At 47.8% G+C, this 144,179-nt stretch overlaps 1 protein-coding gene across 1 annotated transcript; it reads left to right on the top strand.

Moving 5' to 3' along the window:
- The first annotated feature begins 136,931 nt into the window (after positions 1–136,931).
- LOC144799062 (ER membrane protein complex subunit 6-like) lies at positions 136,932–138,925 on the top strand. Its single transcript, XM_078670232.1, has 2 exons — positions 136,932–137,129; positions 138,764–138,925. Exons 1-2 carry the CDS (start codon positions 136,944–136,946, stop codon positions 138,923–138,925), a joined length of 348 nt encoding a protein of 115 aa, XP_078526358.1. The 5' UTR covers positions 136,932–136,943.
- Positions 138,926–144,179: the final 5,254 nt, after the last annotated feature.

Here is a 144,179-nt window from a genome sequence, read left to right as displayed (position 1 = left end):
TATCCGGTATTAGACATTCCCAGCAATGGCCCCAGACCCGTCAACCGAGGCGGAAAGAAGTAGAAGACCCCCAAACAGCCAAAAAGCAAAACTACAAAAATGGGGACTTCGAAATTTTCAGGCAAATTTCCAAAATCATTCCGCACGCGCTCTGCAGCTATGCCCTAACTCCCCTTTGCCACCATGGATTTGCTTCAAACCTCTTGCAATCAAAAGTATCCATACCCAGCAGTGCTCCCACACCCCAAAACCCACCCACAAACACCCAGAACCCCCCCAAACAGCACCTCAAAGACAAGCAAGTCAGCAAAAATGCAAAAAAATGTTCACCTCCGATTTTGTCCAAACCACTTTTATCCGATATTAGACATTCCCAGAAATGGCCCCAGACTCCTGCAGCCACCCGCAAAAAAGCAGAACACCCCCAAACAGGCAAAAAGCAAAAATGGGCCTACTACCTTCAATTCTGTCCAAATACGCTGTGCAGCTAGGCCCTAACTCCCCTTTTCCACCATGGATTTCCTGAAAAACAAATGCAATCAACATTAGACTGTGCCAGCAGTGCTCTCAGACCCCAAAACCCACCCACAATAACCTAAAAGCCCGCCAAACAGCACCCCAAAGACAGGCAAGTGATCAAAAGCGCAAAATCTTTTTCTGCTCCGATTTTCTCCAAACAACTTTTATCCGGTATTGGACCTTCACAGCAATGCCCCAGACCCGTCAACTCACCCACAAAGAAGTAGAACACCCCCACAAGTGCTTCTTCATTGGGCGTAATCCAGACGTCTGCTTTGAGGGAAATAGGAGTCTGGAGGAGGAGGAGGATAGAGGAGCATGTTCTTGTGAACTTGTGAACCTGAGGAATGCAGACTGCGGCACCTTCAAATCAATAAGCAAATAAGTGAAGAAAGTTCTGCTGATGGGCTTGTTTTTGTGATTAGGTGATTAAAGTTTTTTTATATAGATTTTGCAAAACAAAGAAAGACAGACACACAGGAATAAAAGTGAATAAGGACGAAAAAGAAAGTTAGTGATTCATTGACTCATTTTCAGGGCTCTGTGTCAGGGAAGAAGAGCTCGTCCTCAAACTCTGCTAATTCAGACGGGAGTAGGTCAGTTAACTCGGAAGAACTTCCCTCATCTAAGTTGGTGTCCTCCTCGTCTTCTTCCTGCGTGCATTCTCGTATTTTGTAATTTGGTGGTATGAAGTGCTGATTCATCTTGATCATTGTTAACCTCTCCACATTTTTGGGGGAGAGGCGGGTCCTTTTGGAAGTTACAATGCCACCAGCAGCACTGAAAACACGTTCAGAAGACAAGCTTGCGAGTGGGCAAGACAAGTAATTTATAGCCAGGTTGGTGATCTCTGGCCACACATCTGTTTTCCCATGCCAATACTCCAATGGGTCATGAGAAACATGGACCTTTGTTGAGTCATTCAGATAGGCCTGCACCATCTACTCAAGGTTCTCCAGGGTTCCTCCACTTTGCTTACTTTTTTCTGGGACCATTTGAGAAGCAAACCCAAGCTGAGTTAGCCAATCCTCTTCTTCACACAATATTACTGTTGTGTCTGGTGTAGATGATACGGTTGCTGGTGTCGTTAACGGCTGAGAGGGAAAATCACTCACTTCTGCCACAGCCACAGATGCAGAAGTGGGATTATTTTGACTGCGGATGGCCTGCTGAGGCGGATGTACTGCCTTTTCCTTCAATTTCCTGCCGTTCTCTTTCAAACTGAGTGGCTGACACAGCTAGCCAATTTGAGTACTTTGTAACATCTGCGTCATCAAAAGGAAAGAATACTCTGCTTGCCACTGCCTTTTTGTACCGTGGATCCAGAATAGTAGCACAAATGTAATGCTGTTCTGTGTGGATCTTTTCAAGACGATCATCGCGAAGTAGGCGGTGTAATAACTTGTCCGCCAACTCAAATGCTTCTTCCTTTCCATCTTTTAAACTTAGAACACACCTTTAGTCGGTGCTGTAGCATGCGCAACAATGGGATAGCTTTTCCCAAATTACAGTCCTCCCTGCTGACTGCACGCGTGAAGACCTCAAAAGGACGAAGCATGTCTGTCAGGCTTTTAACTAGCTCTCATTGCTCCACCTGTATCCTCATGTCTATCATAGGTGTACCCAGTTTAAAGAAATACTGATCGACTACCGCATACTGCTCATACAGACGCTCAAGCATGTAGAAGGTTGAGTTCCAACGTGTTGCCACCTCCTGGATGAGTGCTTTCACTGGCAATTTACGTTCATGTTGCAGGCACCTCAGCTGCTTCCGGGCCTTAAAAGAATGGTTGAAATGTGTGCACATTCTTCGGCAGGTGGTCAGTAACTCGGAGACTGGACTTACTTCACTCAAGAATTTTTTAACAACCAGGTTTATACAGTGCGTCAAACACGGCACTCTGAAATAGTTACCCATATCCATGGCCTTAACTACATTGGCACCATTATCCGTGGAAACATAACCAATTGTGCGTTTTCTTGGAGACAGCCATTCAAAGACCTTTGTGTTAAACTCATTCAAAATGATTTCTCCTGTATGACTTTTCTCCATGGCAAACATGGCTATTGCTGTTTCCGAGCAGCTTTATAAACTTTGTCCGAGTCACCACCTGCGTTTATCTTTGCTTTAACCCCTGAAAAAGAGACCCAGTGTGCAGTGATGCACATGCAATCAGTGGCTGCGCAACTGGTCCACATGTCTGTTGTCAGATGTATAGTGTGAACAGCACTCTTCTGCAAAGCTGCCCCAATCACCTCCAGCACATCTTCATGTAGTGCTGGAACCGCAACTCTGGCAAAATAGATCCGGCTAGGAACCTTCCATTTAGGGCAGAGCGTTGCCACCATTTCAAGAAAACCCACCCCTTCCACAAAAGAAAAAGGGAGAAGGTCCAGCGCTAGCATTTTAGCCAGCTTAGTGTTATACAGACGCGCCATTGGGTGGTTGCGTTCAAATGGCGCATCTGAAAACAACACGCTTCTAATGGTGGGCTGGACCATTGTACGGGGTGATGATGACTTCTTCGACCCAGTTACGCACAGTGATGATGAACTTTTTCGCATTGGTGTCTCACTCTCTCCCACACTCTTAGTTTGACTCATATATCTTGCAGGGGGTGTGCTGCTGACAGGGGTACTGGTTGTAACTGAAGAAATGTTTGGCGCTTCTTCGTCCTCGTCATCAGCAGATGAAACATCAACGGATACAATTTGTTGACTTGCAATTCGGGCATCCTTGATCTCCCTTAGGTGCGCATGCCATTTGACAGTGTGCTGTCTCTCAAGATGACCTCTCTGGCCTTCTGTACCATAGTTGGTACCAAGCTTACCACGACTAACTCGAAGCTTACAAATGGTACAAATGGCTATGTTTTCCCTTGTTGGGCTAACACTAAAGAAGTCCCAAACTGCGGACTTCAAATGTCTGTCGGGGGCGGAGGAGGCGATACTGGGAATGCTGCTAATGCCAGATGAACTGGAGGATGTGTGTTGCCGAAATTTAGTACGTTGTGCACTTACAGCACCACTAATTGAGGAAATGGAGGTCGAGGTGGATGGAGGTCCCTTGTGGCGAGAAAATATGGAAGCTGTAGGCGGTGGTGTACTAGTTAACTGCATTCGTGGTGGTTCCATTCCCACGTCGCCATCATCACGCTCAGCAGCATTTCGGGATAGGGTATAAATGTCTCTTGGCTGCATGCCTGCTGAGGCTGGAGTGACATGTATGATGACTGCGTCGTCGTCGTGAGAGTCTTCATCAGCAGGAGTATATGCCACGTCTTGTTCACCGTCATCAGCACACTCCATAACTCTGAGACTTTCGGGGACCTTCCTTTTACGCTTAGCTACCTTTGTCAGATCATGGTGTGCCTCACTCTCAGGCAGCACTGGTGGTTCCCAATTGTCATCCATATCATCAGAAGCAAGGGGGCTTGAAGAAGAAGTAGACACCATCCTTGATCTTTTCCTTGCTGGGGATCTGGAAGACAATGAATCATCAGGAGGAGTGGCTTCCTCATGTGATACCTCGGCTTTAATGTCGATTTCCTGATGTGCCCCTACTTCGGGAGGAACAACTATTGTGGGCACTTGTGCCGCTCCATGCACCTCTGCTTGCGCCTCTCCTTGCGCCGCCTCTCCTTCCTCATGTACTTGGGCTTGTACTTGCACATGTGGTTGTTGTTGCGGCTGTGGTTGTTGAACACTCGTCAGATGAGTTACAACAACCTGTGTTGATTGAGGGATGCTGCTACTTTCTTGCGATGAGCCAACATCACTGGTCTATGGTGATTTAACAACTATACTGGCTGCCTCTGCAGCACTCAAGGGCTTGGACCTAAGTTGGCGTGGTGGTGGTGGCACTGAGCCCAATGGAGCGGAGGTGCTGCTCCCAGCTTGGTCCCCAGCAGACCCCGCTGCTGCTGCAGGCGTACTTTTTTTTCCCCAAAAAATGCGGTCGTTGGCACACCAGTCTCCTTGGTAAGTGGCGACACTTGCTTCTTCTGCTCCTTACTGTCAACTTTCTTGCTAGAGGAGCTACGGGCAACTTTTTTTGGGGCCATCTTCTTCAGATGTCAGAACAGCAGGACGCAGTTGCACAAGTTGCAGAGTTGTCTGTGGCCACACGTGACGTTGTGCTGAACACACCGCAGCAGGACTTCTTCCTGGCACTGATGAGGAACGATGAGGCTGATGATTCGTCTTTCTGCACCTAAAAGCAAACAAAGCCAGAGGAACATCAGTTAAATAAATGTTGCATATGTAGCGCTTCAATTAATAGTTTTCAAGTAAGCATTTTTATTATCCCCCCCCCCCCAAAATGGAAAGACCAATAAAATGCACCAGTGACAGAGTACCCTTGGGCATAATGGATGGAAGCATGTCAGACTGGGTGCAGGCCTATGGCACAACAACGCATACTGCCTGGCTTCAAAATGGCCCCTAGACCCCCACCACATGGCCATGCCCCATCAACACCCCAAAAAATCGAAAAACACACAAACATCACCACAATCCAATGCCATCCATGCCCTCAATGATGTTTACATTCAAGACACCCCAAAGAAAGACTAGGCCCATGCACCACTGAGTAACCCTGGGCATAGTGGATGAAAGCAAGGCACATTGGATGCAGGCCTATGGCACAAAGCACACTGCCTGGATTCAAAATGGCCCCTTGACCCCCACCACATGGCCAGGCCCTGCCTATACCAGTCCTCAAAATGGCCCCCACCCACATGGCCATGCCCCACCAACACCCCAAAAAATCGAAAAACACACAAAAATCACCACAATCCAATGCCATCCATGCCCTCCATGATGTTTACATTAAAGAGACCCCACAGAAAGATTCAGTCCATGCACCACTGAGTACCTCTGGGCAAAAGACCCCAACAACAGCCCAAAATTCGAAAAACACACACAAATCACCACTTTCCTATGCCATCCATGCCCTCAATGATGTTTACATTCAAGACACCCCACAGAAAGACTAGGCCCATGCACCCCTGAGTAACCCTGGGCATAATGGATGAAAGCAAGGCACATTGGATGCAGGCCTATGGCACAAAGCACACTGCCTGGATTCAAAATGGCCCCTAGACCCCCACCACATGGCCAGGCCCTTCCTGTACCAGTCCTCAAAATGGCCCCCACCCACATGGCCATGCCCCACCAACACCCCCAAAAAATCGAAAAACACACAAAAATCACCACAATCCAATGCCATCCATGCCCTCCATGATGTTTACATTAAAGAGACCCCACAGAAAGATTCAGTCCATGCACCACTGAGTACCTCTGGGCAAAAGACCCCAACAACAGCCCAAAATTCGAAAAACACACAAAAATCACCACAATCCCATGCCATCCATGCCCTCAATGATGTTTACATTCAAGACACCCCACAGAAAGACTAGGCCCATGCACCCCTGAGTAACCCTGGGCATAATGGATGAAAGCAAGGCACATTGGATGCAGGCCTATGGCACAACGTACACTGCCTGGATTCAAAATGGCCCCTAGACCCCCACCACATGGCCAGGCCCTGCCGGTACCAGTCCTCAAAATGGCCCCCACCCACATGGCCATTCCCCACCAACACCCCAAAAAAACGAAAAACACACAGAAATCACTGGGAGGAGCCTGCTGGACAGGAACAGGAAGTTGGAGACTGTGGGGCACTTCCTTCCTACCACCCCCCCCCCAAAATGGACTCCTTGCAAAAAAAAGTGCAGGCAAATGTCAACCTGAGGAATTATTCTGATAAAAAATCATTTTCAGAAGGTTTATGCTGACTGCTGGTGGATTTCTTGTGCGAAATTGCAAATTTTGCAATTTCGCAATTGCAAGATTGTCGCTGCCCGCCGCATCTACGTGTTCGCAAGTGTTTACTCCAGCGATGCGTGATCACGGGCCTTTATGACGTAATCGCGGTCGACAGACTCCCGCGGGATCCCGCTGCAAGATCCAAAATGGCGCAGCACACGCAAACATGGAGAAAAACAACTCTTCAAATGCTGAATGACGGTAAGTGAACGCCGCGCGCCGCAAAATTGTATAGTATTCTATTTGGCAAGTGCGACCAAGCAAAAAAATCAGTTTTGTGCGAACTTGCGAATTTTCGGGAAATTCGCGAGAGTTTGCGGATTGCGAATTTCCCAAAAATCCGCAAAATCCGCGAGCGGAACGGATTTTACGTCCACGCTTATCTGGAACTCCCTTCCGCCACCTATCAGACAGAGAAATGAACTTCTGGCATTTCGAAAGTCTTTAAAAACGTGGCTTTTCCAACAAGCTTACGCTTAGAACTGTGCCTAGTGTCTCGTACAAATAGCACCATGAAGCCTATGGGTGTACGTGCGCATTAGAAATAGTTATTAACATAACATAACATGGTGCCTTTGCTACATGGACCTCAGTGCTAACATGGGAACTGGTCTGTGCACCCTCATAACAGAGAATGTGTTGCTATTATTCAGGCCTCCACCCACCTGCCGGATCACCCTCCATGCACCACTGAGTACCTCTGGGCAAAAGACCCCAACAACAGCCCAAAATTCGAAAAACACACAAAAATCACCACAATCCCATGCCATCCATGCCCTCAATGATGTTTACATTCAAGACACCCCACAGAAAGACTAGGCCCATGCACCCCTGAGTAACCCTGGGCATAATGGATGAAAGCAAGGCACATTGGATGCAGGCCTATGGCACAACGCACACTGCCTGGATTCAAAATGGCCCCTAGACCCCCACCACATGGCCAGGCCCTGCCGGTACCAGTCCTCAAAATGGCCCCCACCCACATGGCCATTCCCCACCAACACCCCAAAAAAACGAAAAACACACAAAAATCACTGGGAGGAGCCTGCTGGACAGGAACAGGAAGTTGGAGACTGTGGGGCACTTCCTTCCTATCACCCCCCCCCCCAAATGGACTCCTTGCAAAAAAAAGTGCAGGCAAATGTCAACCTGAGGAATTATTCTGATAAAAAATCATTTTCAGAAGGTTTATGTTGACTGCTGGTGGATTTCTTGTGCAGAATTGCAAATTTTGCAATTTCGCAATTGCGAGATTGTCGCTGCCCGCCGCATCTACGTGTTTGCAAGTGTTTACTCCCGCGATGCGTGATCACGGGCCTTTATGACGTAATCGCGGTCGACAAACTCCCGCGGGATCCCGCTGCAAGATCCAAAATGGCGCAGCACACGCAAACATGGAGAAAAACAACTCTTCAAATGCTGAATGACGGTAAGTGAACGCCGCACGCCGCAAAATTGTATAGTATTCTATTTGGCAAGTGCGACCAAGCAAAAAAATCCGTTTTGTGCGCACTTGCGAATTTTCGGGAAATTCGCGAGAGTTCGCGGATTGCGGATTTCCCAAAAATCCGCAAAATCCGCGAGCGGAACGGATTTTACGTCCACGCTTATCTGGAACTCCCTTCCGCCACCTATCAGACAGAGAAATGAACTTCTGGCATTTCGAAAGTCTTTAAAAATGTGGCTTTTCCAACAGGCTTACGCTTAGAACTGTGCCTAGTGTCTCGTACAAATAGCACCATGAAGCCTATGGGTGTACGTGCGCATTAGAAATAGTTATTAACATAACATAACATGGTGCCTTTGTTACACGGACCTCAGTGCTAACATGGGAACTGGTCTGTGCACCCTCATAACAGAGAATGTGTGGCTATTATTCAGGCCTCCACCCACCTGCCGGATCACCCTCCATGCTGAGAACAGGTGCAGATGCTGGGTCCCACACAGCCTTTCTCCCCGCCCCACAGCATGACTGGACTCTTTACTGTCCTATGTGTTAGCACTGTCACGCATGTTCCCTTTTATACCTTTTTTCCCTTCAGTCTCAGCTTCACAGTTGGCCCAGGAGTGAGCCTCTGTAGAGAGGCCAAAGCTTGAAAGGGTGTGCCATCTGAAGTCCTGTGCATGCTTGAAGCATGAGGCCAGTGGGGTCTGCTGTTATTCCTGACTTCCTGTGGGCCTTCCCCTGCTGAGTCCTAATGGAAGTCCTTGAACACAGAAGATGTGTGTCCATACTTTACCCCCATTACTGCATTGAGGGAGTAGTTATGTGCAGAGTGTGTATATTGTCCTCAGAGATGCTGTGTTATAGGACCATGCTGGCTCTGACCTGCTCTCTTTCCCTGGGCGTAGTCCGCATTATAGAAACCCCTGTAATACGTAAATAGAAGTGTGGGCCTCACAGTGCCGGGTGTTGTGCAGGTCCTGCCTGGTCTCGTCTTGCGTTGAACTCTGTCCCATAAAGCAGCCTGTACCTGCTGTGCCATGGCACCTGTGCCTGCCAAGAGGGCGGGTAGTATATTTAGCACACACCTTGTTGCCGGACTCCTGTCCCGCGTGGGACGGGTGGTGTCATGATCCACATCCAGGGCGCTGCGAATAGATACTTTGGGCCATATTATCAAGAAAGGGCGATACATTATTGCGGCTTTTATCGGCAGGAAACTGCGGCAATAATGGGCTTGATAATATGGAGCATCTGAACCATTCAAACACTTACACCCAGTCAACAGATCTGGGTTTAATCCATCACCGTTCTTTAGCCCACTCTGCCACCCCAGTTCAGACATGGCCATATGCAAATCAGTCTGACCCTGTGCCTCATGGGAACAGTCCAGCCCGAACTGCCAAGCCATGCCTTCCCTGGACCGGAAACAAGCTTCCGAGGACTGGTTTCTGGCATTCAGCCATCTTCAGCGCGGCTTGCTTGAATCCAGTGGCAAAGTGAGCAAGGGACTCATGTCTGAGCATACCGTGCCAACTTATGGCGAACAAAGTGGAACAAAAGGGGGTGGTGATGGACGGAGCATCTGAACCAATCAAACACTCACACCCAGTCAACAGATCTGGGTTTAATCCATCACCGTTCTTTAGCCCACTCTGCCACCCCAGTTCAGACATGGCCATAGGCAAATCAGTCCGACCCTGTGCCTCATGGGAACAGTCCAGCCCGAACTGCCAAGCCATGCCTTCCCTGGACCGGAAACAAGCTTCCGAGGACCGGTTTCTGGCATTACCGCCGTCTTCAGCCCGGCTTGCTTGAATCCAGTGGCAAAGTGAGCAAGGGACTCACGTCTGAGCATACCCTGCCAACTTATGGCGAACAAAGTGGAACAAAAGGGGGTGGTGATAGTCGGAGCATCTGAACCAATCAAACACTCACACCCAGTCAACTGATCTGGGTTTAAATCATCACCGTTCTTTAGCCCACTCTGCCACCCCAGTTCAGACATGGCCATATGCAAATCAGTCTGACCCTGTGCCTCATGGGAACAGTCCAGCCCGAACTGCCGACTGATTTGCATTTGGCCAAGTCTGAACTGGGGTGGCAGAGTGGGCTAAAGAACGATGGTGGATTAAACCCAGATCTGTTGACTGGGTGTGAGTGTTTGATTGGTTCAGATGCTCCGTCCATCACCACTCCCTTTTGTACCACTTTGTTCGCCTCTTATATACAACACCTTTGTAAATAGGGGGTAGCGTCAAAATCAATGGGTGTTGCAGCTTCACACCTTCTGAAACACCGATTGCCCACCCCTTTCACGTTAGGTGGGTTTACACTGCCTTGTAAATAAGACAAAGGACTTGACATCACAGCAAGGTCACAAAAAGTGACATTCCTGCAGCGTTAAGCCCTTGTAAATATTCCCCTAAGATTATTGGAATTACACCAGATGGAGTTTGGCAGTCCAGCAAAGCAGCAAGCTGGGTGGGACATACAGGCTGGCTCTCCTATATTCCAGTGTATCTGTGCTTCCCTAAGTGTGTGCTGCATCTGTAAAACATCACCAGGAAGAGGTCTTGACATTGTAGGAAGAGGGAGTTTGGGCTGATTAGGGAATCAAACAAAATGAGGGACATAGGCCCAGGATCAAACATAAACATATGACTGTGGGGGGACATAAAGGTGTGTACCCTGCTAGCACGTGAATATTGTTGTGTGATCATTCAGCTCTTGATTCCTGCCTTGCTGTGGTGTCATGCTGCCTACTGTTTTCCTGGCTGGGTGATGCGGACCTCACATGCATCCCTTGAACCCAGATTGACTCCAAGTGCAATATGCCTGGCATCCTGCCATGAAGTCTCCGGGACATGAAATGCTTCCAACCACCCTGCATCAGCACCTGGACACTGCGATCTGTCACTCGGACCTGCCAAGTGGTGAAACCCCAGTCCTGGACCAATGAAAGTGGGGCTAAGATGTTTGCTCCAACAGAAACCATGCTTAGCTTGTAGATCCTGCTCATCAGCCCTGTTGCAGGGGTCCGGACCCGCGCATCGTCCCTATTGTGTGGGTCTGAACCCGTGCATCACATCTGCTGGCTGGGTCTGAACTCGCTCATCCCACCATTGGCACAGGTTGGAACCCGCTCTTCACCGCCATTGCACCATACTGATTGTAGCTGCAGAAGTGCTACTGCACAGTGCATCCATCATGCAATGTCCATTTGCATAGCAGCGTGTCAAAAAAATCGATTCAAATATCTGAAACGTTGTGTACACACCATTGCAAATGATGCAAGGGTGTGGCAAGCTGCATAGTGGGGAAGTGTGAAAGTTAGTTTCACTTTCTCTTACAGACTCTGTTAGTTTGAGATAGCTGTTGGTGTTTGGAGAGTGTCTGTTGGATTTCTGCTGTCTTTGGTGTTGTTGGTGTCTGGTATTTGCATTTGTATTGTCTGGTGTTGGTAAATGTAGGGTTTTTTATATATTAGGTGTATGCATTAGTTTAAGGGGTGTTTAAGGTGTAGTACGTTTAGGAAGGATAGGGTCATGTTGGGTAAGGGTAGGGGGATGTAATTTCAAAGTGCATTACCTGTCCCGTATGGGGGCTTCAGGGGGCAGGGTCAGCCAGGGCTAGCCTACAAAGGACACAAAGGATCTCTGTGAGTAGGTGCATTGGAAGATATGCCAGGTCTTTGGTTGTGATTGCACGGTCTGCCAGCTCAGTGGTGTGATGTTTTGGCACGTGAGGCCGATTTCGTGGACCTGCTGGGATTGGGGATAGGAACTTACTTCAAGTGCAATACAAAAATTAAAGTGCAATTAATTAAGTAACACAAGGCCACTTTGTGTGCCTCTGAGTGACTTCCTTAATCCAGTGTATTGCAACGCAGGGCCAATTGCTTAATTGCTATACCCTGCTCCTATGGGTTGTGCGTGGTTGTACACAATGGACACACATGGATTTAGTAGGATTCCTTGCTATAACATATGTAATTGTCCAGGGAATGTTCCAAAACTGTTTGATCTCTTCAGGTGATGTGTAAGGAGGAGATATAGAAAGTTTAAACATAAATGTAGATTATACATATGTGTGTTTCATTGTGCAGCACACATAGACAGATGAAAATGTCTCAGGCAATTGTTTTTGTGGAGGAAGGCGCCCCTTTCAGTACAAAACAATACAAACCTGCTTAAAAGGAATGCACTCTTGCACCATGTTGCTAGGTAGTATGCATTGTAGCTAGTCAGCAGTTTATGCACAAGCACCATGACCAATCTGATATGGTCCTTTTATCTCCATGCATGCGGTGCATTTTCCCGCAGTGCGGTGAAGTTTAAAAAAAAACGCGGTTCATGACGAGCTCAGCTCGTCATGAGTGTACGAGAGGTGTACCTCATGACGAGCTGTGCTCGTCATGAGCATCGAAGGGGTTAATGTTACACACAGTGTATACCTGCCCATTAGTATGGAAGGACTACTTAGGTCTGACTAACGGCAAAGTTTTCAATCTTGTGTCATGGTACAAGGGGGCCTTAGATGATGCTGGCCAGCAGTACTGAAAACATCACATGCCTGAGGCCTGCTTCTGGCATGTGATGTTAGATATTTCTGATCTTCAACATCCAGCCCACTCAGTCCTGCAAGGTGACTAGCTGCATTCTATATACATACAATGTATTTATTCATGTGTGTGCCAAAAGTGTTGATTTTTTTAAATACACTGGGATGTTACAGTATTTATTATAGGATTTGGACTGTGTGTAGCTGCACTATTTACAATGCAATGTTCAAATCTTTGTCTTGTAGGTTGACATAACGCCTCCCCTGGTGATGGGACAACAGCTTCTGGGATCCTAATACAACCAGTAAGTTAAATAAGTATATGGTCGTAGCTCTGATCTATGAGAGTTGTGACATTGTGATGTGTATGGGGAGGTATCAATCATCTAAAGCCAAATTACAGACAGTGTGACAACACAACAAAACGTGTCCACAGAATCCTTTACAATTGACAAGAAGGCATGTTATTGTGAATGTAGGGGCAATGGAAGCAGGATTCATGCATATTTGCATCTGTGGTAATGTTTGCATATCTATAGTCTTGACGCATTTAGCACATGAACCATCATCTGGTGCATAATCTTTAGATGTTCAACACCGCAAATGACACAAACTTAGCACACAGTACTTCAACAGATGTAGCAGCAATGTGGAATAAACTTTACTAAGCTTGTCTGAGCAAATGTCTGTTGTCTATGTCCATATTGGAGTATGAAACTGGTGTTGATGAGGTGCAACTATTTCGACAGACAGTGAAACAAAGTGTAAACAAGAAGGTATTATGAAATCAGATTATTAGATATTGTGTCAACATGACATTTTTGGCTTTTTCTTGCAGCATACTATGTTCATACATTCCGCACTCATTTAACCTCTCATGCTACATAATCTCAGTGTGACTGACTACAGGTGTGGGTAAAGATTCCTGCTGATCAACACTGCGTGTCAATACAAAAGGCAAATTGTTTAAATATGGAGAACAGTGTCAGAAGGGTACCCATCACGTTCTAACCATGTTGCCAAAGATAGATGCTGGGAATGTGGTTGTGACATCCCAAAGTGTGCCCACATCATGATTTTGACCCATGAAACAGGAAAAATTAGCTCTCAACATGTTTTTCTATAAGGGTGTTGAACAAGTTACTTACCTTCGATAACAATGTATCTGTAAGAGACATACATTAGTTATTATTATTATTATCAATCTTTATTTCGGCCGTGTGGCCATAAAAGATATACAGTAAAAACATATACAACCATTATAAAATCATCCTGATAAACAATCAATACATACTTGTACAATATAAAATTGTTCCATTCTAGGAATTTCATGCTAATAAAATTATGTTTAAAATTGCAAACTTAAAATTAGGTGGGAGTCTGCGACTTCAGAATACGGGTGCGGGTGTGCCAGACATTGGTAAGAAATTTTGCTAATGCAAAGACAATTGGGCTTGAAACATCGGTTTTTAAGATTCTGTACATCGGGAGATACTCCCTACAACCAAGATTTCTAATAAGTGGAAGGAGCCAATATTTCCTCGCTGCCTTGTAAATTGGGCAAAACAGGACCACATGTAAATCACTTTCCTCCGCACCTGTACATGCCGGGCACTGCTTGGTGGAGGCGGTGTTGACCAGGAGCTGGTAAAAGATCGCAGAGGCAATGTGCCATATCTCCATTGGAGAAACAGCTTCCTAGCCAGCACAGGGGACATAGCGTCAAAAACCCTCTCCAACCTATATGAGTCCTTGCTTTTCGCAAATACAGATGTAAGTGACCCCTCACCCTGGGAATCCAAGGCCATGGCTAGTTTCTGTTCATGGTAGGCATTGGTCAGAGCTCTCCGTGAGATATTTAATGAGGCATTAGCAGGATCGGACCAGAGATCAGGGAACCCCAGTCTCGCACAGGATTTTTGTATATATTTTATCCAGGGGATCTGTAACGCTTTGGGATGGGTCAAAAGCTCCCTCAGTTCCGCCCTATAGGCAGAAAGTTCTTTGCTGCTCCATAGCCTTCGCCAGAAGGCTATAGGTCTGAGACCTAGTTCGTCAGCTATTGGTCTCAGACCCAGATCCATCCTCAGGGGAAGGAGCGGGGTGCTGGGCGGAAGTGCAGCTATCTGTCTAATAAAGTTGTTCTCAGTTATAGACAGACTGCGGGAAGATGTATGGCCCCACAGTTCCGCCCCATACATGGTGGCCCCCCTAGCCTGTACCTTGTAGATCTGGATGAGCGGCCCCAGCGGACGGTATGTGGAGCCCTTCATCATCCGAGCGATACCCCCTGTAGTCTGTACTAGTTTGAGGTTGGCCCTAGTCTGGTGTGGTCCCCAGAGCATGGTTTCATTAAGAGTTACACCGAGATATTCGAAGGTGGAAACTCTCTCTAGCCGTGACCCTCCCAGTGATGGGTTCGGACGCAGTTTTTGGCTTGGATTCAGGACCATAAACTTGGTTTTTGCAGCGTTGATTTCTAATCCCCTATCAGTGCAAAAGGCCACAAATGAGTCGAGGATCCTCTGTATCCCCATAGGGGTTTTGGACAGCAGCAGGGTGTCGTCTGCAAACATGATTGCAGGCACCCTGCCGCCGTTCAACTTTGGGGCGTCAGTATATTCAGTGGCGTTTAGATGGGCGATTACCCCGTTGACAAAGAGGCAGAACAGGGCCGGTGCCAACACACAACCCTGTCTAACCCCCCTGTCAACGGGGAATCTGTCCGTCAGTGCCCCATGTTTCCCGCACCTCACTCGAGCATAGTTGTTATGGTGCAATCTCTGTAGGATTATCAGGATATCCGGGGGGACGCCCATCTCAGCCAGAACACTCCAAAGTTTCCCTCTGGGGACCAGGTCGAAGGCGGCCCTCAAATCCACAAATATTGTGTATAAGCTGCCGCCTTCAAATATCGCTGCCCTCCAGTAGATGATATTCAATCGAAAGACCTGGTCCACTGTAGAAACTCCCTTCCTAAAGCCCGCCTGGTACGGACTAAGGACACCCATCTCTTCTACCCTGGAGCTGGTTCAACAGTATCCGACCGAACAACTTCTGTGACACATCAATCAAACTGATTGGTCTGTAGTTGGCTGGGAGGAGGGGCGAGCCCTTTTTGAATATGGGAACCACCTCCGCACCCAGCCAAGTACTCGGGATTTCCATGCCGCTCAGAACTCCATTAAACAGAACAGCGAGGTAGGGGGCCCAAACGTCGGGCTCCTGTTTAAATAGGTCCCCGGGTAGGCCATCCAATTCTGGCTCCTTTCCCGATGTAAGTCCTGCTATTGCAGCCTTAACCTCCCCCACTGTTATTAGATCCCCCTCGTAATCAGGCCAACCAATACCGATGTCATTCGTGGTTTCTCCCAGCTCTGGGCTATAAAGGGATTGAAAGTGTACCTGCCGCACCCCTGCTGCGATGTTAGGCTCAATTGCCGAGTGGAGACTCGCCGACCCCCCGTTTACTACTCTCCAGAACATTCGGTGATCTCTTATTGCGAGGGAATTAGTAAGCTCCTCCCATTGGTTCTCCTCCCATTCAGTTTTGGAGTGGGCAATTAGTTTTTTGTATGCCCGTCTGCTTTCTCTTAGCTTCTCTCCACCTAGGCCCTCCTTGATGTTTCTAAGGAGTTCACCCTTTTCCTTTCTGCAGGCTGTATTATACCATGGGGATTTATATTGCTGCCCTCTCCTTGAGTTCTTTACATTACTAAAAAGGTTGGGGGCAGCACCCTTTATGAGGTCCTCATGGGCCTGGTATAATTTGTCATGGGAGTCTTTATTGCCCACCCTAGTAGCTAGATCTCCCACCGTCTCAAAAATAGGGATTAGCCCTGCATAAAGCCTCGGGAGTTTCTCTTGGCTCGAGGCCAGTTTTTCCCACCTGATTCTTCTCCTGTTGTTACCCAGTAGAAGTTCAGGTTTGTTCTCCTCCCCTGATGTTATGGAGGTTTGAACACCGGGGTGGGTGAGATCAAGTTCAAGGGCATTGTGATCGCTATCTAATCTTTCAATAACCCTAAAATCCTGAATAGCTGGCCAATTCATTATCTGTACCAAGACATAATCCAAGCGAGATTCTCTTCCCGCTCTGTTATAGGTGGTCCTGCTAGGTACATCGGAATTAATGCGCCCGTTGCAGGCTCTAATTCCAAATTTTAGGGTGAGAGCTGTGATCTGCAATGCTAGGGGAGTCCATGCCTTTGGGGGAGGAGCTTCTACCGAAGGTACTGACCATCTGACCTCTTCTTCCATTGTGAAGCCTTCTAAAAGGCCGGGCAGTGGCTCAAAATGGGAGTTTAGATCCCCTCCCACTACATAGGGTAGATCTCTTGGTATTTCAGCTAGGTAATCTGAAAGTTCATCTATGGTGGGCGATTCCCTAGCGACTCCCACTGGCCTGGAGTAGATGTTTATCAAAGCGAGTTTCGCTTGATTCGGCCAGGTCAGTAGAACCACAAGGATGTCGTCAGATGGCACCGGTAGACCTAAAGCCTTGCAGTCTAGGTGGGATGCCACCCAGGTAGTAAGTCCACCTGAAGGGCGACCTTTGCCCTCCCACCTGGCCGGGATAGAAAATGACTGGTAACCCTGGTGCCTGTATTCTTCCCTTGCCCAGGTCTCTTGGAGCATACAGACGTCCCCAGTCTCAATGTAAGTTGTCCAGTCTTGAGTGCTCAGCTTGTTAGCTAGTCCGGCCACATTCCACCAGATTAGTCTCAAGTGCGCAGTAGGAGGGGTTGCAGGGTTGGAGGTGTGGGGGGAGACAGTACCAGATACTACACCCACTGCTACATTGAGAACGTTATCAGCGGTAAATCCACTTGGCTCGAGGAGATCACAGGGACCATTGACCGAGGTCACGGAGTTGTTTGAAGACAGTCAATCAACCCCATCCAACCCGCTCAAGCAGTTAAAACGGTTGTAGTGGAAATAGGGTGTGTCAGGTGGTTGGTAAGCTGGACGTACAACATATTCCTTATGTCTGGGTCTCCGTTCTGCCCTTGTCCAATTGCCTTGCGGCGGGTCATGATGCATACGGATGGGTGGAAAAAAGAAGGAGACTGGCAGAGTCTGTATGGTGGAGTCCAATGATCTGTTTGCCCCGGCGTAGATATGTAAGACAGTACCGGGGTCTCGGAAAGTCGCCATGATGCAGTCCCCTATTATTGTTTTCCTCGTCTTCCCCAACCATGGCACCCTTCTGACCATGATAATCTCATTATTAAAGCGAGGTGGTAAAGGTCTGTTCCAATTCAGCCATTTGATGACTTTCCTCTTGAGAGAGTGGAAATTTTCATTTTCACCCATTTCAAGAGGGGGGGCACCTGCCAATACCACCATAAGGCTGTTAGCTTCCGGTGGCAAGTCCGGTCTCCGTGGTCTCGGAGCGGGTCTGTCAGGGGGGGGAGAAGAAATACTAGCATTGGCTGGATTCCCGGGATTTATGGCTGGAACTGAACTGTCGTGAGCTGGGGCTACTGACTGGGGAGGCCTAATGGTTGAAATATTGGGTGGGATTGTCGCTGGATTAGCCATAAGTAGTTGCAAAGGGGGAACAGCAACGCGCCCTGTAAGGCTCCTGCATTAGAGGGAAGGTTTTGTATATTAGGGAGGGTTCCTGTAGATGGATTGGGTCCGGTTGTTCTAGTCTGCTTGCTAGCCATGGTGTTCAGAGAGGTTAGGGTTGCCTCTAGGATGGTAAGCCTGATCTCTACTTTTTTCAGACTCTCGCTGATTGGCAGCAGTAGTGATCTGAGTAGGAATTCTATGTTCCCCAGAGACGTAACAGGGGGTGCTGTGTTGGGCGGGTTAACCCCTGAATCACTATTGACAGCAGCGGTAATAGTGTTCATGCCCTTAGGGGGAGTAGGAGTGTGCACATTCTCTCTGGACCTATCGGGGATGAATATAGGCTTGTGATTTTTACCAAAGTCTGAGTGGGGTATCTTGGTTTTCCCTTGCCCCCCCTCGTCTTCCTTCTGCGCTTGTTAGGTGGAGGGCCATGCACCTCCGCCATAACAATTTGCTTGGCCTTGTTTTTCTTGGGTTTGTCTACGGGAGGTGTTTGGGTAACCAAATCAACAGGCATACTGGTGGGGATTGGGAGTGGGGCAGCCTCCATAGTCTGCTCGGGCAGCGTGCCGGGGGTAAGAATGCTATCCCGTAATAGTAGGGGGACCCCTTCTTGGGTTGATAGATATTGACTGCCATTAAGGGTGCTTTCCTCTTGGGAGATGGGATAGGGAATTATCTCGCTAAGAGGTCTATTTTTCATAGTTTCTATGGAGCGGCGACGCTCTACCCTGCGCTTTTCTAAGGAGCTTTCCTTTCCCCCTTCACCCTTAGCCGATTTAAAATATTTGTCCAAAGTCCCAGTATTGCCGCCCCCCGCCCTTACTGGAGTTTCGGGTAGGGCTGGTGAGGGCATGACCGTATCCTATTCCGTAGACCAGCTGCAATCTAGAGGGTGCAGGCGAAAGAGAATGGGCCCAGCCCGGCCTCCCTCGGCCCCTGACGGCCACAGACGGTCCCGCCCTTGTCCCGGGCTTCTCCCGGCGCGCTCCCGCGAAGCGGTGGCACTAGTCTCCTATGAACAACAGATGCAGGAGTCTCATTGGATGATAGGCGGGTGGGCGTGGCCAGCGGGGAGAGCAGCCCATGTGAAACTGGTTGGGCGCGCAGGGACTCCTGGACACTGGAGTCCCTGTCTTGTGCTCGCAGCCCCGCCGACACAATCTGCAGCCCCGCACTCCTCTGCAAGAGTTTCCCAGGAGCCAACAGCGTCACGAAGCAGAGAGCGCTGCGGGACCCGCAAAGCGGGTCCGGCGAGGCGCTAGGGTGTTTCCTCCCAGCAGGGACGCGTGGAAAGTCAGCGGTGGGACCAAGGACCAGGTAGGAGCAGGCACAGTTCGCCAGAAGTTTCCAGGTGCGCCGTAGGCAGGGTCCGCCTTTCACTCTGTTGGTGGGGGGCGTGGCCAGTGGGGAGAGCAGCCCAGGTGAAACTGGTTGGGCGCGCAGGGACTCCTGGACACTGGAGTCCCTGTCTTGTGCTCGCAGCCCCGCCGACACAATCTGCAGCCCCGCACTCCTCTGCAAGAGTTTCCCAGGAGCCAACAGCGTCACGAAGCAGAGAGCGCTGCGGGACCCGCGAAGCGGGTCCGGCGAGGCGCTAGGGTGTTTCCTCCCAGCAGGGACGCGTGGAAAGTCAGCGGTGGGACCAAGGACCAGGTAGGAGCAGGCACAGTTCGCCAGAAGTTTCCCCAAGTTATAGATTTCTTACCTTAGAATTAACCCCAGGCGTCAGACTAGATCCGGAGAAATGTTTTCGTAGCAGTACCTGTGAGCGTCGGTAGGTGGCGTCGGTCGACTCCGCATTCATCGTCGTGGTCGCCCGAATGACGTTGCGGTGTCTACTTAGACACCACCACTGCACGCTGACGTCAGTTCTGACACCACTTTCCACTCCAGAAGCGCAGAGCCATGCAAGACACTGACCACTGGAGTACAAAACTAGGAACCACCACCATCACTTTTGTGAACACCTGAGGAGCACTGGTAAGGCTTAAGGGGAGCACAGTATCCTACTGTGAACTGTAGGGAACGCCGGTGTGCAGGCAAGATGGGGATAAGAAAATAAGCGGCGTGCAAGTCCAACACTACCATCCAGTCTCAAGGGTCGAGGGCAGGCAAAACTTGAGCCAAGTTTAACATCTGGAGAAAGCGGTTGACGTCCCTGAGGTCTAAGATAGGACTCAGGCCTTTGTCTTTCTTGGGTACCAGAAAGTAGTGGGAGTAGCAACCATGACCTACTTCTGGCACAGGGACATGTTCAATAGCTCCCTTGGCCAAGAGAGCCGTAACTTTCTGGTGGAGAAGGGTCAAATGATTCGCAGACATACAATAGAGTGTAGGTGGCATGGAGGGAGGGGTAGTCTTGAAGGGGAGGGAGTAGCTCCATCAGACTATTTGCAAAACCCACCTGTCCGATGTGATGATGCACCAGTGGGGGAGGTAATGGTGGATCCTGCCACCCACTAGCAACTGGTGGCCCTGAAAGGTCGGACTAGGAAGGCTTGGAGGCTGCTGCAAGAGGGGCGTTGGTGGACTGGCCCGCCCACTGGCTCCCAGACCCACGACGCTGGGTTCCACTTCCTCGGACACGCAGAGGCTGGGTAACTTGCGCAGGCCTGTGGCTCTGGGCGGAACGTGGTGTGGTACCCCTTCCATAGCCAGGAAAGGGACAAAAGGCAGACTGCATGGGGCGAGAAGTAGCAGCGAGGCCCAAGGATCTGGCCGTAGCCCTAGAGTCCTTGAAACGCTCGAGCACGTTGTCCGCCTTGTTGCCACACAGATGACGGCCATCAAAAAGCATGTCCAAAAGAGTCGCTTGTACATCCCCAGAGAAGCCAGTGGACCTCAGGGCTACTGACATTAAAATCGTTCTTTCCAGCTAGTCAGCGGTATCCAGCCCACACCGGATGGTGAATTTTGCTGCGTCTCAACCCTCAACAACAGCGCAGGTGAGCATGCCCCGGCCCTCCTCCGTGGACTGTGGCAGCACTTGCACAAATGTGTCACACACAGTGTGTGTGTAACAGCCGATGAGACATGCGGTGTTCACCGTCCGCAGTCCTAAGCTGGCGGAAAAAAACATCTTCACAAGATGATCCAGTTTCTTGGATTCCCTATCCAGGGGAGCTGTGGGGAATGCACCTTTTGAGGTTGAGGCTTGAACCACCACGCTCTCGGGGCTAGGGTGTTGGGAGAGGAAAAGTGAGTTGCCCGGGGCTGGGCGGTGGCATCGGGCAATCATCCTAGCCACAGGAGGCCTTGTGCTGGGCTTGGACTAAGTGCCCAGAAGGATGTCAGTGAGGGCCTTATTAAATGGCAGCAGGGGCTCCGAAGAGGCTGCTGCCAGATGAAGCACCTCAGTCAGGAGGTTAATTCTGACTGCCAGCTTAGGAAGCTTGTGGCCCAGGGCCTCAGTCACCCTACGCAACACCACAGCATAAGAAGCTCCCTCCTCCATAGCCGGTAGAGGGAGAAAACAAACCAAGTTCTGGGGAGGTATCTAGACCACTGGCATCACAGAAAGCTCTTCAAGTTGGTCTCCAAGAGGGTCAACGGACTCCTCCAAGTCCTCCTCACCCTCCACTGGCTGCCACTCAGGGCGGTAGGGAATGCCAGGGATTAACAGTGGGACAAAATTACCCTTCGACACCGGTACCGACGTCGGTCGATGTCAGTCCAGCACTGTGTCCAAGTCAGGGTGAGGCTGGGGTTGACTCCTGCTGGCGCCGCAGCCGGTGTTGCCACTGGAATCAGCGCCGGGTAAGGTACCGTGAAGTCGACCGGCATGATCCAGATCCAGGCCTGGATCCATGGGGTTCCGGCAGCTCCGAGGCCGGAGCCGCTAGCATCGAAGGCCTAGAGCCCACAGCTGAGTCCACAGGGCCCGAAGGCACACCGGCGTAGTCGAGCTGCCCACAGATGGAGTGGAGGGCTTCGTAAAATGCACGAAGCTGAACAGGGGATGCGCCTTCTCTTGGAAAGGAAGGAAAGCGTGGAGTCATCGCAGCGCACTCCGAGGAAGGAGCTGGGGAGCGGCGACACTCCGGGTCCCGCATTGCATCGACCAACTGACGGGGAGAAAGCAAGAGCGACAATGCTTCTTTGCCATCTTTTTGTGCTTTAATTTACCCGATAAGTGCGAAGACTTCGATAACGAACAGTGATGGCTCCGTAACTGGTCCTAAGACCTTCCACTCGACCAGGACCTCAAACGGCGCAGAGCAGACGGCCAGGCCTCCAAAAGCTTTCAGCGACTGATCTCGCAAAGACTTCGGGTTCAGGGCCCAGCAGTCAGAGCACGACTTTGGGTCGTCGTTGCGCTCCAGGCACCAAAGGCACACGAGTTGCGGATCGGTGACCAAAATCAACTTGTGACAGGTGTCACAGGGCTTGAAACTGGGCCAATGACTGGACATCCCTCATGCACCAGGAGTCGCACGACTCAAAAAAGATGTCGACAAAAGTCGAACAAGCGTTCGTCAAAAAGTGACTAGGGGGGCGTGGCTAAGATGGCGACCTGAGCGGCAGCATAACCCGGAGGCTCCCCGTTCCGAGTCTCTCTTGCCTGCCCTAACACAGCCATAATCCCCTAAACTGGCATGGTTTTAGTCCATAATCATCCCCTAACTTGAGAGGCTGCCCCGACGGCTATCCGAGGCGAGAAGCAGGTGGAACACCGATGTGGCAGCAGGTAGCTGGCAGATGCAGAATGGCGGCGCAGTAAGGAGAAGGCGCGAACGGCGACTGCCCCGAGAAACCCATGCAACCAGGCCTCGGCACACACTGCCTCGGGTGCCCGCCCCCGCTCTCTCGCGGTGGCGGGCGCATCACCATATCCAGGGCACCGACGTGAGGCATAGCAACAGCGACTAGCAAGAGGCGCTGCAACAGCGGGACCCCCGTGGACACCGCCGCAATCGAGGCCCCGGCTTTTGGGCCTACCCTCCGGAGACGCGCTGAGTCCCCCCGGGCCTGATGACTGCCACTGCACCGACACCTGCGACCGTGGAGAGACGGTGAGCCGCTGCGAGGGGGCTGAGGGGAGGAATCTCCGGGCATACTGCGATCCCCGAGAAGGGATCTGAAACCCATCGAAGCGGCGCTGACTGCGGCCACCCGGCGGCAGAGGTGAGGCCGGCCGCGAGTGCTGCAAAATCGAGGTCCCAGCTTCTGGCCTTCTACCCACAAAACTACCGGTGGCCCACAGCGACCCCTGCTCTGAGTACTCATGCGGCTTCCATGCCCCGGCAGGGGGGAACAGCACCAGACGGGAGGTGGAGGAGACATCCACCTGGTGGGCCCAGAGCTGCCGCCAACAGTGAAATTGTGGCCTAGCGGCCTGCACAGGGAGCATAGTGGGGGCCGGGCCTGGAAAGGAGCCTCTAGGGCGTTGAAGAACATTGCAGACCTTTGCCCCAAACACTCTACAAGTCAGCAACTGGGCGGCAGGAGGTGCCTGGGAGCCGGAGTGGCGGTGCACAGGAAGAGATCAGGCAGGCAGTGACCACCCCCCCTGGGGGTGAGCAACGCTCCGGGTGGCGGCTGGAGATGGTGGGGCCTCTACAGCGGGAGACTCGAGTGGCGCTTGAGGGCCCAGGGGCCTGGGCGGCAGCGGGATCCACGGGACCTAGCGAGACCCCCACAGCAGGGAGAGACAGTCGGAGATAGTCCCCCATCACAACCATACCATTGAGGAGCTTCGAATCCCGGCCTGGCCTGGGCTACCCTGAAGACCTGCGAGTGGCTCCGGTGTCTACACTAACAGAGGTGCGTGCCGTTTCAAGGGGCCTGGATCTTGACTCTGGACCCGGGGGTGTTGGCCTCTCCTGCAATCCGGACTGCTACGCTGCGCAGGGCGACTGTACCTGGCCTAAGCCATAGTTGGAGATTTACACCCCCTCCTAGGGCCAAGCAGACATTGGACAGCCATACGGTCCGTGAATATAGCCTTGCGCTGGCACTTGTGCTTCTAAGACGCCCCTAGCCCTGAAAGTCTTGGGTAACAAGTGCGTGATGGCCACTGGGGTACACAGGACTGGACGCAACATCGCAGACATGCTAGTGAAGGGAACCCCGAAGGGAGAGAAAGGCCCACCATCCCCAGCGGCAACACCAGAAGTTACAAAACAGGAAGATGGAGGGGCCCCCATCACTAAATCATTCCTAGAATCCCTATTTAATTCCCTGAGGGAAGAATTTCAGATGCTGAAACAGGACATGGCCGGCCAACACCGGGAGTTGCGACGTGACGTGGACGACCTGTGGGGCAGAGTGGCGGAGAGTGAGGAAATGGAACAATCCAGAGTAGAGGAGGTAGAACAATTGCAGCAAGAGGTCCACTGCCTCCGGGAGCAGCAAGTCGACCTTCAGGAACACGCGGAGGATCTTGAGAATCGCTCTCGGAGAAACAACATAACGGTCCGAGGTGTGCCATCCAAAGCAGAAGGGAACAGTGTGGCTCACTACCTGCAGGGTCTGTTCCGGGAGGTCCTTGGGGAAGCCGATGACTTCGAGATCTGCATTGATAGGGCGCACAGGGTGGGCCTGGCGCGCCGCACACCTGCTCCTCCCCCGAACATCCTGGCTTACCTTCCTGACTTTCCCCTGAAAGAGCGAATTCTAAAAGAGGCACGCCAGAAACAACCTCTCCAATATCAAGGCAACTTTGTAGCCCTGTACCAGGACCTCTCAGCCCTCACCCTGCAAAAGAGAAAAGCATTTAAAGTGGCTACGACGTTTCTGCATGACTAAGGGATTGCTTATTCATGGGGCTACCCCTTTCGGCTCATTTTTAAATGGGAAGGAGTCCTGGACCCAGCTTCGATCCCTGCGGGACACGTGCAAGCTGCTGAGTCTAGACTCAGAGGAGGACTCACAAATAGGGGAGACGGTTCTGCAATCCTCACAGGTGAAATCGCCAGGGACCTCACGAGACGGATGGCAGCGCGTTGGAAACAAACGTTCACCCAGGGCCAATCTTAAACCGGACCCAGCGATGATGGCCCAGTAACAAGCATCTGCCATCCAAGAAGTATCCAAAGAAACGGCGCCGGGGCAATGAAGCAGCGTGGACAAAGGATTACTCACCTCTTCGCATTGAGCACACGCAGGTTTTGGGGGGGAGGAACGGGGGGCCCCGGAGGTCGCCACTGCCACACACCCTTCCGCATACAGTTACCACAGGCCTGAACTGTGTATTGATAGGCCTGGGACAATGACTAAGTTGGGTTTCCAGTTGGGGTCAGGGGGGGGGGATTCTTAGTTGGGGTTAGGGAGGGGGGGAGAGGGGCTGGCGACGGGCTGGTTGGACTTCGACAGGGGGAGGGGCGGGTTGGATGGGTTGAAGTTTGGAAGGGGGAGGGATGCAGGGGGGAAGGGGGGAAGAGGGTTCGCAGTTGGGGCTGGGTTGGGGATGGGGGGAGGGGTCCAGGGCGGGAACCAGTGTGCCAGGGGGGGTTCAATGCGCAGGATCGACCGCTTCCCACTTACATCGTGCATTGCAGGGTTATCATACTCACATAGCACCTCTTACCCCTTACGCCTGCGATGACAAATTCAGCTCTGAAGGTACTGACCCTTAATGTGAAGGGCTTGAACAATCCCATTAAGAAGAGGGCGGTGATCTCATATCTTGAGAATTCAGGGGCTGAGATTTGTCTACTCCAAGAGACCCATCTACTCGCGAAGAATTGGCATAGGATGCGCTCCCGCTCCTTCCCCCAGCAGTTTTTTTCCTCTCTATCGGTGAAAAAGGCAGGGGTTTCCATTCTAGTGTCTAGGCGTTTCCAGGAGCTGGTGGGAGATAAACTGGGGGAGATCAAAGGTAGGCTCCTCACCTATAGCTTCATGATAGGTGGCCAGCAGCTGACCATTAGTTCCCTATACACCCCAAACACAGGGCAGGAATCCTTTTTGAGGGGCACCCTCTCAGAGACACTTCAATCCCCTAATTCTCTATAGCTCATAGGGGGACCTTAATCTGGTGATGGATACTAATATGGATAGATCTGGGCATAGGTACGTGGACATAGGCACACTTTCCACTGCAGGCAAGGCTTGGCTACACGAACGGGGACTGGTAGACTTCTGGAGGGCCAAACACCCTGGGGCGTCCCAATTTACCTTTTAATCACATGTGCACCACACTTATGCCAGACTTGATCACTTCCTCGGATCCTCTGACTTAACCACTAACCTAACCAACGTTTGCATTGTACCAGCAGCTCTCTCCGACCATGACGCCGTCTTACAATCACGGTTCCTAACAATAGACGTCCCCCTAGGAAATGGAGGCTGCGCGAAACCCTCCTGCAGCGCCCGGAGGTCACGAAGCATCTTCACAAGTGCATCACTGATTATTTAGCCATCAATGACACACCAGAGACGTCAGCCTCAGCCCTATGGGGGGCCCTGAAATCGGTGGCCCGCGACGAACTCATCGCGATAGCGGTGGCGGAGGATAGGGACCGCAAGGCGAAACGAGAGGACCTCACTGCCCAAGTTTCTGAACTCGAGAGAGTTCATAGCCGCACCGGGGCTCCACGGGTGTGGAAACAATTGAAAGCTGCCAGGGCCCAATTGGCCAGCCTGGACACAGACAGGGCAGAGTTTGCTGCTCTCCGCCTCTGCCACGCTTACTACGTGGGGGGGAATAGGACCGGTCGCCTACTCGCAATCGCGCTGAAAGCAAAATCCCAGCGCTCGAAGATTCTAGGCCTCAAGGACAGGAATGGCGTTCAACCCACGGAGGAGGCCCAGGTCGCTGAGGCGTTTTGGGACTTCTACGCCTCATTATAGCGCGCCGACACTGTTTCGGGCGTGGACGTCGATGACTACCTGGAAACTGCGGAGATCACCGCGCTTTCCCAGACGGGAGCAGACGACCTGGAGGCCCCCATTCGTCTGGATGAGGTGGTAGCAGCGATATCTCGCCTTCGCCCCCTCAAATCCCCAGGGCCAGACGGCTATTCAGCTGGTTTTTATAAAACCTTCAGTCCGCTACTAGCTCCGGTCCTTACTCGGCTTTTCAACTCCTTCAACGGCCCGGGTTCCATCCCTCCGAATATGTTGGAGGCCGAGATTGTGGTACTGCCTAAACCTGGCAAAGACCCCACACACTGCTCGGTGTTCCGCCCTATCTCCCTCCTCAATTTGGACTTGAAGCTCTTTACAGGTGTGCTGGCAGCGCGCCTCGGGCCATACTTGCCTGAAAATTCTGGACCCAGACCAAACGGGCTTTGTCCCAAGCTGCCAATGCAGTGATAACACCAAGCGGATCCTCCACCTGGTCGACAAGGCCCATTTCCAACAATCGGATTCAGCTCCGCTGACCATTGACGCTGAAAAAGCGTATGACCGGGTCGATTGGACTTTCCTACAGCGGGTATTAGCCCGCTTCCGGATAGGAGACCGCTTTCAATCCTGCATCGCGAGCTGCTATCACCACCCCCTAGCGCGAGTTCGTCTGGGCGGTTTACGCTCGAGCCCCTTCGAGATCCAACGAGGCACGAGGCAAGGGTGCCCACTCTCACCTCTTTTGTTTGCTTTATATGTGGAGCCGCTAGCGCAAAAGATCCGCGACAACCCAAACATCCACGGCATTACTTTTGGCGGAGAACCTCATACGATCGGCCTATAAGCGACGACATCATAGCTGCTCTCGACCACCCAGAACGCTCGGTCCCTGCGTTTTTAGGGGACATTGAGTCCTTCGGTGAAGTATCTGGCTTCAAGATAAACAGGGGGAAATCGTTGATACTGCCACTGGGCAGGAACGCACATTCCCTCGCGGACATGCCAGCATATGGGGGAGGCCTGCAGACGACGACACAGCTCCCGTACTTGGGAGTCACCCTAGCTTCCTCCACGGACTCGACGGTCGCCCTCAACTACATCACAGCCCAGATTCGGGCAGACTTGACGCGGTGGTCCAAACAACCACTCTCCCTATCGGGGCGAGTTGCAGCGGTGAAGATGTCGGCCCTGCCCAATATTTTGTATATTTTTCAAACCATCCCAGTGTTGCCTCCGGCTGGCATTCTCGCAAACCTACAGGCTGCCTTTCACCACTTCATCTGGGGGGGGAAACGCCCGCGCCTACACAAACAATTGGCATATCGGGGTATGGACGAGGGAGGTCTTGGGATCCCTGACCTCCAGCAATATTTCCAGGCCTCACAGCTCCGCTACTTAATGGAGTGGTACAGACCGGAATCTGAAAAAAGATGGTTGTTTCAGGATAGAGCGATGGCCCAGACACCCCTGTGGAAGGTTCCATTTTTTTTCCCGACATAATAGACCACGGTACCTCCAGAGATCACCCATCACTCACACCATTTTACGTGCCGTTAAAAGAGGCCTGACGACCTTTCCCTCCCCGCTCACTCCCCTCCTAGATAACCCGAAGTTTCCACCGGGCACTGACCCCATGCCTTCTCGCAGTGGCGTGGTACTAGCTGCAGATCGGCAGGTCACCTTTTCGACTTGCAGGGTTTTCTTTCCCTCTCCGATCTATCTCGGGGATATGATGTTGTCTCCCCCCACCTCTTCCAATATTTTCGACTCCGGCACTGGCTCACGCACCCGGATTACGGCCCCCTAGTTAGCAGATGCATGGCAGATTTTGAAAAATGGCTAGTGACGAAGTAATCGGACAAACACCTCATCTCGGAACTTTACAAGATGCTGACACCCGCAATTGCACCAGGTCGGACGGCGGGACAGAGACGCTGGGAGGCGGAGTTAGAGAGGACCCTGACAGATCGGGAATGGAGTTCCATATATTATAGGGCTTCCCACACCACACGCAACACCGCAGGCAGAGAAGCATCGGTAAAATTGGCCCTTTATTGGCACCTTACCCCCGTTCGGCTCAACAAAGGGAATCCAACACGCAGCACGCTTTGCTGGAGGGGCTGCGGGGAGCGGGGAACCATGACTCATCTCCTTTGAGAATGCCGAGAGGTTAGGGACTATTAGAAAGCGGTCTTGGATGACATATATAATACATTTGACACTGAAATCCCGAGATTCCCAGCTTATGCCATCCTGGCCTTCCCAATGCCCTTACCTTCCCCCTGAAATCCGTCCGAGGACGTCAAATGGGGATTGCCATACAGGCTACATCACAGCACATTTTGTCACTCTGGGGGTCGACCACTAGACCCACCCACACGGGATGGCTGCATAAAATTTGGTTTACATTGGGTATGGAGCGCATTCAAGCTACACTCACACAATCTGCGGCCACGTTCCGAAAGGTATGGCTACCATTACTATCTCTTCTCTCAACCGAATTCAACGAAATCACGTGCCCCAGATATCTCCGCTTATTACGCCTTACAGAGACTCCACATGACCCTCAATGACCTCATGAGCGGACAAGCTGCACAAACTGTAGGTAATTGGGCGATTGCTCTATTGGTATGGCACACTGGTTGGGGTGGGGGGGTCGGGGGTTCTTGGTTTCTGTTTTGGAAATTCTGTTTCTTTATCAGGCCCAGCATTCACGGTTCTGCATAACACTTATGGACTGGCACATGTACCTCGAATGTAGTTTGCTCTATGGAGAAGACATGCTTGTCTGTCTCAAACGCTATCTGTATATGGTGCCCTCCTTTTGCAATGTATTGCATGTGTCTACTTCTGAAATCAATAAAACAAATTTGAATATAAAAAGTGACTAGGGGCACACTCTGTCTGGATCTGTGATGGCTGGCGTGGAAATGGAAGAACTGACGTCAGCGTGCAGGTGTGGCGTCTAAGTAGACACCGCGATGTCATCCCGGTGACCACGACATCAAAGACGAATGCGGAGTTGACCAACGCCACCTACCGAAGCACAGGGGTACTGCTATGAAAAAATTCTCTGGATCCAGTCTGACGTCTGGGGGTAATTCCAATGTAAGGAATCTATAACTAATGGTCTCTTTCAGATTGTACATTTTCACAAGTATGGATAAATCGTCATGTAGCTAAATTAACCTGAGGTATGGATGTTGCAATTCAGCCTCAGGGATGATTAAGCCTCACTCAGAGCAGTCCATGTCATACCTATGTGAAATGGAATGGCAGAGTAATAGTTATACTGATGCCCTGGAAGCTGCATGGATGTAGGCCTGCTACTCTATTGATCCATGGTATTGTACAAATCTTTACCAGACTGCCTGGCAGTTGCATATTGTGAGTGTAGATGTGAATATAGCCAGGTTCTGATCATTTGGCTTTGCAAGTGTAAACTGGATGTCAGGCTTCTTATCTCAGTGCAATGTATATTTCTGGAGCAAAGTGAACAAATGTCATTGGTGTTACACCTCTCGAGCTCCAGTAGACTTCAGTGTATAGATACAGTGTAATTGGCATGGTGTGGCCACCTGAACAAACACACTCATCTGCACATGGATTGGCACTGAAAAGCCACACCCATGCACCGTATATCCCCTTAATGAATTATTAACGGGTACTTATAAAGCGCGCAGCTACTCCAGCAGGAGTGTCCTGGCGCTAACAGTTCACATATGGCTGCCCTACTAGAAGGCTTAGCTCTTAAAAAGCCATGTTTTCAGCTGTTTCTTGAAGTGGGTAAGATCTGTTGATGCAATCAGTGCTACCGGCAGTTTGTTCCATGCTTGGGCTCCTAGGAAGCCAAAGGATCTACCACCTCTATGCACCAGGCGTGTTTTGGGGATGCAGGCCAAATCGGCGGACAATGATCTGAGTGCCCTAGTAGGTGTGTAGCAGCTAGCTCGCTTTCTAAGGTAGTCGGCGCCCAAGCCATGGAAGGTTTTGAAGAAAATTACCATGGCCTTAAATTTTATTCGCTCCCTTACTGGAAGCCAATGTAAAGACTTAAGATGAGAGGACATATGCGACATGGGTTTCAGTCTGAGAATCACCCTGGCTGCTGAATTTTGTACTACCTGAATGCACTGAAGAAGGTAGTCAGGTAGAGCCAGGTAGAGGGCATTGGCATAGTCCACTTTGGACAGGACCAGCGCATGCACCACTGTCTTCCTGGAATCCGGAGGGAGAAGCAGAAGGAATTTCTTCAACATCCACAGTAATCCAAAAAAAGGTACCCGCTAGGGCCTGAACCTGAGACTGCATTGAGGGCTCATTATCGATGTAGATACCCAGGTTTTTTACTGTAGATTGGGCAGCACAGGGAGGGGAAAATTCTGAGGGCTCCAGTTGTTCACAGCGGGCTGACCGAAGAAGACAATCTCGATTTTATCAGGATTGCACTTGAGTTGGTTCTCCTTCAGCCATCTAAAAACCTTTGTGAAGCACAATCTAATTACATCCCCATTGAAGTCTGTGCCTTTGTCTCATGTGAAAATCAGTTGAGTATCATCAGCATAATAAATTATTTTGGCGCCCTCTGCCTCCACGGGGGATGTTAGGGGTGACATGTATAAATTGAAAAGAGTTGGACTTAATGAGGAGCCTTGTGGGACTCCGACCTGCGTGCTGGGCATAGAGGCTGAAAACGGGGGGAGTCCAGATAACCTGTTCTCCATCCTCCAAAAAGGATGTTATCCAGGCTAGTGCCCTTCTTTCGATGCCCATGTTCCTCAGTCTGTTGAGCAGCATCACATGGGGCACTGTGTCGAATGCCGCAGACAGATCGAGTAAAATGAGAATCGCTATGCCCCTATGGTCCAACTTGTCAATGAGATGTTCTGTCACCTCCAGCAGGGCTGTCTCGGTGCTGTAGTTAGCCATAAATCCGGATTGCCTGGGGTGCAGGAGATTGTGATTCGCCGCATACTACATGAGTACTTTGTTAACATGTTTCTCCAATACATAATGTGGTCATAGATTAAAGGAGATGGAATGCTGTGGGAAAAAAAGATCTTAATATGGATAATTTAAAAAAAATATGTTTTTTGACATGGAATGTTAACAGGTTGAGAGGTAGTAAAAAGGCATAAAGGGTGTCAGAATTTTTAAAGGAAAGTGCCCCACAAATTATCTTTTTACAAGAGACGCATCTAGAGAGGCAGGAGTGTAGACAGTGTTTTTGTAAGAGTTCAGGAGGTGGTGTGTTCAGACCAAAGGTGAGCTCCAGAGGTGTGGCCATTATTATACGGAGTAATGTAGGAATAAGGGTTGGGAAATATGAGACTGACACTATGGGGAGATGGTTAGTGTACACCAAATTGATACAGGACAGGCCGTTGGTTTGTGCAGTTTATTATGGACCGAACGAGGACAACCCGGAAGCCTTAATAAAGCTTGAAGGCTGTTTATTGGAAACATTAGCACCCATAGTTTTAGGAGATTTTAATTTGGTTCCTAATAAAGAATTGGATAGAACGTCACATGTGAAATATGTTACCCCCCAAAAGCATTTGCTAGACTAAAGAGTATGATAAAAGAATTGAATCTAGTGGATATTTGGTGCAGTAAGAATGATGGAATAAGGGACTTCACTTATAATAGCAAAAAGTATAGGCATCATTCCTGTATATATTATTTTCTTGTAGACCAGGCTCTATATGCGGACATAGAGGTGGTATTGCACACTCCAGCAATCCTATCTGATCATTCGGCAGTAGCTATGTCCGTGAAGCTCCACCAAAAGGAGGGGCAATGGAGTTGGACGTTAGACAGGACTATATTATTGGGCAAGGAAGTGATAAGAGATTTAGGGGAAAAACTGCGGAATAGTTTCAGGTAAATATAGGTTCAGCAAAGAAGCAATTGGTTTGGGATGCCTTTACGGCATATCTAAGGGGAATATTGAAGTCTATAACGGGGGTTAAAAGGAGGTTAGCAAAACAGGAAGAGGAGAGAAGAATTAGGGAGATCAAGATGAAGGAGGGGGATCTACAGGAGGCCTCTCTAGATGGTGCAAGTAATGTGTCTATTTTGGCTAAAGACATAGAGGATTTGCGGGCTAAATTCCAATGGCGCAACTGGATAAAAAATTACTTGAGAGATGGAAGGCGAGTAAGCCCCAACACTTCGCCTATGGAGAGAAATGCAGTTCGTTGTTGGCTTGGAAGGTGAAAGCAGATAGGGCCAGAAACACAATAAGAAGCCTAAATAGTAGAGAATCAGGGGAAGTGTTATGTGCAAATGTAGATATATGCCGGGAGGCCAGAGGGTTTATGAGTGAGCTTTAAAGGGAGGGTATATCGTCAGGCCAAGAAAGTAGGGATGAGTGGGTTCAAACGGGCAAGGCTTCCACAGCTGACAGAAGAGCAGAAGAGAGCCCTGGGAGGGGAAATTACTGAAGAGGTGGTCAGGGTGCAGTGCAAAAAAAGAGCAAGGGGAAATGCAGCCGGACCAGATGGCCTCCCAGTTAAGGTATATCTATGTATTTTGGATAAAGTATTGCCTGCTTTAAAATCCATATGTAAAAAATTGTATATGGTAGGAGAAAACATCCCTAGCTCTTGGTCAGAAGCCACGATCACGCTAATTTTAAAGCCTAATAAAGAACCACAGAAGGTAGATTCGTATAGACCTATATCCCTTCTAAATGCCGATTACAAGATCTACTCGGGAATAGTGGCATCACGAGTAGCTAAGGTGATAAAAGGGGTTATGCACTCTGATCAAAGAGGTTTTATTCCCGGGAGGCAATTGAATGAGTTAACATTCCAGATGATGGGAGTTGTGGATATGGCGGAGGTACGAAATATTCTCTCAACTATAGTGGCAGTAGATGCTGCTAAAGCATTTGACCAAGTGAACTTGAAGTATCTTTGGGGGGCCCTAAACATTTGTAACTTTCCGAAAAATACAGTGAAGGCGGTGCACAACTTATATCAGAATCCCAGGGCTAAGGTGTTGGTTAATGGAGAGCTATCGAATTGGTTTAGTATAGTAAGAGGCACAAGACAAGGATGCCCCCTGTCTCCCCTCCTATTTAATTTATATATAGAGCCTTTTGCTAATCTGATCAGGGCAGATGCTACGATTCTTCCTTTTACATCTCATTGTTTTGAGGTAAAACTACGTCTGTATGCAGATGACTTGATTCCTATACAGTTAACCCGCAAGAGGCACTTCCCAGCCTGATGAGAAAGGCGGAAGGTTTTGGCTCAATTTCTGGTTACAAGGTTAATGTAGAAAAAAACTAGAATATGGAGTGGAAACAGAGAATAAACACTCAGGGAGCCAAAACTCAAATGCGGTATTTGGGGGGGATAATTACACAGAAGTCGGAGGATATTCCAAGAGTGAACTGGAAGAAAGTCAGTCAGGAGATATTGTGTCTTTTGTTAAAATGGGCGAATCTACCGTTAAATATTTACGGTAGGGTAAACCTCATAAAGATGGTTATTCTCCCAAAAGTCACATTTCTTTTTAATTCCATCCCGTTAACTTTTAGGAAGGAGTACATGGCCAAGCTACAGAGGAAAATTGGTAGTTTTTTTGGGCGACAAAGGACCCAGGGTTAGCTTGGAAAAAGTTGAGGAGAAAACTGGGGGCAGGAGGATTGTCATTACTGGACCTGCTTGCTTATTGCTATGCTTTCCAATTCAAAAAGTTTGTATGCTAGCAAATAAGCGAGATAGGTCATCAATGGGCTTACTATTTTCAGCTATGCTTGGGGAGGTCTGTCAAGGTCAGCATTATTTTCTGTTTAAGTACAGGGACCCGAAGTTTTTTTTTAAAGTCAGGTTGAAGATTTTAAGTTCCGCGTTAAGAACATGGATGTATGTACGGAAACATCTGTGAATCCCATACTATTCATCGCGGGCACCGATTTGGGAATCCCCGGGCACCCCTGAATGTCTGAAAGATCAATTGAGCCAACCATTAAAAGCAGGGATCATATATTATTGGGCAGATCTTATGGAAGATTCCAGTTTGGTGAGCTGGGAAGTGTTTAGTAACCTGACTATGGGAAAACTGACATGGTTTAAATATTATCAGGGTTTCTGGTGGGCTACACAAGATTGAACACAGGAGGAGGAAGACTCCAAGCTAGACCAGGTAATAAGAACAGACAATTGGAAAAAAGAAATTTCTTTTTGGTATTGGGCCTTCGTGGAGGCAGAAGATACTATAGAGACTGACATCAGAAACCTATGGGATAAAGAGTTTGGAGATGAGGAAGCAAAGCCTCTTTGGGTCGATTCATTTGATATGTTACGAACAGTTGTGAAACCAGCCTCACTTAAGCGTAACCATTTATTTACTGTCCACTGAGTTTATTGGTCCCCGTTGAAACTGTCAAAGGTTACAGACAATAAGTATTGCTGCCCAAGATGTAAGCATGCAGAAGCAGTTGATCTGCACATGTTCCTGGAGTGCCCAAAAGTTACGCCATATTGGACTGAGGTCTGTAACTTTTTAGGAGAGGTTCGAAGTAAACAGATCGAGGTAAGCCCGTATTTGAGCTGGGAAAGGAGGTTTGCTTTAAGTTTATCTTCTATGTGGTAGTGCTGGCAAGGCGTGAGATCTGTAAGAAGTGGAAGTCAGAAAGCCTTCCATCTTTTGCTAAGTGCCTAAAGAATGTTCTACAAACAAGTGCATCTGATATGGCCTGTGATCCAGGAAGTAGGGATAAGATTTGGACTTTACTGTTGGAATGGAGAGAAAAAACAAGGGGGTCCAATGATTAAGCCAAATGTGCTGGTGGTTCAGGTATCTCCAGAAATCTACATTTGGTCTCCGAAGGGGAATGGAGATGGGAACAGAAACTGCACTTTTCTTAAGGGATACTCCTTCCTCTCTCTGATGGCCTTCACACCCAGTATAGAGAGATAGAAAGAGTTTCAACAAGAAAGTCAGCAAAATGAGGACACAAAAAGAAAAAACAATTGAGAATCACTGTTATTAGTGATATGCTTGTTACCGTATTGTGAGTCAGTTTCAAGAAATGTCTTTCTATTGATGGTGTACTGTCCATATCTCTATCTCAATATTTGGTGTTGGTTTCGACTTGCACTTATGATAGCAGGACAATGTCAGTCAATAGAAACATCATGTACATTTGCAACATGATGTAATGTGTTTACTTTTGCTCCCTAGATAACATGACAGCGGACAAGGCTAGAACCTTTGACTGCAGACGTGACAGATATGGGCACATCAGGAAAAAAGCCTATAAGAGAATGTCTCCCATCTACCAACAGGCAAAGGCCAGTAGAACCTGGAAGATCGGGAGCAGTTCCCAAACGAAGACACCAGCAACACAACCAGGATCTGAGGGTGCCATATAGAAGCTGCATACTAGCATACAGGCACAGCAGGACCCTCAAATGTGTTGCACATGACACATACTACCTCACAGGCCACAGCGTGACCCTCAACAGTAAACCCACAGCCAAGGAGGACCAGCCATGCAGAATCATTAGCATACAATTATAGGATGGTCAGACAAATGTGTAGGTTGAAACAGAGAATGGCTGGCATCAAAAAGGAGCAGGCACGCATTCAGGAAATATTGTTGACAATCCAGGAGACCATGGACCAGATAGCAGGCCATATTTGACACTCTCTCTCTCTTGGCATTGACTTTCCCAAATGTATTTTTTGTTGAATTTATTATAGTTAGGGTAGTCTTAAATTCAATGGGCCTCATTTATGAGCCCGTGCTTCACTTTTACGCCGCTGGTGCGTCACTTTTTGTGACGCACCAGCAGCGTAAAAAATGTGCCTTGTTGCACCATATTTACAAAGTGACGCATCTACCTAGATGCGTCACTTTGTAAACCCCTGCGCTACATTATACCTACGCCAGGTATAATGTATGCAGGGGGGCGTTCTGACGCAAGAAAGAGTCATAGAAGTGACGCAGTGAAATCTATAAGATTTTACTGCGCCACTTCTAGGACACAAATGCGTCAATTTCTTACGCCTGCCTCACAGCAGGCGTAAGACTGATGCAGGCCCTTTCACATGGGGCTTGCCCCATGTGAAAGGACACATTGCTGGAGTTGCGTCACTTTTGTGACACACTCCAACAATGCGTCACTTTTGCGCGTACAGATGCGTCAGAAATACTGATGTATCTGTAACTCCTTGCGCCATGATGCGTCATACTGTAAATATGTGAAACAGTAAAGGTATTGGATCCTACATCTGACCAACCCGGATCTCAACAATAGGAAAAACAGAACAGGGTGGCTGGACAGGATTATTCGTGAAACAATTCCCCAGACACACAGTCAATCTGTACCATGTGACCACTGGATTTAATTTTCCAAACAAGTTTATTTTTCTTTTTTACATTTATCAGCAATTTTTTGAAACACAAGCACAAACAAAACCACTGTCAATTCAAAAGGTTCATATATACAGTATCTACAAATGCACACATTTACAAATTTACAACAAAGAATCAAACAAAAGATTGGTTAGACACACCAAAAGACAATCACAAATGTATAATAATTCAAATAAATTGCAATTATATACAGTGCAGAGATTAATCCATAAGCGAACAAATGGGAACCAGTCCTAGAGATTGAAAAAACCAAGTGACAGGCGGGGTTGAGATCAAAAACAAGCCTGCCTGTCAACGAAAGCCTGTGGTGTAATGTTAAATAGGGTTGCAAGGCTAGGATACAGAGTGGTGGTATGATTTACATCCTAGCGGCACCCTTTGTTGTAGCCACAGGGTGGTATTGTCGACGCGTTTCGAACCTAAGTATTCAAGGTTCTCTTCAGGACAGGGACTGGGAAACAGATTCTGCAAAAAAGTACAGAATTTGGTGTCAGACGTACATTGACGTACTGTAAAATGCCTACTCAGACTCCATGAGAAGTGGAAAGTATTTACCTGCACGCGGGCACAAAGGTTGCCGTGGCGTAGGTATGTCGTGTTCACACCTAAAAGACATATATAAAGGTGCTTAGTGCACGGGAATTAAAAGGGTCGCACTAGGAAAGGCGAACGGGCTGTCCTATGTATGAATCATACCTGCAATAGGCGCAGAGCAGGACTTAAGGCGTGGTGTCAGGCTTCAGAAGCTTGCAGGTATCAGGGCGGCTCACATTATTTTGCGCGTGTAGGTCTAGATGGGTGATACAAAATCATGTATGGAATATATATCTCTCAAGGCATGGGTGCACAGCACAACACCCCCCCAATCGCCAAGAACGACTTGCGCGAGGTTCCTACCTGGCTATGCAGACCACAGGGAGGGAAGCGGCCGGTCAGTGGCCTCAGTTCAGGCCGGCAGTTAAAGTTGGCCCGCTGAAAAAAGAGAGAAACCCTTTGTGAGCGCCAGGGTCAAGAGGCAGCAGCGGAGCTGGTTACAAACCGCTGCGCATAGCAATGCTTACTTTTCTGAATGAAGTAATCAAGCCACAGAAGGTCCGTGTTGCTCACTCTCTCCCAGGAACAAGCTGTCTGTAGGTGGAGCGCCGGGACATCAGTGGGTGTTTTGAATCCAGTTCACAGTAACAGGGGGTGTGGTCAAAAAACGGAATGGAGCCCCTAAGAATGCTGGGATCTGTAGTTTTTGGGAACACTGAAGACTGGCCTGTCGGCTGATATTATACAAGGAAGCCTGCCCAAAGCCTCGCAATTTCATAATTCTACAGGCGTGCAATTTGTAGATGGGACGCCTGGACACCAGAAGGTATTTTGGATCCGGTTCACAGTGACCGTGATGCCCCTGAGGAATGCTGGGATCTGTAGTTTTGATGCAACTAAAGACTAGCGTCTCGGCTGATATTATGCTTGGAGGCATGCCAGAAGCAACCCCATTTTCGTAATACAACTGCTTGCTCAACTGATTTTCATGACTTTCCTCCCCGCACATGGGCATATTTACAAGGTCAATACCATGAGCCACATTTACACAATAACACTCTATTTCATCATATCCCTTGTTTTCCCCAACGTGGTGCATGTACATATACACATCCAAACGCGACATTCCTCCCCGCGCATGGGCATATTTACAAGGCCACTTTAAAAAAAGACATTTTCATCAGTCGAAATGAGCAATATTTACACAATATCACTACACGTCCTCATACACGTTGTTTTCACTACAGTAGTACATGCCAATATACCCATCTAGCACATGAAAATTCTGAATTCATTGTACATTTCAGAGTTCTGAACAGCAATAATTGCATTGCACCCATAGACACTGCCATGACTCAAAAGACAAGGTGACTCAATACTAGACCTTGTGCGACTCAGTGGATATTGTTAAAAACGTGAGTAGAAAATGGAAAATAATTACACAGCGAAAGTTATAGTAGTGCAGCACAGCCAAACTGGACAACATCAGGGCGGAATCATAAATTGACAGTTTCAGACATCTCGTTCAATCCGGAATTGGATGTATCGAACTTCAGGATAAGATACGCCTCTTTTTGAGAAAGGCGAAGGTCAGGATCTCCACTGCCACCCCTGATAACCGCCAGGACAGTCCATCTTATATCCTGGCTGGAGTGTTTCTGTTGCAAAAAATGAGAGACAAGAGGAGCAGTCAAGATCTTGTTATTGATCCGTGAGCGGTGTTGAATAATTCTTTGGCGGACTTCCTGCGTGGTTTTACCAATGTACAGTTTTTTACACGGACACTGGATGGCATACACAGTGTATTTTGTCTTACAGTTCGTGTGTTCATTGTGTCGCCAGAACTTTTTGCCATCTGTAAACAGGGAACCTTCTATTGTTAGGTTACAGACCGAGCATGTCCCGCACTTCCGATGGCCCAAAACTGGATTGGCTCCAAAAATCGTACCTTGTGAATCCTTTTTTGGAGGAGGGCGGGTCGATGTAATCATTTGGCCAATGCTCCTGTTCTTTTTTAAGGCAAAGAGAGGTATGCCTATATCAGGCATTATTTCCTGCACCAAATGCCAACTTTTTCTGATTATTTTTTGGAGCTGATTGGTATGGGGACCAAAAGTAGACACACAGACCATCCTTTCCGTCGTCGGTCTCAGTCTCTTCTCAAGAAGATGTTCCCTTGGTGTCCATCTCGCTCTCTTCATAGAGTGTTTTAGGAGCTTGCGAGGGTATCCACGTTCCTGTAATTTCGTAGTCAGTCCTTGTCCATGTAACTCGAACTGTTGAATGGTGGAACAGTTCCGTCTCACCCGGAGATACTGTCCATAGGGCAGATTGTCTCTTAAACTCCGCGGGTGGTAGCTCTTATAATGCAAGGCATTATTCTTGTCAGTTTTCTTCTGGTAAAGTGAGCATGTGAGCACATCATTTCTCACAGATATCTCGACATCAAGAAATGGTAAGGACTTCTCATTGTGCGTCAGGCTGAATTTTATATCTGGACTCCTATCGTTCAACCACACGTGGAACTCCTCAAGTTGTGCCGGTGTCCCGTTCCACACACACCACACGTCGTCTATGAAACGGAGCCATTGGGCGATATGACCTCTGTATGGGTTGTTGTTCAAAACATATTTCTCTTCGAATTGGCCCATGAACAGAATAGCCATCTCAGGGGCAAATGGACAGCCCATTGCCGAGCCTTTGATCTGTAGGAACATCTCGTCCTCAAAGGTGAAGAAGTTCTTCTTCAAAGCCAAAGTTGCGAAAGAGATGATGAGTTCAGTCGGTACCCTGTGTGGACGTGGTCGGTTCTCCAGGTATAATTCCATAACGTCCAGGCCATCTTGCTGTGGTATCTGTGTATACAGAGATGACACGTCCATGGTAGCTAGCAATTGGCATGAGGAATCAAATGGCAGCCCTTCCACCTTGTTTATAAAATCCATGGTGTCTCTGAGGTAGGATGGTACCTGAACCACAAGGGGTTTCAAGAACACACATAGACGACGTGTGGTGTGTGTGGAACGGGACACCGGCACAACTTGAGGAGTTCCACGTGTGGTTGAACGATAGGAGTCCAGATATAAAATTCAGCCTGACGCACAATGAGAAGTCATTACCATTTCTTGATGTCGAGATATCTGTGAGAAATGATGTGCTCACATGCTCACTTTACCAGAAGAAAACTGACAAGAATAATGCCTTGCATTATAAGAGCTACCACCCGCGGAGTTTAAGAGACAATCTGCCCTATGGACAGTATCTCCGGGTGAGACGGAACTGTTCCACCATTCAACAGTTCGAGTTACATGGACAAGGACTGACTACGAAATTACAGGAACGTGGATACCCTCGCAAGCTCCTAAAACACTCTATGAAGAGAGCGAGATGGACACCAAGGGAACATCTTCTTGAGAAGAGACTGAGACCGACGACGGAAAGGATGGTCTGTGTGTCTACTTTTGGTCCCCATACCAATCAGCTCCAAAAAATAATCAGAAAAAGTTGGCATTTGGTGCAGGAAATAATGCCTGATATAGGCATACCTCTCTTTGCCTTAAAAAAGAACAGGAGCATTGGCCAAATGATTACATCGACCCGCCCTCCTCCAAAAAAGGATTCACAAGGTACGATTTTTGGAGCCAATCCAGTTTTGGGCCATCGGAAGTGCGGGACATGCTCGGTCTGTAACCTAACAATAGAAGGTTCCCTGTTTACAGATGGCAAAAAGTTCTGGCGACACAATGAACACACGAACTGTAAGACAAAATACACTGTGTATGCCATCCAGTGTCCGTGTAAAAAACTGTACATTGGTAAAACCACGCAGGAAGTCCGCCAAAGAATTATTCAACACCGCTCACGGATCAATAACAAGATCTTGACTGCTCCTCTTGTCTCTCATTTTTTGCAACAGAAACACTCCAGCCAGGATATAAGATGGACTGTCCTGGCGGTTATCAGGGGTGGCAGTGGAGATCCTGACCTTCGCCTTTCTCAAAAAGAGGCGTATCTTATCCTGAAGTTCGATACATCCAATTCCGGATTGAACGAGATGTCTGAAACTGTCAATTTATGATTCCGCCCTGATGTCCAGTTTGGCTGTGCTGCACTACTATAACTTTCGCTGTGTAATTATTTTCCATTTTCTACTCACGTTTTTAACAATATCCACTGAGTCGCACAAGGTCTAGTATTGAGTCACCTTGTCTTTTGAGTCATGGCAGTGTCTATGGGTGCAATGCAATTATTGCTGTTCAGAACTCTGAAATGTACAATGAATTCAGAATTTTCATGTGCTAGATGGGTATATTGGCATGTACTACTGTAGTGAAAACAACGTGTATGAGGACGTGTAGTGATATTGTGTAAATATTGCTCATTTCGACTGATGAAAATGTCTTTTTTTAAAGTGGCCTTGTAAATATGCCCATGCGCGGGGAGGAATGTCGCGTTTGGATGTGTATATGTACATGCACCACGTTGGGGAAAACAAGGGATATGATGAAATAGAGTGTTATTGTGTAAATGTGGCTCATGGTATTGACCTTGTAAATATGCCCATGTGCGGGGAGGAAAGTCATGAAAATCAGTTGAGCAAGCAGTTGTATTACGAAAATGGGGTTGCTTCTGGCATGCCTCCAAGCATAATATCAGCCGAGACGCTAGTCTTTAGTTGCATCAAAACTACAGATCCCAGCATTCCTCAGGGGCATCACGGTCACTGTGAACCGGATCCAAAATACCTTCTGGTGTCCAGGCGTCCCATCTACAAATTGCACGCCTGTAGAATTATGAAATTGCGAGGCTTTGGGCAGGCTTCCTTGTATAATATCAGCCGACAGGCCAGTCTTCAGTGTTCCCAAAAACTACAGATCCCAGCATTCTTAGGGGCTCCATTCCGTTTTTTGACCACACCCCCTGTTACTGTGAACTGGATTCAAAACACCCACTGATGTCCCGGCGCTCCACCTACAGACAGCTTGTTCCTGGGAGAGAGTGAGCAACACGGACCTTCTGTGGCTTGATTACTTCATTCAGAAAAGTAAGCATTGCTATGCGCAGCGGTTTGTAACCAGCTCCGCTGCTGCCTCTTGACCCTGGCGCTCACAAAGGGTTTCTCTCTTTTTTCAGCGGGCCAACTTTAACTGCCGGCCTGAACTGAGGCCACTGACCGGCCGCTTCCCTCCCTGTGGTCTGCATAGCCAGGTAGGAACCTCGCGCAAGTCGTTCTTGGCGATTGGGGGGGTGTTGTGCTGTGCACCCATGCCTTGAGAGATATATATTCCATACATGATTTTGTATCACCCATCTAGACCTACACGCGCAAAATAATGTGAGCCGCCCTGATACCTGCAAGCTTCTGAAGCCTGACACCACGCCTTAAGTCCTGCTCTGCGCCTATTGCAGGTATGATTCATACATAGGACAGCCCGTTCGCCTTTCCTAGTGCGACCCTTTTAATTCCCGTGCACTAAGCACCTTTATATATGTCTTTTAGGTGTGAACACGACATACCTACGCCACGGCAACCTTTGTGCCCGCGTGCAGGTAAATACTTTCCACTTCTCATGGAGTCTGAGTAGGCATTTTACAGTACGTCAATGTACGTCTGACACCAAATTCTGTACTTTTTTGCAGAATCTGTTTCCCAGTCCCTGTCCTGAAGAGAACCTTGAATACTTAGGTTCGAAACGCGTCGACAATACCACCCTGTGGCTACAACAAAGGGTGCCGCTAGGATGTAAATCATACCACCACTCTGTATCCTAGCCTTGCAACCCTATTTAACATTACACCACAGGCTTTCGTTGACAGGCAGGCTTGTTTTTGATCTCAACCCCGCCTGTCACTTGGTTTTTTCAATCTCTAGGACTGGTTCCCGTTTGTTCGCTTATGGATTAATCTCTGCACTGTATATAATTGCAATTTATTTGAATTATTATACATTTGTGATTGTCTTTTGGTGTGTCTAACCAATCTTTTGTTTGATTCTTTGTTGTAAATTTGTAAATGTGTGCATTTGTAGATACTGTATATATGAACCTTTTGAATTGACAGTGGTTTTGTTTGTGCTTGTGTTTCAAAAAATTGCTGATAAATGTAAAAAAGAAAAATAAACTTGTTTGGAAAATTAAATCCAGTGGTCACATGGTACAGATTGACTGTGTGTCTGGGGAATTGTTTCACGAATAATCCTGTCCAGCCACCCTGTTCTGTTTTTCCATACTGTAAATATGACGCATCATTGGTGTCGCAAGGAGGGCGCAGTGAAAACTGGCGCAGTGAAAAGTGACGCATGGCTGTTTTCACGCAGCGATGCGTCACTTTTCATAAATGAGGCCCAATATATCCACACTGTTAGACCTGGCATCATTGGCATGAGTCTCTCCTCCATTTTTTCTGTTTGCCTCTTCTGTTTACGATGTTTTTGCTGGTATATGCTTTGGGCACTGTGCCACTGCTGATCAGTGCCACAGTGCAAGTGCTCCCTATGTGAAATTGCTGTATTGATTGACTTCCATGTTTGGCTTATTTGGTTTACTATCAGTCCCTAGTAGAGTGCACCAGGGGTGCCAGGGCTTGTAAATACAAATGCTGCTAGTGGGCCTGCAGCACATGTTGTGCCACCCACAAGAGCGGCCTAGTAAAAGTATGTCTGAAGGTCTGCCATTGCCAGACCACGTGCAGTCTGACTGGCACGAGGACTGCGCAAGTACACCTACTTGCCAGTCCCTAAACCTTCCCTTAACTTCATGTTAGTCACCCCTATGGTAGGCCCACGGGCAGGGTGCATTGTAAGCATAAGGTAGGACAAGCCTGACAAGGTTGGCATGTCCTAATAGTGAATTACATCCATAGTCGTTTTTCACTATTGTAAGGTAGCCTGCTCTCCATCAGTTAGAATGGGCTGCCAGGATTATTAAGGTTATAATCCTAGCGGGCTCGGGGAGCATGGTGCAATGTCAAGTTTGGTATCCCTGAACTCAGGGTTTAATAACGCATCCGTTTGTGTGGATGGTTTTTGGACTCTGTGTTTGAAAATAGCACTTTTAGAAAGTAGCTATTTTCTTGTCTAACTGTCTACCGGTCTCTGCTGGTTCTGGTGTGCTTGTGACAGGAGCTGGGTGGCTCCAGAGAGTCTGAATGAGTCAGTGTGGGATGAGTGGGGCATTTGCATTGAGAGTAGGGGAGAGTAGCTCTTGATAGCCTGCCCTGCCTGATACAATGTTGGCTCCGCCCCCCTGCCAGGCGACTGATGACTCTGTGCTTGCCTGGGACTTTCCTGGCCCGCCTCCTGCCGGGCAGCTGATGGCCCTGCCCCTGCCAGTGACAATGCTGGCTCCGCTCCTGCTGAGCGGCTGAGGACTCTGCCCTGCCCAGTGAATAGGCCAGGTGCTCTGGCCTGGCAACACCCACAACAAACCCAGGATGGGGGGAAATTCCCCTGCATGGACAAAGGGATCAAAGCCAAAAAGGGGTATAAGAGAAGGACCCCTGAACCAAGAAATCAGATCACTTCTGACAAGGAAACCTGAACCAAGGACAAGAAGCCTGCTGATCTAAGGACTGCCTACCCCTTCTGCCAGAGTGCTGTTTGTTGGGGGAATCCTGCATTGCTTCTTTATTTTTGCCAAGGAACCAGGAGAGAGGAACTTTTGTGTGTACTCTCACTCTTTGCTGAGAAAATCTCCAAGGGCTGGAAGAGTGCCAGTCTCCTGTTGAAGTCACAGGGCTAAAGGACTTCATCTGTTAAAGTGCTATTTGCTGGAGTTTGTGAATCCAGCACCTCTGAAAGAATCCAGCAATCTCGACGCCGACGGACGCCGCCGAACCCAGCTCGACATCGTGAGTAACGGCTCCAGTGTCCCGCTTCCTCGACGCCGGCCGCCGGGCCCGATCGACGCCAGCAGCAACGCCAGTGAGTAGTGAGTTCGGCCCCAGCTCCAAGTGACCCCGTGTCTGCACCGCCGCTGATCGCATCGACTTCGAGCCCTCTCGACGCCGTGAGCGCTGCTCACTCTTGCACCATCGACATCGACGACGCCGTATCCTGCTTCATCCCGTGAGCGCTGCTCCCGCCTGACTTCGGTCGACGCCGCTGCAGATCGCCCCGACTCCGAGGCCCGATCGACGCCGAAGACGCGACGCCGGACATCTCGACGCCGCTGATCATCGAGTGCTTCACTTTTTCCAAGGTACTGTGTTGTTGGGGTCTGTGCGACTCCGGGCTCGACGTAGCGCTCCTCGCGGTCGACGCCGAACCTTTGGATTAACTTTGCCTCGACGTCGTGTGACTCCCGTGTGGGTTACATTGTTGCCAAGAACTGTGTTTTAGAGAAGAAGAGTTGCTTTTGATACTAAAGACTTTTGTGCTAAGAAGAAACCGTGCTTGAACTATTATATTTCCTTCCAACAGTATTTATTAAGATTGTGGTATATTTTTGTCGTTATTTGGTCTTGTGCTAAACCTTATATAAAAATCCATATTTTTATAATACTACTGTGTCGTGTCCATTTGTAGTGTATTCACTTTATTACTGTATGTGGTCATAAATGCTTAACGCACTGCCTCTGAGATAAGCCTGTCTGCTTTGCCAAGCTACCAAGGGGGTGAGCAGGGGTTATCTAAGTGTGTGATCTCCTTGCCCTGACTAGAAAAGGTGTGTCCCTATTTGTCAGAAGTGTATACCTCTGCCAACTAGAGACAGCCGCTTCTAACATTGGTGGGTCAGCGGTGGGATTTTGAACTTTGCATTTATGACCCATGTGCAGTGATTAGTGTGCGCTACATAGTGAAAGCAGACCATAGCGCAGCCACAATCTGTTTTGGTTGGATATTCTATTTTTGTTCTCCGCTCTTCCTGAAGCTTGATTTTTGAAACTGCCAGTTTTGACCATGAGTGACGCCGGAGTCACTCCCCTTGTTGTTGTTGAGGAGGAATTTGATAGGAGTAAGATAAGTGATTATTCCTTAAGGGAGCTGAAATCCCTTTGCAAGCAGTTTAAAGTTCCTACCACAGGCTGCAAAAACAAACCAGAATTTCGCAAAGCATTGGAAGCCTGGTTAGAGGCCAGGAATCCCTCTGCCCCGGCGGTGGTACCGACAGAGGAAGGGGAGGAGGAAGTGCCCGTGACTGGGCCTGTATCCCCTCCTGGCAGCAGTGTTTCCTCCAAAGGTCTTTCCCCTGAAGAAAGAGAAGAAAGGGCGAAGGAGCGAGCCTACAACGTGGAAATGGCAAAACTTAAGATAAATGGGCAGTTGGAGATAGAGAATGCAAGAGGCAGGAGAGAAGCTGATTTGGAGATCAAAAGATTAGAGTTTGAAAGAGAGAAGTTAGCTTTTGAGCGTGAGAAAATGGTGAGGGACATGGAGCTCAAAGCTAAGGAGTTAGAATTGAATCCCTCTGGTGGCAGCGTCCCATCTGTGCCTGCAGAAAGTAGGTTTTATTTTCCCAAAGATGTGATCAAAGATTTTCAGAAGAATGAGGATATTGGTCAGTGGTTTAAAGCATATGAGTTAGCATTGTTGGCCCACCGGGTCCCTGAGAAGGATTGGGGAGCGGGGTTGTGGGGTCGCTTTGTGAATGAGGGAAGAGATACCCTGTTAGACATGCCTGTTGAGAATAGGACGTCTTATGCTCATATGAAAGATGCTTTAATGTTAAGGTATGGCCTAACCCCAGAAAAGTACAGACAGGCCTTTAGAGAATGTAAGAAGTTGCCTGGTACCACGTGGGTGGAGTATGTGTCATATTTTTGCAGAGCCATGGATGGTTGGGTAAAGGGCAGCAAAGTGGAAAGTTATGATGCTCTTTATGATTTGTTTGCTTGGGAGCACTTGTCTAATAACTGTTTTCCAGAGCTGCGCCAGCACCTTATTGATAGCAAGATATCTAACCCTAGAAAACTTGCTGAAGAGGCGGACCGCTGGGTCAGTACCAGGGTCCACAAGGGTCCAGTGGGAGACTCAGCCAAAGGTGGGCAGGGTCCCCAGCAGAAGAGTGGGGGGGACAAGGGTAAACAGAAGGAGTTCCAGAAAGGGCCCCAAAGTAATCCCCAAGGGAACCAAGGGAAGGGTTCCCAGCCTCCCCCTGTGAAGAAATCAGAGGCCCCGCCAGGTAAACCTGGTCATAGGGGCCCACTGACCTGCTTCGTTTGTAAGCAGGTAGGACACCGTTTTTATGACCCTCAGTGTCCCTTGAAGAAGTCTGGTGCACTACCCAGTGCACCACCCCGTCAGTTGGCTAGTGTAGCTCTGGGAGGGGAGGAGATGGTTGCCCATGGTGGGGAGGGTCCCGCAGAGATGTCCCTGGTCTCTCTAGGAGACATGGAATTGGTCCCGCCACCCCCTCTGCCTAGTAACACTAAAAAATATAGGCAGTGGGTGACCATTAATGGCCATAGAGTTGAGGCTCTCAGAGACACCGGAGCGAGTGTGACAGCTGTCAAGTGTCACTTGGTGTCCAGAGAGCAGGTTGTTCCCCACGCATTCTACCCTGTGATAGCTGCTGACAACTCCCAGAAAGAGTGTGAGGTAGCTCAAGTTTCCTTTGAATGGGGGGGAGTTTCGGGTACTCTTCAGGTTGCTGTGAGGCCCGCCATGCCTGTTGATTGTCTCCTGGGCAATGATTTGGAAGACTCCCCTTGGGCTAAGGTGGAGAGGGAGACACATTTGAAAATGTTGGGTGTGCCAGAGTGGGTGTGTGCAACCACTCGATCCATGACAGCAAGTAAGGGTGTTGATGGGGTTCTGGAGCCTGAGAGTATGGCCCAGGACCCAGCTGTGAAGAGAAGAGGCAGGGGGCGCGGGAAACCGTCCCCCGTAGTTCCCGTGGTCCAGGAGGAGGCAGACCTCGAGGGGGATGCCCTGGAACCCACAGGTGAACAAGTTGCCGAACTGGGAGACCTGCCCGAGCTGACCCATTGGCAGCAGGATGGTGGTCCCTCCAGGGAGGAATTCTGTGCAGAACAGAAAGTGTGCCCTTCTCTTGTGGGTATGAGGCAGCAGGCCTCAGCCCAAACCTCAGGTGATCAGTCAGGGTCACATTTTGTGTACTGGGAGAACGACCTCCTGTATAGCGAGCCTAAGGCTGCTGAGCCTGGGTCAGCCCGTGTGCTGGTGGTACCCCAGCGCTTCAGAGCCTTCCTACTGGGTTTGGCTCATGACGTTCCTTTAGCTGGACATCTGGGGCAGGACAAGACCTATGACAGGCTTGTCACCCATTTCTATTGGCCTCAGATGCGAAGGGATGTAGACATCCAGTGCAAGACCTGTCAGACTTGCCAGGCAAGTGGGAAAAGCGGGCGGAAGCAGAAGGCTCCCCTCCAACCTTTTCCCGTGGTCAGTACCCCCTTTGACCGGGTGGGGATTGACATTGTTGGGCCACTGGACCCCAAGACAGCCCTGGGCAACAGGTTCATCCTGGTCTTGGTGGACCATGCCACACGGTACCCGGAAGCCATCCCTCTCAGAACAGTGACTGCCCCCGTGGTGGGACGGGCACTAATGGGTGTTTTCTCCCGAATGGGGTTCCCCAGAGAGGTGGTGTCAGACCGGGGCACCAACTTCATTTCCAACTATATGAAGTCTCTGTGGAAGGAGTGTGGGGTAACTTATAAGTTCACCACTCCTTACCACCCTCAAGGTAATGGGTTGGTTGAAAGATTCAACCGTACCCTTAAAGGCATGATCATGGGTCTTGAAGAACCAATGAGGCGTAAATGGGACGTCCTCTTGCCATGCCTGTTGTTTGCTTACCGTGAGGTGCCACAGAAGTCTCTAGGGTTCAGCCCCTTTGAGCTTTTGTATGGTCACCCGGTAAGAGGACCTTTAAGTCTGGTCAGAGAAGGCTGGGAGCAATCTCCCAGGAAACCGCCCCAGGATGTATACAGTTACATGCTGGCCTTTAGGAACCAGACTAGGCGCTTCAGGGATCTTGCTCAGGCAAATCTGGAGGCCAGCCAGGAGGAGATGAAGCGGTGGTACGACCAGAGGGCCACTCTGGTAGAGCTTCAGCCTGGACAGAAAGTTTGGGTCATGTCCCCTGTGGAACCTTGTGCGCTCAAGGACAGGTGGACTGGATCATTCGAGGTTGTGGAGAAGAAGAGCGATGTCACCTACCTGGTGGATTTAAAGTCTCCCAGGAACCCCTTGCGGGTCCTGCATGTCAACCGATTGAAGCCCCACTTAGAAAGGTCCGAAGTGGGCATGCTCCTAGCTACAGATGCTGGAATGGAGGAGGAGAGTGAGCCTCTTCCTGACCTCCTGTATGCAAAAGAGCAAGATGGGTCAGTGGATGGTGTTGTCCTCTCTGACACACTGACCCCTGAACAGCAGCAGGATTGTCGCCATTTGTTGGGGCAATTCCCTGATCTGTTCTCCTTGATTCCTGGTGTTACTCAGTGGTGTGTCCATGATGTAGACACCGGGGACAGCACTCCTGTCAAGCACAAGGCTTACAGAGTGACTGACAAGGTCAGAGCATACATCAAGGAGGAGGTCTCCAAGATGTTTGCCCTAGGGGTGGTTGAGTCCTCTAGCAGTCCTTGGGCCAGCCCCGTGGTCTTGGTTCCAAAGGCTGCAGCGCCTGGTGCTTCACCGGAACTTCGGTTCTGTGTGGATTACCGAGGACTCAATTCAGTCACCAAGACTGACGCGCACCCCATCCCCAGAGCTGATGAGCTCATCGATCGGTTAGGGGCTGCCCAGTACCTTAGTACGTTTGATCTAACGTCTGGGTACTGGCAGATCGCCTTGACCGATGGGGCAAAAGAGAGGTCAGCATTCTCCACACCAGATGGGCACTACCAGTTCCGGGTTATGCCCTTTGGGATGAAGAATGCCCCTGCCACCTTCCAGAGGTTGGTCAACCAGGTCTTGGCTGGGCTGGAGGATTTCAGTGCTGCCTACCTGGACGACATCGCAGTGTTCAGCACCAGCTGGGAAGAACACTTGTGCCACCTCCAGGAAGTGTTGTTGGCCCTGCGCAGAGCAGGCCTCACAATCAAGGCCAGTAAGTGCCAGATTGGGCAGGGTTCAGTGGTGTACTTGGGGCACCAAGTAGGGAGCGGCAAGGTGGCCCCCCTGCAACCCAAGATTGATACCATCCTGGCATGGGCACCGCCCAAAACCCAGACTCAGGTGAGAGCCTTCCTGGGTCTCACGGGTTACTACAGGAGGTTTGTCAAGGATTATGGTAACATTGTGCACCCCTTGACTTCGCTGACTTCCAGGAAGCAGCCACGACTTGTGAACTGGACTGACGCCTGTCAGACGGCCTTTGACACCCTGAAAACTGCAATGTGCACAGCACCCATACTCCAGGCACCCGACTTTTCGAAAGAATTTGTTGTCCAGACGGACGCTTCAGAGCATGGCGTGGGGGCTGTTCTAGCTCAGGTGAATGAAGAGGGCCGAGACTTACCTGTAGCCTTCATCAGCAGGAGGTTACTCCCCAGGGAACAGAGATGGAGTGCGATAGAAAGAGAAGCATTTGCTGTGGTCTGGGCACTGAAAAAGCTGAGACCCTACCTGTTTGGGACTCACTTCCGGGTGCAGACAGACCACAGGCCCCTCAGATGGTTGATGCAGATGAGGGGTGAGAATCCAAAGCTGTTGAGGTGGTCCATTTCCCTACAGGGGATGGACTTCACGGTGGAACACCGCCCTGGCACAGATCACGCCAATGCTGATGGTCTGTCCAGATTTTTCCGCCTTAGTGATGAGGACTCCCTAGGGTAAGGGTAGTTCTCCCCACATTTCAGCTGGAGGGGACACGTGTTAGACCTGGCATCATTGGCATGAGTCTCTCCTCCATTTTTTCTGTTTGCCTCTTCTGTTTACGATGTTTTTGCTGGTATATGCTTTGGGCACTGTGCCACTGCTGATCAGTGCCACAGTGCAAGTGCTCCCTATGTGAAATTGCTGTATTGATTGACTTCCATGTTTGGCTTATTTGGTTTACTATCAGTCCCTAGTAGAGTGCACCAGGGGTGCCAGGGCTTGTAAATACAAATGCTGCTAGTGGGCCTGCAGCACATGTTGTGCCACCCACAAGAGCGGCCTAGTAAAAGTATGTCTGAAGGTCTGCCATTGCCAGACCACGTGCAGTCTGACTGGCACGAGGACTGCGCAAGTACACCTACTTGCCAGTCCCTAAACCTTCCCTTAACTTCATGTTAGTCACCCCTATGGTAGGCCCACGGGCAGGGTGCATTGTAAGCATAAGGTAGGACAAGCCTGACAAGGTTGGCATGTCCTAATAGTGAATTACATCCATAGTCGTTTTTCACTATTGTAAGGTAGCCTGCTCTCCATCAGTTAGAATGGGCTGCCAGGATTATTAAGGTTATAATCCTAGCGGGCTCGGGGAGCATGGTGCAATGTCAAGTTTGGTATCCCTGAACTCAGGGTTTAATAACGCATCCGTTTGTGTGGATGGTTTTTGGACTCTGTGTTTGAAAATAGCACTTTTAGAAAGTAGCTATTTTCTTGTCTAACTGTCTACCGGTCTCTGCTGGTTCTGGTGTGCTTGTGACAGGAGCTGGGTGGCTCCAGAGAGTCTGAATGAGTCAGTGTGGGATGAGTGGGGCATTTGCATTGAGAGTAGGGGAGAGTAGCTCTTGATAGCCTGCCCTGCCTGATACAATGTTGGCTCCGCCCCCCTGCCAGGCGACTGATGACTCTGTGCTTGCCTGGGACTTTCCTGGCCCGCCTCCTGCCGGGCAGCTGATGGCCCTGCCCCTGCCAGTGACAATGCTGGCTCCGCTCCTGCTGAGCGGCTGAGGACTCTGCCCTGCCCAGTGAATAGGCCAGGTGCTCTGGCCTGGCAACACCCACAACAAACCCAGGATGGGGGGAAATTCCCCTGCATGGACAAAGGGATCAAAGCCAAAAAGGGGTATAAGAGAAGGACCCCTGAACCAAGAAATCAGATCACTTCTGACAAGGAAACCTGAACCAAGGACAAGAAGCCTGCTGATCTAAGGACTGCCTACCCCTTCTGCCAGAGTGCTGTTTGTTGGGGGAATCCTGCATTGCTTCTTTATTTTTGCCAAGGAACCAGGAGAGAGGAACTTTTGTGTGTACTCTCACTCTTTGCTGAGAAAATCTCCAAGGGCTGGAAGAGTGCCAGTCTCCTGTTGAAGTCACAGGGCTAAAGGACTTCATCTGTTAAAGTGCTATTTGCTGGAGTTTGTGAATCCAGCACCTCTGAAAGAATCCAGCAATCTCGACGCCGACGGACGCCGCCGAACCCAGCTCGACATCGTGAGTAACGGCTCCAGTGTCCCGCTTCCTCGACGCCGGCCGCCGGGCCCGATCGACGCCAGCAGCAACGCCAGTGAGTAGTGAGTTCGGCTCCAGCTCCAAGTGACCCCGTGTCTGCACCGCCGCTGATCGCATCGACTTCGAGCCCTCTCGACGCCGTGAGCGCTGCTCACTCTTGCACCATCGACATCGACGACGCCGTATCCTGCTTCATCCCATGAGCGCTGCTCCCGCCTGACTTCGGTCGACGCCGCTGCAGATCGCCCCGACTCCGAGGCCCGATCGACGCCGAAGACGCGACGCCGGACATCTCGACGCCGCTGATCATCGAGTGCTTCACTTTTTCCAAGGTACTGTGTTGTTGGGGTCTGTGCGACTCCGGGCTCGACGTAGCGCTCCTCGCGGTCGACGCCGAACCTTTGGATTAACTTTGCCTCGACGTCGTGTGACTCCCGTGTGGGTTACATTGTTGCCAAGAACTGTGTTTTAGAGAAGAAGAGTTGCTTTTGATACTAAAGACTTTTGTGCTAAGAAGAAACCGTGCTTGAACTATTATATTTCCTTCCAACAGTATTTATTAAGATTGTGGTATATTTTTGTCGTTATTTGGTCTTGTGCTAAACCTTATATAAAAATCCATATTTTTATAATACTACTGTGTCGTGTCCATTTGTAGTGTATTCACTTTATTACTGTATGTGGTCATAAATGCTTAACGCACTGCCTCTGAGATAAGCCTGTCTGCTTTGCCAAGCTACCAAGGGGGTGAGCAGGGGTTATCTAAGTGTGTGATCTCCTTGCCCTGACTAGAAAAGGTGTGTCCCTATTTGTCAGAAGTGTATACCTCTGCCAACTAGAGACAGCCGCTTCTAACACACACCTATTGTAAAACCTATCTAAGTGTTCTTGGATCGATATTTTAGTAGGTAGTAGTTTTAAAATATATTTTTATAATATTAAGTTTTTAAGTGGGTGGGGTTTGATTTTTTGTGTGTATAAGAAAATACAAAAATAAAATAAAACAATACATATTTGTTTAGGATTACATCTATAGGTTTTATATGTTTAAGATGTAGTTGCTTTTTGTATTGTACTGCATGTGTATTAAGGAGGGTGTGGGGGTTGAAGTTAGGTATGTATAGTGCTTAAGTTTAGATAAGTTAAGTTAGTATAGGATAGTGTTATGGTTAGTTAGTGTAGTATAGGTAGTTTTAATAGGTAATGGTTCTTGTACATTAAAGCTTTTATCTTTGTTCTCTACTTGGTGGTGATTTACTTTAGATGAGTTGGTACTATTGTTTTAGTGGCGTTGGGTACATGATGTACCAATTGCCCTGATGTATCATTAGGTGTATGTTACTTTCACAGAGGCCTATGGGCAACTGTAATTTGTTCTCAGATGATTTGATATCTGTAGGGAACGATTTCCATACTCGATACATAATACTTGTGACTCACAAATTGATCTGACACACAGCACAACACAGGCATTCACCTACTGAAGCATTCTTTGAATATGTGAGTGGGTATGTAAGTGTTTAAATAGACTTTTGGACACAGAATGCTTCTCCCTATCTGCACTGGCAAATAAACTGCTTCATAGCAATAACAGTTTACCCCCTTGCACCAATGTCCAAGTAGGTCTAAATTGTTGTGTGCATTTTAAATGTGCAGGAAGTGATACCGGCCTGGACAACATCCATCATTAATTGAAAATATTACTGCTTAATGTGCCTTGCTCACTTTGCCACTGGATTCAAGCAAGCCGAGCTGAAGACGGCTGAAATGCCAGAACCCGGTCCTCGGAAGCTTGTGTCCGGTCCAGGGAAGGCATGGCTTGGCAGTTCGGGCTGGACTGTTCCCATGAGGCACAGGGTCAGACTGCTTTGCATATGGCCATGTCTGAACTGGGGTGGGAGAGTGGGCTAAAGAACGGTGATGGATCAAACCCAGATCTGTTGACTGGGTGTGAGTGTTTGATTGGTTCAGATGCTCTGTCCATCACCACCCCCTTTTGTACCACTAATGTGCCACATCATGCAGCTCACTTAGGAGAAGCCAACAACAACAATGCTGTAATATATGTCCCTCATTTACACCAGCCCTGGGGAGGTGTAGCCCACCTACAGTTTCTCTGCTCGTGCACCAATGCTAAACGATTATATGCAATGATATGATATGTGGATGCACTCACACTCAACACGTCTGGTCTCTCTGTGACAGAGTAACACAAGTGGTCTAGTTGGCCTGTGTTGAGTCACTGAACACTTATCAGTATACAGAGGGGGAGCCAAAGTGCACCCGCATGCCATTTTCACTGTCATTTACAGTATTGGAATGCCCTTGTGCATCCCTCTGTGGCAAGTACAAGACAAATCCATGAGGACTATGGGCATAGCCATCAGCTTAGTATTGACACAACCATCCAGTTTTTTAAAAATAATTTTGTGTGAGCAGTGATTTTGTCACATTTTGAAGTTATTTTGTCATCTTTACATTGCAACATTGATGTTGACATTTGTTACAGTCTTTTGACCTCACATGCCTCACAGATCCCATCGATAGGTGGTAAATTTGTGTGTATGTTGTCAGAATGTTCTCACTGTGGGGCTTCTTCATGAGCCTCTCACAACACTTTTGCGCCGCTGTTGCGTCACTTTTCATGACAGAGTGGTGGAGTAAACAATGCGCCACTTGCGGCATATTTACAAGGTGACGCATCTAGGTAGATGTGTCACCTTGAAAAGCCCTGCGTCACATTATTCCTGCGTAAGGTTTAATGTATGCAGGGTGGAGGTTCCCATGCAAAAAAAACACGTAGGAGTACCGGAGTGAAATCTATGAAATTTCACTGCGACACTACTAGGACGCCACTGCGTCACATCCTTATGCCTGCCCCATGGCAGGCATTATTTTGATACAGTGCTATATTCATAGGCCTCCCCCACGCATTGCTGGAATTGCGTCACACTTCTGACACAACTTCAGCAATGCATCAGTTTTGTGCCGACAGATACGTCAGAAATACTGACATAGCTGTCATTCCTTGCGTCATGATGTGCCTTACATTAAATACGATGCATCCATGGTGTCACAAGAAGGGCACCGTGAAAACTGTTGCATTGCTGTTTACATGCAGCGATGCAACAGTTTTCACAAAGAGGGTCCAGTGTGTCTATCAATAAAATACATCTTGCTGATACACCCTGACATGACATTGATAATGTACACATTGCTCATCATATTATTGCAATGGGTGTACTTGGTGGAGGTGCACAGACATAGACAGCATGTGCAATTGACTTTAGCTCAATCTTCTTTAGCTACAAAGAAGTGCTTTACGATATTACAGAGACAACATTTCATATGTAGACCTTCCAGAAACAACCAAACAAAACTCAATGTTTTCACAAATGTGCAGATTTGTTTTTTATCCAGAATAACGAATCCTCACATTTATTCATGTCAGTAGTATATTCCGATTTTGAACAACAAAGATAGTAATTGGGTAGATGTTGAAGGCTAGACAAAGGGGCATATTTACCAGAAAAAGTTGGGGCGCAGAGCCACGCCAAATTTGGCAGCGCAGCGCTACAACATTTTCAAAATACAGGGATGCGCCATATTTACTACAATACGGTGCACCCCTGTGTTTTCCCTAGCGCTGGCGCTAAAATTACTTGCCTAGCGCCAATGCAGGCTCCTTGCGGGTGCCTGCGTTGCAGGGAATGATTGTTTATGTGCAGGAAGGTGTGTCTTCCTGCAAAGAAACATTCCATAATGGCGATTTGGTTACTTCTATGTGTGCTGCATTCTGCAACACACATAGAATTAGCAAGTCGTCATTATTTAATGATAGTTTATGTGCAAGAAGATTCACCTTCCTGCACATAAACAATAATTAAAGGCTTTTTGCTCTTCCTATGCGTGCAGCATTCTGAAGCACACATAGAAAAAGCAAAAACAGGAAAAATAAAAGCATTTCTTCTTGTGTGCCAATCTAATGCCTACTCTTCAATTGCATGATTTTTTGGCGCTGCCACAGATTTATACCTCCTTGTAAATCTGGGGCAGTGCCAAAAAGCAACACCCATTGCACACCCATTTGCCGCAGAGGACTGCGGTGGAAAGCGGCATATTTACAAGGTGGTGTTAAGCCAGGCTAAGTGGCTTAGCGCCACCTTGTAAATATTGGTAATTGCACTATGGCACTGTACCATCAAAAAAGTGATGCGCCACTGGCACTAGGGGCTTCCAAATATGCCCCACAGTCAATTAGGGACTCATCAGATGACATTTATAGGTGAGGAGTATTTCAGTGTGGAGCAACAAATTGCCATCGGGAAATGTAGGCTTCTTTCAAAGTACACAAGTGGATAAGACTAAAAACTGCACAAACAAAAAATACTGTACTAGGTGACAAAGAAGGTGGCATGATGTGCCACATAGGACCTTTAAAAACTGGCCAGGAGCACACAAAAATGTTCATATGGCATTCTTCAACGGAAACTGTGGAAGTCCACATCCTCTTCTGGGGTGTGTTCTGCCTCCCCTGCTAGTGGTGGTGTTTGAATTTGAGGCAGCTAAGGCACACATGAGAGGGAGAAGATGTGCCTCTGCTGTTTCCACCAGCATCGGTATGTACCAGTAAGGCAGCATGGTAATCCTTGGCAAGGATCTACTGGTTTGCCAACAAAGCAATGCAGTGACTATGGAGGTCACCAGTTGATGCAATGAAGAAATCAATCTTGCGCTCCAGGGACTGCATGGTAGTATGCATAGCCCCCAGCTTCCTGACAACTGCACTGGTGTCAGATGTAGAGGGCTGCTGTTGCTCCCTCTGTCTTATGACACCAGCTTGTCACGGCTGCTGGCTCCTCGAGGTCGGAACGATGCTCAAATGGGGTCCACCTCCTGATGTCCCTGCACTCTGACTAATAGTATCTTCCAGAGCACAAGGCAATCAAGCGAGGGATAGGTAGGGGTAGAAGCAGCAGGGATAGAGGGACCTGCAACAACAAAGGACACACATTAGAACACACCCCTCGTCTCTCTATGCTCCTAAACTATTCAACACCCTTTAATCAATCAATCAATCAATCAATCAAGCATTTATATAGCGCACTACTCACCCGGGGGGTCTCAAGGCGCTGGGGGAGGGGAGGCTATCCATACCTGAATACTCAGGAGATGAACCCGTCCCTCTTCGGAGATACTTCTCTCCTACTGCTGCATAAATGGGTCAAAAGGGGCAATACGATGAATAGGGCGTGGTACTCAGCAACTCAGTTCTCCAAGCCAAACCACAACCCCTCACGAAGACAATAGACAAAGTTACTTCACAAAAGGTAACAAAAAATACCCCAAAGGAAACTATAGTATTTAGAGTTCCAGGGGGGTGCAAATCCGGCGTCCCCTGACTCTAGGGAGATGGTAACAATCACTACCACCAACAATAGAAGTAGAGTTCCAGGGGGGTGCAAATCCAGCGTCCCCTGACTCTAGTGGAGGCTGATAGCAACTGCCACCGTTTTCCTTGATGCGGTCAGGAAGGGGGCAATCCTGCGTCTTCCTGACCAGAGTCTCAGGCTAAGTACTGGCCCTAGAACTCCTTGGTCGGTTACACTCAGCCGAGTGCAACGAGGGAGCGCTGAGGGGGCAATCCGGCGTCTCACGCGCCTCACCAAGGGAAGTACTGCTGTACCCGCCGGGAACTGCTTCAGGCCAAGTAACCACCGTGAGGACGCGGAGGGGGCAATCCTGCATCTCTCACGCCTCACGGACAATAATGGCAGCACCAGCCGGTGACTGCCTCGAAAAGAAGAGAACACAGCGAGGGCGCAGAGGGTGCAAACCAGCGTCTCGCGCCTCACTGACAAAGGACAGTACCAGCCGGTAACTGCCTCAGGCGCACTAGCTCGTCCGAGCTAGAACAACAAATTTGCTTCGCAGCCACGAAGCAGGTCAGGCTACGCGAACAACTGGACAAGCAAACTCCCCAGCGATTCCGCGGGGAAAACAGACATCCGAAATCCATCTGCCTCCAAGGACGAATCACGAGCGCCCTCCTTTGCCTCTCCAGTGGCTATATGCCTTTTGCGGTACGTCCCCCTTCCGCTAGGCATTATGGGAGATGTAGTCTTCCTTCATCTCTTAGGCAGGCACAATCCGCTAGACCCTGACACAGCTATGCCAGTTAGGGATCCATCAATCCCATGGAATCAAGAGTAGGTGTCTGTGATAGCCCTAATAAGGGTTTGACCAAGTCTAATACACCTATGGCCACTATCAACAGTAACCGCTATAATCTCCATCTGGACCTCACCTCATCAGCCATTCTCTGCTAGACTCCTACCACACGCCATTGAAATACAACTTGGGGGTCCTCGGAGTCCTCAGCTGTGATGGAACAGCTGGATGGGTGATGTCGAGTGGATGAGGGTTCATCTGGAGACCCTGCAACGTTCTCTTCCTTTGCCAAGGCCAGAGGAGAATTTACAAAAGAGTCCAGGAGGCTTATGTGCTAAAGAAATGTCGGAGCGCAGTGTTAGGCTAAATTTGGCAATGCCACGCTCCAACATTTTTAAAATGCACAAGAATATGAGGCAGCCCTGCGTTTCTCCTAGAGCTAAAAAAGCTGCCTAGCGCTACAGACACCTTGCTGCCATGTTGCAAGGATGCCTGCACTGCAAGGGTGATTGTTTCTGTGTAGGAAGGGACACCTTCCTGCATATACACAATCAATCATTTTGATTGGCTCTTTCTATGTGGCTGCAGAATGCAGCCTACATAGAAAGAGAAAAAAATAGGAGAAATTAACAATTTCAACCTGTAGCGCCATTCAAGACCAGGTATTCCCTTGCCTTAACTTTTGTCGCTGCCTCAGCCTTGTAAATATGGGGCAGCAACAAAAAGCAATGGGTGTTGCATTGATACGCCTACTACAACACCCATTGCACGTCCCTTTGCCGCAGACGGCTGCGGTGGAAAGGGGCATATTTGCAAGGTGGTATTAAGCCACGTTAAGTGAAATGAAACATTTGTCCTCCTTGCGCCAGGGTAAGACTAGGTTTTCCCTTGTCTTAGTTCTGGTGTTGCCTCCTATTTATGCCTACCTTGTAAATGGGGGGCGGTGTCAGAATCAATGAGTGTTGTGGTGGAACACCCACAACTACCCTGATTGCTCTCCCCTTTCACACTAAGCCAAGCGTGAAAGGGGGCCTTATTTAAAAGGCAGCCTTAAGCCACGTTAAGTGACTTAACGCTGCCTTGTCAATAAGGCAAAGCCCCTATCCCCACAGGAAAGTTGTAAAAAGTGACGTTCCCGTGGCCATAGGGGCTTGTAAATATGCCCCTCAGTCTGAAAGAGCTAAGGCTTACAAACCTTTTTTTCCTAAATTTAGGCTAGAGGATATAATAGGGTCAGCTGACTTGATGAATTACTCCATATTTAAAAAAATATGGGGCATATTACCAACGATTAGCGATATTTATCGCTAACTAGGCTTAGCAACTAATTTTTTATCGCTAAGCATCGCCGGAAATTATCGCTGAGAGAACGTGCTATTAGCAACGTTTATCTCCAAAGTGATACATTTTCCGGCGATAGCGTGAATATCGCTGAGAATACAGCGATATTCACGCATTAGCGACAAAATGTTCTTAGCCATGTTATCCACCTCCCATTCGATAACATGGCTAAGAACTGGTCTGAGCAGGCGTTAGTTTTTGGAGATATTCGCGCTTAGCGCGAATATTTCCAAAGCTACGCCTGCCTTGTTAATAGGCAATAGCGACGTTATCGGCTGCTTTCAGTCGCTAACGGGTTGGGTACGCCCACTTTGCATGTCATTAGCGATAAACATCGCTGACATGCAAAGCGGGCCCCAAACCGCTCGCTATCGCCTACAAGCTGTCGCTAACTGCTGTTGGCGACAGCTTGCTAATAGGGCAATAGAATTATCGCCGATTAGCGGCCGAAAACGGACGCTAAATCGGCGATAATTGTCTATCGCCCCCCTTGGTAATATGCCCCTATATTTTAAGACATTCTCAAATATAGAGTCCCAAATAATGAGCAAACGTTAAAGGCGTATAATTTGCACCCTAAGTCCTGACGTAAATAACATAGGGGCATATTAGCTAGAGCGTTATCGCCACTTTAGCGGCACTTTTTGCAAATAAGGCGGCGATTTTTTTATCGCCCAATTACCAAGCTGTCGCTAACAGCAGTTAGCGACAGCTTCCAGGCGATAGCGACCGGTTTGGGGCCCCCTTTGCATGTCAGCGATATTTATCGCTAATGATATGCGAAGTGGGAGCACCCAAACTGGTAGCGACTGAAAGCAGTCGCTAACACAGCTATCGCCTATTAGCAATACCCGCAACGCCAGGATTTTACACCTGGTAAATACCTGACTTAGCCATCACAGCCAATGGGAGGTGGATTCTATGGCTAAGTCCCCACCTGCCTATTAGCGAGATTTTCCTTAGCGATAGGATTTATATCGTTATAGATTGGATTCGCCGCTATCACTGGATTTTTATTGCCGTGGAGATAAACGTTGGTAATACTGCATTATCTCCGTGATAAAATACAGCGATAGGAGGCGATAAAAAAAATCGCGCTTAGCGTGGTTTGCGATAATTTTCGCAAGTTGTTACTAATATGCCCCATAGTTCCTTATAGCAAAAGGAAAACCAACATAGGCACCATTGCATCATGTTGCAAGGGTGCCTGTGTTGAAAGCAGGGTTGTTTTTGTGCAGGAAGGGACACCTTTCTGCACAAAAGCAATCCCCTGAGGCAATTTCCCCTTTCTATGAATGCTGCAGTATCCCCTGGCTAGGCATAACACTTTTAACGCATTCCCAAGTCTACCCCTAACGGTAAATCTGGGAATGCACCAAAACCCATGGGTGTTGCATGGGAACACCCACACACCACCCATGGATCACCTCCCTGGGGCAAACTAACGCAACGCAGTGACTTGCGCATTGTTATGTTACTCTATATTCATCAAGTCACACGGTGCCACGCAAGGGGGGGTTTGTGTGACTTGATGAAGAAGTTACTTCGGTAACAATATATCTGTAAGAAACATAGGTTAGTTATAGATTCCTTATCTTAGAATCTCCTCCAGGCGTCAGACTGGATCAGGAACGTTTTTCGTCAGCAGTCCCCCTGCACATCGAAAGGTGGCATCGGTCGACTCCACATTTGTCGTCGTGGTTGTCAGGAAGACGTCGCAGTAGCTACATGGACGCCACCATTGCATGCTGATGTCAGTTCTATATATGACTTTCCACGCCAGAAGCGCAGAGGCATGCAAGACACTGACCACTGGTGCCCAAACCTAGGGCCCTGAAAGAATGACCTCAAACCCTAGAAGTCAGTTCACAGAACGGGTAGGATGGATGAGTGGGTAAGGAATCTATAACTAACCTATGTTTCTTACAGATATTTAGTTACCGAAGGTAAGTAACTTGTTAATCTGAAAGAAACAGTTAGTTATAGATTCCTTACCTTAGAATGCATACCCCAGCAATACCAACCCCGATGGTGGGTCTGCGAACTAAGTTCACACCAGAAAGTCCTGGAGAACAGAACGGCCAAAGAAGCCGTCTCTCCGGACTTGGTTGTACAGGGAGTAGTGTTTCGTGAATATGTGCAGCGATGCCCACTTAGCTGCCTGACAGATATTATTTAGGGGGACTCCTCGTCCCAAAGCAGTGGTAGCTGATGTTGCCCTGGTGGAATGGGCGCGCAGTCCCACTAGAGGCTCCTTCTTTGCCAAACAATAGCAGGCTTTGATGCACAGAACAACCCACCTGGATATGGTCCGTTTGTGCACGGCCCAATCTTTCTTAGCGCCCACGTAACCAGCAAAAAGCTGGTCGTCCACCCGGAATTATTTTGTGCTATCCATGTAGGAGGAAAGCAAACATTTTGGATCCAGCCGGTGGAGCCTCTCTTCCTCTTTTGAAGGAATACGGAGGCAGAAAGAAGATGGGCAAAGAAGATGGTTTGGCCAATGTGGAAAGAAGTAACCACCTTGGGAAGAAAGGACGGTCTAGTTGTAAGGATGACCTTGTCTGGATGGACAGCCGGAAAGGGAGGCTTGGAAGAAAGAGCTTGTAGCTCACTCACCCTGTATGCCGAGGGGATGGCCAGTTTTCAAAGTAAGAAGCCTGAGAGGAGAGTTATGCAGCAGCTCAAAGGGAGTGCACGTAAGATAAGTAAGCACCAAGTTAAAGTCCCACTGGGGCATTACGAAGGGAACAGGAGGAAAGAGATGAGTAATGCCCTTAAGGAATCTATTTACAACAGGGGACTTGAAAAGAGAAGGCTGATCAGGAAGCCTAAGGAAGGCAGAAATGACCGAGAGGTAGCCTATGAGAGTGGCAAGAGCAGAGCCCTGCTGGCCCAAAGAAAGAAGGAACAAGAGAACCTCAGAAGAGGGGCGGAAAGGGGATCCACAGCTTTTGCTGTGCACGATGCCAAAAATGTGTTCCATCTGCAGGCATATACCGTCTTAGTGGAGGGACGCCTGGCTGCCAAGATAACATCGCAGACTTCGGGAGGCAGGTCAAACGACGTCAACTGCCACCGCTCAATCTCCATGCAAGAAGGTGGAGACTGAACAGGTTCGGGTGGAGGACTGTCCTTTGCTGCTGCAACAGAAGATCCTCCCGAAGAGGCAGACTGATTGGAGGATCGATGACCATGTTGAGCAGCTCGGGATACCAGACTCTTCGTGCCCAATCCGGAGCCACAAGAATGACTTGGGCCCGGTCGTGCTTGATCTTCTCCAGCATCCTGGGCAGAAAAGGTATAGGCGGAAAGGCATATAGAAGACCACAACTCCACTTGTGACAAAAAGCATCGCCTAGTGAGTGCCGCCTTGGAAATTCTAACGCGCAGAACTGCTGACAATGCATGTTCTCTTTGGTGATAAATAGATCTAACCAAGGCTCTCCCCACTGCCTTGCACCACCTCCGAGTGAAGACGCCATTCGTGATCCATCATGCACCTGCGGCTGAGTTCGTCCGCCCTGGCGATCAGAGAACCTGCCAGTTGTTGAACCACCAGGGATATGCCCTGATGTTCCAGCCATGTCCAGAGGCGGAAGGCCTCCTAACATAGGGTCTACTCCCCACCCCACCTGGTTTGTTGCAGTACCACATGGCGGTGGTATTTTCCGTGAACACCTCCACTACTCTTCACGGCAGAGGGAAGAAATGCCTTGAGTGCAAGACAAACCACCCGAAGCTCCAGAAGGTTGATGTGGAACCCAGACTCCGCCGGAGACCAGAGACCTCTGATCTCCGCCTCCCCATGTGGCCGCCTCATCCCAGGAGTGATGCATCGGTCACCACTGTGAACTCTGGTTGAGGATGGGAGAGGGTTCTGCCTTCGACCCAATCCTGGTTCGTAAGCCACCACTGTAGTTGGTGTGCAGTGCCCTCTGAGATCTAGACACAATCAGACAGATTCCCTTGATGTCGGGCCCACTGGAACTTCAGGCCCCACTGCATACATATGGCATCTGGCATTATCCACCAGCAGGATGCAGGAGGCCTTCAGACCCAGCAGAGTGAGGGTCATCCTGACCGAAACTCGGGATAGAGGCTGAAAGATCGGAATCATAGCCTGAATATCTTGACTCGATGTTCGGGAGGATAAACCCGAAACTGTGTTGTGTCCAAAACTACTCCAGTGAAGAGGAGCTTCTGAGAGGGGGTCAGGTGTTACTTCGGCAAGGCGATGGAGAACTCCATAGAATGCAGGAGGTCGGCCGTAGTCTGGAGGTGGGAGTAACCCTGGGCGTAGTGGGGCGTAGTGGGGCTCCGCGGAGCTACGCGGAGAGGGCGAGAAGCTACGCCCACTCCCGCACTCCGCGTAGCCCCACTACGCACCTCCCTCCCGCTCTCCCCTACATACTTTATTTAAGCAATTACACTGATTAAAACAATTTTAAAGCACTTACCTTGTCCGGGGCTCGTCCGGGGCTCCCTCTTTGAATAGCGTCCTTTTCCTGGATACCAATGCGCATGCGCGGGCGGCCGCGCATGCGCATTTCTCCCGAGAAATGCGCATGCGCGGCCGCCCGCGCATGCGCATTTGTTTCCAGGAAAAGGACGCTATTCAAAGAGGGAGCCCCGGACGAGCCCCGGACAAGGTAAGTGCTTTAAAATTGTTGTAATCAGTGTAATTGCTTAAATAAAGTATCTAGTGGAGGGCGGGAGGGAGGCGGGTGGCGGCCGACTCGGCTACGCTCACGGAGTGGGCGTAGTGTTGCCGGCTACGCTGCCTACGCAAAATGCGTAGAAGGCAACACTACGCCTACTCCGTGGGCGTAGCCGATTCCTCCGCCCAGGGTTAGGTGGGAGACAACAGCCTGGGGCGCGCCTGTCTTCAACAGCCAGTCGTCGAGATAGGGGTAGACTGTAACCCCTAGTCTGCGCAGATGCGCTGTGACCACCGCCATCACTTTTTTTAACACCCGAGGGGTGCTGTTAAATCAAAAGGGGAGCACAGTAAACTGAAAATGCTCATGACCTAACGTGAACTGTAGGTAACGCCTGTGGGCCGGCAGGAGGAAGATGTGGAAATAGGCGTCCTGCAAGTCCAACGCTTCCATCCAATCTCCGGGGTCGAGGGCAGACAAGACCTGAGCGAGCGTCAACATTTTGAACTTCTCCTTCCAGAGGAAGCGGTTGACGTTCCTGAGATCCAAGATAGGACGCAGGCCTTTGTCCTTCTTGGGCACCAGAAAGTAGTAGGAATAGCAACCACAACCTACTTCTGGGGAAGGAACCCGCTCTATGGCTCCCTTGGCCAAGAGTGCAGAAACTTCCTATTGGAGAAGGACCAGAAGATCCTCTGACATGCAATGGTACTAAGGTGACATGGATGAAGGGGTAGTCTCGAAGGGGAGGGAGTAGTTCCGTCGGACTATTTGCAAAACCCACCTGTCCAACATGATGGTACGCAAGTGGGGGAGGCGATGGCGGATCCTGCAGCCCACTGGCATTTGGTGGCCCTGAAAGATCAGACTAGGAAGGTTTGGAAGCTGCTGCAGAGGGGGCTGTGGTGGACTGGCCCGTCCGCTGGCCCCCAGAACCACGGCGGTGGTTCCCATGTCCCCGGCCGCACTGGGGCTGAACAGCTTGCACCTACCTATGGCTCTGGGTGGGACCTAGTGGGGCACCCCTCCCGTAGCTACGAAATGGACGAAAAGCAGACTGCGCAGGGCCGGTGGTAGAGAGTCCCAAGGACCATGGCCGTGGCCTGAGAATCCTTAAAGCGCTCTAGAGCTTTGTCTGCCTTGTCGCCGAAAAGGCAACAACCATCAAGGGCATGTCCATAAGGGTGGATTAGACATCCCCGGAAAAACCAGTCGAACGCAACCAGGTGCAGCGTCGAAGGGCTACTGACATGAAAATCATCCTACCAAGTGTGTCGGCGATATCCAGCCCACAGTGGATGGTAAACTTCGCTGTGTCTCTCCCTTCAGCAGCGGCTCGTGAGCGCAGCCCTGCATCCTCTGGGCACTGAGTCAGAATTTGTGCCATTACACCCACTCCGTGTGGGACACGGTTGCGCAATAGACATGTGGGGCCTCATTTATGAGAAATGATGCATCGCTGCGTGAAAGCAGCGATGCATCACTTCTCAGTGCGCACTCCTTGTGACATTCCTGATGCATCATATTTAATGTATGACGCATCATGTCGCAAGGAGTTACAGATACATCAGTATTTCTGACGTATCTGTAAGCGCAAAAGTGACGCATTGCTGGAGTGTGTCACAAAAGTGACGCAACTCCAGCAATGCGTCCTTTCACATGGGGCAAGCCCCATGTGAAAGGGCCTGCGTCAGTCTTACGCCTGCTGTGAGGCAGGCGCAAGATTTTGACGCAACAACGTCCTAAAAGTGATGCAGTGAAATCTCATAGACCCTTCCTTGCGTCAATACGCCCCCCCTTGCATACATTATACTTGGCGCAGGTATAATGTGGCGCAGGGGTTTACAAAGTGACGCATCTACCTAGATGCGTCACTTTGTAAATATGACTCAAAAAGGCCCATTTTTTACACCACTGGTGAGTCACAAAAAGTGACGCACCGGGGGCGTAAACGTGACGCATGGCCTCATAAATGAGGCCCGTGGTGTTTACCGTCCGCAGTCCCAAGCTGGAGGAATAAAACATCTACTTCCCAAGATGATCCAGTTTCTTGGATTCCCTGTCCGCGAAGCAGTAGGGAATGTGCCCTTGGACGTGGAGGCTTGGACTACCAAGCTCTCAGGGGTGGGGTGTTGGGAGAGGAAATTGGGGTCGCCTGGTGCCGGGCCGTGGCGTCGGGCAATATTTGGTCCACAGGAGCCCCTGTGTTGGGCCTGAACTAGGTGCCCAAAAGGATGTCTGTCAGGGCTTCATGAAACGGCAGCAGGGGCTCCGAAGACCTCGCTGCCGGTTGAAGCACCTCTGGCAGGAGGTTAGTCCTGACTGCCACTATAGGTAGCTCGAGGTGGAGAGCTTTGGCCGCCCTACGCAACACCTCTGCGTCTGATGCTCCCTCCTCCGTAGCCACGGTAGGAGGAGGCAACATGCCAAGGTCTGGTGAGGTATCCAAACCACTGGCTTCCCCCAATTCCTCTCTCTAGTCCTGCTCATACACCAGCTGGTCTGTTAAAGGGTCTCCAGATACCTCCTAGTCCTCCTCAACCTCGTCTGGCTGCCAATCTGGTCTCAAAGCGCATGGGTAGAACAGGGGCACAAAAGTATCATCGCGTTGGATCCGGCGTAGCTTTACGACGATCCGACTCTGTGTCTACCTCGAGGTGGAGGCCGGGGTCGACGTCGGCTGGGGACACAGCCGACGCCGGTGGTGGATGTGGTGCCGGGGGAGGCGTAACGAGGTTGACCGACACCGATCCGGAACCAGGTCCCAGCCGAGTCCGCGGGGCCCAAAGGCACGCCGGCAGAGTCGGGCTGCCCAAAGCTGGCATGCCTCGCTGTGTAGAAACTCCGAAGCTGGGCAGGGGTCGAACCAGGTCCTGGAAAGGGAGGAAAACCCGAAGTTGACCCAGCAGGCCCCACACGTGGAGCCGCAGGAGGGGCACCATCAGCATCCCTCGTCGCGTCGGCTGACAGATGGGGAGAAGTCGAAGAGTGTTGATGCTTCTTCAACTTCTTTTTGTGCTTCGACTTACTTGACCCAGAGTGCGAAGACTTCGACGAAGAATGGTGTTGGCTCCGCAACCAGTCCCTCAAACTCCTCCACGACCGGGACCTTGAGCAGCGCGGAGATGACAGCTGGGCCTCGAGTAGCTTTCGGGACCGCTCCCACAAAGACTTCGGGCCATGGTCCGGCAGTCAGAGCACGACTTGGGGTTTAGGTCGCGGTCCAGGCAGTAGAGGCACACGGGGTGCGGATCGGTTACAGGAACTGCAAGCCTTAAAGCTGGGCATCCCTCGTGCACCAGGAATCGATGGACTCAACAGCAACAAAGTCGACAAAAGTTGAGAAAAAGTTCAATAAAAAATTGACTGGGGTTACCGCTCTCTCCGGATCTGCATTGCTGGCATGAAAAAAGAAAGAACTGATGTCAGCGTGCAAGGGCGGCATCTATGTAGCTATAGCAACGTCATCCCAGCAACCACGACGCTGACGACGACCATGGAGTCGACCGACACCACCTTCCGATGCGCAGTGGTACTGCTGACGAAAAACTTTCCAGATCCAGTCTGACGTCTGGGGGAGATTCTAAGATAAAGAATCTATAACTAACTGTTTCTTTTGGATAAATTTAACTTATGAGTTGCGTCACTCTTGAGCCCAATTGTGTGGCGCAAGGGCAACACTACTCATGATGAATATGGCCCTTACTTTCCAATACAAAGGGTTTTTTTTATTGGAAAGTAGTCCTAAAAATAACACAGATAGTGCTTTGCACTACTTTCCATTACTTTGCATCAAAAGACTATCCTAGGGGGGTATATTGAGCTTTGCACCCAAAAAAATACCACCTCAAGGCAGATGCAAGCAAGAAGAAATGCATTTATTTCTCCTAAATGTCTCACACTGCATGTGCACCACAATGTACAGCACACATACAATTTGGCGTAAGTTTGTCTGCATAGTATTTGGTACTGGAAGGGTACCATTCTAGTATAAAACCTATAATCGACATATCACACATACCTTTGTATAATAGTGCGTGCCACAAGCAGCCTGAAAGAGTGTGAGGGCTCAATCATCATTTATAAAGTGTGCACTGTCAACCAAAGGGGTCTCTGGGTGCTGAGGGTGCCTCAACTCCAGCGAAGATCCAGGACTTGAGTCGTTTCCTGAAGTCCGCCAGGGAGGGTGTTGAATGGAGGGGAGGGGTAGGTTGTTCCAGGCGATGTAGCAGAAGGAGCTCCCCCAATGCAGTTGCAACAGGTGCAAGGGGTGTGGGCAACGGCAATAGAGGAGGAATGCAGGAGGAAAGTAGGGTTGGTGGAATTTCAGTTGATGGCTGTTGTAGGAAGGTCCTCGACGGTGGAAGGCTTTGTATGCATGTGGGATGATCTCGAACAGGCATCTCTTCTGGATGGGGAGCCATGAAGTACTGGGTTTTACAGAACCCAGCGGTGCCAGGGACACACCCTAGGACTTCGGGTTCTTCCTGTTTCAGACTACAGAAACTCAGAGTCTTCTAGGTGAAGTCAAAGATCGAGTTTATTGGCTGCAACCAAGTAACAGGCGTCCTAGAAGTACAACACGGTGTATATTCTCAGGAGACTGCTCAATCTTACAAAGCCGGCCTTCTCTTTTTATACAAAATATTATGCTTCAGGCAAACGTTCCTTATTTTACAGTTGACCATTCACATTTTTTCAATACAAAGAAAAAGCAGAGTCATGATGACAAGCCCATATTTCAGTTTGTTCAGCCCACAATCAATTACCCGGCAAGGCCCAGTATTTTCATCAGATATCGACAAAACCCCAATAAAAAAGGGCGCCTCCTCCTCGTAAAGCAAGTCATAAAGAAAGAAACAGAGGCAGGTGTGTGTAAGATTAGGAAGGGTTTGTGTGCGATGAAAGGTTTATGGCATGTTGTGCCTTGATACTATCTCGGTCGGCCACTGGGAGAGGAACTGACCGAACAGGTTTTGCCTTGGGCAGTGGAGTCAGCTTGCACAGGTCATGCAGGAGTCAGCGAAGGTGTACGTGTCCTTCAGACTCGGTTTTGGCCTTAGTCACCAGCCTATGTGAGGGCAATCACAAAATGGCTGCCATTCACAAAATGGAACCCGAGGGTTCTGGGCGAAAACTCAGAATACAGGATGATTTTGTCACTCGAATATGACGGAAATGCTTGTGCATAGTCCACTAGTCATTCTCGGCCTGCTGATATCAAATTTGTCATGATACGAATATGTTTATGACACAGGTCCAACATTTTCAGTACCACAGACCCTACTTTTGCCCTTACATAGGCAATAACCTATACTCATGCTAATCTGAGTCCAGGTCTGCATTCCTAAAATCATTGAGATGTTGCTGTAGCATCATCCTATTACTTAGCTCGTCCCTCGATACAGGTTTCCTTACACACGATGTAGCACAGAGGCCACATATAGCAGGAGCACACTGTATGCATAGACAGAACAGGAAAAGAATGGCTAAGATCATCCCAATGACCATCAGAATCTTCCATCCCCAGGCGGATATCAGTTCCCAGACCCATCCCATCAACGACCAATCTCCTTTATCCACATGAATAGATTCAGAGATCTTATGTAGTTTGGAGATGGCCTGGTACACTGTTGGAGCGTTATCTGGAATGAAAACACAGCAACTCGATTGGATCACTTTACATACCCCACCTCGGTCTGCAAGTATGACGTCTAACGCGACCCTGTTCTGAAGGGTCATAAGGCGATCCGACTGGAGCTCAGCAGTCAAGTTACTAAGGGCACCGGCAGTTTCATCTACGGTGGATTCAACCACCCTCGTCAATTGCCTTATGTTCCTGCTGTTAACCATGGGTCCCCAAAACGGCAGAAAACCCTTCATGAAGTCTCCAAATTCTTGTCCTGCAGTGTCTTCTTTACTGAAGACACCTCTAACTATCCTTGTCTTGTGGTAATCTGCCGCAGCTGTGTAGGTGGGAGGCAACAGGAACGAAACGAAATTTGTGCCCGAAAAGTCAGGGGGCAACCATGTATAGGCTGTATCATGGCAGATGAAATAGGTACCCTTAGCTGCTAAGAACGAAGGGGAAGTCTGGGACGCAAAAACATATGTCTCAATGCAGATGCTTTTCTCTAACTGAGCTCTGGGATTCTTGCCATTACCTTGCAGACATAGGTGACCCTGATGGGGTACAATCAAAATCGGGGAGGATCTCTTAGCTCGCTGTTTCTCACCCAGAGTAACTCCATATCCGGTCACGTTACATCCAATGTATGCTAGTGTCTCATCTCTTGGGATAGTCTCATAGAAAGTATGTTCCCTAATCATATCTACTATACCCTTAACTAGAGCACTATTCTTTGGATTGTCTTTTTCAGAACGTAGGTGGACTATGCACAAGCATTTCCGTCATATTCGAGTGACGAAATCACCCTGTATTCTGAGTTTTCGCCCAGAACCCTCGGGTTCCATTTTGTGAATGGCAGCCATTTTGTTCACTTCTCTAAGATCAATCACAAATCTGTAAACGGGTGGCTGAGAAGGGTCAGTACGCTTCAAAACAGGCAGAACAGGACTATTGCAAACGTTGCCTCTTGTCTCTTCAATTACATCTTTTTCAATCAAATCATAAATGATCATAATGATCGCTAGCAACGCTTTTTCACCTTCACTAGATATTTTATATTGGGGAATTCGTGGCATTTTAACATTGGCTTTCAATGTCACAACATATGGCGGTATTTCCAAAAGACCCACATCATTAGGACCAGTAGCCCAAAGAATATCAGGAAGAAGCGACAACTCTGTCGGAAGTTTATCCTTTGACAAATACATTGGGGAGACCACTTTCTTACCTAGTGTAAGTTGCACTCCTGAAGGAGAACAATACAATGTCGCATACAATCTTTTCAACAGGTCCAATCCTAACAAGTTTTCACCACAACCTGTTGTCAGAATAAGGGGTGCTTCTAATTCACAAGGTCCAACAGAAAGGGACATAGGACTAGAAATTGGGTTCCTAACCGGGGCGCCAGAAAAACCTACTGAAACATTCATTTCGCCAGACAAAGGTGCGCCAGGGAGTTTAGAGTGCATAATGGAACTCTTTGTAGCACCAGTATCCAACAGAAAAGGCTCTGACACACCTGATGTAATCACCTCAACATAAGGTCCACTCTGATCTACTGGAACTGAAACAACTCCCTCTCTTTGTCTATGGCTGTCCTAGCAATCATTACCTTCCATATTCTCATCTTCTGCATAGTAGTCATCAGCATAGTACTGAGGCACGTTATTTTGCTGATCAAAACTATTCATTGAATTCTGTGGCGGAAACGAACGCGCGTTCTGGGGGAAATTTCCACGTCCTCTACCTCTAGGCGCTTGTGGAGTACCTCGACCTCTTGCGCTAGAAACACCATTCATACGCTGTAGCAGAGCAGGGCAACTACTTTTAAAATGGCCCTCCTCTTTACAATATGCACACTGATTAGGGCCTACAGGAAAGCGTTGTTGAGGATATTCGGTCCTTTGCATGTTTCTCTGAAATTGCTGAGGCTGCTAATAGTTACTCTGACCACCACTAGGCGGGTACGTCTGCTGTAAAAGAACCTTTGTTTTTAACTCTTTCGTTTTCTTGTCTGCTCTATCTTTTTCATCTTTATCTCGATTTTCGTAATAGTAGGCAGTTGCCAATATCTGTGCTGAAGAGGAAACGGCCCACGAACTTTCTGAATCTTTTAATTTCTTACACAACTCGGGAAGCAAATTATGCACGAACTTGTCAACGAACAACCGTTGACCACCTTCTGTACTCATATCTTGACCACTGTGGTCGATAAACGTTTCTTCGAACCTGGTGAAGAAATCAGACACGGTCTCATCTTTCTTCTGCTTACACGCAGACAATTTGTCCCAATTCACTCGCATCACAGGCATCAAAGTCTTCATGTAAGTAATTATCCTACCAGGGAGGTCTGCCACTAAAGGTTCGGGTTTAGCACCACCAACTTGTCTGCCATCAGCAGCAGCAATATTAACCCATGTATCACCTAACTCCTGATCATGATCCGCATGACGAATCTTTCCCCATAAAGGCTGTGGAACAACGTTTCCAAACAACATATCTATATCCGCTAAATTCATAATGCAAGAGCCTGCAGTCTGTGACAATTCCTTGTAATACCCTGCAGGATTTTTACGGGGGTCAGGCAAAGTCTGCTTAAGGGCCAAAACTTCAGCTCGCTTCCATGGAACATGTACCCAAACACGCTGAAAGTGTGCCGGTATAGCTGGGGGAACATTATTCAGACCAGCCGCTACTTCTTCCTTCCATTTTTTATTTTTTTTATTTTGCAGAGTTTTATATAGCGCGAACTAGACCCGAACCGAATCAGGTATCAGAGCGCTTTACATAGCACCAGTTACGTTACATGAGGACACACTTTCATTTTTTTTTTTTTTTTTAGGCAACGGGGAGATTAAGTGATTTGCCCAGAATCACAGAAGGTTTTTTTTTTTGGGCGTCGTTACTGAGACTCGAACCCAGATCTCCAGGTCCGAGGTCGAGCGCCTTAGCCGTTAGGCCAACCCCTCTCCATACTGGAAGAACCTCTCTCATGGGGTACTGTCGCGCTTTCCTCCTAACAGAGGAATCATGTTCGAATAACGACGGAGAAACACCCTCACTCCTAAACGACAACAATGTCGCAATTGCTTTTTCAACATCAGAACCCACAATTGTGCCTTTTGAAAACTCGTACCGTACACGACACAGCTCAGGTGGGTTGCATTCTAAATCATTTTCCTCCAATTCCTCACAAAGAAAAACACACATTTTCTCGAAAACGTATCTCTGTTTCGGCTCTTCCCACTGATGGAAGACATCTATGACAGAATCTAGCTCATATCTCGTAGGGTCAGTAACGCATTTGTGTGCCAAATAATTCAATGTTTCCCGCTCTCTAGAGTCGGGCAGTTGACTACGCAACTGTTTTCTCTTTGAAACAGGGGTCATACTTGTTGCCCCAAAAAGAGGATACAGAAGACTAGCAACAGTGTTAGTCATTCTCTGTCGAACAGAAGGAGAAGTTGACGAAAGAACAGGAGTAAAAGCAGAGTGAGGCAAGGTAGATGCAGATGTAGATGCAGACGCAGTAACAGTAGGAATATCAGAAGAGGCAGTCGATGCAATAGGCAAAGTCGTAAGAAGTACAGGGTGAGCAGGTAGCAAAGTCAGCGGCCCTTGAGGAGGCTGAGCCGTAGCAGTAGGAGCCAGCTGAAGAGGAGCTGGCGGTTGTGGAAGAACCTGGGGCTCAACAACCGGAGGTTGCACAACTAAAGGTTGCGGAGGTGCAGTAGCACTCTGCGCATAGGGGGGTGGCGAACTTAATAAGTGAGACATTAAAGGATCTTTCTCAAGTTCTTTTGCTGCATCTTGCTGAAGAGGTGGCAAAACTGGATAGCATTTATCGATCGCCATTTTACGTTGCCTGTGCAACTGTTCACTCACTTGTTCTTCCTCATCATCTTTATATTGCATAGCAGCTTGCATTATCGAGATACCCTTTTCTCTTTTATTCTTTTTAGCCTATTTAATTTCTTTCTGTTTGGCTTCCTTTCGCCATAGGCGGAAAGAGTCAAACATCGCCGGCCGGGCTTTCTTCTTAAAAAGTCTAACCTCTAGATTATCTAACATCTCTGTGTCAAAACTACCATATTGGGGCCATTTTAAAACACCATCCTTTCTGGTGTATTGGATCCATACTTCATTATACGTGATGGGGCCCACGCCGTGTTTCACATAGAGCACATAGGTTGGAGTTCCAATTGGAGGAACCGGACACAAATCCTCCAATCGGGAATCCCTATTACAACCAAGACAAAACACATTTCCAAGTCTGCTAAGACCAGGTGTTGGACTGGGCCCTTCTGACAGGTCCACCCCTGAATTTTTGTGCTTGTTATATGTGACCTGGGGATGGTGATCCCCCTTCGGAGTGTGTGTGTGGTGAGAGAGACCTGCCCTCCCATAGGAATGCATGGGGAATGTATGTGGCTCTGGTAGTTCCTGATGCGTGGGGCGTGCCGGGTCGAGTCTGGTATGTGCGCGCTCGTGAGATTGAATGCTACAAGATGATGTATGCGGCCTGTGTGTGACTAGAAGGGAAGTGCCATTTCTAGACCCTGCTGTGTGTGTGCAGTAAGTATGCTGGCGCGTGATTGGCTGAAGTGAGGGAGGGGCTGTGCCTGTATCCTGTATGGGTCTGGGCTGTCCCCCACAATGCTGGCTCCACCCACCTGGGGTGCGTCTGGTGTCCTAGCCTGGCCAGTAACAAGAAATTCCTTATAACCAGTTCTAGCTGGTTCTCATCCTGCCTGCCCCTTTTTAGACAAAGGGGTCTCCTGTATAAAAGGAGGGTGTGCCCTCTTCTCTCTCTCTTTTTCCTGCTTGTCCTGACTGGCATCCTGCCAGGGGCATGCTGCTGCTTGGGCTCAGGGGAAGGGCTGGCCTCCCTGAGCCCTGCCCTGCTCCTGATCTACTGGGATCCTGGACTTCCTTTGGTCCCTGCTATCTATGGCCCTAGCGCTTGGGAGCGCTTTCCTGCTATCCTAGCGCCTTGGGGCGCTTCATTCCCGCTTCCAGCGCTTGGGAGCGCTTTCCTGCTGTCCTAGCGCCTCGAGGCGCTGCCTTTCTGCCCCCCAGCGCTGGGAGCGCTCTATTCTTCCAGCCGGTGCCCACCCGGCATCTGCCTGCTCGTGGGAGGGGGCCCATGCCCCCAGCGAGTGCCTACCTCGCTTGCCCCTTCATGGCTGCCTGATCGAGGGAGCCTGTCCCTCGTCGATTTCCCCTGTGTTCACCGCCGTAGCCCGGGCCCCTTCATGAGGCCCACCCCCGGGCCGCGCTCTGAGTGGCTGCCGGCCCGGGCTGGGTTGATGACGTCTCCCCGGGCCGCGCTCTGATTGGCCGGCGGCCCGGGGAGCTGCAGAGACGGAGAGACGAGCATGCAGGGAGCGGCGGGAGCCGACTCCGCGCCCCTGCGTCCCCCAAGATGACTGCCGCTTCCCCCCCGGGGCCCCCCAGGAGCGAGAGGGAGCCCCGGAGAGCGAGAGAGACTGGCGCGTCTGCCCGCCGGTGAGTGCTGCAGGAGGGGAGGCGGGGCTTCGGGGCTCATTGTCGGGGCCCGCCCCTCCCCTCCAGCGCGAGCCCGCCTGTGTTTAGAGGCCCGCGGGGCCCCCAGTGATGCCGGGTCCCCCGAGGGGGGCCCGCCTGGCCGCAGCTTTGTCCCTGGGCCCCGCTAGGCCCCATCACAGCCCGCGGGGCCCCCAGTGATGCCGGGTCCCCCGAGGGGGGCCCCGCCTGGCCGCAGCTTTGTCCCTGGGCCCCGCTAGGCCCCATCACGGCCCGTAGGGCCCCCCAGTGATGCCGGGTCCCCCCGAGGGGGGCCCCGCCTGCCCGCAGCTTTGTCCTGAGCCCCGGAAGGCTCCACCATTGTGCTCGAGCCCCGAGAGGCTCCATCTATATTTTTATCCCCCTAGTCCGAGCGGCTCCATCTATAATCCCTGAGCCCCGAGAGGCTCCCACGTGGCCCTGTGTCCCGAGCCCCGAGATGCTCCAACGTGTTCCCTTAACCCATGAGCCCCGAGAGGCTCCACTGCGTCCCCGCGTCCAGAGCCCCGAGGAGGCTCCACCGCAGGTCCCTTGCCCCTTTCGAGCCTGCGAGGCTCCAACGTACTGCTCTCATTCATCTACAGCTGCCCAGCACTTCGTGGGCAGCTGCCCCGTTTAGGTTTATTGTTGGCTACTTACGGCCTGTCCTGAACATCGAGACTCGGGGCGTCCTAGGCCCAGGAGGCCAGCTGGCCTATTGAAAGTATTGGCTAATGTTAACTTTGCTCCTTGAGAGTTATTCTGTGTTTCCTTCCTACAGGTACGTCTGTGGTGTTATGTACCGTGCCATTCCTTCCCTCTTGTATAACCTTGCCTCATGTATGTTGATACTGGTTAGAGGGAGTTCTAGTGCTAGTCCTTTGAAACCCCGGGGCGTGACGTATTCTAATGCTAAGCTCCTAGTGATTATGTGTTCTAGTCCTAGTTCGAGGAACCTCCCAGTTGTTATATGTTCTAAATGCCAACTCCATCCTGTGCATATTCCTGGCAGTGGTCCCATGGCCCTGTCCTGTATATTTTCCCTTGTAAATCCTGCCCGTGCCTCTGGCACCCTGTAAGGTATGTGTTCCTATGTGTCCTTTTTAATATAAAGACTATTTTCATATATACCTGGTGTGGAGTTCCTTTTGTGGGGGGGCCCCGGAGGTTGTTGCTGGGGGTGCGTGCGCAAATGCTTTACACATGCCCTCCGAGATAGGCCTGGCTGCTCGCGCCATGTTACCTAGAGGGCGAGTAGGGGTTGTCTTGGGGGGTGACCCCCTGGCCCTGACGGGGGAGTGGTGGTTTTGGACTGACTCTGGCGCAAGCTCTGGTCGGCCGGGGATCCCATTTCCTACACCAGGCATCTTCGCTCTCTAGTCTAGCTTCAAACTTCAAAGGATTATCGATTTCGATAGTCTCGTGAATACACGAGTCCCGCGGCTTTGGTACTTGCAAGTTCCGAATCAAAGATCGCAAGGGGATACCCAAACTAAGAACCAAACTAAGGACTGGGAGACGCTACACTTATACTTAACTGAGGTATCGATGACGTCACCAGAAGACTCGTCTATCATTTCGCTCTACCAATCATCAAGGGTCCAAAACAGGGCGATAGTCATGGCAGCAGTCCTTCGTAGCCGTCGGGAAGCGGGGAACCTCGTAGCAAAGACTTTCGGACCACGTCGACATGCAGGGGTCGATGAAGTGGCGGCCTTCCTCCAGAATTTTCACACGAAGCTCCTCACGAACCTCTGGCTTGGACCGGTACCGCTGATATCGCCCCACGTTGGGCGCCAACTGAAGTACTGGGTTTTTCAGAACCCAGCGGTGCCAGGGACACACCCTAGGACTTCGGGTTCTTCCTGTTTCAGACTACAGAAACTCAGACTCTTCTAGGTGAAGTCAAAGATCGAGTTTATTGGCTGCAACCAAGTAACAGGCGTCCTAGAAGTACAACACGGTGTATATTCTCAGGAGACTGCTCAATCTTACAAAGCCAGCCTTCTCTTTTTATACAAAATATTATGCTTCAGGCAAACATTCCTTATTTTACAGTTGACCATTCACATTTTTTCAATACAAAGAAAAAGCAGAGTCATGATGACAAGCCCATATTTCAGTTTGTTCAGCCCACAATCAATTACCCGGCAAGGCCCAGTATTTTCATCAGATATCGTCAAAACCCCAATAAAAACGGGCGCCTCCTCCTCGTAAAGCAAGTCATAAAGAAAGAAACAGAGGCAGGTGTGTGTAAGATTAGGAAGGGTTTGTGTGCGATGAAAGGTTTATGGCATGTTGTGCCTTGATACTATCTCGGTCGGCCACTGGGAGAGGAACTGACCAAACAGGTTTTGCCTTGGGCAGTGGAGTCAGCTTGCCCAGGTCGTGCAGGAGTCAGCGAAGGTGTACGTGTCCTTCAGACTCGGTTTTGGCCTTAGTCACCAGCCTATGTGAGGGCAATTACAAAATGGCTGCCATTCACAAAATGGAACCCGAGGGTTCTGGGCGAAAACTCAGAATACAGGGTGATTTCGTCACTCGAATATGACAGAAATGCTTGTGCATAGTCCACTAGTCATTCTCGGCCTGCTGATATCAAATTTGTCATGATACGAATATGTTTATGACACAGGTCCAACATTTTCAGTACCACAGCCAGTGGAGGTTTCTGCGGAGGAGAGTGATGTGTGACCATTTGGGAAGTACCAGCATGAGTTAGGCTGCGTGTTCTGTATGGTCTGGAGTCTTCTGAGGAGCTGGTGATGAGGGCTTGAGTGACAGTCTTTCTGGTGCTGACTGGGATCCATCTGAAGATTCTGCGGAGAATGTGGAAGTAGGAGGAGGTGACTGCATTGACCTGTTCTTTCATGATCAGTTGCCTGTTGAGTATGATTCCTATGTTTTGTGCATGGTCTGTTGGTGTAGTAGTTGGTCCAAGCTCAGCTGGCCACCAGGTGTGGTCCCAGGCGGAGGTGTTATTACCGAAGATCAGAACTTCTGTCTTGTCTGAGTTCAGCCTGAGGCAGTTGTTTCTCATCCGGTGAGCTATGTTGGTCATGGCGCTGGAGAAGTTGGTCTTGGCATTGGTAGGGTCTTTGGTGAGCAAGATGACGAGTTGGGTGTTGTCTGCATAGAAGATTATGTTGAGGCCATGGGATATGACGACGTCTGAAAGGGGAGTCGGGCAGGTGTAGAATGAGGTGGGTCTGAGTAATGATCATTTGGGTACGCCGTACATGATGTCCTTGGGTGTAGAGGTGAAGGGATGCAGCCAGATGTTTTGTGTACATCCTGGAAAGGTGGAGGCGAGTCTCTTGAGAGTATCTTGCCGTATGCCGATGTTGTAGAGTCTGGTGATGATGGTGCTGTGGGAGACTGTGTTCAATGCTACCAAGAGCTCGAGAAGGATCAGGGCCACGGTTTCCCCATGGTCAAGTAGGGTTCTGATATCATCTGTGGCAGCAATCAATTCGGTCTGCGTACTGTGGTTGACGCAGAATCCTGATTGTGAGGCGTCCAGTAGCTGGTTTTTTTCAAAGAATTCAGTGAGATGTTGGTTGGCAGCTTTCTCAAAGACTTTGGGTAGGGGAGCAGGGAGATCGGCAGATAGTTTCTTGAGGAGATGTCTTACTTCTGTGTGTTTCCTTCTGTCTGGGTAGGTTGCTGTGTTGATGGATGAGTTGAGAATGCTGGTGTGTTCTGTGCTGATTTTGTTTATTCCAAGGTTGAAGAGGTGGGGTTGGTGGGTGCCCAGGAGTGGATTGACAACATGATGGCAGTGGTGGTCTGGGGGGTTAGAGGAGAACATGTGGTGATCATTTGGCTGGTGCTTGCTGGTAGGTTAAGGTCATTGAGGTTGAGGGTGGTGGGTTGGGGGTCAATGTTTTTGGAGATGGTGGCATTATGCTGTGGAAGTAATCCGAGAGGGTGTCATAGGGTTTGTGGGAGGGGTGGATACCGTTTTCTGTGGCTCTCAGGTTGGAGAATTCCTTGATTATTCTAAAGAGCTCTATGGTTTGTTTGGCCGCGTTGCTGATCCGGGTGGTGATTGCTGCTTTCTTGGCTTCCTTGGTGAGCTGGCGGCAGTTGCCGAGGGTTGTTTTGTAGGAGACTCTGTAGGAGGAGCTTTTTTGTGGTGCACCATTGATTTTCCAATTGGTGGCAGTTGCGCTCGACGGTCCTAGCCCAGGGGTGTACCAGCTGGCTTGTTTTATGGTTCTGTTGGATTTTGTAGGTTTCAATGGTCCGACTCTGTTGGCGCAAGTGGTGATCCAGGTGGAAAAGTTCTGGACAGCCTAGTCAAGGTCTGCTGGGGCTTTGGGTTGGGTGGTGGTGAGGGCCTGTGTCCATTCGGTTTTGGTGATTTTGCTCTAGCTACGTTACGAGGAGGTGTGATGCTCCCTGATGAGGTGCTGGGTGTTGGAGACGGTGAAGTGTGGTCAGTTCAGGTGAGGTCTATGGTGTGGCTGAATTTGATTCTGTCGTTGGAGGTAAAAAAGGGGCTGCATGTGTGTCCGGATTTTGGATGGGTTCAGTGACCAGGTGGATGAGGCCAATGTTGGTTCTCAAGGAGGGTGATGGAGTTGTTGACATTAGGGTCATTGATGTGGAAGTTGAGATTGATGAGTAGGATGTAGTGGTGGGACTCGATGGCCAGGGGGGCGATGAGGTTGGCGATGGTGTCACAGAAAATAGGTTAGGGGCCCGGTAGCCTGTAGGCCAGGGTACCTCTTAATGTGGTCTCTGCGTCTGTTTGTTCCTGGAAGTTGATCTGTTCCATAAGAGGCGTGTGCTTGCTGTTGGTGATGGTACATCATATGGTTTCTTTAAAGAGGATGATGGTTCTTCCGTCTTGTAGCCTTCGGTAATGGCAATAAAAATATCAGTGGTTGTGTAGGGGATGAGTCGCGTTTTGGTTAAGAAGGCCACACCAGTGGAGAAGGTGGTGATGGTGTCCCAGAGGTCTGTGGCGTCCTTGCAGCGGGCGCGGACATTGAGCAGGATGCTTTGGAGTGATTCCGAGCTGTTCACAGTCTTCAGTGAAGGAGAGGCGTGGGCTCCTTCGTAGATTGTGTTGCAGGAAAAACAGCAGTGTCAGCAGGTGAGGGTACCTTTGGTTTCTCTTGGTGTGGATGAGATGCAGCTGTCGCTTCGGTGTCCAGTTCCCAGAGTTCCCTGGCAGTGTAGCAGCGGGTGGCAGGAGGGTCAGAGGTCTGGTGCTGGGAGCGGTTCAGGTGTGTACAGGCGCAGATGGACATTGGCGGTGCGCCTGCTGCATGCGGCTGGGAAGCAGCCTCCATAAGTAGTCCTAGGGTGGAAGGGGTTGTCCGGGAGGTGGGAGGGCTGGAGTCAGGACACAGCAGCAGTGGTGGGAAAAGCGGGAAAGGCAGGGGCCAAAACAGTTACAATGACTAAAACAATGGCACTGCGATAAAATGGAATAGACTAAAGCGCCCAAAATACAAACAAAAAATGACCAAAATACAAATCAAATTGCAGGCAGACAAGCATGAACACAGGGGATTACACCAAAATGCACTAATGGAGGGACGTAGAAGCATTCAGCAGGCTGGAACTGAGGGCTCAGGAAACAGGAACGGAGTCCCAATCACGAGGAGCTATGCGGGTGAGTGACGCGGTGGCAAGGGGGAGAAAGCAGCACCATCATACCTTAGTAACTATGGTGCCTCCCTGCTTGCTCTTCCTAGCACAACAAAATGCAGAAACTTTGGTATGAATTAGCAATTCTCCCTCAAAGTGTTCCATATCAATTAAAACCGTGGCCCATAATACACAAAGCAAGGATTAAAAGTAGTAAATAAAGGCACAATTTCTGACAAAATTATGGGCTGACTGGTGTCTTAAATAGTTTAAAAGCAGCAGCAGTGCTATTATACTACGTTAGACTGTGTTTAATGATTGCTTGTCCAAAGAACCTTCAATGCATATGCTGATTTTGGCTGAAAATGTAGCAATGCTGGCATATCTGAAGAAAACAACATAACACAATAACATACACAGATGAACATAATAACACAATTAAAACACAACAGGGGTCAACATACCAAACAATCAAAACATTATACTACACAACTACCACAAAACAACAAAACAATATCACATTGCAACAATGCAGCACAAAAACTACCGAACACAACACCAAAATAAGAAAATTCCTCACAACTAATTACACATAAGCATTCTTGTCACAAATTAACATCTCCAGAAATCTGCTTTCATAGGGCCATATTATCAAGGAAGCTGCGGTAGTTTATCACCGCTTTACCGGCTGGAAACTGCCGTTAAAGCGGCGATAGTGGGCTTGATAATATGCGATTCGAATTTCAATCGAAGCCCAGGTTAGATGTGTGAACATCTAACCTGGGATTCGATTGAAATTTGAATCGCATATTATCAAGCTCATTATCGCCGCTTTATCGGCAGTTTCCAGCCGGTAAAGCGGTGATAAACTACCGCAGCTTCCTTGATAATATGGCCCCTAATTCGGTGGTAAAGGTGTTTCACCAAGCGCTGCTTTCAGATCCCTTTTGGGAGTCCACATGGCAAAGAGGGGGCTACTGGGCATCGCCCATGGTGTTTGGGGTCAATTCAAATAAAGGCAGTGGACTACATGAACATCTTCAACTTCAAGGCATGTCCTACAAGATGAGGATGGAGCTCTTCACATGAGGAGCCCTTGAACACTGGGCTGCTTTAAGGGGAGATTGCTCCCAGGGCTGTTAACTGATTAAAAAGAGAAACTTAAGAAAGCAGTGCTGTGTGAGTGCAGAACCTGTCCCTCCGTTTCTTTCTACATTGGTATGGACACGGCGGTGGACCATGATGTCTCACTTTTCAGCTCCACTGCATACATGCCACCATATGACACCGAGATTCCAATCATTTTATCTTAGCATTAACAGTCATCAGAATGTAGGAAATCTTAAGAGGTAGACGATTACAGGGGCATATTACCAAGGCGGGCGATAGGCAATTATCACCGATTTAGCCGCCGTTTTCGGCCACTAAGCGGCGATAATTCTATCGCCCTATTAGCAAGCTGTCGCTAACTGATGTTAGCGACAGCTTTTAGGCGATAGCGAGCGGTTTGGGGCCCGCTTTGCATGTCAGCGATGTTTATCGCTAATGACATGCAAAGTGGGCGTACCCAACCAGTTAGCGACTGAAAGCAGTCGCTAACATCGCTATCGCCAATAGCAAGGCAGGCATAGCGTTGGAAATATTCGCGCTAAGCGCGAATATCTCCAAATACTAACACCTGCCCAGACCAGTTCTTAGCCACATTATCCAATGGGAGGTGGATAACATGGCTAAGAGCATTTCATCGCTAATGCATGAATATCGCTGTATTCTCAGCGATATTCACGCATTTCGCCGCTATCGCCGGATATTTTAGCACAATGGAGAAAAACGTTGCTAATAGCATGTTTTCTCCGCTAACATATCCAGCGATAGGCAGTGAAAAAAAAAATCATCGCTAAGCCTATTAAGCGATAAATATCGCTACTTTTTGGTAATATGCCCCAAAATGTAAAAAATGTAATCGAAGGTCTCACACCTATAATATATGTGATATGCATGTCATTGTGACCTCTGTGCTGTTCTTCCCGGGCTCACCCAGATATTTTCATAGTCTGGGACATATGCACAAGGGGACTGTGCCACCAGAATGTCACTTTTTTCGCATTCCAGTGGCACTAAGTCCTTGCACCATATTTACAAAGTGGCGTTAAGCCACTTTTTGTGGTTTCACGCCAATTGTAAATATGGTACCCTTTCATTAAGGTATCTGCATGAAAGGGGCATACAAAGGGTGTTACTGTGGGCGTTCCACCACAACACGCATTGCTTTTTGGTGCTGCCCCAGATTTACAAGGATGTCTAAATCTGAGGCAGGGTTAAAAACTAACACCATGCAAAAGCAGGTGTTAGAATGGCGCACAAGCAGAAATACTTGTATTTCTCCTCGTTGTTGCTTTTTCTATGTGTGCTAGAAAGAGCATAACACCATTAATGATTGTTTATGTGCAGAAAGGTGTGCTTTCTTGCACAAAAACAATAATTCAATAATGGCGATTTGCAACTTCTATGTGTACTGCAGCATGCAGCACACATAGAAGTAACAAACAAACCACCATTATTGATTTTTTATATGCTGGAAGGGACACCTTCTTGCACATAAACAACCATTCCTGCAATGCAGGCATTCTTGCCACATGTTGCAAGAGTGTCTGTGATGGAGCTATGCAGCTATTTTTAGTCCCAGCTCAAGGGAAAACACAGGGGTGTGCCGTATTCTTGTAAATAAGGCACCTCTCTGTGTTTTTTAAAGGATGCAGCGCTGCATTGCACAATTTGCCACAGCACTGCTCTGCATCATTTACTTCTGTAGAAAAAACAGCACTGGACCAAGATTAGAAAGTTTAGTGTGGGACCAAGATCACACAGGGCTGAGACAAGATTTCACTGTACTGTACAAGACAGCACATCCATGGTTCATGCTGGCCTAAAATGTCAGCAGTGTCTAAAAATCAGACAAGATTGGCTTAGGATCATGCAGGTCTGAGCAAAAATCGTACATTACTGGCTAAAGATCATACAGCATGGGTCAAGGTCATACAGTGCTGAACCAATATTGCACATTGCTGAGCCAAAATCATGCAGCATCGTATAGAACTAGACCAAGGCCAAACCTGTATTTGTCAATATGCACACTGTCTCACCTGTCAGATTTGTACCTAAGACCATGGGACCTAGAAATAATGGTCCCTATTGTACAATGGAGGACGCAAATATCTCGGAGGAGCTCAGTAGCAGAATACTAAGTAGTCAACTAGCAACCGTCCCAATATCACACAATGCTGGGCTAATGTACCATGGTGGTGGATCAAACTCGGATGTATGACGGTACAACGCGTTCGTTTACAACCCGTACCGTTACCACACAGGTTTTACAACGCAAGTCGTTACAACGACTTGCGTTGGGGGGTGCTGGATAGTGAATAGTTTAATGTACTATTCCAACTCCAGTCCCCGTGGATAGTAGGGAAGGAGTTGGATAGTAAATTAAACTATTACCTATCCTACAGCGCCCTCCAGCGCAAGTTGTTGTAACGACTTGCTTTGTAAAACCTGCGTGGTAATGGTACCGCGTTGTAAAACTTTCGTGGTAAAGGATGTTTCCCGTCAAACTCACACTGTTGAGCCAAACTTGTTCATCGCGGAGTCAAGATCATACAGCTCTGTGTCACAAGAATACAGTACTTCCCAACATTTGCCTGTGCTAACACCAAGGGACCCCTTCCCTTTTGTGAATGCTGTCAAAAACAATTTTTAAGAGTTAGGAGCGGTCCCATGGGCCACCCTCTACATTTCAAAATTGTTAGTTAAACTTTAATTTCTTTTTTTTTAACGTATCCCATTTTCCGTAAAGGAAAATAGGCTGCAATTACAAAAAAAAATATTTTATTTAAAAGCAATCACAGATATAGTGGTCTGCTGACCCGAGCAGGCCACCATCCCTGTGATGGCTACGAATCATAGTGGGTCGCAATTTGCGACATATCTCACTAATATTCATGAGGCAGGAGCAATTGTGACCTACTACGGTTTGGTATTTTGCAAACTGACCTATTAGTACATAGGTCGGTTTGCAAAATATCCCATTGGACGCAGGGCGGGTAACTTCTGCATTGTGTGAATGAGAGAGAGCAGACAGCACAGTATCTAAGATGTGGTACGTCTCTGCTCTCTCCCTGCATTGGGGTACTTTTTGCTGCCGTATGCCAATGCAGATACCGGTGTGCCATAGTGCAGAGGTGTCTTCTTTGTGGGAAGCAAAGGTTTTGTGCTTGAAGAGGTCCCTTCCAGTACAAGAACTGTGCTCAAGGCATTTCCCACTTTGTTTATTGGCTCTATAATGCAGCACACATGCAAAGTGGGAAAAACACGGAGACATGAAAACATTCCTCCTCGCTATGCCTCAACTGAGAAAACGCAGAATTTTGGCACAAATCCCTGTTTACAATTGTAGATAGGGATTTGTGCCAAATATCCATAGGTGGATGAATACGAAAACTCATGCACTACCCAGGTAATAACCCTTGACGCAAAATGAATACAAGGCAGTGCTTTGCATTTCTTTGGATTACAATCCAACGCAAATCATGATGTTCATTGGCATGTAAATCCCACAGCAACACTTTGCATTGGGTTTTGGGTTTTAAGTAGGACACACCTGACGCAAAGGGCCATATTTACAATAAAGTGGCAAAGCATGTCTTTAAGCTAAGAAGGCTAACAACATGCTTCGTCACTTTAGAAACGCAAGGCTGCAACATATTTACTAGAATATGGTTCAGCCCTGCGTTGCTCCCTGCGCTGGCGCTAACTTTAGCTGCCTAGCGCAAACGCAGGCACCCTTACACCATAGTGCAAGGGTGCCTGTGTTGAGGAGAAGGTTGTTTATGTGCAGGAACGTCCCCCTGCCTGCACATGAACAATATATATATATTTTTTTAATGATGTTTTGAAACTTCAATGTGTGCTGCATTAAGCAGGGACCATCCTGCACAAAACAATCACAGGCAGTTTGCTGAGTGCTGCACAAGGCTGGACACATGGAAACAGCACAAATGAGGAGAAATAAAGCATTTCTCCTCGTTTCACTTGTTTAAGACCAGGTTTTCCCTGGCCTTAATTTTGCAGCTGCTTGCTATTTACGCCACCCTTGTAAATAGGAGGCAGTGTCAAAAATAATGGGTGATGCGCCCACCACATCACCTATTGCCCTCCCCTTTCACGCTAAATACAGCATGAAAGGGTACCTTATTTACAAGGCCGTTTTAAGCCACATTAAGTGGCTTAACGCTGCCTTGTAAATAAGGCCAGGACCCTATCGCCATACCAATGTCACTGAAAGTTATGCTGTGGTGGCGATAGGGGCTTGTAAATCTGCCCCAAAGTGTCTGTAAATCTGGATCTCCAGGAATATAAAATAGGCGCTTGGCTCTGCGCTGTACCAGTAAAGCCCATCGTGATAAAGCCCATGATATGCAAGATGCGTACACTCAAACCTCATTTGCTTTCAGTCCTTAGTAGAAAGCCTGAAACACCAGCAGTTTGAGGTTCCTGGGTTACCCAAATATTGTGGTGGAGACACAAGAACTGGTAAAAAAGGCCAGCTCATCAGACACCAGGCCAGTGCAAGCCCAAACCTGTCCCCTCCTTTACAACGAGTGCTGGGGGGTGTCTACTCTGTGGCTGGGGCAGTATCAGTCCAAATGTGAGAGCAGGAGGGAATCAACCAATGGAGAGTGAACGCACTGAACAGAGTCCCAGAAGGATCGAAGCTCTCAGAATGACCCTGACCATGGAAGGTAAACACTGGTTCGGAGGACACAGGTGGCACATTCTCAGGCACGAGCAGTGCATGTGGGTTCTCTCATGGACAGTTTACTGAATGCGTGCATCTGAGACTGTAAGAGCTATATTATCAAGAACGGCAGTAACATTATTGCCGCTTTAGTGGCAGGAAACTGCTGTTAAAGCGGCGGTAAGGCGTTTGATAATATGCCCTTGTGAATTCCCATAGAAGCCCAGGTTCTGTTATCGCCCTTCTTGATAATATGGCCCTAAATATTCTAACAGACCTCCCTACCCCCCAAAACAGCAACAATTAGAAGGGATGAGTGTACTAACGATCCTGCAGTTTTGTCTGGGGATCACCGATTACACCAACCGTAAACATACCACAAGCAGTGCCTTCTTCAGCTTTCTTTTCAGAGATACAACATCCTTGCGCCTTTTAAAGTAAGGTTGGCGCTATAAAAACAATATCAGAAATAAACAAACATCATGGGGCGGCCATTTCATTCATTGTTGTGGCATCATAAACACATACCTGCAATGTGAGTCTCATTTCAGCTCGGCGGCGGCCTGATCGAACTAGGCCTTGTGAAAATGGTTTTTAGTTATACAGCGAGTGAGGGCACAGGCCCTGCAGAGGATGCTCTTGTACAGAGAAGATCAAGGCTCTGCCGAGCCGGGGTCATCCTCTACAGGGCCCAGGCATATAAGCCTTGGGCTCAAAGGAGGGTGCAGAAGAGATACAGACCCCCAGGAAGGGAATGCGGGTCATCACCGAAGGCAGTAGGGATACCTCAGTTCTCGCTATGAGGAGATCCCTCCTGTATCCCATTGAATATAAAGGGGAAAAACTGCTAGCAGAGTTAGATGGCTGCAGGACATCAGTCCCTGGGGACGGAAAATCTACCAAGGTTTGTGTCGAGGCATCAGCACTTTTATGATGCAGATCCTACTCAGAATAATTTTTGGATGTTTACTAAAGCATGCAAAGGCACCTTGCATTGTTTAGTCCATAAAGGGGCATATTCAAAAGGACTTATCGCTGAGTTATCAGCACTTTATCGCAGCCAAAGTGGCAATAAATGTATCGCCCCATTCACAAGCTGGTGCTAACAGCCCATATCATCAGTTTAACCACGATAGCATCCGCAAAAAACATCGACACAGATGACCCCGGCAACTATCGCTAATGAGATTCAGAGTAGGCGTTCCCGTGCAAAAAGCTTTGACAACACCACTCTGCAAATTTCACAACGACCAGCCAGATCAGCGATAAGAACCCAAAACAGGCGATAATGCGGGTTAGCAGCAGGAATTTAACAGCTGCTCTGACCTGGTGTAAAGTTGGACAACAACCTGCACCAGAAAAGGGAGCCCAGCCCAGAGCTACACCGAAGAACAACAGATGCCATGGAGCCAACGATCATGCAGCTTGGACACCCAAGAGGGCCACAACACCATCCGCCACCACCCCCAGGACCCCCCTCCGGTTACCACCCCCTCCTCCCGGACAAAGATATGTCACATCAACTTCACAAAATCATGAACAAAACAATTCGCCTGATGTCGCACAATTACAACAAGTAACATGCATGTGTTGTCACAAAAAGGGGAATCACATATTCACCTTCGAATTACCAAATAAAAAATGGTATTAAAAAAACTTAAAACAACAATTTTGAAGACTCATGGTGGGTCTCCTCTGTACAATCTGTAGGTCACAGCCTGCAAGACAAAAATCCAGATAAGAAGGTGTGACATGCACTCATCAAAGGACAGAGAGGGAGAGATACATTAAGAGAGAAAGAGAAGGAGAGAAAGACACAGTGTAAAGAAGAGAGGGATAGGGAGAGAGAGTGCTGACACTGTGCACCCAGGCTTCACTGTTTACCTGCTGGCACCGGTGTATCTCCAACCATGTGCCGGTATGCACTGCAGTTCAGCAGGTTCCTCATCTGAAACAGAGTCCAGAGTTATGAATGGCAGAGTACATACAATTGCACATGCCATTATCGCATGTCTGCCCCTGCTGCACCCCAGCCCCTCCCCTCCGCCCAGCAGTGACTGCCTGCCCTTGTGCACCCAGGATGCTGCACCCCAGCCCCTCTCGCCGCCCAGTGGTGCATTCCCGCCCCTGCGCACCCAGGCCTCACTGCTCACCTTCCGCCACCGGTGTTTCTCCAAGAGGGCCCCCCACATGCCGTTGAAAGCCCTAAGCCTGGGGCCCACGAACATGGCACCCTCCACATCATGCAGCCCGGCTCCCCGGGCCACCAGGTTTCACCCTTGATTCTGGATCTTGATTTTGCTATGGCAGAGATCATATCAATGCACACAGAATCATGGCAGGCTGCACACCCGCCCAGCCCTTTAAGTGCCCCTAACTCTGTGACCCGCGAGGCAACACCACGTGGCTGTAGGCCAGCACTGCCCACTAGCTCATGCCTCCACTGTGGTCCAGCAGGGCTCACAATCATCCTCACCAGTCCGGACCGCCAGGACGGGTCATCATCGCAGGCTGCACACCCCCTCAGCACTTAAGTGCCCCCACCTCAGTGCACCGAAAGTCACCGTCCCATGGCGGTGTGCCTGTGCCGGACGCGGTGTATCCAGTGCCACCAAGTCTGTGCCCCGCAAGTCATGGACCCTCAATGATTGAGTAGTGTGGTGCAGATGCCATCATGTCACCTCCTATGCTGGGGAATGTGATGTTGCAGGGCCCTAGGCCCTCATGCATGAATGATAACCACACGGATACACCAAGAGAGACAGTGGAAATGGTGACGAGCACGTGCGCCCGGCCCTTTTTATTGGCAGGGTCACATGTGCTGTGACACATGTGCTGGATGGGTGTGGTGTGGGTGTAAACTAGCCATGAGGAAGTGTCTGTGGCATGCTGACAACTAGACTTGTGATCAGCAGATCACTACAGGGAAGACCTGGGACATGTAGCAATGTCTCCCCCCCCTGTGAGTTTAAGCGGAGTGGGCTGACCTGGCGTATGCCAGTCCAGCTTAAGGGTGTGAACAATGATCCTGGGGAAAAGCACTTCAACAGACTCACTGGCATCCTGAGCCCCCGTGTCTGCTTCTGATACCGGACCTGCTGCTGCCCGCGCTCCTGTTCCCGCCACCTGACCCGCTGCCTTTTTCCACGGACTACATCTCCCAGCTCTTCCATGGGGCGCACGTTCACACGTCACGGGGGTAGAGCCAGGCAGCGCATTTAAGCGCATCGGGGCTCCCGCAGCGCGGGAAAAGCACTTCAACAGACTCACTGGCATCCTGAGCCCCCGTGTCTGTTTCTGATACCGGACCTGCTGCTGCCCGCGCTCCTGTTCCCGCCACCGGACCCGCTGCCTTTTGCAACGGACTACATCTCCCAGCTCCCACCGTGTGGCGCACGTTCACGCATCACGGGGGTAGAGCCAGGCGGCGCATTTAAGCGCATCGGGGCTCCCGCAGCGCGGGACGCGCGCGGGCTCATCCTGCACCCGCCAGCGGCTGGCAGAGGCTGGGCTGGGCTACCCCCCTGTCACTTTTACTCCAGCTACAAGGTACTGTTACTATGCCTATTGGTGGGCCTGTTTGTGGTACAATCTCCGAACTATTCTAACAGCTGTTTCCAGTCTGGTGGGGGACCATTGAATTATTGTAAAAGGCCACAAATTCTATGGGTAAAAGGAAAGCAATGGAGGGTGGGGGTTTAGTTGGAAACAAGAAAGGGAAAAAAGTTAAGAAGGCAAATCATGGGGGGAACAATTGTGTCCTAGACAGAATAGAGGTTATAGTTTCTGAATGTGAAGAGATCCTGGGATCTAACAATGTAGCAATTAATATTGGCACAGACCTGCAAGAGAATGGACCAGTTAGCCATCCCCAGTGTATAATTCCATTAATGTTTAGGAAACAGGTTGGTTCAACTACAAACCCAAACATTCATAGCCCTGTGGTTGAAGGCATAGGGAAACCTAGTCAGCCCTCACCTCCCATTCTAACACTGAATCAAAACAATTCAGGGGCAATAAATCATAACAAAGAAAAGGCAATTCTCTCCCCAATCCATTGTGTTAATAGATTTGCAGTATTGGAACATATGTCTGAGGGATTACCTACCACGGAATTGATTAACTGTAATTCTGCTGGTTCTGGCACTCTGGTAAATAGTTGTGCCTGTAGGGGTTTACATGAGGATCTACAACGGAAAGTGGAGCTACTTCAAAATGAGGTGGAAGTCTTAAAGAAAATGGTGGCAGCTCTAAATTCTAGATCCGATACTCTCATAGCTGCAAAAACCCAATCATCTCACTCTCTTCCCTTGGAACGGCCTTCCCATTGGGGTAATTCGATAAATGGTGCATCTCTGGAAAGGCGGGAAGGTATGCCTTCTATGTCATGTGTCACAATTAAAGCCACTCTACCTCGAGTCCCAGATTTGAATTTGAGTTTAAAAAAAAAAAACAAGTTGATGCGCTAAAAATATCGGGGGCTCGACAAACTCCATCTCCCCCTAGCATTACGAGATATGAGGCGCAACTCCCCTTGGCCACATTTAGGGACTCCCGGGCAACAGTTGATATGGTGAAAGTCCCTAAACCCCTGAGTAGACAGGTCTACGAAAGCAGCGAGTCTTTGTGTAACAAGGCAATACATTGGCTACGCGACGTAAGGGGCTGCAGGCCCATAATCCTCGAGGACATCCTCAGAGCCAGGAGGATTACCTTGTGAAACACAGAGCTAGACTGTATTGAGCTAAAGCTAATAGTTGCAGCTCTGGCTGATAACTTGCTGGCCCTGGAGTTCCACACCTCCGCTCCCGAACATTCAGCGATTCAGATTAGACACCTTCCACTCTGGCCTCCATTGGGGGGGGGGCAGCCCAAGAGGAATTTGGGCACAGGGTAAGGGGGTCTGGGTTGAACAGGGTAGACTGACTAAAACGCAGGGACAGTGAGAGCAGTACCCTAATCATAATTCAACAAAGGTCTAGGGAGTTAGAAGTCTTGGCCACACCACTGCCTACAGGAATTTTGTTAGGTCAGGGGATGGAAGTAGGTAGTGCCCAAGCAATAACTATTGATGTAAATAGTGTAGCAGGGGAAACCACGAGTATAAAGATTAATTCACCAACTCTTAATATTCTCTTGTGGAATGTAGCTGGGCTAGAAAAGAAGTTACAGCTCCCTGTGTGGAATAGATTTGCTGAGAAACATGAGGTATGTCTATTTCAGGAGACATGGAGCTTAATTCCTCTACACAAGTCTGGCTACACTTCTTATTGTATCCCTGCAACACACTCAGGTAGAGGGCGCCCATCTGGGGGATTGCAAATTTGGATAAGTATTGCACTTAACTGGACCATCTCTACCCATTCTTGTCCATCACGGGATATTTTGCATTTGACTGTAAAAAGTCCACACAATGGCCCAGTTCTAGAATTATTCAATATTTATGCAAGGGGTTCTCCAGGTGCTCAGACATCATCTACCATATCCTCCCTAGAAAATATGTTATCGTTAATCCCGCCAGATTCCAATGTCATACTGGCTGGGGATTTTAACGTCACATTCGGACCCTTGAGTACGGACGATTTATTGGGAACTGCTAAAGAAGATGCAAAATGGGCAATCCCGCCTCTTAGTCTGGTTCCCATTAAAAAGTGGTCCCAGAGAGCCATTCAAATTAATGCCCTTAATATGGAATATCGGTACAAAAGCGGGTGGTGATGGACGGAGCATCTGAACCAATCAAACACTCAAACCCAGTCAAAAGATCTGGGTTTGATCCATCACCACCCCCTTTGGTACCGCTTTTGGCCACCATAAGTGTGGCAGGGTATGCTCAGACGTGAGTCCCTTGCTCACTTTACCACTGGATTCAAGCAAGCCGGGCTGAAGATGGCTGGAATGCCAGAAACCGGTCATCGGAAGCTTGTTTCCGGTCCAGGGAAGACATGGCTTGGCAGTTCGGGCTGGACTGTTCCCATGAGGCACAGGGTCAGACTGATTTGCATATAGCCATGTCTGAACTGGGGTGGCAGAGTAGGCTAAAGAACGGTGATGGATTAAACCCAGATCTTTTGACTGGGTGTGAGTGTTTGATTGATTCAGATGCTCCGTCCATCACCACCCCCCTTTGTACTGCTTAATATGGAATATGGCCTAAGAGCAGCGAATGGCAGAAAGCGCTCTAACCCACATGGTGCTAATACTTTTAATAGGATAAGCTCCCCATCCAGAATAGATTATATCCTTATTTATGTCCAACTCTGGGGGGATCTAGAAGACATGGTAGTTGTGACATCAATAGACAGCGATCTTAATCCTCTTTGTCTCCAATTAAATAATACATGGCTATTATGTGGGCTGAAGGTATGTAACCGCCCATTGATGACATCTAGGCCCCGATGTAGGTAATCCCAGATTACCGATTCTTAAATACCGAATCATACCGATTCGGTATTTAAGAACTGGCAATCGGGATGTAGGTATTTTTACCTATTCAATTTCCGAATCGGTAAGAATCAGCAATTACCGAATCAGTATTTACCGATTCTGTAATTGCCATTGATTCCTATAGGCTTTGAGGCCCACAGGAATCAATGTCAATTACCGAATCGGTAAATACCGATTCGGTAAAATTACTGATTTTACAAGGGGGACAGGGTGTCACTTTGACACCCTGTTGCACCCCTGATTCTGGCTTGTGTGCAATGTGACACACATACATGCCCTCAGGGCATGTATGTGTGCCACATGGCACCGGTGTACATGCACAGATGTGCATGTACACAGAAATTCATTATTTACCAGCAAGTATTATTTGGTGGTAAATAATGAATTCCTAAGGGCCTGTGGCACTGTTTTCAGTGCCACCTACATCTGGATTTACAGAATCGGTAAATTTACCGATTCGGTATTTTACCAAATCGGTAAATATACCGAATCTGTAACTTTACCGATTCTGTTAAGTTAGTCCCTCTACATCTCAAACTCCAAATACCGGTCGGTAACGGCCGAAATCGGCCGTTACCGACCGGTATTTGGCGACCTACATCTGGCCCCTAGAGCGGTAATCCCCACCAATTGTAAGCATCGAATAAAATGGCACAAAGTCTCCCAACAAGAAGACAAGTTGCGAACTATTAGGGAGACGGCTGAATCTAAGAATAGAGAGTTAACGTTGTTCTATAGCGGAATGGGGAAGCAATTCAATTTTACTCTTTTTCATCAAAACACAATTAATAAGCTAAGTTCCTTTTTTTTTGTAGAAGTGAAATCGGCTCTGAAGCATGATCGTCTAAGGTCCACGAACCCATGGTACTCTCCTAGTTGTAGGGAAAAAAGGGTGGCATTAGCTCTTGCAATCCGGATGAAGGATACACCTGCAATTAAAATAGCTAGGAAAGATTATTCCAAGGCGTTGGTGGAGGCAAAACATAACTGGGAGGAGGACCATTGGCAGGAATTAAAGCAGGCCTCAGTACAGAGGGACGCTACCCTATTTTGGGATCTTATCAATCGTAGGGATAGGAAAATATCTGATCCAATCCCTAATCATATAACGGGCCAGCAATGGCAAGAGCATTTCTCTAACTTATATTTAGAGGACGAATCCCTTGTTCCTCCTACCGTTGAAATTCCCCCAGATATTATTGATGCCTCCGAGATAGTGGACAGTTTTGAGCTCCACGAGGTGGAGCTAGCTATAAACAGTATTGCTCCGGGTAAGGCAGCAGGTCCCGATGGACTTCCCGGGGATCTATTTTTATATGATCCCAAGCCTTGGCCTCAATTCATCCTACTAATTATGAACCTGATAGCAAGAGGATTTCCTGTTCCAGATTCCTGGAAAGATGCGGAGGTGGTGCCAGTATTTAAGAAAGGGAATAGGGAGGACCCTGCTAACTACAGACCGATCAGTTTGATCAACGTGATGCAAAAGGCGGTTGGCAGGGTCCTCCTTATGAGGATTAGAACCTGGATAGAGGATGAAAATATTCTGTCCCACTTCCAAGCAGGCTTCAGGCAGAAGGTAGGAACCATGGACCAGGCGTTTGGCCATAGCGGGCACCGGGCAATCCCCCGGTGCGCCGCAAGGGTGGGGGCCGGTTTTGAGCCCCTGGGGGCCGATTTTGTTACAGGTCCGTTTTTGCAGCATAGCTGCAAAATCGGCCCTGCAACAAAATCGGCCGGTTTTAGCAAAGCGCTCGGCGGCACCTCCAACCCCCCGAGTGGGGAGGGGGGCCAGCCGAGCACTTTGCCAGGGCCGGTTTTGGTTCCCAGTCCGGCCCTGGTTTAGAGTCTTCATGATCCATTGGAAGGCAGTTACTATAGGGAAAGGTAGTTTGTACCTGGCCTTCATAGATCTGAAGACTGCATTCGACCTGGTGCCACGGGACAAGCTCTGGCATGTTGTCCATCAACTGGGTATCCCCCCTCAGATCCTTCATTTCTTGAAGAGGATGCATTATGGTAATTATGCAAGAGTTAGGTGGGGTTCCCAAGGGGAGTTGACAGAGAGGATCACGGTAAGTAGGGGGGTACGCTAGGGTTGCGTGTTGGCCCCCACCCTGTTCTCACTTTTCATCAACGGGGTGGTGGATCACCTTAATGGGGAGCCGACAGACGCTCCTACCCTGGCGGGGGAGAAAACAGCTACCCTCCTATTCGCCGACGATACTCTCTTGATCTCCAAGTCACCTGGCGGCCTCCAGAAGCTCTTAAACAGATTTAGCTCATTCTGTAACGACCAAGGGTTGATAGTCAATACTAGTAAAACCAAATTAATGATTATCAACCCTTCAAAACGTTTCAGAAACAATATCACTCTGAATGGTGCCCCTTTGGATGTGGTGGACTCCTTTGACTACCTGGGAATCAGGGTCTCGAAAAACATGAAATGGTCTTTCCATCTGGCCAAGATGCTTTTAAATCATAAGCGGGGTTCCGGGGTGATTGTCAGAGAACAACATCGGTCTGTAAGCAGACCAATCACCGCGGCGCTCGCTATTTATGATGGTAAAGCACTACCTTCGGCCCTCTATGGGGCAGAAATCTGGGGCATGGAGAACACCAGTGAATTGGCTAGGTCTGAGAACAAATTTCTAAGAGATCTCACCTCGCTCCCCACCTCTACTCCCCTGAAGCCCTTATTTTATGATTTGGGAAGGCGTTCTATCCAAGATATTGCACGCCTACGCCCCTTGCTTTTTTGGGCACGCTTAAGAAGAACTATTGAGCTGTCCAATTATGTTGCTGCCCTTGACGAGTTGATATCCATTGATGTAGGGAGTAGAGTAAAATGGATAGTGGATATTAGACAGCTCTTGGTTGATATTGGACTTGGAGAGACATGGTTATGTCAGACCACACCTCCCAAGCAGGTATTAAAGCGTGCCTACTGGGACTGGGTGCAGACGCGTGATCTATCCAACCTAAAAACTGGGAAACTTACTGAAGGGTTCTTTGAATATAAAAATATCCCTAGATTGGAACCCTATCTTGACTTCATACAGGTTCCCAGGGACAGGGCCCTATATATGAAGATGAGATTAGGGACCCTGCCACTCAACAATGTGATAGTATCATGGAAGGGGCCTAGTTTAGTGCCTGCACCTTGCCCAAGCTGTGCACACCACACTGAGTCCATTGCCCACTTTATTCTGGCATGCCCGGTTTACGAGAGGGCCAGAGCTAAGTGGCTTAAACCAGTATGTAAAATGTTGGGGCTCACAGATTACCGTGCTGCATTACCCATCCTGAAAACAGATACTTCCTCTTTGACATTGGTATGTGGAGTAGCAAAATTTCTGGGTTGCGCCTGGTTGTTGCGAACAAAGTTCCAGGCAAGAATGCAGCAGGTCCCAACACTCGATGGACTTTAGGGAGAAAGACCTGTAAATTGAATGTCGACCATGACAAATGTTATTATGGACATAAAATGGATGTTTTTGCTATGCTTTTATGATAAATCTTTTATCGAATAAAGCTTATCTACTACTACTACTACAATGAGCCCGAGGCTCTGGGCGTGGTCCGTACTGGGCTGGATAAGGAAGTAACTAATGCGTGTGTCCCTGTTGTTGTGTCGGCGCCACCCAGACCGCATTCGGCAATATGTCACCCTGTGACCCAAGCCCAATGACATGAACAACATGGACATAATGGGGAATCACTGACCCTACATTCATCCATACTTCCACACTTTAAAGATCATAGACATGACACATCTTTGTGAATATGAATGTTTAATGCACATTCAGTGGAGTGTTGCAGCTGGAGCAGTACAGGGCCATGCAAACCCCACTTTACAATGTTGGCCCGTGGAGGGCCAGCCAGAGTCTTCCAGGGAATGACAAGTCCAAAGGAAGAGGAAGAGTTCAGTCCGCAATCTGAATGCTGTGTCATAGGCGATCAAACAGAATATGGCAGTCCCTTTCGAGGTCCAAGATGAGTGTCGCAGAGTGTATCGGGGGACAGTCGAAGGTGATGATGCAGAGGGCAGAACCAAGCAGAAACCGACCATATGGCGGAGATTAATGTGACTGCGTCCTTCTTACCACGAAGGCAGGTTCATCCGCATCTTCGTCCACTGCTGTTTCATGTGCCTCACGTGGGGGTGGTGGTGTTCTGTCTCCAGCACTGTGTGGCAGTGACACCACAGGAGCCGGAGGTGGAATGTCCGCCGCACTGTGTGGCACTGACACTTCACGGGGTGGAGATGTGGATGTAGTGGTAGCATCAGCATGCATCAGCGCTAGGTGCCTTGTGGCAGCAATGCCATGAGGATGGTCTTGAGGTCATTGAGGAACCCAGCTACCTCTCGCTGGTGTGCAGCCGTGGAAGACGCTCTTTCCGCCAGCGTCCGCTCCATTGTCTCCATTATCCTTTGCATGTGTCCCAACTCCTGTGTGGCATTGCTAGAGCCCCTCTGACTGGACAGTTGTTTTGTCTCTGAGTCAGGACTCCAGTGATGTTAGTCATGGTCTGTTGGAGAGCATGGAGCGGACTGTGGGTGTCTGTTAGGAACTGTGAGTGGTCCCTGATGGGATTTAGCCACCCACGTATGCATCTAGTTTGCCTGCCATGCCATCGAACCCACCTGCACCTGTTCGGCCAGCTTCTTCTGGCACCCCAACAAACGGCGTTGGAAGGCCATGTGTTCTTCTTGGGGGTCCTGGGAGGCAGCCATGGTGATGGGTGATGCCTGCTGTGTGTTCTGTGCAGGGGGTGGGTCTCATCGCCGCAGCTGGGCTGCCCTGCTCCTGGAGGTGGGTTGCGGAGGCTGTCAATGAACTCTTGGAGGGCGTCGTTATTGTAGATGTGATGGTCCTCTTCGTCATCAGAGATGAGAGGATCGGGCTGCTCAGCAGGAGGTGTTGGTTTTCCCTCTTCAATGTGAAGGAGAGATGCAGTTTAACATGTATGTTGTCACATTGTACATGTTTACATACAGACTGCATGACAGTGTACATTGTGGCTGTTTGGGAGGAGCTGCCTATTTGAGGAGGCACAGTGGACATTTCGAAAACATCACAGATGTGTGTTTGTACTTGTACATTATCAACTCACATTGTCCCTGCTATGCCACATGTGATTGGCCAGTTTCTACACACATGCTGCACCAGTTGTGTCCTCTGTTCTGTTGTGGACGTGTTGGGGTTCGTACCACATCGTTCTCAATGTTGATGTGCTCTGCATGTTATGTTTGTGTGCTGCATTTTGTGTGAGTTTCCCCTGCAGCTCTGATGTTGCTGTTCCTTCTCCCTTTCATGTGGTGTGCCTTTGATCTCTGTGCTTATACAGTACTGAGATGTTGCATACTTGGGTACATTGGTCTCTTGGTGGGAGATGGGGGTCTGGGGCATGGTTTGTCTGCAGATGTGCTCCACCCAATTGTGCATGTGTGCCATTGTGCCCATCTCCTCCGTCCCCCCCGTTACTCACCCTGGTGCTGTTGTGTCAGGTCATAGTGAGCAGTGTCCGGGCCCACCAACTCCTGCCACCATCTCCACACTGATGACTGTGGACACCATTTCCTCTATATCGTCCAGCTCCTCCTGTGGCGCAGAGCTCCCACCTCCAGTCTGCAATGCTGCCTTCTGGTTGTTTGCGAGTTTCTGCTTGGTTTCGAGCTTCACATCATTACAGCGCCTCCTGACCTCTTCCATTGTCTTCTCCAGCACTCCGACTGCATTCACCTTGTCCACGATGGACTGCCAAATTCCATTTTTTATTGCCAATGACACATTGGAGGTGACAAACAGTAGTTGATGGTGTTCTGCCACCTCCGTTATCAGGATCCTGTTTTCCTGTGGACTGAACAGCTCTTCCTACTCTTCTTGTCCATGCCCTTCCCTGTCCCTAAGGTCCCTGGCTGTTCCTCTGGGAGAGCTTGTGGGGTTCTGGTTGTCCTCTGTACTTGCTCCGGCAACATCCATTGTGCTTCGCTGTTGTTTGGCTTTTTTTTTTTCTTTTTCTACTTCTATTGTGATTTTTCCCGCCTAACGTGTGTGAATTGCAGGCCCGTTGCTGGTTTTCGCAGATTTTTGTATCGCGATTGGCCTCATCGCAACTTTTTTTAAGTTCGTGTTTCGCATTTTTGTGGTGTCGCGTTGACTTATTCGTGGACATTTGACACATTATAGTGAGCCTATCGCATGGTACCACTTTGGTGAGAATACAACGGTTACACTGCGTTATTTTTCCACGATAAACTGCGATGTGAAGAGTTGCGTCAAGCTTATTTTGCGATAAATATCACACGTTCTTGAGAATATCCCCCATAAAGTAACACAAGGAGTTGCATAGCCCTGCCACATTCCGCTGTGACACAGAATAGTAGTAAAGCTTTGTTTTGAGGTTGCTAGCCATGTGATTTTGAGAATTGATGGGTGTGCAACTCCAAAAGTAATTTTCTAGTTCAGTCTTTTAAGGCTTGTCCAATCACTGTTTTATTCACCTTCTTCCATAAGGAAAGGCCCACTTTTCTTGTACCTCGCATCTTTGCTCCCCTCTCTGATTCCATCCTCCTTTAACCCATTCACTTTTGGTCCTGTGAAGCCACCCTTTCTCCTGAGACTGCTCCTCTGTATTTATGTCAGCTTCCTATTCACAGGAGGAACTGGCCATCATTCCTCTGAGGTTGCTGCTCAGGATATAGATCATCAGCAGTTGTGCATTCTGGATCAGGTAGTTCACTTGGGATCTCTGGCAGTGTACACAGGGATTCACCACTAGTAGTGGCTGTACCATACGGATTATATATTGATTACTGCTGTTGTCTTATTACAGCTCCTTCACTCTCTTTTATCCTTGCCTGTAGGGGACCAATTTCTGTCCATTCTGGTATATTGGTGAGCAGTGATCCCTTAAGGGGCTAGAGTGGCACCTCTTTAGATCCACTCTTGAGGGTACTAATTATTGTCCACTTCTGGCAGCTGGAAACAATGTTGCACTCTAACTATATTTTAAACTAACATAGTTGAAGCACATGTTAAAGTAAGAATGTTGAGGTGTGGCTTGGCCAGACAGCCAGCCAAGATGGCTGATGAGGGTTGGTGGAGCTCTGCCCGACGACCCTATAATATCCGTCATAGTCCTCTCCTTTGTGCCATCACCATACAGAGTGGGTTTCTATAATCATCATTTAGCCCTGGTGTTGGCATAAGTCCTGAGGTTCGCGGCTTTAAATGGCTGTGGGAAGCCCAAGAGATCATCATTGTGAGAAGTTGGCCTGGTATATGATGTTCACTATTCTAGTGAGCACCTTGCACCAGTCCAAACAACCCTTATGGTGATGGTTGTAAAGTCAACCTTATAGACCAGCTATCCTAGTGGTAGCATGGACAAAGCAGTCTTAGGCAAAAACTTCAGAGAGCATGTGAAGCCAGCTGTTTTACCATATGTAACCCCTTGAATACCAAATGAAAGAACACCACACAGATTATATATAAAATATATATGTATTTATTACTAACACAACCCCTGTGAACTCTTTATGAGGTCAGAGGACAAAGCACATAACAAGTTACTCAATTATCATACAATAAGTTGCACAAAATACAGTTGAGCCCTAGGGGCGTTGCAAACCATATACTAAAACGTCACAAACAGAGAGTAGGCCTAGGGCCTAGGGAATCGCTGGGGCTACACTGAGCTAATGAGAGTTAGGAAGCAGGAGGCCCACGGGATGCTTGTGCAGTGTCTATACACACATGCGAGTTACCATAGGGATACAATGGGAACGTAAGAGTTAGAAACTAGTTGAGTTAGGACACTTCTGAGCTCTTCATATACACTGGCAGCTTTGCTTCAGAAACACATTGGGTGAGTGCTGGTAGTTCAAGAACTAGCCGCTGCCAAAGGGGTGGGGAGTTGCAGCCCCTACCAACTTCCGGGCCTCATACTGAAGTGATGTAGGTTTAGCATAGTATTCGGCATATGATTTGTAGGACGCGCCTGAGACCTGAAAGGTAATGGCACTGCGGTTTGGTGTGGGCCAATAGACTACTGCTAAGTGCTGGAGAAGGTAGTTGGTCAGCATTGTGGGGTTCAGCTGCCCACCCTGACTTTTGTCTCCTGCGACCTGCACCTGGACTTAGAAGACAGCTACTTACAAGTGGAGGCTTGTTGATGAACCAGCGCACCTGTAATCCATGCATATTGAACTGCTCCTCTTGACCCCACCACCCTTAGGTGGAGAGCTTAGCAGCCAAGATAGTGCCTGACTGGCTTGGGCCATGGAGATATCAAGGGCCCACTGCAGTGACGAGTGAGAGAGGTGGTATTCCAGGGACATGACTCCCTAATATGATTTCATGAGGGACATCTGATCCAACCACACTTGCTGGATCCTACCTACTCCAGTGGTATGGCTCAGTTGGCCTGGGTGCCATGATCAGTTGTAACTAATGAAACTGCAGACTGGCCTGTAAGCTTTGGATATTACAGAAGCGCCCCACGCCCTGACAGTGCCTCATGAGCACAAACGTCTTCACCCAATCTCCTACAGCTAAGGTAGGTTTACTTAAACAGTTCGAATGATCATAACAATTCTTATATTTTCTTGATGGGAATGGATTCTTTTCTGGATCCTCTTCCTGTCTACATCAACTAAGACATCCTTTTTATCCAGGACGGTGAAATGGATGTTTTGAGATGTCTACCCTTTAGGGTTCTGTAGTAAATCCAGTACTCGGATGAGTGGATAAAATTTGATTTATTCAGTTGAAAACTACACAGCTCTTCATCTGCCAATGTCACCTGAGCTTGATCAGTTTCTCCTATGTTGAAATCATAACATTCTACAATGACAGGGTGAGATGACCTCATAAACACAGTAATCATGTAACCTTGCTATTTCATTAAAGTCACAGTACTATTTATCCTGACTTAGATTATAACATACCTCCTTTTCTTCATAACGTGAAAAGGAAAAGTAGATGTTAAAAACATGAAACCTTATCTACAAGAACTTAGCATACACAACAATAAAACAGGTTATATAATATGATCCTGACTGTTCAAATAAAATTCCTAAATAGGAAAAAGTTTTGGTGTGCTTTATCGCCTTTGAATCAATAAAAAGAGTGTTCATTTTCTTATTGTTGCCAGCCCCACAGTTATATTAAATGTTTTTGAATAATTTATAGGGAGGCCTAATTTTGACATAAAATTAGCAAACTAATTAACCACCCTTTGGAGAGCTATCGGCCATTAAAACCGCGTCATCAGCGTATAACAAAGTGGGGACTGGACGATTCGCTACTGTTTTGGTTCTAAACCATTTATATAAAGTGTGAAAAGGAAAGGCGCAAGGATACATCCTTATCTTACAACTTTCATCACTCTAAAGTGCTTGGTGCATTCACCATCCAGCCCATAGCGTACTATTGCCTGTGCTTTTGAATAGAGCTGTTTTAAAAAAGAAACCATTAAAACATCCATCCCTAACCCTTCTAAAATATGCTACAACTTTTCATGAATCACACAGTCAAATGCCGTGGTCAGATATATAAAGATTACAAATAACTGTTCCTTTTTTGCTTTGGTGTATTTGTCTAAAAAAATATGTAAATTAAGACACTGTTCAATTGTTCCAAGATCTTCACGGAACCCATATTGTAGGTCACTTATTATTACCTGCTCCTCCGCCCACCCTTGTAACCTATCCAATATGATTCTTCCGACAATCTTAACTGTGGAGTCCAACAACGAGATTGGACGATAAGAGGCTGGGTTGGCCCTATCCCCATTTTTAAAAATAGGAACAATTATAGAATCATACCATGTCAATATAAGGCCTTGTGTACCACATGCATTAAAAACCTGTGTTAAAACTGGACCCCAAAGTGCTAAATTAGATTTCAAAAGGTCCACTGGGATTCCATCTAAACCCGGGGCCTTTCCCCCCCTGCTTGAGTTAATTGCCTTATTGACTTCGCCTAAGGTAAATTGCATGGGCAAATCTACTGGAGGTGATAAAGGCTCAGGTACCCCCACATTTATGCTCGTATCCGGCTCAATCAACTTGGCATTATTGTACGGTTTAGAAAAATGCAGTATCCACTCTGATTCGGTAATTGCTATCTCTAAACGTGCTTTATCACACTCTCCCAGGAAGGGCGCATTTACCGCCTTCCAAAAGGCAGAAGAGTTGTGGTTCTCTGAGGTCACACGTAGCGTGTGCCATGCTTCCTCTTTCATTGCCACCCTTCTAGCTTTTAAAGCCTTATTATAGTCTCTTCTGGCTTTTCTCATATTTTCCTCGTTTTTATTTACCACATTAAGGGAGTGTTTGAGTCTTGAGTATGTCTTAGTACATTTAGTACAATAGGCTAACATAGAGTGTTTGCAAACCCAGGTCATGTGTAAACAATATGTCATTTAAACAGTCCCAATGGCATGTGTGTTGGAAATGGGCAAGGCCACTATCTTTTTCATACTGAATACCGCAAACCCCTTTATCCATATGTTCGCAGAGGGGGAATTTAAAGTCCCCTCCCCAAAGAATAAAAACATCTTTAGTAGTATGGGTGTGTAAGTGATGCGAATCATTACCGAGGCATTTCACTATGTCTTCAAACTTTGCAGGGGGAGCATAGTTATAAAAGTTCTGCAAGATTACATGTGACACTTGGTCTAAATGCAGGCAAATAATCTCATAATATTGATCCTTAATCCTTGACTCTATTTTTCTTACATTCAAATAATTTGAAATACATAGGCAGAGACCCCCTTTTGCTCTGCCATGTGTGGAATTCTGTAAGTCATAAAAAGGACTTGACTTAATCTTTATTCAGCGGTATAGGAGCTTTGACGAATAACACCCAGATCTCTGGGGCCTTACATCAAGCCTTACCTGCTCTCGAACACTATCCTTTCTGATATGGATATCCCCTCTTCATGGAAATTAGCTGAAATTATAACATTCTACAAGAAGGGGGACCAGACCAATCCTGGGAACACTGGGCCCGATTCACAGAACTAACTTAAGACAAAATCCTAAACTTACTACCATTTTGGTATTCACAGAAGGCACTTACTCATTTCGGTATTCGCAGAAGTCATTTAGGAGTCCTAAAGTTAGGAGTCCTGACTTTATTACTCCTAAACTGAGACAAATCCTAACTGTAAGATCTTTGGTATTCACGGAAGGCATTTAGGAGTCGCAAAGTTAGGAGTCAAAATGAGTAAGTGCCTTCTGTGAATACCAAAATGAGTGAGTGCCCTCTGTGAATTCCAAAATGGTAGTAAGTTTAGGATTTTGTCTTAAGGTAGTTCTGTGGTTTTAGAGCGCGAAATCGCTCTTACCGAGCGGCGCTTATCCTCTGAACTGCAGAAGAAACGTTCCTCCCTGGGCCATATACAGTTAGCAAACACTCCTCCCGATCAGGTTTTGGCCTCGAACTGCTCCTCTGATATCGGTATACCCTTACAGCTTCAAGATTTGCCAGACACACCAACACGAAGCAGGTTATCTAATCAACTGGATATTAGTTCCTGCTCCCAAACTGAGATTTCCTCGGTAGAACAGATAAGTCTAGCAACTATTGATCCTTCTAACAAAGGGGAAACACAAACATTAATTAACACTTCTGGCACAGCCCCACTATCTAAAGGGAATGCTGGGGGAAATAGACGCAAGGGTAGACACACCAAGGCAGTTAAATTAGTAACGAACCAAGCCAACACCAAAGCCCCAGCGGAAAGTAAATGTGAGCAGTGTAACTCATGTACTAAAACATTCTGTACACAAGATCTAATGAGTGACCTAGAAAAATTGATTAAATCCCTGGTCATACCACTTGTTGAGAGGGTTAAAAGGCTGGCAGAGCAACTGGGGTCTCTTCAAGAGGTAAATCTAGCTAATTCAGAACTGCTTAAAACAGTAGCAAATAATAACAAGCATCTACCTGTCGACCGAATGCCAGAAGTGGTTAAACCTCACTCTCTGCAAAGCTTCGGCCCCTTGCTTACCAATAGAAATGTCATCCCCTCTATCCTGCCCGTGACCACTGCTCGGGTTCCAACGAAAAATGTGGTATCTGGTGATAGAGGGTTAAAAAGTAACCAAGGTTGTGAACAGATTTAGGGGCATATTACCAAGCAATAGTGATAATTATCGCTATTGCTTGGTTAGGGGGAAGAAAATATCGCCGAGCACCGAGCGTTTTTTACCGCTGAGATACCTTGATATTATCAAGGTTTATCTCAAAAGCGGTAAAAATCCTGCGAAATGCATGAATATCGCTGAAAAATCAGCGATATTCATGCATTATCGTGACAATGCTCTTAGCCATGTTATCCACCTTCCATTGTATAACATGGCTAAGAACTACTTTTAGCAGGCTTTAGCTTTTGGAGATATTCGCGCTTAGCGCGAATATTTCCAAAAGTTGTTAATAGGAGTTAGAGATGTTAGCGACTGTTTTCAGTCGCTAACATCTTGGCACGCCCACTTTGCATGTCATTAGCGATAATTATCGCTGACATGCAAAGTGGGCCCCTAAATGCCCGCTATCGCCTACAAGCTGTCGCTAACTGGTGTTAGCGACAGCTTGGTAATAGGGCGATAAAATTATCGCCGCATTAGCGGGAAAAAGTCCCGCTAATGCGGCGATAATGCCCTTGGTAATATGCCCCTAAAATTCCAAACCCAACTCACATAGGGCATAATCCACCAGGACTTGACCAGCATATTGACCTTCTGCCGCAGCCAGAACCTTATGTAATTGTACTCACTGGTGTACCCGAGATGCCAGCAAGGAAATATGAGGCCCATTAGGACCTGAAAAATAAGGTAATATACTGGCTAAGCAAAAATAGGCCCCTACCACCCAAAATCGATGTTGAGATATTGCTTGTCAGAAGATTAGGGTGGGTAGGAAGGAGGCCAAAGGACACTTTGGGGACTGTATCATTATCAATTTTAGAGTCCGTAGGGCAACTAATTACATCAGAGACTGGTTTCCTGATGGTTATGGGGGCGGCATATCCACCAGGGATTTAAGTTACTTTTACCCACGTGCCCTAATAGGGACAAACTCCAGAGCCCCCTATCAGTCCAGCCGGAGTATGCAAGGTTCCACCTTTAATGTTACCACCCTGAATAGGTTTGCCCCACTTGAGGGAATGGAGGGAGTAGACTGACGCCCAAGTGGGTCAAAGGACTTGGGGGTGGATCACGTCCAATCCGTATCTGGTGTTATTTTACCCGTAAACGAGGAAGCAGGAGTACCCGATCCCTTGCTGAACACAGGGGATTTTTCAATCAGTAATAACAAAACCCACGTAGGTTATCGGTTCTTGTCCTGGAACCTAGCAGGGCTAAAAGATAAAACATTTTATATAAGCAGGTCTTAAACCATCATCAAGACTGGATTAATAATGAGAGTGTTCTATTGGACTTCGTTCCAGCCTGGCTTCAGGCCAAATGTAAGCACCAAAGACCAGGTCTTTCGCTTTATTTGCAGGAAGGAGGTGATAATCAACAGGGGCAAACTTTATGTTGCCTTTGTGGATCTTTGATCTGCCTTTGCTCTGGTTCATAGAGACAAGTTGTGGAGAGTAATTGAAAAAATAGGTACTCTCCCCATTTTGTACGTTTTAGTGAGGTTACATGTTGATACCCTTGCCAGGTAAGGTAGGGCGAGGATTGGTACACTGACAGATCCCATACACATTGACCAGGAGGTTAGACAGGGGTCTGTTTTAGCCCCTACCCTGTTCTCCCTCTATATCAATGGTGTGATTGAGAATGTAAACCGGGATGGCTGTGACATGCCCAAAATAGGAGGAGGAGGGCCCCTGCCCTCCTTTTTGCAGACAATACCCTGCTGATTTCCAAGTTTCCACACCTTTTGAACACTTTTGAGCTGTTTTGTGCAGAGTATGGTTTGAAGCTAAATAGCTTCAAGACCAAATGTATGGTCTTTTCTAAACAGAGGGTGACCTGTTGCAAGAGACGGATGCTGGTAGATGACACCCCAATTGATGCGATGACCGAATTTGACTATTTAGGCATAAGACTCATGCCTAACCTGTGCTGGGCTCTGGACATGGAAACGGCATGTGTCCCTGATTTAGCATACAGAAAAATAGAGTAAAAGTTGCTCTGCTTTTGATTGACTTATCTAATTTTAAGTTCAACATCACATCACATTGAAATCCCCTGCCATAAATACAGGATACGGAAAATCCAGCAGAATTGTAAAAACAGCTTTATGTGGTTCTATATAGTCACAATCTGGACCATAGTACCCCATCAGTGCTATCAATCTATCATATAATTTAGTTTTTGTTATGATCCACCTACCACCTTTATCCACAACCATTTCCAATAGATGTGCCTTTCACCTATTTTTTCAACAATATTGTCAACACTCTTATACTCGCACTGATCAGTACATACCACCTGCTGTACCAATCTTTGTTTTCTAAATAGACATACCCTAATTTCTGCCTCCCTGCTCACTACCTGGGCAATTGCCACTCTTCTAGTCGATTCATGGATCGCTGAGATTTTTTATGATTTTTTTCCCTTATGCTCTCCACCGTGTGCAAATTGCGATTCCTTAAATGCAATCGCAATTTGAGAACTCACAATTATTTGCGAATTCTTAAATTGCGAGTACATGAACCCTTGATGCATCTCAAAGGCCATTTTTGCGGGCGCAAACGGACAAATTTTGCGATGCTTGATGCATCTACCTGTTAGTGCCCAAAGTGCGATTCATTCGCTGCTGATTTGCAGCATATGGTTTTTTAATGCCTGGCACTAGTTCTGGCGTAGGGTCACTCAAATTTTGTCTCAGAAACTTGGGATACTTATATCGTTTACAGTATTGGATGTGATGATGGGGGGCAGAATAGGGACTCTAGCCAGAAAGATTTAATAACTATCTTGTTGGCCTGTGCTAGACTAATAATAGCTCGGGTATGGATCTCACGGAATCCACTGCTGGGTCTGGAATGTGGGGCCTGATTACTCGCTAAGATGAGGGGGACCCGCTCATTGTGTAAGCTCGAAAAAATTTGGGGATCATTTATGTTTCTCTCTCTCTCTCTCTTTTTTTGGGGGGGTATTTCCATCCCTTTATTCTTTTTAATATAATTGTATCATCAAAATGTGTTTACCGGTGTTACGTAATTGCTTATTTTTAATGTTATTTCCTCATGTTGATAATAAAAAGATTAAAAAAAAATATATATATATATATATATATATATCAAAGGTGTTGCTCAAGCATCTCATGCCCGCTCCAGACCGAAAGTTGTATCGTTATAGAAGGACTTCTTGGGCTAAGTCCTATTAATTAGGTAAAGGAAAACGATACTTGTGGGATTGTTAGAAGTTCTTTATTCCGCCGCCGCCAAACGCGTTTCGACTGCCAAGCAGTCTTGCTCACTGGACAAGAGGAAAAAGCGCGCGGCCATTTTTAAATAAAGAAATTACACGTAATGAACTACATGTCAAGGAGGATTTACATACACATCTTTAATACATAGTATGTGAATACAGTGGGAGAAGCTGCCTGTAACTGATGTATTAATATGTTCACGAATAAGAAAGTTTCTAGACAGACTCATAGCAAAATTAACTGATTCGACTTTGTTCAGTGTTAATAGGAAATGAGATCCGTAAATGAATTTTGGCAAAACTGAGGGATTAATCTTAGTGATTTTGGTATCTATTTGGAATGTGGCATGATATGAGCAGGTTGACATAGTTGAAGGATGTATATGCTCACTTGAGCTTTATTTTTCAAGCCGATGTTAATCGACAAATTTTGTATGCCCACTTGGGCGCGAGTTTGGCTATACACCCTTAAGTTTGTCGATAAAGTTTGTTGACAGATTTTAATGGAAAGCGAAAATTCACACAGACAATTTAATAGTGTGCCCGTTTTTACCAAATAATTTTGTAAATGAACACAGAAATGTGAATTATACAATTATCATGTTGTCTTGCCAAAGGATATTTGTGATTCTATAAGCACTGTTATGATTATGCAAAAAACTACGAGTCTGTCTTTCATGTCCTTTGACATGTAGTTCATTACGTGTAATTTCTTTATTTAAAAATGGCCGCGCGCTTTTTCCTCTTGTCCAGTGAGCAAGACTGCTTGGCAGTCGAAACGCGTTTGGCGGCGGCGGAATAAAGAACTTCTAACAATCCCACAAGTATCGTTTTCCTTTACCTAATATATATATATATATATATATATATATATATATATATATATATATATGCAGACAGAACACGACAACTGCAATCTGGAGCCTCAGAAACAGAAGGCGACACGAGTCCCAAAGTCTAGGCAAGTTCTTATTTATTTAGGCAAAGGCAGCAAACGAGACTGACGTGTTTCGGGCGGTTGCCCTTGTTCACAGTCACACATTACCCAAAATGCCTGGTTTTTTAAGTTGCTTGGCACACCATGTGACATCAGTGAGCATAGAAGAAATACTATTACGGTCATTCTGTTTATCGCTGAGTGCATAACTGACATAATCATAATCCTCATAAAATGTAAGTCTATGAAAATAAACATAAACATACGTATTTCTGAATAAATTCAAAGGCTGGGAACAAGAATGTATCTGCATAAATGCATAGTTCTGGTCTAAACAGTTTAGTATGAAAAGTGCAAAGTTTAAAGTGCAAAATCGTGCAAGTTGTAAATCTTTCACTTTGTGCAAAATAGGCAATTTCAGTTATAAAAGTATAAATACTTAAAAACTTCCAATACAAAATTAATTGTTATATCTAAAAAATTACCATCTATACATGTTAAAAAATGCAAAATTTGTAAACATTACACTCTGTGCAAATCATGCAATATAAATACAAGTACTGTAAAGACCAAATGGACACTATTTACAATCCTGCAGGGACATCTCTAATTGATGGCAACCCTGTCCTTCCTAACCAGACTATGAGGGACATCGAATAACGATGGCAGCCTTATTACTCTCATTGATTTGCACCCCGTCTGGTAGATCTCTATGCTTTTTTCCTGAATGTGCTGATAACACCATAATACCACGTGTTAAACTCAAAATGGAAAACAAAACAATCCGTTCTCAATTGAGTAGCCCCCAGTGCAAATAATATTAAAAAAGGGAAGGGAAAAATGACTGGAATCAACTATGGGGAGAGGCGGAAAGCTACACAGGTGAATCTACAGAGCGAAAAAAGACAGCAAAATCAATGTTAAAAACGAATCCATCAAGTAATAATTATCCAAACCAATTTAAAGAAAATGATAAAGATCTTCTGTGGTATTGAGCCCATTCGGTGCCTTGGTATCGAGCTCTAATATCATTTTCGACTCCATTTGACGCAAAAGCTTGTCCCTGTCTCCCCTCTTCTTGGCTGGGCAACTGAAGTCAACACGAAGTAATTCAGGCACTCCAAGTTGTTATTATGTACTTTTCTGAAATGCCTGGCGACAGGATATGCACTGTCGTTGTTGACAATTGCACGGAGGTGTTGTAATATCCTGGCGTGTACTGCTGGTCGAGTGCTCCCGACATATCTCAGGCCGCAAGTACACGTCAGGACGTATACTGCAAATTCAGTCCTGCAGTTGTAATTTCCCTTAATCTGTAAGGGAATAGGACTGAATGGGGTGGTGTATGAACAGGTATTTACCCCAAATTTACATGCCCGGCAGCTGTTACATTTGAAAAACCCATTTCTAGGTGGTAACCGGGTTGGCTGTATGGTGAGTTCTGGAAAAGGGTTAGAGACATGACTACGTAAGGAGGGTCCCCTCCTAAACGTGATTATAGGATTGGCTGGAAGATCTCCTGCTAGGACCCCATCTGTTTGCAGAATGGGCCAATTCCTAGTCAGGATAGACCTAATTTTTCTGTCTTGATGACTGAAGGCTGTGAGGAACCTAATTTCTGAATTTTCAAAGCCTTCCTTTTTATTCAAGATATTCTTATCTTGTGACAGTAGGCATTCCCTGGATATTTGTTGGATTTTTATGGCCGCTCTATTAAGGGTTTTATCATTATATCCCCTGGCCCTAAACCTACTGATGGATTCTTTTATGCATCTGTCTCTTTCCTCTGTATCACTACAGATTCTCTTAATTCGGAGTAACTCTCCATAAGGAATGTTGTCAATGGTATGTCTCGGATGGGCACTGCTTGCGTGCAACGTTGAGTTGCCCGCAGTTTCTTTTCTGTAAAGGGTGGTTGCCAACCGATTATTTTTTGGGTAAACACTCACATCCAAAAAATTAACTAATTTTTTACTAATGTGGTGCGTAAATTTCAGATTGTAATCGTTAATATTTAACATCTTGATAAAATCTAACGCACTGGCTTCATCACCCCTCCAGATTAAAAACACGTCGTCAATAAATCTAACCCACTGCTCCACATGTTCAGAAAAGATGGTCAAGTGGTCCCTCATGAGGACCTGCTTCTCCCAATAGCCTATGTGCAAGCACGCATAGCTAGGGGAAAAGCAGGCCCCCATGGCCACCCCCCTCCTTTGTAAGTAAACATCCCTACCAAACATGAAAAAATTATGATAAAGACTCCACTTAACCAATTCTACTAACATCTTATTGTGGTTATAGCAGTTGGCTGGTCTGGTGCTTAAGAAATATTCCAAAGCTTTTAGACCAGTGGAGTGCTCTATGCTCGTGTATAGAGCTTCAATGTCCAATGTTATTAGTAGGGAGTTCTCTGTCCATGTGGTGTTCTTTATTTTCTGTAGGAAGTGTCCTGTATCCTTAATGAATGTTGGCAGACTGGATACCAAAAGTTGTAGGAAGTAATCTGTATATTGTGCGAGATGTTCACCGATGCTATCTATTGCCGAGATAATCGGCCGTCCCGGGACTGGATTTATCCCCTTGTGCACTTTGGGGATTAGATAGAATCTGGGCATAATTGGTAGCTCAATGTACAAAAATTTGAACTCTTGCATAGAGATTAAGCCCTCCCTTCCATACTTGAAGAGCATTTTTCGTAACTTCTCTCTAGCTAGGTCATAGTCTTTCAAGTTTGTTTTCATGTAGCAAGTGGGATCCGACAATTGTTTATTAGCTTCTGTTATGTATTGTTTTTGGGGGCATATAACTACATTTCCCCCTTTGTCAGAACCACAAACTATGTTACATTGGTCATTTTTCAGTTTATTCATGAGCTGCCAATACTGTTTTTCGTGCTCTCGCTTAGCTCTCCTACGATGTTTAACCTGATGGTAAAGTTTTTTCAAATCTGCTGTCACTACATCATGGAATGCATCTATTGCATCCTTAGGCATGGTGGGTGTAAAAGTTGACGTCGGTTTGAAAGGACTTGAGCCCGCTCCGATTTGAGAGATATCGGCCTCTCTGAGTTCCTCCTGTGTAGATATGATGGTGCTGGGTTCATTGCCTTCATCACTCAATTGGTGAAGTGTGAGCATTCCTCTGATATCACGGGCTTGAAGTATTGGAGTGGTCGGATTCATATCGCCTGTTTCTGCAATGTTGGAACCCTCCTGGATATTGAAGAATTTTCGAAGCTTCAATTTTCGGATAAACCGAAACACGTCCACTCTGGTGGCTGTGTAATTGAAGTCCGTTACTGGACAAAAAGTGAGGCCCAGACTTAGCAGTTGATTTTCCGCAGTGGTGAGGGTGGTGGACGATAAGTTAGTGACTGTCTTGTCACTTAATTTCTGTTCTTGCGCCAATGCTTTTTCTTTTTGTTGCTGTTGTTTGCGCTTGTGTTTCTGGCGGCGTTCTTTTCGACGGCGGTTGATTCTGGCCCTTTTTTCTGATGATTTTGCTGATTTCGTGGGCGCAAGGTTTGCAACCGCGCATTTACTAAAAAATCCACCTCTTCCCCCAAATCCAGGACCATTACCTGCTGATAAGGCCTCATTATCCGAGTAGACACTGCTCAGACTGCTGCTTATGGAGTTGGAGTCACTGTTGATTTGAGCATCTGTTACCACTTCCGTGCGTGAACCACTAGCAGTTTCTTCCACCCTCGCTTTTGTTTTTGTAGGGGCTGACTTTTGGTTCATTTTTAAACGTTTTGCACTATCAAATTTGCGCGCGAAAGTGTAGATTTTTCCGTGCTCGTAGTCATCCTTGTCACGCGCAAACTTCCACGCTTTGCGTACTTTGATTTTTTCTTCATGCTTGTTCACTTTCTCTTGGATTTCTTTTCTCATTGTTGCAATGAGGTCATTAGGTTCCAATTTTGACAATTCTCCATTTATTTCTTCCAATTCATGCAGCAATTGAATGCGGTCAATTTCGGCATATTTAATAAGAATTTTAACTAAATTCCGGGAGGCATCCAAATTGCTATGTCCCCACTCCTTCAACATTTCTGGGTGTGGCTTGTCATAGCTGGGAGCAAGTAGAATTTGTAAGCCCCTTGGAATTCGTCCTTCTGCAATATACATCGATAGAGACTTGTGCTCCCACCATTTTGTGACTTCATTCCTCATCGTTTTTTCCAAACGTTTCATGAGAGCCCTTATCTGTGTTTCAATCGAAGGAATGTTACTTTGGGCGGTTTCTAATGTTCCTGCCCCCGCTGTTGCTCCCTTCCGAGTGATCTTAGGCAGGTTATTAAACAGTTCCAGTGAAGCCGCCTCTCGCCCCTTCATTGTTTCTTCAGACATTCCCGCTGCTGCCATACTTGCCGGGATATATTAAGTGAAAGCTTTTACGCTCGGTATACTGAAGGCGGGTGTTTGTTAACGCCTAAAGTACTCTCGCGTGTGCCTATAGTCCTCCCCACCGCCTGGTAGTGCGTTCGCGAACACTCACCCTTCTTTTCTTTATTGCTCAGCAGTGCGCGGCGCTGTGCCTGGGTCTCCCGCCCGATTCTCCGATGGCGAGGGCTCTCCTGGCGTGCAGCGTACTCAGCGAGCTCCGTTTCAAAAGAGGGTGTGTTCAATCACCGCAGGCAGGGTCCGTCGGTAAATTCCATTCTCATGGACAAAATCAGATGGTTGACACCGTCGGACAACTTGTGGGGAGTGGATTCGAGGCGGAGGCAACCACCCTCCGCGGATTAAATGCAGACAGAACACGACAACTGCAATCTGGAGCCCCAGAAACAGAAGGCGACACGAGTCCCAAAGTCTAGGCAAGTTCTTATTTATTTAGGCAAAGGCAGCAAACGAGACTGACGCGTTTCGGGCGGTTGCCCTTGTTCACAGTCACACATTACCCAAAATGCCTGGCTTTTTAAGTTGCTTGGCACACCATGTGACATCAGTGAGCATAGAAGAAATACTATTACGGTCATTCTGTTTATCGCTGAGTGCATAACTGACATAATCATAATCCTCATAAAATGTAAGTCTATGAAAATAAACATAAACATACGTATTTCTGAATAAATTCAAAGGCTGGGAACAAGAATGTATCTGCATAAATGCATAGTTCTGGTCTAAACAGTTTAGTATGAAAAGTGCAAAGTTTAAAGTGCAAAATCGTGCAAGTTGTAAATCTTTCACTTTGTGCAAAATAGGCAATTTCAGTTATAAAAGTATAAATACTTAAAAACTTCCAATACAAAATTAATTGTTATATCTAAAAAATTACCATCTACACATGTTAAAAAATGCAAAATTTGTAAACATTACACTCTGTGCAAATCATGCAATATAAATACAAGTACTGTAAAGACCAAATGGACACTATTTACAATCCTGCAGGGACATCTCTAATTGATGGTAACCCTGTCCTTCCTAACCAGACTATGAGGGACATCGAATAACGATGGCAGCCTTATTACTCTCATTGATTTGCACCCCGTCTGGTAGATCTCTATGCTTTTTTCCTGAATGTGCTGATAACACCATAATACCACGTGTTAAACTCAAAATGGAAAACAAAACAATCCATTCTCAATTGAGTAGCCCCCAGTGCAAATAATATTAAAAAAGGGAAGGGAAAAATGACTGGAATCAACTATGGGGAGAGGCGGAAAGCTACACAGGTGAATCTACAGAGCGAAAAAAGACAGCAAAATCAATGTTAAAAACGAATCCATCAAGTAATAATTATCCAAACCAATTTAAAGAAAATGATAAAGATCTTCTGTGGTATTGAGCCCATTCGGTGCCTTGGTATCGAGCTCTAATATCATTTTCGACTCCATTTGACGCAAAAGCTTGTCCCTGTCTCCCCCTCTTCTTGGCTGGGCAACTGAAGTCAACACGAAGTAATTCAGGCACTCCAAGTTGTTATTATGTACTTTTCTGAAATGCCTGGCGACAGGATATGCACTGTCGTTGTTGACAATTGCACGGAGGTGTTGTAATATCCTGGCGTGTACTGCTGGTCGAGTGCTCCCGACATATCTCAGGCCGCAAGTACACGTCAGGACGTATACTGCAAATTCAGTCCTGCAGTTGTAATTTCCCTTAATCTGTAAGGGAATAGGACTGAATGGGGTGGTGTATGAACAGGTATTTACCCCAAATTTACATGCCCGGCAGCTGTTACATTTGAAAAACCCATTTCTAGGTGGTAACCGGGTTGGCTGTATGGTGAGTTCTGGAAAAGGGTTAGAGACATGACTACGTAAGGAGGGTCCCCTCCTAAACGTGATTATAGGATTGGCTGGAAGATCTCCTGCTAGGACCCCATCTGTTTGCAGAATGGGCCAATTCCTAGTCAGGATAGACCTAATTTTTCTGTCTTGATGACTGAAGGCTGTGAGGAACCTAATTTCTGAATTTTCAAAGCCTTCCTTTTTATTCAAGATATTCTTATCTTGTGACAGTAGGCATTCCCTGGATATTTGTTGGATTTTTATGGCCGCTCTATTAAGGGTTTTATCATTATATCCCCTGGCCCTAAACCTACTGATGGATTCTTTTATGCATCTGTCTCTTTCCTCTGTATCACTACAGATTCTCTTAATTCGGAGTAACTCTCCATAAGGAATGTTGTCAATGGTATGTCTCGGATGGGCACTGCTTGCGTGCAACGTTGAGTTGCCCGCAGTTTCTTTTCTGTAAAGGGTGGTTGCCAACCGATTATTTTTTGGGTAAACACTCACATCCAAAAAATTAACTAATTTTTTACTAATGTGGTGCGTAAATTTCAGATTGTAATCGTTAATATTTAACATCTTGATAAAATCTAACGCACTGGCTTCATCACCCCTCCAGATTAAAAACACGTCGTCAATAAATCTAACCCACTGCTCCACATGTTCAGAAAAGATGGTCAAGTGGTCCCTCATGAGGACCTGCTTCTCCCAATAGCCTACGTGCAAGCACGCATAGCTAGGGGAAAAGCAGGCCCCCATGGCCACCCCCCTCCTTTGTAAGTAAACATCCCTACCAAACATGAAAAAATTATGATAAAGACTCCACTTAACCAATTCTACTAACATCTTATTGTGGTTATAGCAGTTGGCTGGTCTGGTGCTTAAGAAATATTCCAAAGCTTTTAGACCAGTGGAGTGCTCTATGCTCGTGTATAGAGCTTCAATGTCCAATGTTATTAGTAGGGAGTTCTCTGTCCATGTGGTGTTCTTTATTTTCTGTAGGAAGTGTCCTGTATCCTTAATGTATGTTGGCAGACTGGATACCAAAAGTTGTAGGAAGTAATCTGTATATTGTGCGAGATGTTCACCGATGCTATCTATTGCCGAGATAATCGGCCGTCCCGGGACTGGATTTATCCCCTTGTGCACTTTGGGGATTAGATAGAATCTGGGCATAATTGGTAGCTCAATGTACAAAAATTTGAACTCTTGCATAGAGATTAAGCCCTCCCTTCCATACTTGAAGAGCATTTTTCGTAACTTCTCTCTAGCTAGGTCATAGTCTTTCAAGTTTGTTTTCATGTAGCAAGTGGGATCCGACAATTGTTTATTAGCTTCTGTTATGTATTGTTTTTGGGGGCATATAACTACATTTCCCCCTTTGTCAGAACCACAAACTATGTTACATTGGTCATTTTTCAGTTTATTCATGAGCTGCCAATACTGTTTTTCGTGCTCTCGCTTAGCTCTCCTACGATGTTTAACCTGATGGTAAAGTTTTTTCAAATCTGCTGTCACTACATCATGGAATGCATCTATTGCATCCTTAGGCATGGTGGGTGTAAAAGTTGACGTCGGTTTGAAAGGACTTGAGCCCGCTCCGATTTGAGAGATATCGGCCTCTCTGAGTTCCTCCTGTGTAGATATGATGGTGCTGGGTTCATTGCCTTCATCACTCAATTGGTGAAGTGTGAGCATTCCTCTGATATCACGGGCTTGAAGTATTGGAGTGGTCGGATTCATATCGCCTGTTTCTGCAATGTTGGAACCCTCCTGGATATTGAAGAATTTTCGAAGCTTCAATTTTCGGATAAACCGAAACACGTCCACTCTGGTGGCTGTGTAATTGAAGTCCGTTACTGGACAAAAAGTGAGGCCCAGACTTAGCAGTTGATTTTCCGCAGTGGTGAGGGTGGTGGACGATAAGTTAGTGACTGTCTTGTCACTTAATTTCTGTTCTTGCGCCAATGCTTTTTCTTTTTGTTGCTGTTGTTTGCGCTTGTGTTTCTGGCGGCGTTCTTTTCGACGGCGGTTGATTCTGGCCCTTTTTTCTGATGATTTTGCTGATTTCGTGGGCGCAAGGTTTGCAACCGCGCATTTACTAAAAAATCCACCTCTTCCCCCAAATCCAGGACCATTACCTGCTGATAAGGCCTCATTATCCGAGTAGACACTGCTCAGACTGCTGCTTATGGAGTTGGAGTCACTGTTGATTTGAGCATCTGTTACCACTTCCGTGCGTGAACCACTAGCAGTTTCTTCCACCCTCGCTTTTGTTTTTGTAGGGGCTGACTTTTGGTTCATTTTTAAACGTTTTGCACTATCAAATTTGCGCGCGAAAGTGTAGATTTTTCCGTGCTCGTAGTCATCCTTGTCACGCGCAAACTTCCACGCTTTGCGTACTTTGATTTTTTCTTCATGCTTGTTCACTTTCTCTTGGATTTCTTTTCTCATTGTTGCAATGAGGTCATTAGGTTCCAATTTTGACAATTCTCCATTTATTTCTTCCAATTCATGCAGCAATTGAATGCGGTCAATTTCGGCATATTTAATAAGAATTTTAACTAAATTCCGGGAGGCATCCAAATTGCTATGTCCCCACTCCTTCAACATTTCTGGGTGTGGCTTGTCATAGCTGGGAGCAAGTAGAATTTGTAAGCCCCTTGGAATTCGTCCTTCTGCAATATACATCGATAGAGACTTGTGCTCCCACCATTTTGTGACTTCATTCCTCATCGTTTTTTCCAAACGTTTCATGAGAGCCCTTATCTGTGTTTCAATCGAAGGAATGTTACTTTGGGCGGTTTCTAATGTTCCTGCCCCCGCTGTTGCTCCCTTCCGAGTGATCTTAGGCAGGTTATTAAACAGTTCCAGTGAAGCCGCCTCTCGCCCCTTCATTGTTTCTTCAGACATTCCCGCTGCTGCCATACTTGCCGGGATATATTAAGTGAAAGCTTTTACGCTCGGTATACTGAAGGCGGGTGTTTGTTAACGCCTAAAGTACTCTCGCGTGTGCCTATAGTCCTCCCCACCGCCTGGTAGTGCGTTCGCGAACACTCACCCTTCTTTTCTTTATTGCTCAGCAGTGCGCGGCGCTGTGCCTGGGTCTCCCGCCCGATTCTCCGATGGCGAGGGCTCTCCTGGCGTGCAGCGTACTCAGCGAGCTCCGTTTCAAAAGAGGGTGTGTTCAATCACCGCAGGCAGGGTCCGTCGGTAAATTCCATTCTCATGGACAAAATCAGATGGTTGACACCGTCGGACAACTTGTGGGGAGTGGATTCGAGGCGGAGGCAACCACCCTCCGCGGATTAAATGCAGACAGAACACGACAACTGCAATCTGGAGCCCCAGAAACAGAAGGCGACACGAGTCCCAAAGTCTAGGCAAGTTCTTATTTATTTAGGCAAAGGCAGCAAACGAGACTGACGCGTTTCGGGCGGTTGCCCTTGTTCACAGTCACACATTACCCAAAATGCCTGGCTTTTTAAGTTGCTTGGCACACCATGTGACATCAGTGAGCATAGAAGAAATACTATTACGGTCATTCTGTTTATCGCTGAGTGCATAACTGACATAATCATAATCCTCATAAAATGTAAGTCTATGAAAATAAACATAAACATACGTATTTCTGAATAAATTCAAAGGCTGGGAACAAGAATGTATCTGCTTAAATGCATAGTTCTGGTCTAAACAGTTTAGTATGAAAAGTGCAAAGTTTAAAGTGCAAAATCGTGCAAGTTGTAAATCTTTCACTTTGTGCAAAATAGGCAATTTCAGTTATAAAAGTATAAATACTTAAAAACTTCCAATACAAAATTAATTGTTATATCTAAAAAATTACCATCTACACATGTTAAAAAATGCAAAATTTGTAAACATTACACTCTGTGCAAATCATGCAATATAAATACAAGTACTGTAAAGACCAAATGGACACTATTTACAATCCTGCAGGGACATCTCTAATTGATGGTAACCCTGTCCTTCCTAACCAGACTATGAGGGACATCGAATAACGATGGCAGCCTTATTACTCTCATTGATTTGCACCCCGTCTGGTAGATCTCTATGCTTTTTTCCTGAATGTGCTGATAACACCATAATACCACGTGTTAAACTCAAAATGGAAAACAAAACAATCCATTCTCAATTGAGTAGCCCCCAGTGCAAATAATATTAAAAAAGGGAAGGGAAAAATGACTGGAATCAACTATGGGGAGAGGCGGAAAGCTACACAGGTGAATCTACAGAGCGAAAAAAGACAGCAAAATCAATGTTAAAAACGAATCCATCAAGTAATAATTATCCAAACCAATTTAAAGAAAATGATAAAGATCTTCTGTGGTATTGAGCCCATTCGGTGCCTTGGTATCGAGCTCTAATATCATTTTCGACTCCATTTGACGCAAAAGCTTGTCCCTGTCTCCCCCTCTTCTTGGCTGGGCAACTGAAGTCAACACGAAGTAATTCAGGCACTCCAAGTTGGTATTATGTACTTTTCTGAAATGCCTGGCGACAGGATATGCACTGTCGTTGTTGACAATTGCACGGAGGTGTTGTAATATCCTGGCGTGTACTGCTGGTCGAGTGCTCCCGACATATCTCAGGCCGCAAGTACACGTCAGGACGTATACTGCAAATTCAGTCCTGCAGTTGTAATTTCCCTTAATCTGTAAGGGAATAGGACTGAATGGGGTGGTGTATGAACAGGTATTTACCCCAAATTTACATGCCCGGCAGCTGTTACATTTGAAAAACCCATTTCTAGGTGGTAACCGGGTTGGCTGTATGGTGAGTTCTGGAAAAGGGTTAGAGACATGACTACGTAAGGAGGGTCCCCTCCTAAACGTGATTATAGGATTGGCTGGAAGATCTCCTGCTAGGACCCCATCTGTTTGCAGAATGGGCCAATTCCTAGTCAGGATAGACCTAATTTTTCTGTCTTGATGACTGAAGGCTGTGAGGAACCTAATTTCTGAATTTTCAAAGCCTTCCTTTTTATCCAAGATATTCTTATCTTGTGACAGTAGGCGAAGTAGTGTGGCTCACTGGTTAGAGGCGGCAGACCCGAGAGCAGAGGACGGCCCGGGACCAGGGTTCGATTCCCGGCGCGGCAGGTTTCTGGACCAGGGTCAGCGGACTCGATAATTCTCTCGCCTCGGTGCCCACTCTGATCAGCGATCACACTCGGCAACTCTGGGCATTAGCTTGCCTCATCTTCACTAACGGCCCCACCAGACCGCCGGGGATGCCTGGTCTCACCCTGGAGATACCCATTAAAGGGACCATCTCTCAGGGAAGCCAGGAAGGGTTTCGCAGCGGTCGAAGCGCCTTGGGACCCTACGGGTAAGTAGTGCGCTATATAAATGCCTATACATTTACATTTACATTCCCTGGATATTTGTTGGATTTTTATGGCCGCTCTATTAAGGGTTTTATCATTATATCCCCTGGCCCTAAACCTACTGATGGATTCTTTTATGCATCTGTCTCTTTCCTCTGTATCACTACAGATTCTCTTAATTCGGAGTAACTCTCCATAAGGAATGTTGTCAATGGTATGTCTCGGATGGGCACTGCTTGCGTGCAACGTTGAGTTGCCCGCAGTTTCTTTTCTGTAAAGGGTGGTTGCCAACCGATTATTTTTTGGGTAAACACTCACATCCAAAAAATTAACTAATTTTTTACTAATGTGGTGCGTAAATTTCAGATTGTAATCGTTAATATTTAACATCTTGATAAAATCTAACGCACTGGCTTCATCACCCCTCCAGATTAAAAACACGTCGTCAATAAATCTAACCCACTGCTCCACATGTTCAGAAAAGATGGTCAAGTGGTCCCTCATGAGGACCTGCTTCTCCCAATAGCCTACGTGCAAGCACGCATAGCTAGGGGAAAAGCAGGCCCCCATGGCCACCCCCCTCCTTTGTAAGTAAACATCCCTACCAAACATGAAAAAATTATGATAAAGACTCCACTTAACCAATTCTACTAACATCTTATTGTGGTTATAGCAGTTGGCTGGTCTGGTGCTTAAGAAATATTCCAAAGCTTTTAGACCAGTGGAGTGCTCTATGCTCGTGTATAGAGCTTCAATGTCCAATGTTATTAGTAGGGAGTTCTCTGTCCATGTGGTGTTCTTTATTTTCTGTAGGAAGTGTCCTGTATCCTTAATGTATGTTGGCAGACTGGATACCAAAAGTTGTAGGAAGTAATCTGTATATTGTGCGAGATGTTCACCGATGCTATCTATTGCCGAGATAATCGGCCGTCCCGGGACTGGATTTATCCCCTTGTGCACTTTGGGGATTAGATAGAATCTGGGCATAATTGGTAGCTCAATGTACAAAAATTTGAACTCTTGCATAGAGATTAAGCCCTCCCTTCCATACTTGAAGAGCATTTTTCGTAACTTCTCTCTAGCTAGGTCATAGTCTTTCAAGTTTGTTTTCATGTAGCAAGTGGGATCCGACAATTGTTTATTAGCTTCTGTTATGTATTGTTTTTGGGGGCATATAACTACATTTCCCCCTTTGTCAGAACCACAAACTATGTTACATTGGTCATTTTTCAGTTTATTCATGAGCTGCCAATACTGTTTTTCGTGCTCTCGCTTAGCTCTCCTACGATGTTTAACCTGATGGTAAAGTTTTTTCAAATCTGCTGTCACTACATCATGGAATGCATCTATTGCATCCTTAGGCATGGTGGGTGTAAAAGTTGACGTCGGTTTGAAAGGACTTGAGCCCGCTCCGATTTGAGAGATATCGGCCTCTCTGAGTTCCTCCTGTGTAGATATGATGGTGCTGGGTTCATTGCCTTCATCACTCAATTGGTGAAGTGTGAGCATTCCTCTGATATCACGGGCTTGAAGTATTGGAGTGGTCGGATTCATATCGCCTGTTTCTGCAATGTTGGAACCCTCCTTGATATTGAAGAATTTTCGAAGCTTCAATTTTCGGATAAACCGAAACACGTCCACTCTGGTGGCTGTGTAATTGAAGTCCGTTACTGGACAAAAAGTGAGGCCCAGACTTAGCAGTTGATTTTCCGCAGTGGTGAGGGTGGTGGACGATAAGTTAGTGACTGTCTTGTCACTTAATTTCTGTTCTTGCGCCAATGCTTTTTCTTTTTGTTGCTGTTGTTTGCGCTTGTGTTTCTGGCGGCGTTCTTTTCGACGGCGGTTGATTCTGGCCCTTTTTTCTGATGATTTTGCTGATTTCGTGGGCGCAAGGTTTGCAACCGCGCATTTACTAAAAAATCCACCTCTTCCCCCAAATCCAGGACCATTACCTGCTGATAAGGCCTCATTATCCGAGTAGACACTGCTCAGACTGCTGCTTATGGAGTTGGAGTCACTGTTGATTTGAGCATCTGTTACCACTTCCGTGCGTGAACCACTAGCAGTTTCTTCCACCCTCGCTTTTGTTTTTGTAGGGGCTGACTTTTGGTTCATTTTTAAACGTTTTGCACTATCAAATTTGCGCGCGAAAGTGTAGATTTTTCCGTGCTCGTAGTCATCCTTGTCACGCGCAAACTTCCACGCTTTGCGTACTTTGATTTTTTCTTCATGCTTGTTCACTTTCTCTTGGATTTCTTTTCTCATTGTTGCAATGAGGTCATTAGGTTCCAATTTTGACAATTCTCCATTTATTTCTTCCAATTCATGCAGCAATTGAATGCGGTCAATTTCGGCATATTTAATAAGAATTTTAACTAAATTCCGGGAGGCATCCAAATTGCTATGTCCCCACTCCTTCAACATTTCTGGGTGTGGCTTGTCATAGCTGGGAGCAAGTAGAATTTGTAAGCCCCTTGGAATTCGTCCTTCTGCAATATACATCGATAGAGACTTGTGCTCCCACCATTTTGTGACTTCATTCCTCATCGTTTTTTCCAAACGTTTCATGAGAGCCCTTATCTGTGTTTCAATCGAAGGAATGTAACTTTGGGCGGTTTCTAATGTTCCTGCCCCCGCTGTTGCTCCCTTCCGAGTGATCTTAGGCAGGTTTTTAAACAGTTCCAGTGAAGCCGCCTCTCGCCCCTTCATTGTTTCTTCAGACATTCCCGCTGCTGCCATACTTGCCGGGATATATTAAGTGAAAGCTTTTACGCTCGGTATACTGAAGGCGGGTGTTTGTTAACGCCTAAAGTACTCTCGCGTGTGCCTATAGTCCTCCCCACCGCCTGGTAGTGCGTTCGCGAACACTCACCCTTCTTTTCTTTATTGCTCAGCTGTGCGCGGCGCTGTGCCTGGCTCTCCCGCCCGATTCTCCGATGGCGAGGGCTCTCCTGGCGTGCAGCGTACTCAGCGAGCTCCGTTTCAAAAGAGGGTGTGTTCAATCACCGCAGGCAGGGTCCGTCGGTAAATTCCATTCTCATGGACAAAATCAGATGGTTGACACCGTCGGACAACTTGTGGGGAGTGGATTCGAGGCGGAGGCAACCACCCTCCGCGGATTAAATGCAGACAGAACACGACAACTGCAATCTGGAGCCCCAGAAACAGAAGGCGACACGAGTCCCAAAGTCTAGGCAAGTTCTTATTTATTTAGGCAAAGGCAGCAAACGAGACTGACTCGTTTCGGGCGGTTGCCCTTGTTCACAGTCACACATTACCCAAAATGCCTGGCTTTTTAAGTTGCTTGGCACACCATGTGACATCAGTGAGCATAGAAGAAATACTATTACGGTCATTCTGTTTATCGCTGAGTGCATAACTGACATAATCATAATCCTCATAAAATGTAAGTCTATGAAAATAAACATAAACATACGTATTTCTGAATAAATTCAAAGGCTGGGAACAAGAATGTATCTGCATAAATGCATAGTTCTGGTCTAAACAGTTTAGTATGAAAAGTGCAAAGTTTAAAGTGCAAAATCGTGCAAGTTGTAAATCTTTCACTTTGTGCAAAATAGGCAATTTCAGTTATAAAAGTATAAATACTTAAAAACTTCCAATACAAAATTAATTGTTATATCTAAAAAATTACCATCTACACATGTTAAAAAATGCAACATTTGTAAACATAACACTCTGTGCAAATCATGCAATATAAATACAAGTACTGTAAAGTGATTGCAACCTCGGAGTCTGCCCCCAATCTCCTACTCAAGGGACTTAATTGAGACTTAAAGAGCACAAGCAGGCACAACCTACTCAATTTACTCACCTAAAAACTACAACGACCAGCATTCCTGGCAGGAGAACTTCTTGAACCACACACACTTAGGGTGACCCTGATTTAAATAAACCGCATTTGAATCCCTCTGGTGAGTTGGAGTGCCTCCGTGTAAATGTCCATGAAGAAGGGGCGTGGATGCCCCGAAACGCGTCGGACTTCTGATAATCTCGAGGTGGGAGGCTGTGAGGTTTTCGGGACCAGGAAAAGGCCGGAGGGTCTTTATGTGCCGTGGTGAGCCCTCACAAAAGCGCTTGGCGCATTGCTCTTGAACATAATTACGGTTAGCCTTAACCGTGGGAGGGGCTCCACATCGCCAGTGATCTAGAAATGCGGAGCCTGGTGAAGACTGTGGCGGGGACACCAATCCTTGCTTGCCAGCGCGACACATTCATCTAATGATTGCAACCTCGGAGTCTGCCCCTAATCTCCTACTCAAGGAACTTAATTGAGACTTAAAGAGCACAAGCAGGCACAACCTACTCAAGGTTTCATTACTTACTCACCTAAAAACTACAACGACCAGCATTCCTGGCAGGAGAACTTCTTGAACCACACCCACTTAGGGTGACCCTGATTTAAATAAACCACATTTGAATCGCTTTGGTGAGTTGCAGTGCCTCCGTGTTAATGTCCATGAAGAAGGGGCGTGGATGCCCCGTAACGCGTCGGACTTCTGATAATCTCGAGGTGGGAGGCTGTGAGGTTTTCGGGACCAGGAAAAGGCCGGAGGGTCTTTATGTGCCGTGGTGAGTCCTCCCAAAAGCGCTTGGCGCATTGCTCTTGAACATAATTACGGTTAGCCTTAACCGTGGGAGGGGCTCCGCATCGCCAGTGATACAGAAATGCGGAGCCTGGTGAAGACTGTGGCGAGGACACCAATCCTTGCTTGCCAGCGTGACACATTCATCTAATGATTGCAACCTCGGAGTCTGCCCCCAATCTCCTACTCAAGGAACTTAATTGAGACTTAAAGAGCACAAGCAGGCACAACCTACTCAAGGTTTCATTACTTACTCACCTAAAAACTACAACGACCAGCATTCCTGGCAGGAGAACTTCTTGAACCACACACACTTAGGGTGACCCTGATTTAAATAAACCGCATTTGAATCGCTCTGGTGAGTTGCAGTGCCTCCGTGTTAATGTCCATGAAGAAGGGGCGTGGATGCCCCGAAATGCGTCGGACTTCTGATAATCTCGAGGTGGGAGGCTGTGAGGTTTTAGGGTCCAGGAAAAGGCTGGAGGGTCTTTATGTGCCATGGTGAGCCCTCCCAAAAGCGCTTGGCGCATTGCTCATGAATATATATATATATATATATATATATATATATATATATATAGTATATCACTATTACTACAAGACTAGACAATGCTGTTTGTTTTCTATTCAATGCTAACGTGCTATTCTCATGTTGAAAACATGTGTGATCTACAGAGACCAATAATAACTGAGATGCAAAATTGGGTAATCAATAAAAATAAAGTTATTAAAAACAAGTCTTCTTTCAAATCCCAGACCCTATTCTCAAGGGTCTGCGTTCTTATGTAAAGGACATCTATTATTTTCTCAAAGGCCTCACAGAAGCTCTGTACTCCACCCTGGTTTGATTCTGAAACAGAAAAACCTTTCCTGATATCCACAGTAAGTGAAGAAAATATGCCTTCTGGAGAGCTAGCCGAAGCCTCCGGATTTGTGTAATTTTTTCCTAGTGACTTTGGGGCTTTGTCTAACAGAACTTTGGGGCATATTACCAAGGGTGGCGATAGGCAATTATCGCCGGTTTAGCGGCCGTTTTCAGCCGCTAAGCGGCGATAATTCTATCGCTCTATTAGCAAGCTGTCGCTAACTGATGTTAGCGACAGCTTTTAGGCGATAGCGAGCGATTTGGGGCCCTCTTTGCATGTCAGCGATATTTATCGCTAATGACAGGCAAAGTGGGCGTACCCAACCTGTTAGCGACTGAAAGCAGTCGCTAACGTCGCTATCGCCTATTAGCAAGACAGGCGTAGTGATGGAAATATTCCCGCTGGCGCCAAAAACCCACGCCTGCTCAGACCAGTTCTTAGCCATGTTATCTAATGGGAGGTGGATAACATGGCTAAGAGCATTTCGTCGCTAATTCGTGAATATCGCTGTATTCTCAGCGATATTCACACATTTCGCCTTATTTTTATCGCTTTTGAGATAAACCTTGCTAATAGCAAGTTATCTCAGCGATAAAAACCGGTGATGCGCGGCGATAAAAATATTTCCGCTAACCCTACTTAGCGATAAATATTGCATTTTGTTGGTAATATGCCCCCTTGTCCTGTGTAGAGTCACTAACTGGGGAACTGACTCTTTCTCCTGTTGGTGATGTGTCTATCCTAGCGCAGTTTGAGGATTCATCCTGATTAATCATAGACCGGTGGCTCCACACCCGTGGCTTGGGCATCCTCCTTTCTGCTGCCATCCCTTTTAAGGCTACCTGTCCCCCTACCTGTCCCCCCACACCTAAAGGTTTTTTTCTCTAATAGTCACAACAGGGGGTAGCGCCTTAAAGAAGGACCTCAGCGAGGGAGCAATTTTTAGTGTTCGCTCTAAGGACCTAGAATTCTTCTTGAGTCTTTCACCCATCTGCAAATCTCTTGAAATCCGGTCCTTAGGTATGCACAGCTAGGGCTGGGATAAATCATCTCCTACAATTTTTTCTGGTGCATCAAATACTGAGAGAACCTCTTGAGGAAGTTTGTGAGAGGGCTTTTTCAGGGCACGCTCTAATTTAATGTGCCTTCCTTGTGAACAAAAACGTGCCCGAATCCTGTTGCTCCCTACCTAGACTAACCCAGCTGTCTGTTACTTGTTTAGCTGCTCCCAAAGGTATCTGTGTTGCAAATACTGCAGCCTCTACTTTCCTGCTGCCAGTCGCCTCTTCCTTTTCGTCAGATGCGTGCACTATGTTTGCTGGTTTCTCTGTGTGCACTGTGGCGGCCGCAGGAGCCGCGCTGATGCTGACTCTGTCCCCCACTTGCCCGGAGAGGACCTCGCGCTGCTGCTCTGCTGCTCTGCAGCTCTTCCTGAGCTCCAGGGCTGCTTCAGACCAGGGTGTGTTCACGCTGGTTCAGCTAAAAAACAGCTCCTCCATTCCCTCAACCAGAGCAGTAAGGCACATTCCACCTCTCCGAATTCAAGACTGGGGAGAGGTTTAAAATGTAACTGGTGGTGGTGCCCGATACAACAGCGCTCTAGCGACCTGCCGATATGGCGGCCACCATGCTCTCCTTCTAGCCCCCATATCTTGGGCCTTATTTATGAAAAGTGACGCATCGCTGCGTGAAAACAGCGATGCGTCACTTTTCACTGCGCCCCCCTTGCGACACTAATGATGCATCATATTTACAGTATGACGCATCATGGCACAAGGAGTTACAGATACGTCAGTATTTCTGACGTATCTGTATGGCGCAAAAGTGACGCATTGCTGGAGTGTGTCACAAAAGTGACGCAACTCTAGCAATGTGTAAAGGGCTTGCGTCAGTCTTACGCCTGCTGTGAGGCAGGCGTAAGAAATTGACGCATTTGTGTCCTAGAAGTGGCGCAGTGAAATCGTATAGATTTCACTGCGTCACTTCCATGACCCTTTCTTGCGTTAAAACGCCCCCTTGCATACATTATACCTGGCGCAGGTATAATGTGGCGCAGGGGTTTACAAAGTGACGCATCTACCTAGTGGCGTAAAAGTGACGCACAGCCTTGGTCTTAAGTGTCAGGAAGCCGGTTTCAGTGCATAGGTTATCTTCCTTAGCTGGATGGAAGTTGGAGTCAACTGAGTTGCATCTCAGACACAGTTTACAGCGGTCCCATGATAATACCAGCATGGAAAGGCTCCTCTCTAAGAGCTCTAGGACGGATGCTGTTTATATAATATAGTACTGCTCTTATCAACTGTGGCAAAGGCGCGGAGCAGCTCATTTGATATGGTCACACTAAAATGCAGTGTCTCCTAATGAGTACAGGAGAAAAAGGAAAACAAAACCCTTGTGTTCCTAATGTACGACCCTGGAACTAACCTTGCAGACTGCAGGGCATCAGTGCCTATCAAAGATGCACATATAGCACATTCACATATTAGCAGAAAGTGTGGCAAAGGGCACCACCAGGAAGAGATATCAACCTAAGGAGTTAAATCTAAAATGGAGATTATGCATGAGCCACGCTACTCCCTCAATTAATTCAGTTCACCTTTTTAATGTTCCACTTCCCACCTGGCTTTAACATAGCTGCACACTGCCTTCATGACTTTACCCTGATACCTCTCTTTTACTTTAACATGAGCTGCACATTTTCAGGCATTAAGGGGCACATTTAGGAAGAAGTCATGCAGCGCAGTGCATCAAGCCACCTTGATGCACTGAGCTGCGTGAAAGGGCAGGAATTTGCCACATTTAACATTATTTGGCACATTCCTGTCTTTTCTTTATGTTGGTGCACAATGTGCTCCCTATCGCCAACGCATGGTGCAAGGGTGCCTGCGATGTAGTCAGGAATGTTTTTGTGCAGGAAACCCAGGATAGAGGCTGAAAGAATCATATCCCGAATATCCCGGACTCGCTGTTTGGGAGGATAGACCTGAAACTGTGTTATGTCCATAACCGCTCCGATGAAAAGGAGCTTCTCAGAGGGACTCAGGTGTGACTTTAGCACATTGATAGAGAACCCCAGCAAATGCAGGAGGTTGGCCTTAGTCTGGAGGTGGGAGACAACTGCACTGAGGCGAGCCCGCCTTCAACAACCAGTCAGCGAGATAAGGAAGACTGAAACCCCTGATCTGCGCAGATGAGCTGCGACTACCACCATCACTTTCGAGAACACCCGAGGGGCGCAGGTAGGGCCAAAGGGGAGCACGGTGAACAAAAAAGGCTTCTAGTCTACTGTGAACCTCAGGTAACGCAGGTGGGATGGAAGGACGGGGATGTGAAAATAGACGTCCTGCAAGTCCAACGCTACCATCCAGTCTTCCGGGTCGAGGGCAGACAAGACCTGAGCAAGCGTCAACATCTTGAACTCTGAAGCGGTTGACGTTCCGTTCCTGAGATCCAAGATAGGACACAGGCCCTTGTTCTTCTTGGGAACCAGAAAGTAGTTGGAATAACAACCATGACCTACTTCTGGGACAGGAATGTGCTTGATGGCTCCCTTGGCCAAAAGAGCTATACCTTCCTGCTGGAGAAGGGCCAGGTGATCCTCCAACATGCAGTGGTATTACGGTGGCATGGCTGGAGGGGTAGCCTCAAAGGGGCGTGAGTAGCCCCTTCAGACTATCTGTAAAACCCACCTGTCCAACGTGATGGTGCACCAGTGAGGGAGGTGATGCTGAATCCTGACGCCCACTGGCGTTTGATGGGCCTGAAATGTCAGACTCGGAAGGTTTGGAAGCTGCTGCAGAGGGGGGCTTGGTGGACTGGCCCACCCTCTAGCCCCCGGAACTATGACGAATGTTCCCACGTCCCCGGCCGTGCGAAGGTTGGGTAACTTGTTGCGCCCTGTGGCACTGGGCGGGATGTAGCGGGGCACTCCTTCAGTAGCCAAAAAGGGGCAAAAAGTGGACTGCGCGAGGTGGTTGTAGAGGCCATAGGACTTGGCCGTAGCTCGTGAGTCCTTGACATGCTCTAAAGCGTTGTCCGCTTTGTCACCGAAAAGGCGACGGCCATCAAAGGGCATGTCCATGAGGGTATTCTGGGCATCCCCAGAAAAGCCAGTGGATATCATCCAGGCCTAATGTCTAAGAGCTACTGACGTAGAAATCATTCGACCCAGAGAGTCGGCAGTATCCAGTCCACAAAGGCTGGGAAACTTGGCCTGATCCCTCACCGGCAGCAATAGCAAGGGAGAGCACTGTTCAGGACTCCTCCGGACACTGAGGCAGCACCTGCGCAACCGAGTCCCACACTGAGTGGGAATAACAGCCCAATAGACATGCAGTGTTTACCGACCACAGTCCCAAGCTGGCGGAAGAGAAAAATCTTCTTTCCAAGATGATCCAGCTTCTTGGATTCCCTTTCCGCTGGAGCGGTAGGGAATGCGCTTTTGGAAGTAGAGGCTTGCACCACCAAGCTCTCAGGGGTGAAGTGTTGGGAAAGGAAAGTGGGGTCACCCGGTGCCGGGCAGTGGCGTCGGGCAATCATCCTATCCACGGGAGCCCCTGTGTTGGGCCTGGACCAGGTGTCCAGAAGGACACCAGTAAGGGCCTCGTTGAACAGAAGCCGAGGCTCTGAGGAGCTCGCTGCTGGCTAAAGCACCTCTGTCACAAGGTTAGTCCTGACTGGCATGGTAGGGAATTCGAGGTTGAGAGCCTCAGCTGCCCTACGCGACACCACTTCATACGAAGCTCCCTCCTCCGTAGCCATGGTAGGAGTAAACAACATGCTACGGTCAGGGGAGGTGTCCAGACCACTGGCATTTCCCAGTTCCTCTCTCCAGTGCTGTTCACTGTCCAACTGATAAGTCAGAGGGTCACCTGAGCCCTCCTAGTCCTCCTACTCATTCTCTGGGTGCCAATCAGGTTGAAAAGGGACCCCAGGAGTGAACAGGGGCACAAAAACCCCTCTCAGCACCGGGTGCACATCGGGATGGAGGCCGCGGTCGACACCAGCTGGGGGGCTGACCAGCGCAAATGTATTAACGGTGCCGGAGGAAGCGGCGCCGGTGGAGGTGAAATCAGGTCAACCGGTGCCGATCCGATCCAGGCCTGGATGCAAGGGGGTCATGCGGCACCATGGCCGGAGCGATTGGTGGAGAAGGCCTTTGCCCCCAAACTGAGGCGCGCCGGCGGGTTTGGGCCACCCAAAGATGCCATCATTGCCTTGTAGAACGCACGAAGCTGTGTGGGAGTCGCTAACGGGAAGGGAGGGAAATATGGAATTGTCTCTTCGGGCTCCGCATGCGGAGCCATGGTAGGGGCACCACCCGCATACCTCGTCGGGTCGGCCGACCGATGAGGAGAAGTCAAAGAGCGACGATGCTTCTTTGACTTCTTCTTATGCTTCGATGTACCCGACTGCAAATACTTCGATGACTTGGACGAATGGTGGTGGCTCCATGACCAGTCCCTTGATCTCTCCCTCGCGACCAGGACCTCAAACGTCACGGAGCCGACTGCCGGCGCTCAAGCAGCTTTTGGGACCGCTCCCGCAAAGTCTTCGGTGCCATCGTCCGGCAGTCAGAGCACGACTTCGGGTCAAGCTCCAGTCAAAAGAGGCACACGTAGTGCGGATCTGTCACCAACATCAGTTGGTTACAGGAACCACATTCCTTGAAGGCGAGCATCCCTCATGCATCAGGAGTCGATGGACTCAAAAAAGAAGTAGTCAAAAGTCGAGAAAAAGTCAGTCAAAAAGTGACTGAAGGTACTGCTTTTCCTGCATCTCTGCTGGCTGGCGCAGAAAAAAAAAGAACTGATGTCAGCGCTCGAGGGCGGCGTCTAAGTAGCTGCTGTGACGTCATCCCGGCGACACAACACCAATGATGAACGCTGAGCCAACCAACGCCACCTTCTGATGCGCAGAGGTACGCTGACGAAAAACATTCCGGATCCAGTCTGACACCATGGGTAATTCTATGGTAAGGAATCTATAATGTGTTTCTTTCTGATTTGATCTCCAGGGGGCATACTGGCGCATAATTGATGCATTTTCTAGATTAGCAGATCGTGTTGAGAATGCATTGAAATGCCGTGGGAAGTGAACAGCTAAAATTGTAGGGCGGCAGATGGGCCCGCTGGCCGCATTTCAAGAACAAGCCCTGTGGTACCCTGGGACTGCGGGGAGAAGCCCTGTTGCTTGATGCCCACACCGGAGTATAGGCCAGTGCACTAGCTACTGGGTGACTGAGTCACAGCTTTGGTTCTGTAAGCCTTAACACCATCTGTCCCCATTGCCAGATCTCTTTCCCAAAAACTGCACCATGATTGGCACAACTTCAGTTGGCCCTGGGAGTCCCTTGTAATTGCTACCCCAGTTACCTAGGGCATGGGTGCTGAAGAGGGTCCCTTGGGGCTGCAGCACTGGTTGTGCCACTCCAGGAACCCCTCACTAAGGATATGCACTCTGCCACTACAGGCTCCGTGTCTTGGTGCAGAGAAATCTGAAGAGTCAACATGGCACGCAGCCCTGTGTCATGCCACCAATACACTGCACAAGACATTGGAAAGTCATCCCTAATGCAGGCCTTTAGCCCTAAGGCAGGATGCACTATATCCTATGTGTGGGCATACCAACATAAGTAGATGTGTCTCTATAATGTCCGGTCTATTCTGAGATGTTGTAAGTGCACAGGGAAGCCATGAATAGTACATGGGCCAGATACTTGTTAACACAAGTTTCATAGCGCCATGATGGCTTCAGTGATCCCTAAGATGTTTGGAACCAAACATCTTGTCTTAATAAATCCTCCTCACTGATGCCAGTTTTGGATCTATTAATAAATTCACACAGGAGACCCTTTTAGAGTGTACCCTACAAACCTACCAAACACTGGTGTGGTTCCTGACTTGTTTTCGCCAGCCTGCCACAACCAGACATGTTTCTGACCTCATGGGGTAAGAGCCAGCACTCTCACAGGACAGAGACAAAGCCTGCTCTGGGCAGAGGTGCTTCACACTCCTCCAGGATAGGATGGCGTTTCTAGGCCGTAAGCTTCAAAGGCAATGTCGCCTTTGAAATCCAACCCAGGAACCTCCAGATAGTGGGGGAAGCCAAGCCCCCTTTCCTGCTCCACGTTTGGCAGGAGGAAAGGTGGTAAAATTAATTGATCAGAAGGAGGGTCCCCACTTAGCCTACACCACCCCTAGGGTGGGGCAGGCGATATGAACTCTTTTCCTGAAATTCCTCAACCTTGATATGGTGAGAAAACCTCCTATCAGAGCCACAGCATACCAATACTCAGGATACCAGACCCCCAACGGCAAACACCAAGAGGTAGAGTCCACACCGGACTCCCAAAACACCAGAAGTAAGCACCCGTTGAGGTGATGTCGAGACACCTTAGACCCACTTCCTGAGTGGCCCAGCTGTCCCAAGATCGCCTCTCCAAGGGGCATATTATCAACAACTAGTGATATTTATCGCTAAAGAAGCTTAGCGACATTTTTTTTATCGCCAAGCATCGCCGAATTTTATCGCAGAGATAACGTGCTATTAGCAACGTTTATCTCCAATGCGATAAAATATCCGGCGATAGCGGCGAAATGCGTGAATATCGCTGGAAAACCAGCGATATTCACGCATCATCGCCAATAGGGTATTAACCTGAATATCCACCTCCCATTGGATATACAGCTTAAGAACTGGTCTGAGCAGGTATTAGTTTTCAGCGATATTCGCTCTTAGTGCAAATTTTTTTATCGCTACGCCTGCCTTGCTAATAGGCCATAGCGACGTTAGCGACTGCTTTCAGTCGCTAACTGGTTGGGTACGCCCACTCTGCATGTCATTAGCGATAAATATCGCTGACATGCAAAGCGGGCCCTAGACCGCTGGCTATCACCTAAAAGCTGTCGCTAACTGAGTTAGCGACAGCTTGCTAATAGTGCGATGAAATTATCACCGCTTTGTGGCCGAAAACTGCCTCAAAAGCGTCGATAATTTAATTTTGGCTGCCTTGATAATATGCCCCCAAGGTCCCTGCTACTGACCACGATGACCACAAGATGCATGATTCCCATCTGACCTGTTCACTCTGCACCCGACCCCAACGGCCCCAGCACCGACCAACCAGCTCGTCTTTTGTGGTCCCCAGGTCTTTGTGACCTCCTCCCTCTAAGGAGACACACCGACTTACCTGCAAGCCCCATTTGTCCAATGCTTTTTCAAGTGGCCCCTCCATCTTAGCACACCAGCTTCCAAGTCTCAGCACCCTATACATGGCTGATCTGGAACACTCTGAACTTCTCCTGCTGGAACTTTGGACCTGGCCCGACATCGACCTAAAACGAGAAGGTGGACTTCGTGAAAGCATCGCCTGAATTTCTATGCACTTTTCTGCTTTTTTTCCCATTGTTTCCTGCGGAGCATAATTGCACATAGAAGTGATATATTGGAGGAGGAGCCACCCTAGCAACCAAGATGGCCGCGTAGGCTCCCGGCTCCGCCGACCTCTGACTCCCGCCGGAATATCCTGTCATTTATCCTGTCCTTGCGCCCAGCCACCGTGTTTATGAACCTGCCGTGAGCTTAATGGAGCTATCCCGAACCTTCTACCTGTTCGGCTGACGAAGATACGTCGAGTGGAAGTTTGCAGCCTAGATCTGCCCAGAAGCCGGGGTCTCGAGCAATGTTCCCAGGAACGCGCGCGGCTGCGCGCACGCGCAGTTCCCTACCCCCGAGCGCGCAGTCCCATGTGTGGAGCGGGCACAGAGGGCACAGAGGGCACATCCTGCGAGAGTATTTGCGGCGCCACCGCTTTTAAAAGGCGCGCGCCGCGAAAAAACGGGCATTTCCTGATTGTGCAGGACGGCGGCGGAAGTGACCACTTTGGAGTGATTGAATACTCGGGAGCAGAGGTAAGTGTTCTAATGTGGCCACTTGATGACCTTTTGTTTTTGCTGCCCTGTAGTGCACGCACTGTTGGCTTTATATTCTTTTATATGTAAAGCGAGGCTGCGGGCAGATTGAAGGCTTTTGTTAAACTATCCATGTTAATCGCAGCTCGTGAAGGGGCTGCAATTAACATGGATAGTTTAACAAAAGCAATCAATCTGCCCGCAGCCTCGCTTTACTTACACAACAGATGAAGAATAATTTCCGAAGATAGCACGATTTTTTTCCCCCAATTGGACTGCTATTTGTTTTTTAAATGGAACATTAGCTTACGGTGTACTTCTATTGTAGCATGCATCTGCTTTATTTTCTCCCGTTCTGTCAAATGGGCGACTTCCTGATTTTTCAGTGATTAGACTCGGACTGCTGCGTTTTATTGAGCCGGCGTCCGGGCTTGAGTCTGCTGGGAGTTCCTGGTGACCCCTTGAACGGGGTATTTGCTGTTGCAGGTAAAACCATTTACAGCAATGGCAGCTTTGGCGATGAAGCGTGAAGGCCCTCAGTTCATCAGTGAAGCTGCAGTGCGAGGCAATGCTGCAGTTTTGGACTATTGGAGGACATCTGTATCTGTCTTGTCGGGGGCTACAGCAGGAATTCTGGGTCTGACTAGCCTGTACGGCTTTGTCTTTTATTTCCTGGCTTCCTTTCTCCCAGTGGTTAATTTGTAAAAAAAGAAGTGTCAGGGGCTCTCATCAGAAGGCAGTTTCGACCGGGCAATTTCTCCTATCAGCACTGCCTAACACATTGCCAACAAACCCTACAAGTGGGATGGGGGTAGTGGCGTAATGGCCAGAGCTGCCGAATTTGGGGCTGGGGAATCAGGTTCGAGCCTCGGCCTGGACTCAACATCCTGTGATTCTGGGCGAATCACTTAATCAACCTGTGCTCACCAAAAATGAATGATTAGGTGCTGTTGTTCAGCCAGCTCATATTAAGCACAACCAGGGGGTCGAACATAGCAGAAGGAAACAGACTAAACATTATTCCTAATTGATTTGCGCATTCATTCGAGGCTAAGAGGAAGATTAGATATGTTTGTCCTCCGTTATTCTACATACTGAGCATCATCCACATGTGCTTCCTCTTTTTTTCTGTTTTAGCTCAGCTTGATGTTCGGAATACAATACAAGTTTTGCTTGTTTCACGATTTGGGTTTTAACTTGTGGCGATGGTACTGATTTCACTCAAATTTCACTAGACTGCAGGGTAGCAAGAGATGAAACCAGGAATTCACACGCCCTGTGGGGATCTTCTTGACTTCCAGCCACAGTAAACACTTCAGTGTGTTTCTGGAATTGATCGAAGTTTGGCAGGCATGAAATGTGTGAGGCCTCAAAGTGTAAGTGAAATTAGAGTCACTCTTGCGCCTGTCTCGTGCTATCAGATAAATACGTAACATTAGTCTATGTTCACCCACTTTGTAGAATACATAAACTAAAACTGGAGTGAGGTTTAAAACAGAGCTCCTACAGAATACGCCACTTATGCATATATGGTGCCCAGTTACCAGGAATGCTATTCCCTCCCCGTGCCCCACTCCTACCAAAGTTGCTGATAGCAGGGGTGTATGTACCTCACTAAAATGAGGAATTACAAGGGGGGGACGAGATTTCAGCACCTGATTTACTACTTTCTTCCATTACTTTCATCTGAACATTTCGCTGCTTTCAGCTGCTGAAGTGTCCTTGTGAACTGCTCCTGATCTCGTAACGGGGCCCAAAGATGTGTCATGGACGTGTTAAACTTAAAGCGAAATGTTTATGCCACGAGGGAGAGGGGGGCAGGAGTGGCTGCCCGTGTAGAATAGGGCAGTATCCTGGCTCATCAACAGCTCACACCCGGAGGTCCTGGTCACACACTACTACCAGCAGCATCATGTTAAATCACTACTTACTGGGACAGCCTTTTAGTTTTATTTCATCAGAGGCCTGCTGCGCAACACGCTGCTCGCTTCATGACATCCATTGAAAATCGCTGCAGCTGCGCAGTATGCCTGGGCGGGCTGCAGCGAGCACAGTGATCCCATTGGTCCAACTCAGGACACACACTTGACGATTTGTCAAGTAGGGACGGGGCGGGCTAAAATGTATAGTTTGCAACTAAGGGGTCATCAATGGTAGCATGTGATTTATGATAAGGCAGGGACCCTGGCAGTTTCTAAGTGTGTGCCTTCATAAGGTTGGCCGCAGTGATGCAACATCAGCTCTTCACCGGTGTGCAGCCAATATCGCATGTAGACCCGGCCCTGAAAATTAAGTGCCGGTGCTAAGCACCGGCACAAATTAAGCACTGGTTTCTCCTATCTCTAATTTTGGTGCTAAAATCTGGCCGGCGGTGGAACAAATATTTCAAATCCCGAAGGACACTCTTCACCGGAGGGCTTGTTGGAGGCCTATTCACTAATGTCCTTTTCTGGACTTTCTTGTATGGCATGGTGCATGTCTATTAAAGCGATCAATCCTCTGAAATGTTTTTAATGAAATTTGAGGACTATTACTCAATTCATTTAATCGACAGACCAATACTCCTTATTAATTTCTAATTGTTTGTCTTCTTGTGTAATAGTAACTTAATGCCAACAGCAAATCATGGCAGCGCTCCCCTAATCTCATTGCCGCATGGCTCCAGGCTGCAGTAAATAAATGTAAAATTACAATGAAGGCCCCGCTGCTAATTGCCGGGGAGTGACTGGTGCAGCTGGCAGGTCTGTACTTTGAAGAGGCGGGCAGCCCACCGAAGTAAACCCGATTTGCGGTGGCTCTGATCACAGCCATGAGGCCTCACAAGTGAGTGAGACTGACCGTGCTTGCTGCCGTGTGGGTTAATATGAATTCGAGAAAAGCAGTTTGGAGATATTTTACCGCTTCCCATTCTCAAAAAGCTTTTACTTCTAATATTTATCTCTTTCCATCATTGCTTATTTTGCTCAGGAGAAAGTGTCACTCATAGTCCTTGAATGGCACTCATAATTACACTGACATTATGCAAATGGCGCACATAGGCAACCTGAAACCTTGGCCGCGGGACATGAAGCACAAGAAACGCTGAGCACGGCTGCCTACAAAGCTACCAGCCAGCGCGTCCTTCACCTGGGCGCAGTGTTCAAGGCTGCCTTCTCAAAACAATGCAGCAAGTTTGCTTTTTAGGGTAATCTGCCCGGTTTGCAGACTTGCTGTATTGTTGTGGTAGTAAAGCGGGGCTGCGGGCAGATTGTGTTCATTTATTTAAATATCCATGTTAATCGCAGCCCCTTCACGAGCTGTTATTAACACATTGGGGCACATATGGTGAAGGCAGAGAAAGTGGTCTAGTGCCAGCTAACCAATTTCCTTAAGAGTACCATCTTGGTACCACTGGCAGCAGAAACTCGAGCTAACCCAATTGACTTAATGGGTGGGGCAGAGGGCGGAAGGGCACCAAAAACAATGGACGGAGGGCAGAAGGGCACCAAAAATGAGTGGGACAGAGGGCATAAAGGTACAACAACCAGTGGGACAGAGGGCAGAAGGGCACCAAAAACGAGTGGGGCAGAGGGCAGAAAGGCACCAAGAACGAGTGGGGCAGAGGGCAGAAGGGCACCAAAAACGAGTGGGGCAGAGAGCAGAAAGGCACAAAAAAAGAGTGAGACAGAGGGCAGGAGGGCACCAAAAATGAGTGGGACAGAGGGCACCAAAAACTAGTGGGACAGAGGGCAGAAGGGCACCAAACACAAGTGGGACAGAGTGCAGAAAGGCACAAAAAATGAGTGGGACAGAGGGCAGAAGGGCACAAAAAACGAGTGGGGACAGAGGGCAGAAGGGCACAAAAAACGAGTGGGACAGAGGGCAGAAGGGCCCAAAAATGAGTGGGACAGAGGGCAGAAAGGCACAAAAAACGAGTGGGACAGAGGGCAGGAGGGCACCAAAAACGAGTGGCATTTGGCGCCGCAGACACGCGAGGTTCGGTTTCTGGCGCACATAGCCATGGTTGCAGCGCACAGAGACCCTCCACTGCCGCACACAGAGGAAAAAAATTAGAGGGACTGGCCCACCCGGGTTTCAGTTTAACAACATCGGCTGTGGTGGTGTGCTTGGGTCCGGTCTACCGGAGTGGAAAAATGTCTTTCGCTTTCTCAGATTGCTGTGGATGACGTCTGGCTCCCTTGATGAAAGTCGGAGGAGGGGTGACAGCTCAACGGTCGCGGCAGTGGACGGGGGTCCGGCCCGGTGGCCCGGTAAAGGGCCCGCTGGTGATCGCTGGGTCGGGGTCACCGCCTGCAGTTGCGGACCTTGGATATCCTCGAAACAACTGTTACGTCTCCGTCTGCAGTCGACCATTCCCGACTCGCCCGTTCCATCTCGGAGAGGTCAAGTTCGATGTGGGAAGCAATCATGACTGTCGCCGATCGCAGAGTAGTGGAGCGGACCGGGAGTGACCCATCGCTACGAACTGTGTTGGCAGCCATTGAGTCTATTCATGTATGTGTCGAAGAGCGTATTCAGACGATGATGATGCGATTGTCTGAGATGGTACAAATTGGACCGGACCCTACTCCACTACAAGAACCGGTGACGACCGAGGCACCCAAGATGGTAACTCTGATGGAGGAAGTAGACCCCGTATTGTGTCATGTGTCTGAGCCTTTGCCCAGTGTTTTGGAAGATGAGAACAAATTTGATGCCACCAATGGATCACTAAGCCTACGATCGTTGCCGTTTATGGAAGAACAAATCGGTGTTCCCATTTCAGAGACTTTTGATAAGAACTGTTATCGGAATGGAACTGCGTCACTCCCCTATACATCGGAACCTCTAAGATGGCGGACAGATCAACGCTGGGAGTTCATAACGGGGAGGGGAGTCTCTGGACCTGTCGGTGTTCACAGCACTCCCGTTCTTCTACTTTGTCTCGCATTGACTCTCTTACATTTTCTTCGTTCTCGGACTGTCCGGTGGCAGAGGTGGTTTGTCCGGAGGGGACTCCTGCGTCTGATCGTCAGGGGCAAGGATGAGTTTGAAAGACTGGGTTTGATTCAAGAACGATGGACACGGGATCTGTTAAACTTATGCTTTTGAAAGGCTGGGCGGTGTTTGAAGTTTCCCTTGTAGAGACACATGATTGTTGTCTGATAGATTTTTTTTGACTTCAGCTTGGGGATTCATGGTTCTGGCGGGGGGAGGGGCGAACAGGAGCCCGTACGAATATGCCCTCCTCCACTTCTCTTCTCTACTCTGGTAGATTCTTTTTTAGGAACTAGTTAGTTGGGGTGACAGGCACGCTGATACTGGGGGTTAGGCGATAACCGTTTGCAGGGGTGCAGGGTGGGGGGATGAGTTTATTGTTTTCTTTTTGTTATTGTCCATATCATTTTTCACTTTTTTTCAATTTTTTTCTTAGTCTTTCCTATACTCGTAATGTTGTCAGAATATCCGGACTTTGATCCTTCATTTCTATTGTCAGGTTGCCATGATTCTCCTGCTGTTTGATTTGTGTGTGAGAGGGTGTTGAGGAGCCGCTTCTAAACTGTTTAGCGATTATACTGCTGCCAATATTAATTTTGTGCTTAATAGTGCAGACCTCTTGAAGAATTTTGCTGTTCTACGTCTATCCTGTTTTTGTACCATTTCACCCTGTTATCATTGGATGTATGCATGGCACCGGATATGTCTGTCTGCCTTTTTCATTTTTGCTTTAAAATAATAAAAAAGATTTAAAAAAAAAAAAGAAGTGATATATTTATCATATTTTGAAAAATCGTTTCTCCGAACTTACTATCCTTAGACCTGTATTCTTGATCTTGAAAATGTTATTAAAAAATGATATTATTTTTACAAATTGGTCTCTTCTTGAGTGTGTGTCTCATTTATTGCCTCGGTGAGTACTACAAATGATTAACACTACCTTCTGCTAAGCCTAACTGCTCACCCACACTACTACAAAAAGAGTTAGTACTATCTACTTATAACTCTATCTACCTTTTGGGGATTTCTGGGAATCTCTACATGGTGTACTTCATTTTAGTGCACTGTACAAAGAGTTGGTTCCCTACAATCCCTGAGTAGAGGACTGCGAGGGTGGGTGGGGGAGTGCAAGAACTACAAATTATCCTAAAGAGTATCTTGCAGTACAAACAACGAATCAGTGCTCTCACCCTGTTGCCCAGCTCCGCTCGAACAGGGAGATATGGACTAGCCAGGGGGCAGAGAAGCGCAGCATTGAACTTGCAGGTGGTGTAGTTATGGGAACAAGCACATACATTTTTTCTGCCCACTGGTGTATGGTGTGCCCCCCCACCTCCTAGGTAATACAGACAGGGGATGTGTGACATTACAACGCATGCTTTTACATCGCATGCTTTTACAACGTGGTTTTTACAACGCATACCATTACAACGCATAGTGCTTTTAGGCGCTGGATAGTGAATTGTTTAATTTATTATTCCAACTCCAGTCCCCGTGGATAGTAGGGAAGGTGTTGGATAGTACATTAAACATATTCCCTATCCTAGAGCGCCCCCAGCGCAATGCGTTGTAATGGTTTGCGTTGTAAAAGTTGCGTTGTAAAGGCACTGCGTGGTAAAAGTTGCGTTGTAAAGTTTGTATACCATAGACAGGTAATGGATGTCCACAAAAGGACTACGATATTGAGCCTTGGACAAGGTTCCATAACATGCTAAGCAAGATGGATATGGAGGGTGGTCGTCCTTACATGAAATATACTCTCCAGTACCACTATGCCCTAAGTGAGAAGTCCTGTGTCAAACAAGCTACATTCAGTGGGAAACAACTGCGAAGTGCCTACGCAGGGAGAGGATGGGAAATATATTCGCAGACATGGGGAAAACAGACAGAGGTCAAACATGCCTCACGTTTCAGTCCAGGCGCTCAGCCAAATCATTGAAGATCCACAGCTTCATCAAGACTGAGATACAGACGCACTGAGTGCAACTGCTCTGGAGGCCACACTAACGACCATGCCTCAAAGTTTCCAGTCCATAGAAGGGAAAATTGATTCCTTGAAATTGAGCATGGATCACATATCTGTAAAATAGACAAACAATTGTTGCGACTCACAGAAGCAGGGCAGAGGATATCTACTGCAGAGAATGAACTTCAATCTTGTGTTGTGTCAGTAGCACACAGTGATGCAGCCCTATCACATTTGCACTCTGATATGTCAGTGGCTCACAGTGATGCAGCTATCACCTTCACACCCTGATGTGTCAGTGGCACACAGTGATGCAGCCAATACACCACCACACACACCTGACACAGAAGAAGTATCAGAGGAGTAAGATGTGGATGGTAATTACTGTGTGAGGAGGGAGGTAGTAGCAACCATCCCCGCCGTATGGCCTGTCCCTGCCTAGTTCAGCCCTTTGCATCATGCCATGGGACAACACCTCCCACTGACCCCCGGAACACTCTGCGACATTCACCTGGACCCCGACATGAACTGCCATATCTTCACTGGTTGACAATTACACAGCAATCCTGCTGCGGACTGCCCTCTCCCTCTTCCAATTCACGTTTCAATTCCCAAAGGACTCTGGTTGGCCCACCAATGGGCTACCATGTAATGTGGGCTGGGCATGGCCATGTACAGCTCTGGCATTCACCAGATGTGTCATGTCTATGTTCACTCAAGTATGAAAGTATGGATGGATGTAGGGACATTGATTGCATAAGAAGGTGCATCCCCTGACCCACATGGCCAAATAGATG

This window comes from Lissotriton helveticus, chromosome 12 (genome assembly GCF_964261635.1).
Source record: "Lissotriton helveticus chromosome 12, aLisHel1.1, whole genome shotgun sequence".
NCBI classification, from domain to species: Eukaryota; Metazoa; Chordata; class Amphibia; order Caudata; family Salamandridae; genus Lissotriton; species Lissotriton helveticus.
This window is presented reverse-complemented; position numbering and strand designations above follow the sequence as displayed.

Bases quoted from the DNA above. Each gene is read 5' to 3' on its own strand.
- LOC144799062 (XM_078670232.1), top strand. From the start codon at position 136,944: ATGGCAGCTTTGGCGATGAAGCGTGAAGGCCCTCAGTTCATCAGTGAA. The intron at 137,130-138,763 runs GTGGTTAATTTG...GCACAAATTAAG, and splicing joins TCCTGGCTTCCTTTCTCCCA to CACTGGTTTCTCCTATCTCT.